Source organism: Protopterus annectens, chromosome 5.part1 (genome assembly GCF_019279795.1).
Source record: "Protopterus annectens isolate FY-2018-M chromosome 5.part1, PAN1.0, whole genome shotgun sequence".
Classification (NCBI taxonomy): domain Eukaryota; kingdom Metazoa; phylum Chordata; order Ceratodontiformes; family Protopteridae; genus Protopterus; species Protopterus annectens.
The window spans coordinates 613,724,631-613,868,809 of NC_056736.1; the positions used below are offsets into that span (position 1 = coordinate 613,724,631).

The 144,179-nt window shown below is 40.9% G+C and overlaps 1 protein-coding gene across 1 annotated transcript; it reads left to right on the forward strand.

The window, feature by feature from the left end:
• The first annotated feature begins 16,992 nt into the window (after positions 1-16,992).
• ZAR1L (zygote arrest 1 like) lies at positions 16,993-74,091 on the forward strand. The gene is made up of 4 exons (XM_044072877.1): positions 16,993-17,764; positions 30,861-30,953; positions 40,112-40,186; positions 73,799-74,091. Exons 1-4 carry the CDS (start codon positions 17,024-17,026, stop codon positions 73,940-73,942), a joined length of 1,053 nt encoding a protein of 350 aa, XP_043928812.1. The 5' UTR covers positions 16,993-17,023; the 3' UTR covers positions 73,943-74,091.
• The last annotated feature ends 70,088 nt before the right edge of the window (positions 74,092-144,179 follow it).

A 144,179-nucleotide genomic window follows, 5' to 3' on the forward strand; every position in this document is an offset into this window, starting at 1 on the left:
TAATGAGTCCATATATGATATTAGGCCATTCACACACAGCTTTCCAAAGAAAAACATATAGGCATATACTGTGCAACGGATTTAATTATGTGACATTGGTAGAGTTGTATGACTGTGTGAACAGTGCCACTGTGTGGCATGTGATGCATTAACAAAGTTGCATTTGGAAGTGGTGTTACAAATCATTTATTTAAATAAATATGAAATGTGAAGGGGAATACATACAGTAAACAAAGCACAGAGTTGTTTGTGGATGCCACCACCATACTGAACCCATATAAATAGGCAATCTGCTAGCTCAAAATGCACTCCCCATCCCCACTGGCCATCAGCCAAAGTATACATGTAAACATTATTCAGTTTATCTTTTCAGGACAGCAGGCCATCTGTGCACTCTCTATAGCTAAAATACAGACTCAGTGGGCTCTGACAACATCCCAGGTTGCCTATGCAATAACTTAAAACCTGACATAGCAGACATACTTGGATCTCTAATTAAAAACAGCCTCCAGACAGCTAGTGTTCTGGCAGAAGGGTGTATAACAACAGTCATCCATATGAACAAAGGGGGACCATCATCTGATGTAGGGAATTATAGACCATACACTTGTCTCTCCTCATCTGTGAGGCAGACCAAAGACTCTTCATGGACCTTATCTAAAAGGACACAAGTAATTTCTTGACCATGTACCCAGCCCATTTTTAATTCATTAAGGCTACATCATGTCTGTTAAATCTGGCTGACATCTTCAAGAAGGTCACCAAGGGCATGCATGAGGAAGAGACTGCTATCCCATATAACTTGACCTGGCCAAGTGTCTTAAGTGGGCATAAACACCTACATCACCAAGTGGGTAGACAAATGGAACACAGACAAGACACAATAATGTGAAAGTGTGTGAAGTCACCTGTAGCAAGACTCCAGTGACCAGGTCTGCACCTTAGGGTTCTGTACTAGACCCTTTTCTGTTCAGTATTTAAGTCTCAGAAGTCAAGACAAGCTTGGACTTCAAAGATGGCTACACACTGAGTAATAGCTTAACTCTAGTTCTCCCAACAGAAACTCAATGGGGAAGGCCAGTAGATATTTGTGTTTATGGGTAAATTTCAGTAACTGGCTAGTAAGTGTACTGCCTGGATGCCAGGAAAAAAGAAATACAGACCCATGGAAAAAAATCAGCTACAAAAAGTGAGGAAGAAACACTGACTGGGGAAACAACAGTCCATGTTTGTACTGTTTGTTAATTTTTTGCATTTAAGAATTTCAGTGTTAGAATGTTTGACTTTAAACAGGGGAGGGCTGTCAGTTCAGTATTTTACATCTTATTGGCTGATATGAAGCTGCTAGTAATACAAAAAGGTAATGCTTTTCATGTTTTAATTGTTCTGAAGAAGCCTGAGAGTGTTCCAGGTGAAAGCGCTTAACCATTGTATTATTTCCGTCTACTTTGGATACAACTTGGATTTTAGATTGTAATTTCAACATTAAATTGTTTCTGCCATGGCTGTCAAGTTTCTATTGTGTTTTTGGTGTTTACTGACTGGGGAAAGTTCTGCAGCAAAAAGCAATGTGACCTCCAGATATGACTTTCAGTAACCTACAAGATGATATAAGACAAATGCACACAGACCTGGATAAAATAAATGAAACACTGATGGAGTATATCAACATGAACAACAAAAGGCTGGAAAATGGAAGAAGCTTTAAACAGATATTCAGATGAGGTGGTAAAGCTGAGAAAGTGAGAGGCTGAAATGAAGAAAAAGCTGGTTGAATATGAAACTGCTCAGGAAGAGATGTTTCAAAGATTAATAGAATTAGAGGACACAGCATATAGGAAAAAGCTGAGATTTTCAGCTACTCCAGAGAAGTGGAAGGAAAGACTTATTAATTTTATGAAAGCACAAATAAGCAACTGGACTGGCATTCCACAGCAGGAGTTGTTAGTTGATAGGGCACATTGTGTGCATGCTCCAAACCTGGCTATGAGAAAGCAACCTAGAGCTTTAATAGTAAAGATGCAATGCTACCAGCAGAAAGAGTTGAGTCTGACAAAACTGTGGCAGAAGGACAAAGTTCTAAAAGTGGGAAACAGCAATGTTTGTGGAGAATAATTACTCATTGTACACCAGGCAGAAGAGGTAAATTTATTCCACTATTCAGGGAATGTTGAGACGCAGGTGTGAGATTCAGACTATTGCACCCAGCTGTCTTCAAGATATTCTTTCCTGGGGGAAAAATAATTTTTGATGAAGTACATGCTAAGGAGGAAATAGAAAAGTTTGTCCAACACAAAGTGAGCTGTGAAACAGGAGAGTTTGCTTTTTGTTCATCTGGTAATAAAGGCCAAAGAGAGACTGTACCCATGAAACATTTTTTCACTGTTTCAACATAAAATGTAGGAGGGAAGGAAGGGAGCACAAGAGTTGACTAGAACAATTGAGAGTACATTGGAAATGAAGCAGAGACAGGATTAGGGAGATGGCGATGAACAGTAATAAAACCAGTAACTTAATGTGGGATTACAATGCAATAATTATATTAGTGAAATATGCCAGAACAAGAAAATCTGGAAATATTAGGCTTCATGTCATTAATGTTCAGAAAAATGTTTTGGGGAGGGCAATAAAGGGGAGAAAGTTAACTGTAAGTAAAGAAAACAGTTTTTTCTTAATAGTACTATTTTTGTGGTGTATGGTTTTCCTTGCATGCTATAAAGTTTTATCAGTTATTTTTAAGTGTAATGGGGACTGTAAATAGGTGCTGCTGTTCCTTTTTTCCCTTTCTTTATCTCTTCTTTCTTTCTTTTTGCTCAGTTTTAAGAAATGCAGGTACTGCATTGTAAAAAAAGCCTGGTTAAAAGAGCATGACAAAAGAAAACTTAATGTGCTTTTTCTCATTCTTGCATCACTGATTGACTGGATTTAAGGACCTTAGATTGATTTAGTAACACGTTTTAAGAGAAACCAAGTAAATGAAAAAGAATACTGAATATTATGAGGCTTTTTTAGCAAATGAATGTAAGCTTAGTAGCAATTCTGTATCTGGCCCTCATGTCTCCATGGGAACAGTCTGATAAAGAGAAATTGGCTGTCTGGTTCTCATGTCTCCATGGAGACAATCTGATAATATGGTTCTCATATCTCTATGGAGACAATCTGATAAAGAGAAATTGGTTACAGTCTGATGGAGAGAGATTGGCTGGGGGGAAGCAGAAACTAGCAGGAGATAATGTTCTCTTAAAGCATTCAGGGTTTTCCCAGCTGGGAGAGCTATAAAGATAAGACAAAACCAGTTAGCACTTAGTAGATGTTCAGGCTGTACCATGTGTCTTAAAATGGATAACCTTTATTTTAGGTTAACTCAAGTCTGTGAGAGTGGCTGTCAGATTGGGACATTTGTTCCTATTAGGAGGGTAAAACTTCAATATTTGAAGATGTACTTAGTTTTGTGTGTTAGTATTAAATTAATAGGTTTTGGGGGTATTCAGGGTTTTTTTGGTTGGTTTGAGGGCTTTCGATAAAATGTTTTGTAAGATGTGACATAGATTCAAATGGAAATGACAAGAAACAACAATATAAAAGTACAACCTGCCAAACAGTGTATGCATGTAACAGAAAAGCTGGCACTAGACATTTAACAAAATGGTGTTATACATAAAAGGTGGGAATAATAACTTTAATACAATGATACTTTTTGTAATGACTTTAAATGTCAACGGTCTCACAGATAAATACAAAAAATAAAGAATAGTGAACTATATTAAAAATGTAGAAATTTGCAAGTAATTATGTTACAGGAGACACACTTGGAAAAAAATGAACATGTGAATTTGATAAAGAAAAGTTTTGAGGGTGATTATTTTGTGGAATATCTGGGACAAAGGAAAACGGGAGTAATTATATTAAACACAAGAGGAGCTCCCATAGTGATACAAGAGGATAAAAAATAATATTGGCAGATGCGTAGTGCTAACAGGCTCCTGGCAAGGGATGAGGATTACATTTGCATGTATTTATATTCCACCTAAAGCTGCTATAATGAAGCTCAAGAAAATTCTGGAAGAAATTATCAGTTTTCAACAAGGAATATTACTTAAAGGTGGGGACTGAAATTTGATTTGCAGTAGTGAACATGTATCTGGGGGCCCAGAAGGAAAAGTATAAGAAAGGTGGGTAGATTTTTGAAGAAATTTATAAAAAAATATTTGGCAAGGAAGATGTGAATTCAGTATTAGGAGTTCAGACTGAATTAACATATCATTCCCCAAGGTATAAAAACTGGGCTAAGCTAGACAAAATTTACATTTCACAGAAACATGTGTATTTAATTGAAGGTCTTGATAAGCACCCAATAACTATTTCAGATCATGCACCAACAATAACTAAAATAAAAACACAGGGTAATGAAATAAAAATGAGACACTTTCCCACCTATCTGTTGAAAAGAGAGGAATTTAAGGAATGGGAAGCGGAGATTATTCAGAAGCTATTTGAGAGGATAGCAATTACTTCTGAAAATATAGCTAGGAAGTGGGATACAATTAAGGTGAAGTTTAAAACTAAGGTGGAAATAAAAGAAAGAAAGCTATGGTTAAGAAGCAACAAGAATTATTTAGAGGGACTGACAAATGTTACAATATTGCAGAATAGGGGGAAACTCACAGAACAAGAGGGTCAACTGCAGAATGCTAAGCAGAAAATAAGGGATTAACTCTGTAATATACACAAGTTTAGAAAGATTGCTGTTAAGCAACCTTTTTTTATAATAACACTAGAGCATAAAAACTTTTAGCACAATGACTCAGGCAACAGAAAGTAGAAAGGCCTGTCACCAAGCTTAGGGAGCCAATAACAAGGAAGGTAACAAGTGATCTTGCAGAGGTATTAGAAATATTTCAGTAATTCTATGAAAGTCTGTATAAAGTAGAGAAATATGGAAATCAAGAAAAGATGCAAGTGGAAATGTTTATGGAAGAATTAAATGTGCCAAGGTTAGAGGTAGATGAGGCTCAATTACTAATGGTTAGGATAGGAGGAGATGAGATAAAAATGGTGATGTATAACCAATCTACAGGAAAGTCCCCATGAACAGATGGTATTCTTGTGGAAGTTTGGAAGCTAGAAGGGGAAAAAACTGATAAAGATCTGGAAGGTTTTGTTTAACTGTATTTTAACAGTAGGAGAAGTACCAACATCCTGGAAGAAAACAGTGGTAGTTGTAATACCTAAAGAGGGTAAAGACCCATTAGATCCAGCTTCATACAGGCACAATTAAATACTAAACCATGATTATAAAGAGTTCATGTCGATAATAACTAAAGGAATGGCAAAAGTAATGTCAAAACTGATAGATACGGATCAGTGTGGCTTTGTAGAGGGGAGGCAAACATTTGACAACATTAACAGAACATTGATGATCCACAGGGAAGCAGAATGTAAGAAAATACCATTGTTTTTGGTGGGTCTTGATGCAGAGAAGGCATTTGACAAAGCAAGCTAGAACTTTACAAGCAGTGCAATGGAAGCATTTGCATTGCCTGAAAAAAATATAAAGTTGATTAGGAGGATATATGAGGGATTGGAGGTGAAAATTAATGTAGGTGAGGTCCTCTCTGATAATTTCTGCTTGAGTAGAGAAACCAGGCAGGGGTGTACTGTTTCCTCTTTATTTGCATTATATTTAGAACCATTGGCAAAGAAAATAAAGTACTCAGAAATTCAAGGATATAATTGGTATGGTAGTCAAGAAAAGCATGGTCTGTTTGCAGATGATATTATTTTATACCTGACAAAACCAGAAAGAGACATTATGGTGTTGTGGAGCATTTTGAGACAGTTTCATATCTTTTCAGGATACAAAATTAATGAAGCTAAAACAAAGGCAGTAGTGGTAAATTATGTACCCACATAAGAATTGGTTCAGCAACATCCATATTTATGAGGACATGTTAAATTAGGTCTTCTTCTTTTCTTTCAGCTGTTCCCATTAGGGGTTGCCACAGCGGATCATCTGTTTCCATTTCTTCCTGTCCTCTGTGTATTGCCCTGTCACACCAACCCACCTGCATGTCCTCTTTCTCCACGTCCATAAACCTTATCTTAGGTCTTCCACTTTTCCTCTTACCTGGCAGCTCCATCCTTAGCATCCTTTTCCCAATATACCCATCATCCCTCCTCAGCACATGTTCAAACCAATGCAATCTCGCCTCTCTGACTTTGTCTCCAAACCATCCAACCTGAGCTGATCCTCTAATATACTGATTCCTAATCCTGTCCATCCTTGTCACACCCAGTGCAAATCTTAACATCTTTAACTCTGCTACTTCCAGCTCTGACTCCTGCCTTTTTGTCAATGCCACCGTCTCCAACCAATACAACATAGCTGGTCTCACTAACCTCTTGTAGACCTTCCCTTTCATTCTTACTAGTACCAGTTTGTCACAAATTACTCCTGACACTCTTCTCCACCCATTCCACCCTACCTCTACTCTCTTCTTCACCTCTCTACCACACTCACCATTACTCTGAACTGTTGATCCCAAGTGCTTAAACTCATCTACCTTTGCCAACTCTACTCCCTGCATCCTCACCATTCCCCTATCCTCCCTCTCATTCACACACACATATTCTGTCTTAGTCCTGCTGACCTTCATTCCTCTCCTCTCTATCACTGTAACCCAACCACTGGGGATGCACAAGCCAGTGCATTTCTTCATGCCGGTCCCACGCCTGGATAAATGGGGAGGGTTACGCCAGGAAGGGCATCTGGTGTAAAACCTTTGCCAAATAACATATGCGGACAACAGTACAGACATTTTAAATTAGAAATTTAGGAGTATGGATTAAAAATGATGCTGGTGTGGCAGCTAAGGATATGTGGGAAGAGAAAAAATAAAAGATATTATAAAAACTGAGAATTTAGAAGCTTTGTTATATGGATATGGATAATAAGATAAAAGCAGTTAAAATGTTTTTAGTCCCATTAGTCTTATACACAGGTCAGACATATTTTTATCAACCAAAGAAGTTGTGGATAGGAATTAATAAAGACCTGAAGGACTTTATCTGGGAGGGGAAGATGGCAAGCATCAAGTAGGATAAACTGATTCTTCCTCTAGAACAGGGCAGATTGGGATTCCCTGATTTAAAGGGGTATTTCAGAGCTACACAGTTAAGGCTCCAATACATAGCAAAAGCAGAAAACTATAATTCAAAGTGGAAAGGGATGATGATGAAACAAGGGGGGCGCTCAAGAAACAAGGAAAGTTTGGATTTTGGATGCAGGCCTTTAAGAAGAATAACAATAATCATACAGAATATTATATCTATAAAGTAGCAGAAGATATCCTAAGAACTAAGCCAAAGCAGGAATGGAGAAAGGAGATTCTGCCGATACGGATGCCTGCAATTAGGGATATAGAAAATAGGCAAGTGGGGGGCTGGAATTTATTGGAGAACACTGGCAAAGGAACCAAGGTATTGGGAGCAAATAATTAGAGAGGCTAAGATGACAGAATGGGAAGGTGCCAAGAATTTATTTGGACTGCAGGTTAGAGATTGCCTTCCCTATCAAAGACTGATATCAGAGTATAGGCCAAGAGAAAGAAATAAAGGGGTCCTAAATGAAAGACCAGAACTGGTAGTGTTTTATTAGACTCTGGAACAGAAGCTGCCATTAAAAAAGGAATAATTAGTAGAGCATATAAAATATTGCATGGTAACTATAAGAATCAATCAGAAGAGGTTAGAAAGGATTGGGAAGAGAGATTAGATAAGGAATTCACAAAGAAACATTGGGAGGATATATTTATGTCTACTAGATATGCAACAAAATCTAGAATATTTAGAATTTTTGCTTGGAAATGTTTACATAGATATTTGTATTCCCAAGTAGAGTCCAGAAAAATTTTCCTCAGGTAGACAGCAAATGTCGGAGGTGTGACAAGGAAGAAAGAGGCAATTGGCTACATATTTTCTGGGAGTGCGATGAGTTGGTGGATTAATGGATTCCCTTCAGGATGCACTGTTGGAGATGCTGGGTGGGCCGATTGGTGTGACGAGGGAGATGATTTTTCTGAGCTATGATACAGAATCGGAATTGCATAGACATGGTAAAGCCTTGCTGTGTCTAATTATGGTGGCTGCCAAAAAGCATTTACTAGAAAATAGAAATCAAAATCTAAACCAACTTTACTAGAATTAGCGAATATAGTAAGAGAGATAAAACACCTAGAACTCAGATCTTTAGAAAAGGGTAGGAGCAAACTACATAAGAACAAATGGGAATTGTGGGAACAATACATATACGGGAGACATGAGGTTTAAAAGAAAGCAGGACTTAAATGAGCTATCTAATGTTTGACTGAAAATGATTGGGTAGATTATAAGTGAAGTATGTTTGTGACTGGGAGTGTGTCAATGTGGTTTGTTTTCAGTTCTATAAATGTATGATTGCCTAAGTCATAAATGATGGTTTAATACTCAGTCTAACCTTCATGAAGATAGTCGCAAAAGTGCTTACTGTGCTTTTATTTTATCTTACAATAAATTTTTTTTTCCATTTCCTATTGACAGTGAAGTTATATGGTTTAATAAAGATGTTTCTTGTTTAAAAAAAGGGGCAGGAATTGAATAATTTATATAATGATGCTTAGGTTACATGATATATAGCAATATATGTGAAGTATAACGTTTGTAAACATGAATTTGTTAGTAAAGTTTGATTACTTTTATATAAATGTAAATTTACGTATGTCATAAGTGATAATTTAATAAAGGTGTTTATAAAAAGACAAATTAGACTTTCCTTTATCCAGCCATCTTTGTGGATGACTGCAAATTGTAGGCAACTATTGATCCCATAATGCTATTGATGTACTGCAGAAAGTATTACCACATACAAATGATTGTTGCCATAGCCATAGAAACACACTAGATGAACAAAAAGCACAATTTATCCCTTTTTGAAAGCAAATACACAGGCTAATTACAATATAGACAGAAGTAACACTCCTATGAGCAGACCAAGTGGTACATTACCTGGGTTCTGAGTTGGATAGTCAGCAGGATGTGATCACAGTGGTGACAAATTCGTTGTATGTAGCACAACTACTGAGTATGTGCAGGCCATCCACATAAAAGGATATTATAATCCCATTGTTCTCAGCCCTCATCACACCAATGATGGAGTACAATGCACACTTTTGTGTGTACCTCACCACACATCTTCCAAGGATGATTTACTCAAGTGTATCACTTTTGTCACAGTGAGCTTCCACACATCTTTTTTGTCATACATAAGTATTCTTTGTGATGTGTACCCATTAGGAGTTGACAGTGCAGACTTCCCTTCATGGTGTTCTACATAATGCATGTGTGATATGGCTTCCTGTGATGCACCCAGTAAATAAACAGCTCATTGACAACATTGATGGTATCATGGGTTACATTCTTGCAATTGTGAATTGTGGCATACATGTGTTATGCAAACCTCCCAACTATCCAGGATTGCTCGTAATTTAAACTACAGGTGTAACACTGTCCTTCTTAACACCTCCCAAAAGTGGCCATTTTTCAGGAAGGTGTGCTTGAGTCCCCTTACAGAGTACTGCCAAATCATTACAGATGTACATGTGTCTTCATGCAGATCATGTGTTATAACTCACAACCACATATTTTATGTCAGTGTCACAGATTAATGGTGGTATTATTCTGATATTGTCCATGACTGTGCATGCTTCTGTCTACTGTTGTCCATAAGCCTGTTGCTATGTGGTTGAGACCTGTGCTGAGATTAGATTCATATTCAAGCAACTCATTTTGCACATCTTCACAATATGCAGATACCCCTTACTGTATATACTGTCCTTGCTAAATGTCCCCTCCAGTGATAATGTCAGGGTATTTATATTACAATCATTCATCACCATTGCTATGTGACCTTGTGTGACAGTCACATAATATACAATAACTGTGTGATGATATGAATATACCCACACATTGAAGGTGTGAACAACAGTATATACTATATTATGTATGTATGTGATTAATGTTCTTGCTACAACTGTCTTGCCTTTGGGGTGTACGTACATTGATATGCCCATATTTGGTGCACTTTATGATGTTTCATCGGCCTCTTCCCCTTTCTTTATTCCTACCATTTATGACTGTGGCCCTTTTCAGTACACACACTCCCCCAGCCTAGTGTACTTATAATGCAGTCTATGTTCCCTTGACGATCACCACAAAACATTTATTTCAGTGTATAATAACATGTTATACTGTACATTGCACTGAGTACTTCTTCTTCTTCTCCTTTTGGCTTTTCCCATTAGGGGTTACCACAGTGGAATAACTGCCCGCAGAACAAGTGGCAGTGGAGTTTTACCATGTTGAGTTGCCAGCCCAGTGGCCAACCTACCAAAGAAGGCACACACATGCACACCTAGGGCCAATTTAGAGTGTCCAATCCACCTGCAGTATGTCTTTGGGATATAGGTGGAAACTGGTGCACTTGGAGGAAACCCACGCGACCACAGGGAGGACATGCAGATTCCACAAAGAAGGTACCCCAGCTGAGAACTGAACTGACGAACGTCTTGCTGTGAGGTGGCAACACTAACCGCTGCACCATCTTGGCTGCCTGAGTACACTTTTTTATAATGTGTTAGTACTGTAGCCATTGTCTTAATTTTAGCCCTAGTGGTCATTGTGGATGTCCACTCAATCTCAAGAACAGTTGTTTAGCCCATAGGTAAACTTGCCTGCATGTCTAAATGTGTTTGTGCTGCTTTACCTGGTTTCCTGGCTGGCAACACTGTTGCTGGTCATGAAACCTCACTTGTATCAGTATAAGCCTGGTGTGCACCATGCATATACAATTTGCACTGCTGCTCATTGTGCAAAAATGTAAACTCTGTGTACACTTTGATCTAAGCCTACAGAGAGTTTATTGAATCTCTGGGTATGTTAAAAAAATAGATGAAAAGTTATTTTATGTCATATGGGTTATATAGAATGAAAAGATAAAATGAAAGTATGGTAAATGGATTTTAGCAACAATATTAAATAAAATCAGATGGTGGTTATTTTTATTTATTTTTTATTTATTTTACATTTGTTGACTGGGAGAGTCTGACTGGATACATGTCCATTTTCAGCGGAGGCCCGGGGAGAAAAGCACCACAGATTAAGAACAAACAACTATGAGATTTCTGCATAGCAAGCAAGTATTCATAGGAAAACACATGATTTAACAAGATTCGATAGTTTTAAAGTTACAAAGTACAATATTCATTGGCAGTCGCAAGTTTTAACAAAATTCCATAGTTTAAGTTAAAGTGGTACTTAGAATGTACTGGTTTCCAATAATAACATTGATTGAGACAAATGTAAGTAAAAGAAGGTTGGGAGTGGATGTTAGGGTTAGTTTTGTGAGATGTTTAAAGTTGGAATGTGTATAATTGCTGACTGTTGGTGTAGGTATTCGCAGGTGAGGCACTATAAGGAGGAGTCACGATTCTTCTTGTAGGGATCGAAATGAAAAGGAACATGAGAGTGGGTCAGAGGGTGTGTATGTGTTATGGAAAAAGGAGTGGTGGTCTAATAGGTATGAAAGTTTAGTATGATTGTAAGCAAAATTATGAATATGTAAAAATACATTTGTATATCTATATATTTATACATTTGTAAATATTTCTAAATATGTTGCAAATAAGAGTTCTTTTTGTATATAAATAAAGGACCCCTACTCTTTTCAATAGATGCTGTGGGATATTTTACATGCACTTGAGCTACCACCAACTCAAGCAGATGGGGCCTCAGTTTAACATGTCATTCAAAGGACGGCAAACTTAAGAGTGCAACGCCACTCTTATGCTGCACTGCAGAGTCAGTAATCAATCTGCCTGGTATGGGAATAGAACCCACAGCCTTCTGCACCAAAGGTGAGTGTGCTACTTGTTGGGCCACTAAAAATGACAATATAGTGAGAGGCACAGTAGCACAGCAGGGTGTAACAGTGGAACAACAGGCAGTGTTGTTTTCTCACAGCAAGAGGTTCTCAGGTTTGATTCTTGGCTGGAGTACTTTTTGTGTGGAGTTTGCATGTCTTCCCTGTTCTTGCATGGGTTTTTACCTGGCACTCCGACTTCTTCCCACATTCCAAAGACATGCAGTAGATATGCTGGACAGTCTAAAATGGCCATAGGTGTGAGTAAACATACATGTGTGTTATGGAAGAACAGCTGTGGAAAAGCTAGCCATCTAGTGGTGTGGTGTGAACATTGGCTCTAGAGGATGGTCACTATTGATGTGACACTCTGACCTCATATACAAAAATGGGAAAAAAAGAGTTGTGGATGAATGAATAAATGTATATATAAAGATAATGTAAGCTGTGGAAGGTAGTAAGGGAATTAAGATGAAGGTTCGAGGGTTAAATTAGGTAGTACAGCCACATAAACATATAACACAGGCAATACTGTGAAGGGAGCGGGTGACACAATCAGGGATGTGGAAGAAGAAGGCATCGGATGCACAGTAGAAAGATGGTGGTGCTGCTGGGAGTGGAGATGAGTGTGGCAGCTGGGGACATCACTCGCTATGATGTTGCTGATGGTGATGTAGTAGCCACAGGCTATGGTGTGGCAGGCTTGGATGGAGGTAAAGGTGCTATTTTGCATGCTGCTGCATATAAATGTGAAATAACTGAAAAGACAAAAATAAAACAACACACACACATATACAGTGTGAAGAAGTGCAAGAAAAAGGGTAGGGGAAGAAAAGAAGAAATACAGTGACCATATGCAGGTAAATGTTCATGAGAGTCTGATCATTTTACCTGTACTATATTGCAAAGACTGTAAAACAAACAACCACCTCATTGTAACAATGATGTACCTAAATGCAAACGTTGTGGTAGATGAACTTACAACCTTCATCCTCTGCATTGTCCAGAGTGATTAATTTACACACCAAGCTACAGCAACAATCAATAAAAGCCTTCAGAGAAACACATAGAGGTTGTGTGGCTCACACTTGTAAAACTGAAGAATAAAACCCCATAGCCCTTGTCCCCTGTATTGTCCAAGGCACTTTATTTACTTTCTGAGTTACAGCAACACTCAGACAAAAGCCTTTAGGGAAACACACAGTGCATGTGTGTCACACACTTGCAGAATATAAGAATAAAAGATACAACAATGATTCCTCAGTACACCACCTTTGGGATCTAAAGTCATTATCCAAGGCCATATGTGGCAGTGTAATACTACACAAAGAGAAGTGCTTAAAGCTTGGCAGTCATACCTGATTCTGACCATGCCAACTGCCATGCAACAACATTCAGCTCATTTGTGTACATGGTACCAGGAAAGACCAATATAATTAGTGCAGGACAGTAGTTGTACATGATACTTGGAGGTCTGAAATATGGCCGCAACGCTCCTTGCTATGTGATGAGCAGCAGCAGTCCTCATCAGTTCTAAGTGGATATCAATAGTGCTCTTTAAACCCGCTGTGCACAATAGGAGGAGAATTTAGGCAACACAAAATGGTGAAGGAGACATCAGACAAACAGAGAGGAGACAGTGGTGAAGGGGGGACTGAACAAGCAACAAAGGTGGGCATTGACAAAAGAGGCTAGGAAAGGGGATAGGATTAGGTTCCACAGCTACAGTCACTATCAGCTGTAATCGGGGGAAGGTAACTTGTCATCCTAGACCCTGTCTCAGATGGTGGAGGCAGTGCTGGACAGGGATGGGACTCAGTTAGCTGCTGGATGAGGTTCTTCATATACCTAATTCGGGCATCTAATCTCCTGTCAGTTATCTCCTCCACAATGTCTGCTAGCTGCAACAGGTGGGTACAGTAGTGTCAGCATGCAATGCAGGGCCACCTGTAGTGGATGGTGCAGGTAGAGCAGGAGGTGCAGAAATGAATGTGCCAGGCTTGGACCCAGGTGTGCTGGGTTCATCTGGTGGTGGTGGGACTGCTGCTTTTGCTGCCATCTGTGGAGGGGCAATAGGCCTTGATGTAGGGGGTGGGTATATGACTTGATGCTGTTGCATATAATAGTAAAACAAATGTAGGGACACAAAATAATAAAATAAATATATGTAATAGGAAGCTAAGTTACTAAGAGGGTGGGGGATAGAGAAATACAATGAAAATACAAAGCTGATATATAGTTGCTCTGTGATTAAGTTACATCTAATATACTTGAATAAACAACAAGCACGCTTAGAGCAATGTGATAAAATTTTCTGACTCCAGTCCTATGACACATGCCTGAGAGCCCCTGCCCTGGGCATTAAAATTTGCCTCACTGGTCTTCTTAATTATTACTTTTAGCAGGCAATTTCAAAGGAGCACCTACAAATAAATATAAACAACATCAGCTGTCTATACACAAGGCAGGTGTAGTCAGTATTTTCAGATTTCTACATCAAACACGCTGACTGTTAACCCAACCCCATCTGGAACTACTGTCCACTGAAATATGACTTATAGATTTAATGTGTAATTCAAGATACACCATACTTACTAAATTCTAAGTGCATTGATTTTATTTAGTTGTATTTTTTTATGTTTTTCATGCTTCTAAATTTGTAATCATTTCAGTGCAATAACCTTTAAACAACACTGCAATGTAAAAAACTGGATAAGAATTTGCATTATGCTGAAAAGATATGTCCCAGAGCTTCTCATAACATGTGAAGGTAGAATATATATGCCTTTTACATGTGTATGTCCTTTAGATATACTGCTTCTTACAAAGCCATAAGCAAACATTGAAGTGTCCCACCCACAAAGTAATAACAGTATGCTTCTATCTTCAGTTCAAGGAAAACTGAGTCTTTCAAGGACTAGTGTCCCAACTGCTTGCCTATGTTTGCAAATACAGTGTCAGTGATTGCCCAGCCAGCATGAAGGGGGGGGGAGGGGGGGCTTACATTTAAGAGAAATTATGAAAAATCTGTTCTACTAAATCATGACTGTTGATTAAACAGCAAACAGTGCACTTTGATGCACTGTAAATCAATGTTTCTGCACGTCTCCTAACACAACACATCACCTAAATATCTCTCTTCCATCCCTACCATCCTTCTTAACTTTATATCTCTGTATGTACATTCATACATTTTTGCTGAATTTCTTAATCATGAACCATCCTTTCTCCCTTTCCTTATGCATGCCAGTGTTCCATCATAAGCTAATCGATTATATTTTCATATATGAAATCCATCCATCCATCCATCCACATCTTTTTTTTTCCCATTCTTAACTTTATATCTCTGTATGTACATTCATACATTTTTGCTGAATTTCTTAATCATGAACCATCCTTTCTCCCTTTCCTTATGCATGCCACTGTTCCACCATAAGCTAATGAATTATATTTTCATATACGAAATCCATCCATCCACATCCCTTTTTTTCCCATTGTTTGTACATGAGGTTGGGGGATCACTTAAACACTGACAGTCATCTGGAGCCAATGCTCACACCGCAGTGGCCAGCCTTGCTGCATTTTTTCTTTCATACAGCACACACACACACACACACACACACACACACACACACACACACACACACACATACACACACACACAAATGGGCAATTCAGAGTGTCCAGTTTACCTGCTACCTGTCTTTGGAATGTGGGTAGAAACTAGACCACCCAGAGAAAACCCATGTGAACACAGAGAGGACATGTAGAGTCCACAAAGAAGGTATCCCAGATGAGAATCAAACTAGGGAACTTCTTGCTGTAACATAACAACACTACTCGTTGTGCCATTGTGAAACATTTTCTGCATGAATGACACAGTCCTTCTATAACCATTCTAGTCGTAGTGTAATGCAACCTATCACAAAGTTCTCCATCTGCCCCCACTCCAAGATCTGCCCTGCAGTCTACCAGATATGTCTTCTCATTAGTTGCTCCCCCGTCCTGCTGGCAGTGCCTGTCACAATACCTCTGAGAAAACTCCAGTATGTCTAAATTTAGAAAAGATCTTATTACCCACCTTCGACTTCAGGACAAGTACTAACATTCAGGGACACTGATTTTCCATTCCTTGGAGATATAACAAGTAAATCCCACATATGGACTGAATATTCAAAAATTTTTTTTTTCCATGGAAGTTGGCATTTTAGGCTAGGGCGGTTATTCACTACAACCTGTATATTGCTTCTCATATTTTCTATTTTAAATACTATCAATTTGCTTTATTGACTGTTCTGTACCTATAATTATTTTATGTAGATGCATTAGAAAATTAATATAAAAGCATGGTAGACAGGAATGTACATTTACAAATCACAGGTATAATTCCCAGATTTCATATCATAAAAACAGAATTTAATTTTGAGAACTGTAAATCAGTATTCATGTTCATGCCTCTTGACAGGGTCCACCACCTAAATATTTTCTTCCCGCATCACTTTCCTTACTTTACATCTCTGTATGCATTGTCGTACATCTTTGCTCAAGTTCTTCATCTCACACCATCCTCCCCCACTTTTCTTATGCATATAGCTTAGCAGCTTAGTTGCCTTCCTTTACTCACTTTGTCTTCCATCCACTACATGATCTCCAAGATCACTTCTGTTTTGCTGCATGTCTGTATGTAGAACTAGTACATATAGACATTCAGGAAAACGTAAATGTAGAACTAGTACTTTTCTATTTTCTATATTGTATCACTCATATCCTGCATGACTGATTGTTAATATTTTATTACCGATTTTAGATGTTTGTTAAGGGGGAGTGCTTTCACATGGGGGTAAGACTTACAAAATTATTTTCTGTCAATGCACTCCGATAAACGAATGTAACAACATAAATAAAAACTCAATTTTGTAATTAAACCGAGTTATCCTAGTTGTAACCTATGGTATAAAGGTGTGGAGAGTTAATTGTCCTGCCTTTAATTGGAAAATTGGCTGGATTGTTTATACTATAAAGGAGCCTGTAAAAGGGTTCCAACTTAAGTTGTAACTGTAGAAAATTAAGATGGATGGGTTTGGGTATCGGTATGCCGCCCCATATAACAGCTATTCAGGGTACTGTCCTCTGAATCAAATGCCTAACCCAAACTTGAGGCACACCAATTGGAAACAGAAAGGCACTCCTGGTTCCGTTTATTACCCAAATCCAGTAACTGATGGCGTGGATTATATGGACAACTGCAAGAGGGCTCAGTTAAAAGCTATTTTATCGCAAGTAAACCCCACACTCACTCCTCGTTTACGGAAGGCTAATACCAAGGAAGTTGGCGTTCAGGTAAACCCTAAGGTTGATACTGGTGTTCAGTGTTCACTGGGGCCCAGGACTCTCAATCGTGCTCCAAGAAGGACCTATTTTGCTCCCCGCTATGGTACTGTGGGGCGTCTCACAGAATCTAAGCCCCAGGCAGTTTCGTATTCGGCCTCCAACCAAATTCCTGCTGTGTACTCGCCTGTTTATGACCGTCGGGTGTTCACGGTTACCCGTGATTATGTCTCGCCTTTTCCAGAGAACGAGTTATGCCAGGGTGACCAAGAGGGTGCTTCGCTAACTGTCTTTCAAGAGAAAGAGGATGAAAAAGGATCAACTACTGAGAGAGTTGAGAGCCCCAAAGAACAAGTGGGAGAAGGTTCTCCAGCAGGTGTCCCTGAGGAAAGCCTCATCCCAGAGTGCAGCCAGACGCAAATAACACCTAAACTGAATGGCCCGAAACTGAACTCCCGTAGGTCACCCACATATCGATTTCAGGTAAGTGTGTGAGGGGTGTAGTTGCCGAAAGGCACGTGGAAACTTATTAAGATTTTAAGGGACCTTTCGCAAACCTTACCAGTGCTTATTTGGAATAACTCTTTGGGGGGGGGGATGGCAAATATTTAAATTTCAATCTGAATACCAAGAAAATTCTTAGTAATGTAAAGGCTCTTCAACTTTCAAACTTTGTAAGAGCAATATTTAGTGTCCCTATTTTGGGAACTTTGTTCCCCCCCCCCCCCCATTATTCTTGACTTTGTACAGGTTTCTTGCTCTAGGGTCTAAGTAGTCGAGAGGTATGGATTAGTATACCTCTCGTCTAGGGTTACCACCTGTCCTACTTTGTGAGGGACAGTCCCTCTTTGGGCAATTATTTCTGGGTTTGAGCTATGGGTTAAAGATCTCTAAGTAGGGATATGTAAAATAAGCCATTTTCTGTTTGAGTTTTGTACTCCAATTCTCCCTGTCTGCAGCATGTCCTGACTCTTCCTGTTTGTCATAATACTCAAACGTGGTGAATTGCAAGTGAAAATGTGGTATTCATTACTTCAAATGACCAATAAGAATTTGGCTACACTAATATAACATTTTGCAGAAATTTTTGTACCCTTCCTTGCTGTAATACTACTTTGGACAAATGGCCTATTTTGTTCCCCCTTCATTGGGGCTAAGAGCTGACAAAGGACAGACCCTTAGCTGTAAGGGGGTTTGTATTCCACCATTTAATAATCCTATCCAGGATTTGGTATGTAGAGGACATCAATTATGCAAATAATTATCTTCCCTTAGAAGCCAATGCTCCTGGGTGAGTTCTAGCTTCCCCCTGAGGACTTATCTCAGGATCATGCACCCTGCTTATAGGTTTTTAAGTTTATGGGTGAATATTAGGCTAACTGCTGTAAGGGCCAGTTTAAGCCTAGCCAATCCCAGGTCAGAACCAAACCCTGACCATTGTGCCTAAAGTGGTGAGGGGCCTATCCCCTATATGGCTACAAAGCTCTCAGAAGAGGAAAGTTGAAATATTTCAAAATAACCACAGGAAGGAAAATTCATTTTGTTTTCAGATGCCTTTTACCTTAACATCACATCTAGCTAATGTGATTAGTTGAGGGAGAAGACAGAACTGCAGTTTCAAACCCAGTTTAATCTCAAAATGCCAGCCAATTTGTGCAGAGTGCAAAAGGAAAAGAAATGGGTGTAGTATCAAATTCTTAAACATGGGTACACAATTTTGATAATGGTGGTACACAGTTGTGCATGTGGCAGTGTTTTGTACTTTTTGTGATGGGTATTGTAGTCTATGCCAGAAGTAAGGCAGGGTATGTGTAACATGTCAGCATAGCTAGCTGGAGTTTTGTAACAAATTGTCATTTGTATATCAAACTGTTTGTACAGGTGCTTGAAAGTAAAACGGTGGTCTGACACCTGTATGTTGGGACTGTATTGTAATGGAGGATACTGGAAGAGAAGAGGTTAAGCTTAGTCCAGCTAAATCTGAAGTTACATTACCTGGTTTAGGACCTGAGATTCAGTCTTAACAGTTCTGATAGCAGCCAGAGACTGCCTGATCCAGGGCTAGGAATCCTACTAAATAGTCTTGCAGGTGAATTGCTTCCCTGGAATGGTGGAAGATTTTAAAGTGGCTTCATAGCTTCCTGATCCTATAACTTAGGAAACTCTTCTCTTTTTTTTTTTTTAATCTGGCAGGAAAATGTAGTAATATTAGTTGTGTATTCTGCATCAGAATTTTTGTATTCTGACTGCAACAATGGTGTCTATTGTAAATAGCGATTTGGTATTTTTATTGAATCTAAACCTTTCATTGTGGCTGGCCTTAGAACACTTTAACCTTTGAGATTATTTGACACTGGCTACTTCTGAAAGCCTTGCAGCATTGCTCAAACACTACCATTTGTATTGGAGTTCACTTTACTTTGCTTAATTGGGTACCCTTGTAAGCCTTAGTAGCTGGCCTTGGAGTGGTTCTGGTGGCACTATCTAGCTTGGTCAAACAGAGGGGACATAGCTGGTAAATATGCCAGCGTTTGTGTGTGACTATCAAATCTGTCCTGCTACTTGGAGCAGGGACAGAGCACTGCTTCACAGAGGGTGGTGAAGGACTTGGCTTGAGCACCTGGCTGAGGACTCCACTCTAAGGTTGTGGTCAGTGTGGAGTCTTATTTGGGGCCTGATGAGAGAGGGAAACCAGCCCCAGACTATTCCTCTGCCCTTAAGGGAAATTCTGCTTGGTGCAGTTCAATGCAATGGCTTTAGTATTCCCACATCTGAACTTTGAGTGCTTACTGCACTTTAGGGCAGTGATAATTGCAGCCATAAAGTATATTTGTACACTTAGGAAGATGTACATTAAAAAAGGGCTTGTGGTTAAACCTCTGGCACTCCTAAAGTAAACAGTTATGGCTGAAGTGAGCAACACCATTCCTTGTTTGGAACTGGTGTTTCATAACAGTGTAAGAAACTTCTCTGGAAGATTCAGTCCATATATTTCTAGTTAATCACTGTATATTAATCGGACAATAGCAGTAGAAGTAGCTAACATAGACTCAAGTCAAAAAGTAATAGAAAATATATAATTCTACAGCATTACTAAGTATTTGAAAGTAATCCAACAAGGCAGGCAGTTTCCAGTCGAAAATCCTTTAAGTACACAGACAAGTGATGCAAGTAAAACAAAAATAGAGTAATTTCCTCAAGCTTTCTAAATGTGTATATACTTTGTCAGGCATGGGAGTGGTTTGTTGTGCTGTAAGTGTTATTGGTACACATGTTAAATTCACATCCCTTCCATCAGTGTGACATTCGAGCTGGTCCTGCCCTACCTAGTAGCTGTCATAATATATAGCCCTAATGTACTTTAATAGTACATCTTATTTAACCAAATTAAGTAGATTATAATGTGATTTTTATACAAGGCAATATACTACATGGCTGGAAATATATCAACCTTAGTTCATTTTGCGATCAAAAATTGTATATAAATATACATACATTTTGCATGTAAAAATTGGTTTCTATTTTCATAACCTATTAAAGATCGCTTTCGTCCTTCAGGTCTGTGTACAATTTCCCTAAAAACCTATATAATTGTATAATTAGTATTGTTACCCTCATTTTGAATAAAGTGGAAAGAGAACCAGAAAAATATATATGTATGATGATGGAAACAAAATATACACTTAAATTTCAAATGATTTAAAATGGTATTTAAAACCAATTTGTAGAAAAAAATAAAATACAATTAGTCCTGTAAACAATGTGGCAATTTCCAAGTTCCAATGCACTTTTAATTGAACAATAGTATAGTCCAGGCTTTCTAAAAGTTCAGCTTTAATTGCCACGAGTTCATGTTTCTCCAGAATATTCAGGATGTCTCCTTCAAGATCACCCATGTCTATGCGATCCAAGATCTGGAACTTAAAACCTGTCTTTTATGAAGCGAAAGGTGTTTGGCTAGTGCATTATTTTTTACACCCAGAGTGGATTTCTGACAGATGACATGAAATCCTTCGCTTGAGTTTTACAGTCTTGCCCACAGAATGCATCACATTCATTGCACTGTGCCCTGTAAATTACTTTTTTAGTGTTAGTCACCCCCTGCACTGGTTTTAATTTGTTTAAATAAGGGCAATAATCACCTTGCCGTGTAAATATACAAAATGTACAATTAGTTTCACATCTTTTAGTGCTTTTCTCACATGGTCAAGGTTTAAATTCAACATTCCTGGCCTTCCTATAAACAAATGATGGGGCTTCACCCAAGATGTTAATCAGAAAATTGTTTCCTGTGACAATGTCCCAGTTTTCTTCAATATTTTTGATACTGTGGTAATCCAGTGTATGTCAGGATGCAGCTATTTTTGCATTTGTTATTCTCTGTGGGATTACTTAACATTTTTCTACTGGGGAGGTTGAGTGAAGGTGCTTCAGTCCTTCTCAGTTCTATAATGGGTTCCAGGATGTTTTTTTAACATCTGACTTTCATAGCCTCTCACTAGAAAATCATTCGGGTTTCTCAAATGGTTCCATCTCTGTGGTAATTCGAGCTAATCTATAGCCTTGGGATTTCACTGCATCCTACTTTGGTTTTTGTAGGATGTAGACTTTTACTGTGGAGTAATGTTGACCCTCGTTGGTTTTCTGAATAGATCAGTGGTGATTCTGTTGGTATCCTTGGAAATCTGCATATCTAAAACTGGTTGAAGTACAGCTATGGGAAGAGGTAAACTTCAGGAAGGGGGTTGTTTGAGGTAAGTGATAAAATCTCCAAGTTGCAAGGTGTTACCTTCCCCACACAAAAACAGTCAATAAAACATAAATAGCATGTGATATGCTGCATGTAGTCTGTTTTTAACACAAGTCCTCCTCCCATTTGCCCAGGGCTATGTTAGCTATGGTGGGAGCCATGGCAGCCCCCATTGCTATACCAGTTTTTTGTTTGTAGTGTTTGCCATTGAAAGTAAAGAAATTGAAGTCCAGTACAAGATTAATGAGCTTGCTTAACTTTTGCAGTTGTGCCTGTGTACCCTGATTATGTTTCTTATAGCTGCTGTTATACAGTAATAGAGGGAGCGCTGTGTACAAGTATTCCAGTAGTTACCAAAATACTGTCAGCTTCCACTGTAATGTTTTTTATTTTCTTCAAAAAATCCATTTAATCTTTTATATATGACTTGTTGCTTTCTGCTAGAGGTTTCAGCAAGTAATCAAGGTAAATGGCTGTGGCTTCAGTAAGGGAACCTCCACTTGCTACCACCGGTCTATAAGGTGGGTCTTCTCTGTTCTTGTATGGCTTTGGTATTCCAAAAAAGCAAGGTAAACATGGGCATTGGCTCCATAAATAAGTTATGAACTCATGTGGCAATTAAAGCTGAACTCTTTGCCTGGACTAAACTACTACTGTTCAATTAAAAGTGCACTGGAACTTAGAAAATTGCCACATTGTTTACATGACTAATTGTATTTTATTTTTTTCTACAAATTGGTTTTAAATACCATTTTAAATCATTTGAAATTTAAGTGTATTTTGTTTCCATAATCCTACATATATATTTTTTATTCCATCATACATATATATTTTTTTATTCCTTTTTTCTTTTTTTTTTCAACTTTATTCAAAATGATGGTAATAACAATACTAACCAATTATACAATTTATATAGGTTTTTAGGGTTCTTGTACACAGACCTGAAGAAGTCTAGGACAAAAGCGATCTTTGTTAACAATAGGTTATGAAAATAGAAACTGATTTTTACATGCAAAATGTATATATATATTTATATATAATTTTTTATCGCAAAATGAACTAGGGTTGATATATTTCCAGCCATGTAGTATATTGCCTTGTATAAAATCAGACTTAATAATCTACTTAATAATTTGGTTAAATAAGATGTACTATTAAAGTACATTAGGGCTATATATTATGACGGCTACTAGGTAGGGCAGGACCAGCTTGAATGTCACACTGGGGAAGGGATGTGAATTTAACATGTGTACCAAATAACACTTTGTTTTACAGCACAATAAACCACTCCCATGCCTGAAAATGTGTATAATTTAGAAAGCTTGTGAGGAAATGACTCTATTTTTGTTTTACTTGGATCGCTTGTCTGTGTGCTTAATAAAGGATTTTCGACTGGAAACAGACTGCCTGCCTTGCTTGGATTACTTTCGAATACTTAGTAATGCTGTAGAATTATATATTCTATTACTTTTTGACTTCACGATTTTACGATCGCTACTTCTACTATTGTCTAATTTACAGTGATTAACTAGAAATATATGGACAATCTTTCACACAAGTTTCTTACACTGTTTTGTTTAGACCCACTACACTTTAGTGGGTTGTTTTGAGACTTCAGGGATACCACGGAGATTACTTGTTTTTTGAACTGGTGTTTCCTAATGTGGGAGTCACTGTACTGTAACTTTCTGATTACCTGGTATGCTGATTCCATCCTGGACGTGGCTTTTGAGCAGATTAGTTAAGGGAGGAAAAGCATATTGGGACTTGTAATAAATATTAGTTTATACCAAGTTCCCTTTTTGTAGGACTAGTAAAAATCAGGTCCTTGTACATCATACATACTCAACAAAAAGTTTGAGTGGTTTTTGGCCCATATTAAGTTACTTAGCAAAAGACTGCAAAACTATGCAGTAGCTTTGTATAAAAGCTACTGGCTGCCAGGCTCTGTATTACATGCTGAAATAAGCAATCTGATTTAAAATTATGAACTTTTGGCTGGAATTGCAGAGATTTGGTATGAATGTGGTGCTAGTTGGAATGTGGGGAAATGTGAGCACATGTTGGTTACAAAGCGGGCAAGTGTGCAGATTTGGTATGAATGTGGTTGGTGCAAGTTGGAATGTGGGGAAATGTGCGCACATGTTGGTTACAAAGCAGGCACAAGTGTGCAGATTTAAGTGGTAACTTTTTTTAACTTTTAGTGTAGCCACGTCTTCCTGACAATTTACTAAGCAAAGGATTGATCACACTTGATGGGTTGATCTGATGCTAATAACCTGAAGAGGGTGGTGCAACAAAACAATTGGGACAGGAGCAGCTCCATGTAGGGAGCCAGCATTATGAAAGACTAATGGCTAATTTTTGTTCATAACTTGGATAATTTTATCAGCCAGTACAACACAAGTCTGGTCATTTATCCTTAAAGGAATTAAAGTAGCTCCATGTTTAACTATTGATGGTGCACTTTTATCACCTCAAAATGTATGTCAAAGGGCCTGCCATACTAACATGGATTTTTGTGCTTTGCCTGCTAGTCCCCTGAATTGATTAGTCCCCATCAAGTTGCACTAGAAATCTGGAAATGAGCTGATGCTCTTCTAAATTAAAATTGCAGTAGCTATGCAGCTTTTGTAACCAGGCCAACTCTCATTTTACCTGAATTACCCTGAGTGTATTCTCAGGGCTGCTATAACCTGGTCACACTTTTTTTGTAAATACTCTGCAAAAATGCAGTAGTTTTAACTAGTTCTAATGCTTTGATCCTCAAGCATTGACACCCATTGACTTCTGAGGTGTTAAAGCTATTGCTGTAACTGCAGTCTTTCAAGGGACTGCCTACAAAACTGCTATTCCCTAAGTGTAATATAACTCTTCTAAAATGCGGCACAGTGGCTTCAACCCCCCTCAAGTTTGAGTAACTTGGGGATTTACAAATACCTTTGTACATTTTCCACAGGGAAAACATTTACCCATTCATTGCCTATCTATTTTCATTGTAACATACCAGCATGTCAGCAAAACCATAATTCTGGTTTGACATCTTAATCCATTAAGAGCAGTGGATCACTGCATAAAATGTAGCCAGCTTTATGCACCAATATCTTTCTGCAGCAAAGGCACTGGAGAAACTCCAATCCCTGCACATTTTCATAGGTTCACAGGTGTCTTACTAGGCTAATGACAAAGTACCTTTCTCAAGCCTAGCCATAGATCCCAAATATGACTAGTTCTGATACCCTTTAACTATAAGCAGGAGCTTGGGAAATGAACCATTTATAGGTTGCCTGTGGCAATTGGAGACCTGGGTGCCAAATGGGGATGAATTTCTGGTTCCCCATCCAGTTGTCCAAGTTGCATTTGAATTGGGCTGGGGAGGAACTCTGCTTCACATGGATGGGGACTTGGGGAGGCTGCCCATAGATGGGGGTAGTCTCTGGGATACATGCCTGTCTTTCCAGCAGGTCCTATTTATCAGACAGGGCTTAAGTTTTTTAGAATAGGTAATTCTGCTGTTTTGTGGCTATGTAGGAGGTCCATCAGTGGGGTCTGATGCCATCTATGCCAGGCATAGATCTCCCCTCAAAAGCCTGTAGGAGATAGAATACAGGGATAATGCTGTTATACAGGGATAATGCCGTGAGGCAGTCTGCATAAGAACCTTTGTGTACCCTGTGTTTTTTTAGTGAGGAACCTCTGGACGTTCCTATTGTATATGCTTGGCTCTACATACCAAAGGGGTCATTGTAACCTGTGATGGGTCTAAATGCTGAATACAGTAGAACAAATGACTTGTATGTCATACCTTTAAGTTGCACAACATAGGATTTCCTCACTACTGTAAACGCATGGTGGTCAAAGGGCTAGATTACTGTCCCAAAGTCCCTGATAACTGGGTAAACTCTAAGGGCTCATAGGTAGGTACTAGGCTATTGTCCCAAGGGCCTAAGTAAGCCTAGCCAAAATGGTTCCCTGGCTTACACCACCCAAAGTTATTCCTGTGCCACTGTCGCAGAGCCACAGAAGTGATCCCTGGGGTGTATTTCCTATTTCCTATCCACTCAAGATTTTTCTTGAATGCTAATGAACTTTGCTTGAGATGGGGTAGCTTGTTCAGAGTATGGGAAGTCTCTGGGGACAGGACTCTATCCCTCCAGCATGATTCATTTATTCTGGTGACTAGGTTTGTCCCTAGAGTGTAGCTCCTGAGGGATTGGGATTTCATTAGGTGTAGCATGTCCAACAGCTCTGAGTTAGACATGGCTTTATATGTTGGGCAGATATTGAGTAGGCTATATGCTGTGGAGTAAAGCTGGAGTTTTCTGAGATGGTCAGTGTAGGGCATCTGAAGCTGGTAATCCTTCTGTGGCCTTTCCAGCTGCTGCAGATGTCGTGAGGTGCATTCCAAAAGGGGCGTACTCTATGGGTCGGAGTGTTGAGTAGAGGGGAACAATGACCTTTTCCTGGATGAGACCCCTTTTGTGAGGTGTGCCACATAGGACGTCTGACTAATGTGATTATCAAAGGAGACTACTGTCCACCTGGGTCCCAAGGTCTCATCACACATGCAGTGTTAAGTAGACTGCTGCCTATGTGGTAGTTCATGGGTGCAGAGTTTTTACCAAAGGGTATGGCAGTGCACCTGTTGGCATTTTGAGCTTGAGGCCATGGCTCTGACACCAGACATCTCTGCATCCTTCTGTAGGATGTCCACATTTGGGGACTCTACTATGGCTCCTAGTTTGCAGTTATCTGCAAATCTGGTTTGCCAGAGGCCTTCTGTGCCTGTACTTCAGAGAAAAAACAGGAGATGTCCCAGGACTGAACCCTGTGGTACTCCACTTGTCACTGGTTTGAAGGCAGATTTGGAGTCTGCAACTCTTTTATAATGTGGGTTCTGTTGGTGAGCCAGTTGGTAGCCCATTTTGTGACTTGGGGATTTGTACCTAGTTTAGCTGTAATTCCAGAATGGGGGATGGTGTCCAAAGTCTTGGTAAGGTCAAGATAGGCTGTGTGAACCACCTTGCACTCTTCTATCAGGTTCAGGAGGCATGATCTGCCATTCACAAACCTGAACTGGGTGGGGTCCAGAGCTTGGAGGCTACCAGTGTCCGAGTTTGGCCTAGCAGACCAGGCTCATCAGGCTAAGAAGGCAATAGTTCCAAAGATCAGTGGTGGCTCCCCCTTTGTGAAGTGGGATAAATGTAAGGGTGTGTGTAAAATGTGTTACAGGGATGGATGACTTCCCAAAGGATACTATTTTTTTAAGCATTTTAAGTTTTAGTCCATGGCTTTGATACCAGTTTAACAGCCTCTCCTGGAGAACATTTCAGTGTGGGATTCAAAAACTGTTCCTAAATTGCAGTTCTCTGCAAATTTAGTCAGCCAGACCACTGACATTGACCTTTACTTCTGTCCAAAAACTGATCCCTGAGGAACTTCACTTGTGACTGGCCTCTCTGTAGAGGTAGACTCCCCAGATCCAACTTCCTGGGTCCTGTTTGTGAGCCAATTGGTGTCTACTGGGTGACTGACCTACTCAAAAGGTTAGGTACAAACTTGTACAATCCCAAGTGGGCTATTGTCAAATACCTTGGCCAGGTCAAGGTAGGTAGTGAACCATTTTTCCCTCCTCCATTGGTTTGGTTAACTTCAAAGTCCACCAGGTTGAGAAGGCATGATCTGCCATTGACTAAACCAAACTGGTTGAGTTCAGTGTCTGGAGGTTCGCTATCTCATCTCCATGATAAATATTTTCATGGCTTTACATACAAGACTAGTGAGACTTGTGGGCCTGCCTTTGTGCAGAGGGATGACTGTTGCTGTTCTCCATTTCATGAGGCACGTTTGGAGACTAAATTTAAATAAGTAATTGCAGAGGTCCTGATCATGTTTAGAAGGCATCCCAGGATAGTATCTGGGCCACTTGATGCAGTGTTCTTGGTCTTGGAGCATTAATGACCTGTTCTGTAATAGTAAGGGGAGTTGTATTTGGTATGTCCTGAAGGGAGGTTGGGGGGGGGGGGAGAGGAGTGAAGTTGAATTTTTCAACCAGGTTTGCTATAGCTTCTGGCAAAGTATAGGTGGCTCCATTTACAATAAGCTCTGCCCACAACTATGTAATGACTTTGAGGTTGTGGTTGCCCTTGACATGGGAGGCTAAACTTGCCTCAAATTTGGCTTTGGCAGACTTTGTCCCAATATTTGCCTTGAGTTTCTTTTAGTTGTATTGATTTGTAATTCCAGGGTGGCTTGAGTTCTGTACTTCTGGTGGGTACAGATGCCTCTATGCAGCTGTTAACATGCTTGTACAGGGTTCTGTGAACAGTTCTGCATGGGCAGCAGAGTTCTTGGGGTTTATGGGGGCTTGACATTTTGCCAGGTTATCACTTGATAGCAGGTTAGCCTTGGTGTAGTTCCTGACTATTCAGGTTTAGCTAGGGGTCCAAGTTTCCTCTACTTTAAATGAGACCATCTTGTGGTTTGGCCTTACCAGGAAGACATTACAGTAGGGGGTGTGCAGCACTCTCCCAATTAGTGAGGACCAGATTCAGTATGATTACACCCTTGGTTGGTATATGGACTATCTGATCAAAGGAGTTTGTTTACAAAATCCAAGAGTCTCTGCATGTACACAAGATTCCCAGTTAATAGTGGGGTAATTAGTCACAGGCCAAGTAGTGCCTGTAAGATTGTGGTGGCATCTGATTACAGGTCAACATGAGACCACTGTTCTGGGGATAACTAGGTACCCAACTATAAAGACTCCTTGCTTCAGTGGCAGTGAACCACACAATGCTTGTGGGTGTGTACATGTTGGGTTTGCCTGGACTAGCTTTCCTTGCCTGTGTACTTAACAGTACTGCAGTCAGTTTGTACTACATTGGATGCTTGTGCTCAAAACTGCCTTCATAGCAGTTGCATGGTTAATGTGTCTTAACTGTCCAGTTACCCTGTTTTTTAGAAGCAGTCTTAATTGTGGTCTGGATGATGACCTAAGGAGGTAGTGGTCTAGAGTACTGGGTAGGATCTCTTGGTGGTAGTGTACTACCCTGTGAAGACTTCTTTGTGGGGGGAGGCATGTTTAAAAGCTTAATGGTGAGTAGGATAGCAACTTCAACAAATATGGAAGCCAGTTGGATTTTAATTTTGGGTTTGATTTTGAGGACATGAACAAAGGAAAGTCTGACTAATGCTCTGGTTCAGTGTTATAACTCAAGTTTACAGGGTGGTCTTTGATTTAAAATTAACTCCAGCTTGTCATTCAGGATTGCACCAATTAAGTTTATTGGTCCACAACCTGAAATGGATCAGGATTATGTAAAAGCCTAACCAGGCAAGACAGGTTGTCTGCTCCATGGGCGAAGCACTGATCCAAACGGGAACAATGAATTAGCATTTTACCTTCCAGTAACTTTGTATTGAGCACAGAATCCATTTTCTGCAACACCCAGAAGTAATGGGTGGTCTTGTAGCTAAAGAGCAGTAGCCTCTGTATCATTTGAAGTTGCTTGAGCGATTCCTTTGACAACTCTGCAAATGTTGAGCATTTATTATAAGGAGCTTAAAAATTAGGGGAACATCCTCCTGTTTTATAAGATTAGTTATGAAAGATGACATGCTTTGGAAGAGTAGCAGTGGAATGGTAATGTGACACTGCCTTTCTAGCCAAATAAGTTTTTGGCAATATATGTGTGGTATTTTTCCATGCACCCTCCCCTGATATCTTTAATCCCACTTGGTAGGAGCATTTAGGCTCATTTTGTTCCTAAGGGGTGAAGGTTGTAGATCCATATCCATAGTTGTACATGGAGCTTGGGGGATGGGTTGGGATTGCTTTGTACCAATCTCCCTTTGCACTCCCAGCAGCATGTTTAGGGTGGGTGTACCTGAGATTGGGGGTGCGTTGCTTTCAGTACTTGTCCACCACTGCACTCCCAGCAGTGTGTTCAGATTGTGAGTGCAGTGGGTATACTTCCACAAGTGATGCAAATAGACTGCCCTACCCCATGAAGCCACTCATCTGGTCTCCACCAGGGGGTTAACAATGGGCCTACAACCTCCCACTCCAAAAGTTACCATTAAGCCTTGTTCCTCTGTCCTTGTACTTTGGCTATACTGCTAATCAGAGTCTTAACTTGGGTTGTAAGCTGTAACCCTCTGCCCTAAAAGCTGCCCCCTAGTTTTGTAGGGGCATAGAATTCTCAACACTACATAGACATGTTGGTTGTCTGACATGGTGTGAAGTAGCTCAGAGTATACATCATGAGTTGTAACATGGCTTCTCTACATACCTTTGTAGAGACTCGTTTTAGCATTTCAGCTTATTGACGCAACTATAAATGACTTACTAAATTATAGTTAGTCTTCAGCTGGGAGGGGACTTTGAGGGTTATTAAATGTCTTGCGATTGTGCTCTAATATAGACTTGCAGCTTAATGTTTCCAGACCTGGATTAACTACAAGGCAAAGGCATTTGCAGTCCACGTCATCCTAAATCTTGTAGGCTAGGATAGTTCAGTGTATCCCTTGACATCTCCGATTCTTATTGTGTGAATTGCAGGAACTTTGATTTGGTTTTGAATTGGCATCCTTTAATATTTGTGGTCCTGCAGGGTAGAAAGGCTGAGGAGCCAGGAGATGTAAGTTCAAGTGCTTTTTCAAATATGCTAACATGGTTGGCCCTATCTGGATATAGGAGCTGTTCCAGGGCTGCTTGAGTGTTTACATAACTGTTTGCAAAAGTGGGTGACAATGTAGGTTATACTGGAGTTATTACAAATCCAGTTTCCTGGAGCAGAAACTTGATTATCTTTCTTTTCTTTTCAGTTCTTGGAACAGAAGTATGGCTACTTTCATTGCAAGGAATGTAGTACCAGGTGGGAAAGTGCTTACGTGTGGTGTATTTCTGGGACCAATAAGGTAAGTTCTCATTTGTTGCCTATTTCATTAACTTTCATCACTCATTACGACTAATTGGACAGTGTCTAGCGTCCTGTCTAGAATACTGAGATGAAAAAAGTAGGCTGTCATCTGATCCTACTAATTTACTGAATTTGAAGCTGTGACTTTACCATCACTGCTGTGCAATTATTTATTTTGTATTGAATCTATAGTAAAAGCTTTGAAGCCGCTTTATAGCCTGCCTAAACTCTTGCACCTTTTTCTCGAATTCGTTGCAAACTTCATGTATCCTATTCACTGAGGGAATAAATCTGGAGGTCTCCTTCATAGGTGATATTTTTTCAGCACGCGACAGTCCAAGGTGTTAGGCATGCTCCATTTGGAGTTGCAAAGTTTGCCTTTTGTAACTAATTTTCGGAGCCCAGGTTGTATCAAGGAAAGTCGGACTGGTCAAGTTATATTTTAAGGGGACAATCTGTACAGATGCACTTGTCACTTTGGCAGAAGTGCAGTGGTGTATATGTACCATCTTTCAGTCTTGACATGTGTACTTTGTTTTGCAGAAGTAGTAAATCTGCAGTCAGAAGGAGCTGGAAATGTTTGGAGTTAATTGGAACTTTAGTCCATTGCAAGTATACCCTGGGACTGAATGCTACAATTCTGTGACATCTTTGTACCTTGTACAGAATTTTCTGAGCTTGGTAGGCAGTGGAATGTAGAAGATCCAGTCTGGAAGGCTTAGCAGATGCTAGAAACTTCAGCAACCTTGGTGTTGGCCAATACATAACCCACACTTGAGTTAGCAGTGACTAAGGAATTTTGTACACTATTCATAAAAGAAAAGCCTGAAGTGTTCATGACTAACTTTATTCAGAAACTCTCTCCACAGGTATTTCGCAAAAAGACTTTAAAGAATTTGTTTACTTTATTGGCTTCCTTTTAGGACTAAGACTGTGCTGGTACTAATCAGTGGGTCATGCTTGACACTTTTTTTTTCTCAAGTTCACAAAGTTCTTAAAGGCAGTAATGTTAACAAAATTAGCTGAGCAGCTGTTCCATGATGCAGTTTGAGCAAGATGGTCCATTAGCTGAGCAGTTGTTCCATGATGCAGTTTGAGCAAGATGGTCCTGTTTTTAACCAACTGGGTGGGTTCATACTGGGTTCATACTGGGTTCATACTGGGTTCATACTGGGTTCATACTGGGTTCATACTGGGTTCATACTGGGTTCATACTGGGTTCATACTGGGTTCATACTGGGTTCATACTGGGTTCATACTGGGTTCTCTGCCCTAGGGCATTTATAAGCCTAGCCAGAATGTGTTTGGCTTTTGCCACCCATTTTAAATTTATTTTGCTATGCCCTTCAAGGTTGGTATACTGTGCCTCTGTCCAACAGTGACACAGAAGTGATACCCGGGGTAAACCTACGATCTCCCATCCACTCAAGATTCCTCTTGGAGTCAATGAGGGACTCTGCCTAACCTGGACTGGGATTTTATTCCAGAGTGAAGGGAGCCTCTGGGTTATGAATCTGTCCCTCCAGCATGTCCTATTTATTTCAGTGCTGAGGTTCAAGTCTCTCTAGCACGTAGCTCGATGGGATTTGGATTTTCTGAGGTGCAGCATGTTCATTAATTCCGGGTTGGACATGGCGTCAGGCACAGATCGCCTCTGAACAGGCGGTATGCCACGGAGTAGAACTGGAGTTTCTTTAACCGGGCAGCATATGGCATCTGTTTGAGCCCTTTGAGCCTCTTGGTGAGGTACTTTTGGGGTCTTTCCAGTTGCTGCAGGTGTCTGGTAAGGTACATCCCAAAAGGGGCATTGTACTCAATTATGGGCCTGATGAGGGATGAGTAAAGAGGTACGATTACCTCCCCTGATCTAGATGTGAATCCCTTCATGATTAGGTGGGCTATATAAAATGTTTTTCTAACCACTTTGGCCACATGGTTGTCAAATGAGATTGCTATCAACTTGGGTCTCCAGGTCCCTAATTACTTCTGTACTTAATGGATTACCACCTATGTGGTAATTTGTGGGCACTTTGTTTTTGCCAAAGGGGATGACTATACACTTTTTGGCATTTAGCTTGAGGCCATGGCTCTGGCACCAGTTGTCTGAGGCCCTTTTGGAGGATGCTTGTGTTGGCTGGAGAGTCTATTATGGCGCCCAGTTTGCAGTAATCTGCAAACTTGGTCAGCCACAGTCCTTGCGTGTTGGCCTGTACCTCCGAGAAATATATGCCGAACGAGAAGTCCCAGGACTGAGCCTTGTGGGACACCACTTGTAACTGGTTTGGAGTCTGACATGGCTCCAGCAATTCTAACCATGTGGGTTCTGTCCTTGAGCCAGTTTGCAATCCATCTAGTGACATAGGGGTTTATATTTAAGCTGGTGAGCTTATCTATAATGCCAGAGTGGGGTATTGTATCGAAGGCTTTTGCGAGGTCCAGGTAGGCTGTGTGGACCACCTTCCCCTCGTCAATGGCCTTGGTGACTGTTTCAAAGAAATCAACCAGGTTTAAGAGGCAGGATCTGTCCTTAACAAAGCCAAACAGGGTAGGATCCAGTTTCTGTAGGTCCCCAATATCTTTATTTATGAGGTCCATGATGATCCTTTCCATGACTTTGCAGACCAAGCTAGTCAGGCTTATGGGGTGATAGTTTCCAGGATCCGTTGAGGCACCACCTTTATGGAGAGGGACCACTGTTGCTGTACGCCACTCTTTGGGCACACATCCTGTAGTAAGGCTGAGATTGAACAGTAGTTTTATGTTTGGGTTTAGCTCTTGGAGTTCATGTAGGATGCAGCCCGGGACACAAGTCTGGTCCCATTGATGCTGTGTTTTGCTTTGGAGAGGGCGGCTCTTACCTGAGCATCTGAGATGTCAGGGGGGCAGCACTCTGCTGGGATAGCTATTTGCCCTTTTGGTGGGGGGGGGGAGAAGTTTGCTCTGAACCTGTCATCTAGGATGTTGGCAATGTCTGTGGGTTCAGTGTATTTTTTGTCATTTTGGACTAATTCTGAGCATATCTGGGAATTACCACCCAGGTTCCTAACATAACTAAAAGCCTTGTGATTTATCCTTGGTGTCCTCTGCAATTTTTCTCTAAGCTAGTCTTGGACAATTTTATGAGCGCCCGTAGTTTTTTGCTAATACTGATCAGTGATGCCTTCCCTTTTTGGGAGTTTGCTCTATCATTTAGTAGCTTCCTCCTATTGTATAGTTTGTTTATGGCTGGGGTCCACCAGACAGGATGTCTGCCTTTGGAGGATTGGGTCTTGGTTTTATTTGGGATCGCATGATCCATGCATTCCTGAAGGTGTTCATAGAATGCATTTATAAAGGATTCTGCGGTCTGGGACATATTTTCCACAGGCCCGGGGGCTTTGAAGGATTCTACCTCTGTTTTGAGGAGTGTGAAATTTGCTTTAGAGAAGTATCCAGTGAGATTAGTTTATGGTCTGATCTTACCAGTGAGGGATACACTTCTGGTCTGGAGCATAGAGTCCCCATGTTGATCAGGTCCAGTATGTTTTCCCCTCTTGTGGGAGTAGTAACAAGTTGTTCCATAGCATTTGAGTTTATAAATTCTAGGAACCTTTGGGCTAGGGTGTTGGAGCTAGAGTAATGCTCCCAGTCTGTTTGGGTAGTTGAAGTCACCCAATATAATGGTGTTTGGAGAGACCTTCATATTTTCCAGTGTTCTCAAAGGCTGAGTGGGGTTCCTGGGTTTGGGAGGGTGGTCTGTAGCAGGCTATAAACTGGAAGGCAGTTTTACCCACTGTTAGTTGCACATGGATAGTCTCTGATGCTTCGTGCTTTGCCACCAACCTGGAGGTGTGGGTATCTTTGAATATAGAGACTCCCCCCTCTTGTGGTTTGGTCCAAGTTTTGGGGCCAAAAAGCATGGTATGAGGTATAACCTGGTAGTGCTGGGGTGCTCTCGGGAGCCCTGAACCAGGTTTCTGTTACTGCACAGATATCTGTTCTCCATGCTAAGGAGAGTTTTGAGTGCGTGCATCTTGAGGTTTAGACTTCTGGCATTGAGTAGCATATCCCTTGTGATACCTATGGAGGTGGGTTTGTCTTTTGAGCCTTGCCTAAAAAAGGCACTATGGGGTGGCAAGAGCCTTTGCCAATATCCGAAAGCCCAGGAGTGACTGGTGCAAGCCGTCCCTAGTGAAGCATCGTGGCTTGTCTAGCATATCATCCCAAGCTGACAGGCATTTGATCCCCTTTGAATGACACCAGTACTTGAGCCAGTTGTTGAAATTGGTCATCTTGTCTTCATATTGTGGCATCATTCTTGGTGAGGGTAAGATGCTACTCAAGGTCAGGGTCATACCGGCCTGGGCTACATGCTCAGAGCTCCTTTGTCTCATGTAGTCCAGGGAGGTACGTCTCAGGTCATTCACACCAGCATGGACAATGACTGAGTCATATTTGTACTTGCCTTGGAGTGACCTGAGTTCTTGTGTTATGTGGCGGATCCTAGTGCCCGACAGGCTACTCACCGTGACCCTCCTTGTTCAGCCTGGTGAGCAGGACATCAGTGTGCCTGACTATAGTCACCTATTACAAGTGTATCAGGTGTGTTTAGTCTTAAGGGCTGTGATTGGCACACTGGCTGTGAGATGTGTTGCACATGTTTTGTTTTGGGGTAGCAGTTGCTTGGGTGTCTGCTTTGGAGGTCTCTGCTGCTTAGGCAGATCTTTAGAGCCTCAGAGTATGTTTTTGTGTGATTATGTGTTTGGTTTGCTGTCGTGGTAGGTCTATGTGAGACTGGAATTGTAGTGAGTGTTTCCTTCTGACTGGTTATGCCAGTACTGTGAGATAGCTTAGCCTCCAGTTTGGCTATATGGTTGCATCTCACATGTGTTGGAATTTGTTGGGAGGAGGACCCGTCTCTGTACATGAGGCAGTTGTAACATTGCCTCAAGATTCCCAGATTCACCAGCTGGACCGGAGAGGAGATTGACAACTGACCTTTGGACATGCTAGAATAATATTGGGAATTCCTTAACTGAAAACAAGGGCCAATGGGGAGTGAGGGTGTAGTGCTTTTAATTTTTAGTGCTGACTTTTATATAATTGCTTTAGCGCACAAGTGCCAGGTAACTTAAGTGCAATGTGTTACAGGTAACCTAAATGCAAAAATGACACTAACTTTCAAGTGAAACAAGGAAATAAGTACAGTAAGCAATGCAGATATTACTAGTGATCCACAGAAGCGCTGAGAAGCCGCGTATTAGGTGGAATTAGCATTCCAGGGAAATAACAAGCAAACAAACAAGCATATAAACAAATCTAGATTCAGCAGGCCTGGATCTAGTCTGCTACAGCAAACAAGGTGTACCAATTTCAGTAAGATACAGTTCAAATATTCAGGCACTATAAACCTTTAACCAGAAATTCCCAGCTCAGAAGGGCAGAGTCCAGCCTCTTCTCCCACAAGAGTGCAGACCACAAACCTTAATGTAAAATAACTGGCCTGAAGCCCAAGTTCCTAAACCAGAACTCTTACACTTTAAGAATAACAGACACTGGGCTCTCAATCAGCAGTTCCCAACTTAGAAGGATGAAAGCTACCTGTCCTGCCACCACAGTGCATGCCACAAACCTTCCTAATGTAAAACTGGTCTGAAGCCCAAGTGCTTAATCCAAAAGACTTGGAATGATAGCTACACTTTAATCAAGTTACTACCAAGCAGTAATAAATGCAATTGAATACTTTAGAGAATGCCTGGATTAGTGCTCAAGTTACACAAACAAAGCTAGATCCAGCAGGCCCGAATCAAGTCTATGCCACAGCAAACAAGGCGCACTAACTTCAGTAAGCAGTTCAGGTATGCATGCACTATAAGCCTTTAACCAGAAATTCCCAGCTCAGAAGGGCAGAGTCCAATCTGAGTGCAGACCACGAACCCTCTTAATGTAAAATTATTGGCCTGAAAGCCCAAGTGCTTAAACCAGAATTAATACACTTTTAGAATAACAGACACTGAGCCCTCAATCAGCAGTTCCCAACCTAGAAGGATGTAAGCTACCTGTTCTGCCACTACAGTGCAGACCACAAACCCTCTCGGTGCAAAACTGGTCTGAAGCCCAAGTGCTTAAACCAAAAGGCTTAGAATGAAAAAGAAATAAAGTGGGTAGAAACAAGTACAGTAAAAGCAGATGAATTTTTTATTTTTTTTCTGAACAAGTGCTGAGATCAAAGAAACAGATTTGAGTGCTGAAACTAGAAAACTGGCTAGTTACAAGAAAAAAAAACTAAGCTAGAAGGCTTCCCTCCAACACAGAAGGGCCTGGGGGCTCAGAAGCCCACAAATAGTCTATACCTGGGAGCTCAGAAGCCCACAAATAGTCTATACCACTTAACAGGAAAGGCAGGAAACTAGCTTAATTTTTTTTTTTGTTTCCCAGATGCTCTTTGTACACAGGAGTGCTTGAAATCAGAATATGATCTCACTGCACTCATTTGAGTGAGCAAATGAGATGGGCCCAGGAGTATCCAAATACAAATTTACAAGAGGGGCGGGCAGTTTCAAGTTCACTAAGATTAACTGAAGAGCAGAGTCAAAACTTCCAGTTCAGTTAATATTCCTGCAACACAGTTAAAATCAATTTAAATACTGTATTTTTTTTTAAAGTGCAGATAAAGGTACTTAAATTCTCTTATACGTCCAGTTGAATACACCACTTATTTCATTTATATGCATTTGTAGACTTCACTGCATTCACTGAGTTGGTTTGCAGAGCCCATTTTGGGTCTCCACCTTCCAGAAGACCTTTTTGCCAAACATTTCAGACTAAAGGCTACAAAGCCTTCACTTTCCACTTCAGGCCACATTGGAGGCCATTTTTCACTGCAGTAGAGGGTACTCCTTGCCACTTTGGTTAGGGCATCCCATGTAGCTTCACTTCCATTGGTGTGGGTAGCTTGATTGTATTTCAAGGTACACAGTGCTGCTAGTCAAGCAGTCGTCCCAAAATGGTTTATGGTCTAAACTAATTACAAAGGGACTGACTGGTAGGCTTGTATCAGCAGTGTTTAAAGCTGCTTCTGTAGCACTGAAGCACATCTGTTGGAAGAATGCTGGAAGACAAGGTTGTGGGTTGTATTCCCTCCAGGTGACTATTGTTGGCACTGCAGAATCCGGGGTGCTGGATTCGTGTCCTCTGGATGATGTGTTAAGACTAGTTTAGTGGGATTAACCTGGTCAAAGTATGGTTACATTTAAAATGTCCATGGTGACTTTCACCTCTGCAGTTACAGGATTTTGAGCAGGTGAATCTCTGCTACTGTCCCGTGATGTGTAACGATCATAATTGGACTAGGTTTATTTACCTCTTGAGGCAAGAGCAGAAAAATGTATTGCATGTGTACTTCATCTTGCCCCATACATGAAAAGGGTACATGAGTTTAAGACTGAGCAGCAGTTTGCTTTCATGTGGAGAGGAGCAGGCACCTGCCAAGGTGAATGCTTTAGGCAGTTACTTTTGTGACCTGGTATTGCAAGTTGTGCCAGAAGTAGGGCAGTGGATGTGCTAGATATGACAGAACAACTAGCTGGAATTTGATTATTTGTATATCAAAATTTGTACAGATTTTACAAAATGTATTTGTAAAATTGCTTTAAAGTGCCAATAGTGGGTCCTGATTGTATTGTAACTAATCTATGCATTGTAATAGAGGATACTGGAGGTTAATATCAATTCACCTGACATAGAAAAATCTTCCAAAATAAATTACTGGGCCTAGGCAAAGATAGTCTCACAGGTTTTGAATGCAGACCATTTGTACTAGGAAGTTTCCTGTATTGTTGGGTAAACATTGCTACTCGAAGTGTGTGGGTTCGATTGTTTTGACTTCAGGAGCTGCAGCAGATCTTAAGGCTCTGTACTGACACCTAGGTGCTAAATCCTGACACCTTATACCTGGGGGGGTGTATGGAAACAAGTCAGATGGCTAGATGGATTACAGTAACATGTCATACATAACTGTTTTAAATACTAGGTGACTGTTTAATACTAGGTGACAAGTGTTGGGGCACTATTTTTTGCAACCTGACAAGGATCTCACCTTGCTCTTAGTAAGTAACCAGAGAAGAAATTATTTAGATCAGTCAGGAAAATTGGTGAGATTAGTTGAGTTTTTCTGTAAATGTATGAACCTGCACACTTTAATTCCTGGGATTGAAGCTTTATTGTAAATAGTATTCATGTTTTATTAAATATATTTATATTTAAACTCTTCATTATGGCTGGTCTTTTAGATAATATTCCCCATGCTTTTCATGACAGACCTCTCCCTCTCACTTGGAAGATATGAGCAGACATGCATGTTGACTCTTCCCTGACCAGCTGGTATGAAAGTCCTGATTCACCAGGCTGTAGGTGTGGCTATATTCAAACAGACTACTGGGGAGGGGGTGGCAAATGGCTGACTTAAACTTGTCTGTTCTGACAACTTTTGTTTATCTGGTAAAGTGCTTTCAGGATTCCACACGGGTATACTTTCACATATGAAATGTCCCTAGATGGTGCTGTTCATGACATGTCTGTAGGAAGATCTTGTTGCCTTGCACAATACCTTTCTACACTGACCATCAGGAGTCACTGCTGTGGTGAACATCTGCAGGATTCTAGTTGGAAGTATCACTACAACCCCTCCTAAATGCTTGTTTGTGCATGGCTGCCTATCAATGCATGGAATATCTCGACTCTCCAAATTTTTGCCTCTTGGCACTCTTCATTGTTTACCCCAAGTTTTATTAGGATTAACATCCCTACTGATATTCGGGCATTACCATGCCTTTTCTGAAAGGTACAATAGTAAATCTGTTATAACAGCTTAAGTTTATAAGAGCAATATGTAGTGCCCTTGGACTGCCCCCCACACTTTGTGCATATTTCTTGGGGCTAAGAGGTTGATGGGTAATGATACATGTTGTACTTCACAACTCCATAGCAGTATTTTTGGTGGGCCTCTGGCATGGTTTCATTTTCAGATGACCAGATTTGTTTGCCTTGTGTAACTGCATTATCCTAGTTCTGTATTACTGACCAGTCCTGTAGTGAACTAGGTTTAAGGGACTGCTTATTTACAGGTTTTTGACTGGCTTAATGTGTAGGTAACCATATATATTTTTTTCTTTTCAGGTTTACTTTAAGCAGTTGTGCCGCAAATGTATGAAAGGTTACAACCCTTACAGAGTTGAAGCTATCCAGTGTCAGGTAAATGACTTGTCAATGTACTGCAAGAACACTTCATGCTCTGGGGGAGGGGGCAACTTTGCCAAGCTTGTAAACTAGAAACTGCATGCTCTGCATAGCATTGACTTCATAACCAGTTTGAAAAACTCCAGAACTGTTGTGTTGCAAGCTATTAAAGTGGCTTAACATGAGCTCTTCTGTTTTCCCACAGTATGGCAGGCCTGGTCCCATGACCACCAAACATGTTTTGCTGTTTACCCAATTGTACCTCAGCTGTCCAGATTTTGGGCCTGTCCTGCATATTTTTTTTCTGGCAAATCAATCCAGTCATTCCATTGGAGTCACTACACAATACCACATATATTTCCAGAGTCCATTGAACAGGGAGAAACTGACAAATGAAGGTTTTGTAAAACAGAAATGGAAACGGTTAACCCTGTTGCTGGTTGATAGTAATGGCAGAAGGACTGTATACTGGAAGGCATAATGTGGCAATATTGCACTGGGGATTGTGCCAAGTAGCTGAAACAGTGGAAACATGAGCCACAAAGCATTATAGAAAGCATAAGTTCACATCACTGGGATCCCTATTATCAACAGTTCAAAAGATGGATGCAAGAACCAGATATGTGGTCCATGAAGAGCAGCATTGATCAATGAAATTGCTACACCCAGTGACTAGTGTCTTGCATACAGAGGGTCTTAAAAATATCAGGATTTGCAGGCAGAAACGAGCAATGGGGAAGATGTCCAGAGTTCTAATAGTAGAAGGCGCAATGGGTCTTAAAGAATCTACATGCAACTCTGTACAAACTGCAGGAGTTATTACTGGGCACATTGCAGGTGCAAAGCAAAACTAATTTCATTAACTTTAATCCTACTTTGACTTGAATGTCATTCCTGTCATTAGAAACTCAAAAGGTTTGGAGAAAGTTAAAGGGAGATGCCATAGGGTTTGCATTTTAGAATTCATAGCCTTCAGAAAATGCATGTAAACAAATCTCTACTAAGCCAAGTTTATAGGATCATAGATTACTAGGCTAATGGCCTTGGGGCCCTTACAAGCCTAGCCAAGCATTTAGCCTCCAAAAAAGTTGGCACCTGTTGCCCCAGTCAATGAGGGACAAATGTAAACCCTCTGGGACAAATCTTAAGGCTTCCCATAACTCATCAAGGTTGCATTTGAAGAGGGTCCATAAGGTACTCTGGTATGTATGGGAAGCCTATTCCAGACTGTGCAGTCTCTGGGGAAACTAACCTTTATAAGACCAATATTTACAATCTGTCCCTATTTTGGGGCTTTTATCCCTGTGATGCCCCTGCAGTAGCCCAGTAATAAAGGAGCCTCTATCCTCACCACTAACAGCTGGGGGCTTGCACACTGGAAGGATGACAAGTACAGGAAAGTGCAATTTCCCTTTAGCGCACAGATCCATCTGGGGCAAGTTTCTCCCTCTTATAGGGTTGAGATCTCAGCAGAGTGGCAAACTTAAGACCTCCAGCACCCTCTGTCCAACCAGTGCTTAGTTTCCCTGCCCAAGTAGCTGTCACTTTCACTTACACACAACTGGGAAGCTGGCACAGGCTTACTAGCTATGCTGGCACAGGTTTACTAGCTACGCCCCCTTCCCAAACTAAGGTAGCTCCAGCTGCCACTAGCCACCCTTTGCTATCATAAGGTCCTTAAAGGGTGTCCAGTCCTGTGTAATGTTACTATTAATCCATATGGTAATCTAACAAAGACTTGCAAGGCTATTTAGGAATGGCTTGTATAGTGTCACCAAATATGAAGGTATTCTAAGAGCTTAAATGTCTCGAATATCCATCACAAAGATAAATATAAGACAATACTCTCAACACTAACTTCAGTTCAAAATCACACTTAAACTCTGCAGGACCATCTCAAATACAGAAAACATCTGAAGTAATCTTTATTATAGCTATATCTAAGATACTATACCTTAAATCAACTAAGTGCATATGAGTGGATGTTCATGCTAGATCCAAAACATATCCAATATTACTGCTGGGTTAGGTTGGATGGTACTTTCCAAGCTAAACCCCCTTGTCAGAACTAACAATTTAATATCTGAAATGCATCTCAGATGTTTGAAGATCTTAAGTCATAACAATAAAACAGATTTTTAAACCTAGTAATACTACTTTTTCAAGACTCGTGTCTAGGTCTAGACATTGACTGATGTCTCTGCTTTAAAGTAACCTGCAAAACTTGATAGTTGAGGTTAAATCTGTTCCAGGAGGGTACTTTGGAAACATTTTAGCTCTGTACAAATTTTGTATAAAATCATCTGTCACAAAATGACATTAATTTACAAAATTCCAGATAGCTGGGCTGACTTTCCCTACATTGCATTTCTTTCCACCCCTGAGCTCAAGCTAGTTTTTCAAGTGACCCTTGAGAGAGGGTTGAGCATATTTGGGAATACCTTGCCCCACTCTGTCTTGAGCCCATCTGCATTGCTAACCCTGCTGCTGTGCTGCTTCTTGTATGCCTGCACCACTAAGCTCCACCTTGGTAACTTGGTATTTTGCTGGCTCGATTTTTAGCTATGTTGGGATTGTCGTTTAACTGAATTTTCTTCCATACAGAAAAGGCTGAAGTTTTTGCAGTGCCCACACTATGGCTATGCATTCCTTTTCCACAGCTGCATAGCATTCCTCCCCAGGTTGGAGCCTATGGCTGAGATACCACTGGTGCTCTTCTCCCGCTGAACAAACCTGGTTAAGTACACCCCAGGGTTTGAAGCATCCACCTGCACAACAAATTCTTTGCTGCAATCTGAACTGGTTAACACAGGGGGTCCTCAAAGCTCCAAGCTTCTGGAATTCCTGCTTAATGCTGTGGTCCACTAAATTATCTGGCTTGTTTTTCATCAGGACTGTGGGAAGCTGCTATGGTACATTAGACAAACTTTCTGTAGTACCCTGCTGGCATTAAGAATGCCCTCCACCTACTTTTTGGTAACAGGGTCAGGCCATGCCTAAATGGCTTCCACTTTGGCAGGTTCTGGCCTGATCCTACCACTCCCCACTCTGTCACAGGTAGGCGACCTCTGCCATACCCACCTGATATTTGCTGGGCTTAATGGTAAACTCTACCCTCTGTAGTCTGCCTCAACCCCTGACATGCTGAAGGTGCTCTTGTCAGGAATGGCTGTAGATGGCAATATCTAGGCAAGCAAGAACAAAAATCTTCTGTTTGGGTACAATCTACCAGTCTCTGGAAAGTCACTGTGGCATTTTTCATCCCAAAGGGCATCTTTGAACTTGTACAAGCCAAAAAGAGTCAAAGGCTGATCTCTCTAGGAGTAAAGGACACCTGCTAGTAACCACTGGTGATATCAATAGCTGTAAGATGCCCCACCCAGATGCCCTAAGGCTTCATCTGTCCTAATTTTCTTTGGCAGCACCAGGTTGTGTGGACTATTGGTTGGTACCAGCACCTCTGTGGAGGCCCAGAGACTGCTGGACTCCTGAATTTTATGTGCACTTTTTAATGGTCATGGAAATGTGAATCATGTCCTGTCAGGACATCAGTCGAACACACCTACTTGCTGACTTCCTTTTCCACCCTCCCATTCAATGTTGAACCCTGGCCAAAGGTATTTGGAATGGGGTCCCTCCTAAGTCTCTGGAGTAGACTGTCCAAGCAAGTAGTGCTGCTCTAACCATTGGCTTGACAATAGTTAGGTCAGAGGCTCTTGGCAATGGCCCTTTTCCTTTACTAAGGATACTACCTTTTGTGGCTTTAGAACCCTTGTCTCAACCACTTGCTGCTGGCATTTTTATTCCAAATTACTGGCTCTGCCAACTTTAGTTCCCTGCCTTGCCTCTGGACATCTATGCTGCATGTACTAGTTGCATTTACAACATTTAACCCTTGGTTCTGGACATCCACCTGGACTAGTGGCTTCCCCTGCTGCTGGCAGACTCTGCTGGGGTGGTCTGGGCTGCCCAATGGGTTTCCTTAGACCTGTGAGCAGCACTGGGTGTCCTTTCCTGTGCAATGATGCCCTGCTTGCTGGTATAGGTGGTCTCCAACTCATTTGCAGTATAGTATCAGCTAACCAGATTCTTGTGTCCTCGGGCTAAGGGCTTGTTCCCTCACCAAAAGGTCTGCCAGACCTTCAAAAGTGGTGACCTGACATCCACTCGCCCACCTTTGAAAGTGCTTAGCAGCAATATTCATCAGCTTTGTGTCTGCTCAACTTTTTTCTATAAGCTTCAGGTGTAAACTGAAAGCATTCAGACTTATTTGCTGCAATCTAACTATTTAGAAATAGTTTTACCATGGAGTAAGATGGTCAGGAACCATACCCAGAGCCCTTGATCAACGTTCTACTGATCTTTGCTTCTGGGTTCAGTTGCTCCCTTCTCCACTGCCTCTGAAGTCAGCATCTCCTTTTCATGTTGCCTGCCTGTCCTTGGCCTCTAGACATAAATTTCTCACTTTCCTCGGCCTCAAGACACCCCAGTCTCTTTCAGCCTCTAGATATTTGTCTTCTATTTCCAAATGCTTGGCCTCCAGCTAAACTCCAGATGTTTGTGTAGAAAGGTTGAGCTGTCTATTTTCTGAGTTGCATCACTCAAGACCAGAGTAGTTGTCCTGATTGCTGGTCTGCAATGTAGCTGTGCCCAAAACTACAATCACTTCTGCCTTAGTCAGGTGGGCTTCCACCAGTCCTTTAGCTTGGCACATCCAACTGATTTTGTCAGCATGTCATACTCTGCTGACATGCTTGCTCTCCTGACTAAGCTAGCAAAAAAATTGATGTGAAACTCCATGTTCACTGTTGCTGAGTACACAGTGACCACTGTACACAAGCTACAGGAATCCCAATATCCACACCACTACAAGCCAATTAATGTGATGTGGCTATCCCATCACTGTCTGACATCCCTGCACTGGCCCAGTAAATGAGGACCCTCAATCTTCAACTGGCAACAGCTAGGGGATTTACACCCTGGGAGGATAAATGGTGTTTCCCTTAACACCAGTTGGGGGCTGGTTTTGCCCACTGGCACAGCTAAAGTTGAGATCTGTGCTAAATGGCCAAGCTAAGACCTCCTGCACCCTCTGTCCAACCAGTGCTTCATGTCCCTGCCCAAGTAGCTAACTGATTTGTATACAAACACCTGGGAAAGGCTGGCACAGGTTTATTAGCTATGCCCTGTCTTGTCCAGACCATAAGGTGGTTCCAGCTGCCACTGGCCACCCTTATCCATTGCCATAAGGCCCTTAAAGGGTGTCCAATCTTGCTATTACTATTAATCCAAATGGTAGTCTAGCCAAGACTTGAAAGGTTATACAGGAGTGGCCTGTACAGTCAGTAAATACATGAGAGCTTAAATGTCTCAAATATTGTCCACAAAGGATATATTTAATAAATAAAACAAGATAATACTCTACACTACACTAAATTCAGAGTTCAAAATCACAGGGAATATCTAAAACACAGCAGGTCTGTCTCAAATACAGAACATCCTACACTAATCTTTATATTCCTATCTATCCAAGAGATAATATGCCCTAAATCTTACTCGCAGCAAGGAAAGTGCAGCTGAGTGACCTAGCAAGAATATCCAAATACAAAAGCCCAGTCTGAGGGAATTCTTAGTGATATCCAATATTACTGTCGGGTTAGCTTGGATGACATCACTGTCATCTGACTTTGGTTCACAAGCTAAAACCCTTGTCAACAGAATAAACTGAGTTATATTTCACACAGATGTTACAAAGCTCTTGGAAGTTGTAAAACTAACACTTGCATTTATTCTTTCAAGACGATACCAAAATAAACTAGCTAGTCTAGACTGACATGGTTTGCTACTGAATATCTTTTATGGCCCAGCTATAACTCAATTTGACCTATTAAGTTGATCTGTGTTCCAGCAGGGTACACTATATATTTTAGCTTGGTGCATAACTGATTTCTGTATAAATCACCAATGTTTATATAAATGACAGAATTATTTACAAAATTCCAGATAGCTGGGTTGGCATGATTTCCATCATGGTCCCCAATTAGATTTTTGTCTCTGAGAAGTATGTGCTTAAGTCCACTTTGAGTAGTGCTAAACTTGTTTGAAATGTAGTGCATACCTCCGCTATCCAGCTTTAAGTTTTACTTTTTTCTTCAGTTTGTGGCTTTCTGGCAAATCATTGGCAACTGAGGTCTCTTAATGGATCAAAGTTTCTGGCTTTCCTTCAGAAGATGCATGCCAATAATTCTGGCAACCTTCCAAATTTGCAAGAATCTGCCCATATTTTGGGGCCTTTGTCCCCTCCCCCATTTATTTTTGGCTTGGATTTCTTGTGCTAGGAGGTTGAGGTATCCACTGGGTATTACATTCCAGTTTTTGCTGGAATTGACCACTTTTTTGTTTAGGCCTCACTAGCATAGTTACAGTATTATCTAAATGGAGTAGATTTGAGTCTCAGGCTGGTTTGTTTCTCTTCAGGAATGCAGTGGGAAAGTCTAGTATCACAGTAAACCAAATTGTCAGATTGCTGCTACAATGTTAGCACCTTTCTACATAAATCTTGTGCAGATCAGGATTCTGAGCAGGCAAATGAGTTGTATTTTAAACTGTGAACCTTATCAAAGGAGGATGTTGGTGCATGGCAGAATGCAGATGGCCTTCCATGTTTGGTTACTTGGCTAGAATGTTTTTGCTAGTTTGGACTAAGCATGTATTGCTTTTAAGGTCCGTTTAGTTGGTGGTAGAAGCTTTAGGGGGAGCTTGAGTTATTGGATTTTCTGTTTGCAATATTGCCAGCCTAGATCTATTGTTTGCTAGATGAGCTTGCTAGATTTACAAAATGTCGAGCATGCTTTCTTCCATTTTGCCTCACTTAAGCATATTGGTGCTTCAAGATCACACCTTTAATCACATATCAAAATTGTGTAAACTGGTATGTAGTGAGTTTCACCCAGCACTTGAATGGTTAAAGGTTCTTCAGGCTTTCCTAGGCTACCAAAGAATAGTGGGTGTGTCTGGGAGTAAAACATACAGAATGCTAAACATTGGTGTCTGGGTGTAAAACATGCAGAATGCTCAACATTGTGTGGGTGTAAAACGTACAGAATGCTCATAACATTGGCTGCAAAGTGGAGTATGAATAAAATGGCTAACTGAAAAGTGTATTTTGCTGCAACAGTATTGGGTGCAGTTAAATGATATATAGTTAGTCATACAGCAGTATGAACTTTAAGCATAAACAAGGGGATCACTGACCTCTCTGCATAAGAGGTAGTTTAGAAATAATTCACTTAAGTTTACTAGGATTCTTCTTTTGTATAGATCAACTCTGGGCATCTTTCAGGGAAAACTGTTTGCCTGCTTGAAGGAGGCATCTGGTGCAACTCTTGCAAGGACTGTCCCTGCTAAGTGGGTTTTGTGCCATTTAAACTGGTGCTGCAGATATTGATCCACATGCAGTGTCCAGTGGACCTGATCTTTGGTCTTGCAGCTCAGTCTGCAAGTTGTGATGAACAAAGTCCCTCAACTTGCCCTCTGTGACTGTATGGAAGCATGTATGCAACTGTCACTGGCTTGCATAGTTACTACCAGACCCTCCACTGCATTACTAGCTTCTGCACTCCAGTGTAGCCCTGTCCTTGGAGCTATACCACAATGTCTGTTCTCTACATCCCCATCCAGCATGGGCGCACAGTTTTCCAAGCACCTGCTAGCTTAACTCCATTGTCTGTAGTCAGGACTCTAGCCTACTTTTGGCACAGGCTAGTAGACTTTATTGTAGTTGAAAGGACAAGAACAGTGTGTCTTGTGTGCATGCCTATGTCAAGTTTATTGGCAGCTTTTGGGTCGCATGGAGAAAGCTGATAAAATGAATGGCTCATTAAGAACTTTTCCTCTGTGATGTGTGCATTTTGACTTTCTACAACCTCCTTGACTGAGGTCTGCCCTGCCCTATTCTCATACTGGATGTTACAGTATCTAGTTTTTGATGGTAGGGTCGGGTCAGATTCCAATCTTCACCTAATTGGAAGAGACTAGTACAAAATGAGGTCCGAGTAAGGTAAGCCTAATCTGACAGATCTCTGAACACTACAGGAAGCTGAATCATCGGGGCATATGCTGATCAGGTCAAGTAAATTGTCTTCTGGCTCTAATGTTCGGAGTAAATCCGGTCTGTTTTGCAAACTAGGATCTGTGGAAAATCCAGGCAACTGTCTAAATGTATTCTCAGATACTTAACTAGTGGGTCAGCTTGGGGATGTGTTGCACTCGCTTTAGATTTCCCAAAAGGTACTGGTCACTTTTTCAGACTCTTGTAATAGTCTTTGGGGGGGATTCAAACTGCTCCCAGTTTGCAGTCTGCAGACATGGTCAGCCATTGGCCTTTGATATTGGCATTTACTTCTGAGAAATGGATGCCAGAGAAGTGGGGACTACTGGTGACTGGCTTCTTTGGAACTTCCTTGATTCAATCTGTGAACCAGCTTGGCTATGCAACAAAGTTGTAGGGGGTTTATGCCAAATTCACTACGATTAATACCAAGGTTGGTGTATCAAACATCTTGGCCAGTGTACACTTTACCATCTCTTATTGCCTTGGTGACCTCCGAGCTGTCATGGTTCACTAAGCATGACTTTTTCTGAAGCCAAATGGGATGGATCCATTGTCGGTCTGTCCATTTCCACTATTCATGGCTTCATATGTTTTTGCATATGACTAGTCAGACTAATTGGTCTGTAGTTTATGGGTGCCCTCCCATCCTTGTGAAGAGGTATGACCATTGCAGTCTTCCATTCTCATGGATCAAAGCCAGTTTTGATAACCTAGTTACTCCAGTGGACCTGGTGGGTCATAATTAGATATCTGGGCCCATTGAGACTGCTGTTGGCCTTGGAGCATAGCCAAGGACATGTTATATTTGGAGGGGTTATGCTTGATGGTATTACTTGGTGAGTGTGGTGGGGGTAAAGTTGAGAGCTAAATTTGTCAGCCACTTGATTTTGCTGCATTTGGCTTCCTTGAATCAGTTTTTATGTACCCGAAGAGGAGCTTGTGGCTTTCTTTCCTTTTGAAGCCATCTTTACCTCAAATTGTCTACTTGGCTAACCCTCCACCAGGGTGGCTTGTTCCTGCAGTTTTGGGCTTCTCGTAGGTATAGCAGCCTGTAAGCCATTGACATGGTTGTACAAAGTTTCTGTGAACTGGGTTTGGAGGGGCACTGTATTTTGGCAAATCATGGTTTTAAAGTGTAGTTTGGCTTGGAAAATTCTGTTGTGGAGTTTTGAAGGAAGTTTATGGTTGGACCTTGCCATGTGCCTGGGGGTGCAGTTGTAGTGTTCCAAGAGTATAAAGTCTGTTGGAATCTAGTGAATGTATGCGCCAACTGGTCAATTAACCAAAAGCTCTATGGGAAGGGTAGTCTTTGCCAGTCCTCAAACCTAGAGAAGTACATGCCATCCTTGCCAACCATGGCCGCTTAATCTTCCTGTGCTGACCAATTGGATCTCCTTAGAATAACGTCAAACTCTGCCAATTAAAATCTCATTTGTATTGTGGCATCCTTGGTAAAATATGCTGCTCTGTGTCATCAGTCCTGAGATTCTGTGTCCAAACAAGCATGCCTGAATTTTTGCACTTTAAGCTTACTGCAAAAGACACGTTGTGGCCTCTCCATAGCCAGTATTTGCTGCCCAAACTCTTTGGGGAATCCAGAATACCAGTTCCAGTTGTATTGCTAGGAGCATAAATGTATAGATACTTAAGTCTGCAACTTGCAGGTGTTGATTGCAATAGGAGAATTGCACAACTTGCAAGGGTTGTACTAGTGTTAATATTGAACTAACTAATGGGGTAACTTTAATCCTGCATATTTTGCCTTTACTAGTGTAAAAAGGAATAGGTTGGGGCACAAGTATTGCATTGTGGTAGTGTACAGTACTGCAGTGCTATAAGACTTCTGGTTTTCCCAGTGAAACATGCTCATGTTGCAGAAATGTGTTCTCACTTATTCTTTTAGTATGTAGGGCCATACAGCTTTAAAAGCAAGTCTTGTTCTTGAATGAAAGACGTGGTGTGTTTTTTTTTTTTTTTTTTTCACTGATAATGAAATTTTGCATTTTCTCGCTATTGGTACCCTTTGTTACAGTGCAACACTGGACAGACATGTGCATGGCAATGTCTGTTGGACTAAAACCCTGATCCAGCACAGGTGGCTTGCAGTGTCCTGACTCCTGCCCAGGTAACTAGTGATTCTGGTATATGGTGCTGGTAGAGAAATGGGCCCACCTGAAATTGGGGTGGAGCTGCCCAGGCAAATTGGACCACAAAGAAACCCATTTTGATATTCCCAAACTGGAGGAATGAAAGCTACCTCAGTGCCATTGTAGAAAAGTGGCCAATTGTGGCATGGATACCTTTTATTAGTAGCAAGGTTCTCCACATGGCACATTTAACTTATGACCTAAGCAAGACTAAATCTGTCAATGTAAGATTGTGGGTACTATCCAAAAGGAAGATTCTGTGGTAGCTTTTGCAGGCAGAAGCTAATGCCTGCCGAAGCACATTAGGAGCAGAAGTGCTTTTGGCAGCACTGGCACAGCAGATGGCATCAGTTCACAGCTTTAATCTTAAGGTGCCTTTTTGTGGAGTTGGCATGTTCTGCCTGTTCACATTTCCTCCCACACACCAATTTACAGTGCCCGACCTACCTACTGCACATCTTTGTAAAGTGGAAGAACCATGGCAGGGCTAGCAATCTGGCTGTGTGTATACCTTAGCACTAGACTTTAAAGTGACACACCACCCCATGTACAACAATGTTAATGGTTTGGATGTTTTCTTTTCTTCCAAGGCAAAGGAGCTAAGTGTAGCACTTTCTGGTAACCAAATCCGGTACTAGTTAACTGCAGGTGAAGATGGACTTGTCCCAATCTTGGGTTACTTGCTTGGATTCTGGGACAAGGGGTTTCTTGTGGTGGAAACAGTATTTGTACACCAGTTAAATACTTGGCACAAACTGTTATTGTGCTAGTATTCTTTAGGTTCTAGATCTTAAACCAAATTTTGTAAGTCACAGTAAACACCAACTATTACATTTGTAATTTTTAAACTAAATATTTTGGCAACCACTCAAGTTGTCAGCATTTTATTCATCTATCTGAGCTTTCATGGAGTTTTTTGTTACCTGGTTGAGATTTTTAGAAATGTAAATTATATCTACAATACAGTTACTGTTTTATTATTTTCATGCACTAGACAGAGGTCTAATTGTAGTTGTGTAAGCTTTAAGATTAAATGTTTTAAGACTTTGTACATAGCATGTTTCTGGAATTGATGCAAATATGAACAAGCAATATTTGACACCTGTCAGGAATGGAGACCTCACTCAGATGTAATGAGTTAAAGGAGAAGCCCAAATTTGTGCTGAACTGGTAGTGAATGGTACCACATACTGAACCAGTGGAAACTCCAAGCCTACTAATAGGCTCAGTAAAAATCTCTCTGCCCTCTGTCCCTACCACATACCCCAAAGTAATCGCATAGTATCTCTGAAAGCGGGTCTTAATTGCTCTCCAAGGCCAGAAACAGTCTCTATGGGACCTGATAACATCCCAGGCTGCATTCACAGTGGTTTAAATAAGTTGGTAACACTAATGGCTACTTTTTGCAACCACGGCCTAGGCACTGGTCTTGTCTGCTGAATGGAAAACTGCTAGTCCTCCCCTTGAACAAGGTGTGCATTCACTAAACCTGGGAACTACAAACTCGTTGCCCTAACCCTTGTCTGCAAGGCTGTGGAGAAGTCATCCTTGGACTTGGATATAGGAACCCTTCAAACACTTGACATGATCCAGTTTGGTTTTGTTAAAGGGAGATCCTGCCTGTTGAACCTGGTGAATTGAGTTACCAAAGCCCTGGATGAAATCAATCTGTCCATACAGCCTACCTAGATTTCAAGGCCTTTGACACAACCCCCCACTTGAGCATCATTGGAAAAACTCTCACCCTGGTGGGTTGCAAACTGGCTCATTGAATGCATGATCAAAATAGGGGATGCCACCTCTGCCAACAGACCTGTTACCAATGGTGTCCCACAGGGATTGGTACTGGGGCCCCTATTTGGAAATCTACAAGTACAGGCAAGTTTGTGGCTGACAGTTTGCTGATGACTGCAAACTAGGAGCACTCTGTCCTCATGTCAACATTGTACAAGGACTTGCACAAAGCAATGATTGGTGCCAAAGTTATGGTCTAACTCCATGCTAAAAATGCATTGTCCCCTTTGGCAAAGGCAGTGTCCCTGTAGCTTACCATTTTCACACTAAGCTCTAAATTGGTGGCTAGAGATTTGGGCATACAGGTTAATAACCTTGCTTTTTATCACCATGTCTCCAGTGATGAGGAAGGCTTTGTACATGCCCTTCCTAAGCAAGGGCATAGGTTCTAGGTTAACCCCCCCCCCATACTCATCCCTAATCAGGCTAGTAAGAGTACAGTGCTCCCTTTGGTATGTACCCAAGGCACCTGCAGCAACTGGAGAACTTTCAAAGAAACTTCAGGGTCTTCAGCACCTCTTAAGTGGACAGAGTGACATCACTGTCACTACTTGGCATCATGTAGACTACTTGGAGGTGACCTGTCTTGCATACAGAGCAACCTGATCCTGCCTTAGTGGAAGCGCTGCATGTTTAAAAGTTGAATGCTACACTTCACTTGCTCTAGGGCCCTTGACATAGCTTGTACCATCAACCAAACTTGCTGAGATGGGCCTCCCTGGAGTTTACTTTCAATACAATAAACTGAGCCCCTCATTAACCTTCTAAGTACAACTTGCCCGATTGGCTGGGGAAACTGTAAATTTACCCCAGGGGTTTCACTTGTGTCCATTTTGGCTAGGGGCAGTTGGTGCTGATTGAGATCTGCTTATAACCTAGGCCATGCTTCTCTAAAGGAGCAAGGGTTGAACTTGTCTAGGCTTGTAAGGGCCCTAGGCTCATTGGCCTAATAACCACCTAATGAACCTATAATCACTTCAATCACCTGGTGTTTTAGCACAGTTCAATGCTGTTTTACAGCTTTGTGCTTTTTATACCTATAACACTTAGCTTCTAGACACTTGACTCTTTGGCCACCTGAATCTGGTTTAGGACCAATGTTTTTGCAGTTTTGAAGGCTGTAGCACTTGGCTTCTATCCAAAGTAGATGGAAGCAAAGTAAAAACTGTAGTTTATCCCACTACCACAGTGTGGCCGTACACTTGGTTAAAGCTGGGCTTGGGTGCTTTTTACCAAGAATAGTTCTGTAGCACTATAAAAGGTGCTTAGTTTTCAATAGTTTTTAGGCATGTGTCTTAACTTCTTAAATTCAAGCCATAATCATGGTACTGCAAACACTTAAATTTCCTACCTGTAAACTGCATGAATGTGACAACTTGTACCTCTCAGTTTTGTCTCTGGTCTGTCCCTCATAAAAATGTGTGGGGTGTGGAGGGTGAGCTTCAGACTTCATACTGTGTAGAAAATGCATGTTGACACAAATCCTGTTCTAGCAACTTCCAAGTTTAGACAAATATTTCATATCTTTAGGCCTTTGTCCCCACCCCATTATTTTACACTTAAGATTTCTTTCACGGAGGCTGAGGTATGGACAGAACTACAACCTGTTGTAGGGTTGACTGCTGTCCAGTAACTCTGCCTTGTGGCCCTGACTGGGGTGTCCTGGGACCAGTGTAGTCACCTGCTTAATATCCAAAATTGGCACTAAACATTGTGACATGGTTGTAAGTTCTGTCAAAGTATGCAGATGTTGGCAATATTTAATTTAGAATCCATGTACTTTGCATAAGGGTACAGGGGAGATTAATGGTACCTGAATATGGAGGTAGATCTAAATGAGAATAGTTTGTGTATAAGAGGAATAAGATGACATGGGCAATGCTTGGTTTTGGTAAATTATGGCAGCTAACATTTCTGCCTTTAGTGACCTGGGGAAGCAGAGGTGGTGCTGGGATCCTCTCTGCCAAGGAAGAGTATGAACAGGAAATGAAATGTGTGCCAAGTGCATCAATGAGATTGGCAGGCGAGTTGCTGTTCACCATTTGGCACATTGTTTTTTTGTGTGCAGAATCCAAAGACTAAGACTTGCAGTGTAGATCACCTTTTTTTAAAAGTGAAACTGCATATGTCAAGCTAATTGCATGGCAGAGCAGGTGTAATCCTTTACCACAAACTACTGGGGTAGCCCTTGGCCATTCCACACTTGCTGTTTAGAAGTGAGCCTTTGTATTGGATATCATGGTTTGTCTAGCTTTGGCTGGGTCTAGTAATGAACAATTTTTGGCACTTTCAGAAGATACTGACACCAGATGAGTGACTTCAGGAAAAGTTCTGAGTTGAGCTGTACTATTTCCTAAGTCTGTCACCAGCAGTAATTTCATAAGAAATATCCACACAAATTCTAAGGAGTCTTGGCATTGTAGTAGAGTTGCAATAAACTTCTAGAGCTGTCCATGGGTTGGTGGCAGTCTGACAACTAAACCCAGGTGTGCTGAAATGGCAAGTTTCTGGAATGACCAGTTGCACTAGACTTTCACTCTTGGAGCTGTGCTTGACTCATTTGGTACCTCAGATTATTACGTGGTGGTGCCAGCCAGATTTGTTGGTCAAATCTTGCCTGTACTTTCATGTAAAGTCTGTTCAAATTTCACATTCTGGTAAAAAGTATTTTTCAGTTTGAAAAGGGTTGTGCATTAAACTGAAATCCCCCATTGCTTGTATTTTAATGGCAAAGTCTGTTTGAAATGGGTATTTACTTGTGTGAATGTGAGGGCAAGCACAGTCTAAGGTAGTCCTAGCTGGAAGTTCCTCAGCTGAGCTAATCTAGGCTAGATGTAGGCCACTAAGGCAGGTTATCTACTCATTGAGGGTCAAGCCCTGTCCCAATACTAAAACTTTATCATATGGTTGGAGAGACTTTGAACAGCAGTGTTCAGCATCACTTCCTAATGAACAAGTGATATCTGACAATCATGTTGAAGCATAGCTAGATAAGTGTGGCTTTTTTCTTGCAGCATTAACCTTGAATGACCATAAACCCATCTTTCTGGGCAGGAAGATGCAGTGAAGTGTAAAGGTCTGACTTGGCTAACCTAGTAGAGGCAGTCATACATATTTGCATGTGTTGTGCACTTAGTCTGGGTGTAGCTGTTGTATTGGGTGTGGCCCTTGTAGGGGTGTTGTATCAGGTGTTGATGTACCTATACTCTACAGCAGTTCTGGGTTTGATTCTGGTTTGCTTACCATGTGACTGCACAATTTTAACCAGCCTAAATTTTAATGGAGTCCAAAAACCTGTCTTGGTTATACTATTAAGTTTTGCACTATGCCTTGGTGAGCTTTACAAGCACTTTTTTTTTTACAACTTCAGACTTTGCAGAGGGGTGTTAGTTTGGAGTAGGGCTGCTTATGTTTGCATACAAGGGGGGTAGGATTAACTATGCCCATAGTATCCTTTGTATATACCTGCACTGCTGTGTCACTCTGCAGGTGTGAACATGGGGGGCAGCATAGAACCTGTCTCCACTATCCAGTTTCCCTTAAGATGGAAGAAGAGACATGTACCCAAAGAATTTGAATCTCACTGGGCAAAGTACTGACAAAGCTAGATTGCACTCTGCTCATTGCCTACCTGTGGAAATACCACTTGGGCTGTCGAGACACCTCTTTAGGGAAGAGGAAAGTACCCTGCACAATGGGCCCTAACGTGCACTATACACTAATGTGGACAAAGGCAACCTTACTGATGGTGCTTGCTGTCTTTACCAGGGCTTTTGTGGCTGACCACACTGACACCTTCAGATAATGTTTCAGATAAAGAATTTCTTCCTTTGTTACAGCCTTTTGCTCCCCCAAGTATCTGAGTTCTCTGTAGAGAATTCCAAGAGTGTAATGAGCTAACATTTAATGTTGTTCTTGTATCTTTCCCATTACACCTCCATTTTCAGTACAAAAATTTTATGAAGCTTACTTGGGGTATAAAATACCTCTGCAGATACTTTAAGCAGAAATGCTAAACCTCTTGGCTGGGAGCTAAATGTGTATGGCCCCCATATGAGCAGTATGTGAAGGTTTAATGGTGAAAATTAATGTCTTTACTCGATACAAGATGAGAAACTGGTCTGTACATGAAACATTTTCTGGATTAGGTCTTAAGAGGAGCTAAAAATAGAACGGCGATACCAGGAAGGGTGTGAAGACAACTGAAATTGAGGTACACACTAAAAGTTGCATATAAACATGTCAAGTTTGTAAAATTAAATGTGCAGCAGTAAGTGTCAAGAGTAATAAATGGAGAAAAGATAAAAAAAGGAATAGATATAAAGGTCATTTTCTTTTGGCTGTTCTCATTGGGGGTCACCACAGTGGATCATCAGTTTCCATATCTTCCCCATCTTCCCCATCCTCCATCTTGCACTCACACCAACCACCTGCATGTCCTCTCACTACATCCATAAACCTTATCTTAGGCCTTCCTCTTTTCCTGTTACCTGGTAGCTTCATCCTTGGCATCTTTTTTCCCTAATATACTCAGCATCCCTCCTCGGCACATGTCCAAGCCAATGTAATCTTGCCTCTCTGGCTTTCTCCAAACCTTCCAACCTGGGCTGACTCTCTAATATAATATACTTATACTTATTCCTAATCCTGTCCACCCTCGTCACACCCAGTGCAAATCTTAACTCTGCCACATCCAGCTCAAACTCCAGCCTTTGTCAATGCCACGGTCTCCAACCCATATAACATAGCTGGTCTGGTCTCACTACCCTCTTGTAGGCCTTCCCTTTCACTCTTACTGGTACTCGTCTGTCACAAATCACTCCTGACACTCTTCTCCACCCACTCCATCCTGCCTGTACTCTCTTCTTCACCTCTCTTCCACACTCACCATTACTCTTAACTATTGATCCCAAGTATTTAAACTCATCCACCTTCGCCACCTCTACTCCTTACATCCTCACCATTCCTCTATCCTCCTTCTCATTCACACACATATATTCTGTCTTAGTCTTGCTGACCTTTCCTCTTCTCTCAAGCTCATCTCCATCTCTCCAAGGTCTCCTCCACCTGTTCCCTACTCTCTACAGATCACAATGTCATCTGCAAACATCAGTCCATGGGGACTCCTGTCTGACCTTGTCTGTCAACCTGTCCACCATTGCAAATAAGGGCTCATAGCTGATCTTTGATGTAATTCCAACTTAAACGCATCTGTCACTCACTGCAGACCTCGCCACTGTCACTACCCTTGTACATATCCTGTACCACTCTTGCATACTTCTGACACTCCTGACTTTCTCATACAACAGCACAACTCTTCTCTAGGCACCCTGTCATATGCTTTCTCCAAGTTTACAAAAACACAATGCAACTCCTGACCTCTGTACTTCAACACTCGGAGCAAACATCACATCTGTAGTGCCCTTTCCTGGCATGAAACTGTACTGCTGATCAGTAATCACATCCCTTCTTTACCTAGCTTCCACTACTTTCCCATAACTTCATGCTGTGACTGATTTTTAATTTAATCCCTCTAGTTACTACAGCTCTGCACATCACCCTTCTTAAAAATTGGTACCAAAACACTTTCTCCATTCCTCAGGCATCCTCTCCCTTTCCAAGATTTCATTAAACAATCTGGTTAATAACTCCACTGCCATTTCACCTAAACACCTCCATGCTTCCACAGGTATGTCATCTGGACCAACATCCTCTTCATAGCTATCCTTCCTCCTTAATTCATTGTACTTCATGATTCACTATCCCCACATCATACAGCCTTCTCTCCCTCTCATTCTCCATTCATCAACCCCTCAAAGTATTCTTTCCATCCCCTTTACCTGCTGCACTTATTTCCTAGCTCAGTCCCTCTGTCTAGCCAATCTATACAGGTCCTTTTCTCCCTCCTTGGTGTCTAAGCTTTCATACAACTCTTCATATAAAAACATATAAAAGTAATTGCAATGTGGAAATTTTGAGGGTAGGAAGTTAAAAATGGATATACATTCTTGGTGAGTTACTTTTGGGGTCTTTCCAGTTGCTGCAGGTGTCTGGTAAGGTACATCCCAAAAGGGGCATTGTACTCAATTATGGGCCTGAGGAGGGATGAGTAAAGAGGCACAATGACCTCCCCTGATCTAGATGTGAATCCCTTTATGATTAGGTGGGCTATATAAAATGTTTTTCTAACTACTTTGGCCACGTGGTTGTCAAATGAGAGATTGCTATCAACTTGGGTCCCCAAGTCCCTAATTACTTAACTGATGGGCATGCCTTCTCCAATGAAGTTAAGAATACCATCCTGGAAATTCTAGTATGCAACTTTCCTTTTATTTCAGCCTTTATTTTCAGCCTTTACTTTCATAGGCATGGATGTAAAATGTTGGTTACATCTGTGCTTCTATTGAATTGTTGGCTTGCTGCATTGATTGAAATCAAGACAGTCATGTGATCAGTGTTCTACCAAAGTATAAGTGAGGGGAATGCATCAGTGAACTGGGTATCTTAATATTCTGCTGCAGCTCTCGCGCAGGAGAGCAATGGGTACCCCACTGGTCTTGAGCCAGCAGGACAGCAGTCCTGGCTTACTCCAGATAAAGGCAGACTAATCTTGTGAACATATGTGCACTATTTACCCTTGTGCAAAGGACCAAAACTGCACAGCATTTACCCTTGTGCAAAGGGGACCAAAACTGCAGAGCACATTTGTCTAGCAATCAGATTTGTAAATGCTAGAACCATGTGTTAATAGCAGCCACACCAGAAGTCCTATATGCTAACTGAAATGGATGCAGGATGAAGTGTTGGCAAAATGACTGCATTTTTATATGGAATTGCATAGCAGGGTTAGCAAAACTTGCTTTCAACGCCAGTTACTGTTGCTCTTGGGTTTTGTCCAGATGAGCCAAGGTCTTAAAAGGAAATTAAGACAATTTGAATGGAGTACCTTAAGTGTTTGTAGTGTCTCATCAGTATGCCCAACTGCTCAAATACTTATAGCAACTTTTCAGTCTGGTTCTTGTGCTCAAAAATCCTGCAGCATTGCATTTCTTGTAGGAAGAATGCATTGTAGTGGGTTGGGTCTATTTTTAAATATTTGCCACTACTTCACTGGTACTTTTTTAGGCAGATTCTAGACATCAAGAAGCCTAACCTTGCATTTCCTTGGTAGTTTTTGGCTTGCATTTTGCATACACATTGGAGGAAAGCAGAACAAGGGCATGTTGGGATTTTTCCTCAAAATGAATAGAGGGCTAGGTCTTTCCTTTTTTATGGAGTAGACTTTCATAGGTATGCATCACCGGTAAGTCTCATTTCTCTAAGCTTGTGATCCCTTAAAGGAATCTATGCCACCACTAAGTTTGTGAACCATGGGCTTTCTGCCTCAGGTAGAGGTCGCCCCTCTTTTTGGTATACAGGCTAAGAGGTGAGGTTTTAAGGGGTCTGTATTGAATCGGCAAATGCTTAAAGCAAACTGATTCATCTACCTTATTTGAGCAAAAGCTTACAATCCTGAACGCCCAGAACAGCTCCCCCCCCCCAGGGAAAAATGCTGGACTGGCTTTTGGAGTTTGCCATTTCTTCCACTGGTGTGATCTGTTTGGGTGGTTTGCCCCCCACATTAATTTTTTTTTTTTTTGTGGAACAGCTTCCCCCTGTGAAAAATCACCGTTCAGAGTGTTTGGGATTGTAACCTTTTGCTTAATTAGGATCAATGAATCAGTGTTTGCTGATTCAATATAGACCCACTTTAAGATGGTTAGCATGGTGCTTTTGATTCAGGCTGTTACTGAACACTGGTTCAGTTGTGGTGGGTTTGCTTTCATCAGGCCAATGCCCCATTCTGTATCCAGTATTAGAAATAGTGGAAGGCTTGCATCATTGGACCTGGAAGCTCTGTAAAGACTGAATATGGAATCCATGTACAGTTGGACATGTTCCCAGGTCCCTCCCTAAGGAGTCCTTGGGTGTTGCCATTGTGATGGCTACAAGGCAAGCTGGTACTTGCCCAGGGATAAAATTATAAATTGGCAGCTTTAATTTGGTTTTGATCCCTGTTTGGGAAGGGATCTTGAAGGATTTTGACTCAATTTGGCACATTAATTTGTAAATGTCTGCTATACACCCTTAAATACTGAAACCCGAGATACACCACTCGTGATGGGTGTTTTGTAGGTAGAGCTGTCTAAATTAAATGGGCTCAGAGTGTGTTGCATAGACTTTCCTTGCCATGTAAATCTACCACAGCAGTGTGTGGTAATGGTGTCTGCTTTGAGGCTTTAGGTCTAGTGTACTGACTTGCCCTCATTCCTTCATTGGCCTTTTCAAAGTCCACCAGGTTAAGTAGGCAGGATTGGTCATTGACCAATCTGAATTGGCTTTGGTCCAGATTTTGCAGGTAACTGTCCTAATTTTCTAAACTTCATAGCGTTACCGATGAGGCTAAATACCCATATGTCTGACATTACAACATTGTGCAAGGGATGACTGTCAGTTTGATTTGAAGACTGGAGGCTATTTTTCAGACCTGCTACAGAGATTGTTCTGTTTCATGCTGACTAGTAGGCTTCCCAGTATGTATCTCCAGATGTAATGTTAGCCTTGTATAGTGACAAGTGACTTTTGGGGGGCATGTGATCTGAGAATATAGGGTAACACTTGGACCCAGAAGATGGGCAATCTACTAGCAGGCCTTGGTTCAAGTATGTCGTTTATTTGCTCAGTACAGTTCTGGGCATCATTTTAGACTTCTAACATTAAGCTTGGCGGTTCACCTCATTAGCTGTTTACCTGTCTGGTTTTGGCTAATTTGATCAGGGTCTAGTAGGAATGTTTAAAGTTTGCATGCAATTAATTTTTCTTGGACTGTTGGGGCTTCACCAGTTTTAATGCAGTTTCTCTTCTGAGACTGCTAAGTCTCTGCCAAATTCTATAAAGTAAATGACTGCAATGAAGGATCCTACAAGCAGTGGGCCTTTTTGAAGGTAAAAGGGGCTTTCGAATTTGGCCAGATCACTAGTTTTAGTAAGTTTAGCTTTGGCATATCGCTACTTTTTAGTAAGTGTAGCTTTGGCATAGATTTCACCAGGGATGAAGTCTCTTCCAGTTTCAGTATTTGGAAACTAGCACCTTAACACTGATGCCAGAAAACTGGTAGGTGCAAACTATCATTTTGGTAAAGACCATGTCCAGGATTTTATTCTGCACTTCACCCAAGGCAATACTGGTCCAGAGCTTAAGCTAAATTTCTGGGTATACATGTGTTGTGTATTTCTTCCAGTTAGTGGTAGAATAGTTTAACTCTCCTAGGAGAATGGAGCTTTACTTAATGCATGAACTCCATACTAGTTGGTAGGGCTGTAAGCACCGAAGGGGGTTCCATTGACTCTAAGGGGGTATAATTTAGGTAATGCTCCAGACTTGAGTCTGGATGTGACGTGTTTGACTAGAGATGACTCTGCTTTTTAGTGCCTTCATCTGATGTAGTGGGTCTGAACATGATGGGCAGTGAAACACCACTGCACTGATTTAGTGCTTTCATTGGTCTTTAACAAGGTCTGACTTTCCATGGTAGTGTATTGAGCAGCAATACCTTTTGTTACCCAGTAGTGTTGACTGCTTTAAGACTGAGGCATTGTGGGAGGTGGACATGGTTTTGGCAAGTGTATCAAAGTTTTGGTGGGGTGAAATAGGTACAGGCCATCCCTGGCAAAGCAGGACTGTAAAGTCTTCTCCCAGGTTTGAATATAGTACCAGAAGCTAAGCCAACTGAAATTTAAGTATTGTGGCATTGATAGAATGCTGCTTAAGGCTAGGTTTATACATCCCTTAGATGCTCCACATCTTAATCCAGGGTGTTGTGGAATAGGACTAGTGTGGTGCAAGGACTTGGTGCATGTGTGGTGCAATCCTGGCACTTGGCTGTGCAAGGAGAGGGTTCTTGATTGTCTATGCAATTGTTTCATGGTGGGCACTACCTGATGAAGGCTGCTAAGGGTAATTTTTGGTTACATTTAGGAGGCTATATGCCATAATTATGAATGACTAATCTGTTCTGAGCGGTGACTGGTTTAATGTGGTAGCAACCATTCATGTGTGATTTCATGTGATATTTGCCTCGGTAACATGCAGCTTTATTAATTTAGTAGGTGGCCATCTAAATGAGTTTAGGCCCAATTCAACTGAGCTGGCTCCAGAGATGGTTGCAAAGTACATGTCTAGCTTCATATGCTGACAAAGTTGCAATCTGTGGTGGGGGTACAGCTAGTATCAGCTGCATGCAGCTAAGAATCAGATCATTTGCTCCTGTTCCCAGACCCCAACCAGTAGCACTAACCCCAAGTTGTTTCCTGAGTAGTAACCAAAATGTTGGTGGCTCAGACTTGCCATAGCCTTATCTTGATAGATGACTCTGAACCAACCTACACCAGATTTGCAATAGCCAAGATGCACAAAGGCCCTGGAGAGGTTGTCTACAGCAAAGCTAACTCCCACTGAGGCCTTTGAGAGGGTTGTGCCAAAACTGTAGATCAGAGAAGTTCCATACAAATTGATCAAGCACAACAGGTGGTGAGGCATGCCCAGTAGAATGGAAGCTCTTCCATCTTGTCCAGTCTCCTCACCCACTGTAAGGATAGGTAACTCAAGCCACAAAGCACAGCATTAATTGGATAGGTTGGAAAATCCATTGGTGTGCCGCACCAGCAGTTGTCTCCACACTTCAATAAATGTGGCTAAATCCCTTAATATTTTTGCTTCTCTAGCTAGATGCAATTCCTTTTCACTTTGTCAGAAAAATCCCTTTTCTAGTCCAACTTTAAAATGCTGAGATTATTTGAAATGCATAAAAGTAAAATGGAAGTACCTGTGCCTTTAATCCAATGAAGTCACAAGTAGTCAAGTGTTAATGAGAGGTTGGAACTCTTCAGTTAGCAAGTAGTATACTGTGCCCATACAGACAGATTTGTGGAATCTTGCATCCTACTAAGAGAAGCAGGAGCCTGAAGTATAGTGGGATCTGGCTTGTCGCCTGTAGGGCTAAGATTGCCATGTACTTTGGAAGGTTGACCTATAACATTTTCCCAGGCTAGTAAAGCCTCCCTTTATGTCCATAACCCTAGGCACACATCTTTTGCACACAGAGTTGAAGGTGGGTAACTTGTGTTGTCCTGTTTGGAATCTTTATGTAATCTGCACACTTGGAAGGTCTCTAAATCTAAAACATGCTCACAAGCAGTACATCAACAATCAAATGACAGCAGTAATCATAAGGGGGAGAATTATCAAGTTTTTAAACTAAACTTAATCTGTAGTACCCAACTTGCTGTTTTTTTACCCACCCAGTAAAGAGCATTAACATGCTGTTGTATGAAATTCCACCCAGGAAAAGGGCACTAAATCATTGAGTGCAAGGTTTCATTAATTCTGAATAAATGGAATTGAAGCCGTGCTATGCCTCCATTGCTGACTTGAGGATCCAAATGGTGAAAATCCCTCTTCTCCCATGAGCACAGTACCCTCTGGCAAAAGCTAAACCTTCAGAATGTAATGGCAAATTCATAATTGTAGTGATTTTTGAAATCTCATCCAAATGTAGTTTTCTACAGGGGGATCTGTAGCTTACTGGGAAACTGTCTAACAGCATGTGCTTTGCTCAGTTCAGACACTTGCTATCCCAATGTTTTTGGCTTTTCAGATGTAAAATTCCTAATCAAACTGGCTGCATGTAAGTGTTTCTGAGTAGTCTTATCCAAAACGATCACTTCAGTGCCAGACACTTTCAGATGAGAATGTAAACATCTAGCTGCTGATCCTTTTTCCTTCAGTTTTGACAAGCTTATCTGCAGCCTTCATTGAGCCTGCTGACCTTTGCAGACCCTACCTTTCAAGGAAGGTTCCAGAAATGTGCAGAATGGTAACTTTTCACTTTTATTGAAAAAACTAGAGGTGACCTTCAGGTGGCAGGGTGAGAGGGCATGTTTGCATTTGGAGAAATGGCTCAAGTGCAGCATTAAATTGACAGTTTAAACTGCTGGATTGATCACCTTTAGCTTTTCAGTGTTAACTTCATTGCTGATGTTACTTTCTAGTGTCCAGCATTTAATGGCGCTTGTGCCAGATGGTCTGTTATATTATTGGCTTCCTTTTGTTAAACAGATCCATGAATTCATAGCATGTTTACCTCCTTAGTCTGAACTAGTTGGCTTAAGATTTTGGCAGGAGTTTCTGGTTGTAGGTTTTAATCTGACAATGCAGTCTTATGCCAGTCTGACAATACTTTCCAAGGAGAAGTTACCTAGTAAGAACCAAGTCTCGAGTGACCTGAATTGGTGTCTGCACATTCTCACTTCTGGTTACATGTCTGAAGATGGAAGATGTCTTCCTGTGACATCAAAGAATAGCAGTATAAATATGCAAGCTATTTGACAAGCTCAAGTTGGCATTTTAACACTAGCTGAAGTTGGTGTTTGACACTGCTAGAACCGCCCACATTTCTTGGAATATGGAAATTTAGCAGTACATGGACTACAAATTGACAACCTTGCAGTTTATCCTTATTGTTTAAGGATTTTCAACCTCTTTCTAGAGTAGCTGGTGGAGCAATACCAATCAGGGTAATTCAGGCAAAAAGTGGAAAGTATCCAGGCTCAGGAATCTAAAGATGTGCACTGCCATCCTTTGCACGGGAGGAGGAAAGCACTCTCCCTTGTAAAACAGACCCCCCTTAAAAAGGGGCTTAAGGTATCTACTATAGACAAAGCAGTGGAGGTTTATATGGCTGAAAGAGCTGTGTAACCATTCCTACTGGATTTTATGTAGTTCAGCTGTCCACCTACATACCAATAAATCAGTCCACCTTTTAGCACTTGCCTATGAACTTTTAGTCCAAGTGCTGTTGAACCAGCCTATTCTCGTAGCTGCAATGAACACCTCAATCCTTTGCATTGCTGGTCTTGTATGATCAACCTTACAAGACTTCCAAAACACAGGCTTTGTTTTATGCTTCTAGGAAATGTTTTTGCTCCTTGTGTACTGCCTGACTTCAGGCAATCTTTTAAATCATGTAGTGTCATCTGTTTTTGTAAATACTTGTGGATCATTCTGCAAGCTAAATTCATAGCTAGATTTGACTCAATTTTTTACCAGTTTTCTCGAAGCTGTTTGTATACTAACTTTAGCTTTTCAGCCAGTAATGTGACAATAGAGAAGTCTTTTTGCCTTGCACAATTTGCTTTTTTTCCTTGGAATTGGCAATCCTTCACATACCCACGATTGCCATCTTGAAGGGCTGTTCAGTTGGGCATTGGTTTCTCACTGGCGTGGCAACAATTGAATGGGCTGAAGTTGTTAGGCTTTTCTGTTAAAGCACCAAAGATGCCAAACTCTGGTCACGTGGGTGATGGTTGGGATCTCCTTTTCACCAGCAAAGCCTTTACATTTGACTGTAGAACTGCTATGGTTCTGAAGGTAGGGCCTTCTACAGACTCCCATGTCCTTACTGAAGTCCTAACATAACTTTGCATAGAACATCCAAACACTTGCCTAGAACATCCAAACACTTGCCTTTCACAAATCCAAATTGAGACCAGCCAAGTCTTGCTAACTCAACTTGGTGGGTATTTTAAAAATGTCTCCAAAGCAATGGATAAAGGCAGCACCATATACTGCATACCTCAACCTGGCCAGAACTTTTGAGCCAATTCCCCCACTTGGTATATGTAAAAGCCTGGTCAACCACTGGATTGCAGACTTAACTGGCTCACGGGTAGGACACCTTTAAAATAAGACCAGTCCCCAGTAGAATCCCCAGTGTTCTGTGAACACTTTCTTTACTTCAAGAAAGTAAATGCTGAAGTAATGCCAAAGGGCTCAAATTTTATAAATGACCTGCACTGGGATAGTTATTGAAGCCCCAAATGACTTGGCCATTCTGCAGGGAGGCTTGTCCTAACTTGATGCCCAAGTCTGAAACGAAATCCCAAATTGTACAATGCATTTTTGGAAAATTTACCCCAGGGAACTACTACCTTGAAAATGCACCTCCAGTTCAGGATTTGGGGAACTTGGGCGGACAGTGATTTGACTTTTTATTTTACATTTGTTAACCGGGGGTGTGAGCTGAAAAGGCCCTTTCAGCAGAGACCCAGGGAGAAAAGCTCCCACAAAGACTAATTACAGACATTTTAGACATGATCAGGATACACAAATTACAAGAGACATGTTTTTACAGTGGTATGTGGCACATCAATTGCAGTGGAGAGAACAGACAAAATAGTAATTTAAAAATAAAGGTAATAGATTTGTGGTACGGCTGAAATTTGGAACATAGAATACATAGTACACATGTACAGTACATTATAGATTAGCCAGTGTGAGTAAGATTGAAAACTTATCAAGTACTTAGTATGTATGTTATCTGCTTTTGCTAGCCTGGGGAGCAATCATGGCAGTGCCAACTTTGCTTGAGATGTTGCCTGATGAGGTCTTTAAAGGAGGCCTTGGATGATGTGTGAATGCTAGTAGGGACAGTTACAATTTTTTAGCCACTGACCTACTATATAGTGCATCCCCAAAGCTTTTGTAGCTGTTGGTGACTTCTAGTAGTAGTTTGCTTGATCTGAGGCCTTTTGGCGGAGTGTTGTACTAGGTTTTTGAGGGCATGACACTTATTGGGAGGTAATAGAATGACAGAGGCAGAGCTGATTGTAGGTTAGGAGGTTGGGCAGTTCAAGCCAGTGGAGCTGTCTCGAAGCAGTACAGTGAGTTCTATATGAGCAATTTGCAGCAAAGCAGGCAATTCTGTTATAGCAGGCTTCTGTTTTGCTTAGTTGTTTTGTTGAGATTAGAATGGGAGATGCATAGAGTAGTGGATAGAAGTTGGGAGCAAGCAATGGCTGATCTTGTTTTGGTAAACTGTTTGATACGGTAGTGATCCCAGTTTGGCATTTACTTTTAAGTTGAGAGGACTATCAAATTTTAGGTGGGAGTCTATGGTTATTCCTAGTAGCTTAGCCTGTGCCACTGGAGCGATTTGGAGTAGATAGTGAATTGACCGTTAGTGTTTTTGTTAGAACTGGTTATCATAAGTGGTTTTCTTTGGATTGAGGATAAGTTGGGCTTTGGTAAGGTAGTTTTCAACATCTGAGAATGCTAGAGTTTGCAGGAGGGTGGGAATGTTTTGTGCAGCACAGTTTAAGGTAGTAATCTGCATACTGAAGGATGCATGCTTTGTGGAGGTATGGAGGTCATTTAAGACTGAATAGTAGTGGTCCTAAGAGAGAACCCTGTGGGACTCCTATAGTTATGGGCAGCTGAGAGAATTTTCCCATTTCACAGCTTGGTACCGGTCAGTTAAGTAGCTTTGGAACCAGGTAAGAGTGGAATTTGATAGGTGATATTGGTTTAGTTTAGCAGGATTTGGTGTGAGACTGTCAAATGCTTTGGACATACCCAAAAAGAGTACACCTGTAGGACTTCATTTTTGAGACAGTTTACTGTCTGAAGCAGAGGGCTGTAGTGGTACTATGGGCAGGTCTGAAACCATGCTGAGTAGGTGACAGGATGTTGCTGTCTAGGAGATGGTTTAGCATCTGGGTATGGATGCATTTTTCTAAGATTTTGGCCGGGGAGAGAGTAAAGCAATGGGTCTGTAGTTAAGTTCAGTGGAGGTCCCGCCTTTATGCATGGGTGTAACATAGGATATTTTCCAGAGTTTGGGCGCACAGTTTTCAACAATTGATCTGTTTGAGTGGAGACTGGGATAGCAGTAGCATCTGCTGTGAGTTTCAAGAAATATCCGGGGAGTAGGACGGCTGCTGTTGAGATTTTTAGTTTGGAGAGCATGCTTTTGAAGTGGTAAAAACTTGAGGGTAAAGCATGTATTAGTGTTTGTGTTGGGGGGTAGTGAGGAATGAACTGTCCTGTGATACTAAGGATAGAATTGTGTTAGTGGGAGTTGAATTGTGGTTCAATTGGAACTTCAGTGTCAGGGGTGGTTTGTTTGGGGGTAGCCTTTTGGGTGGATTGTAGCTGGTTTACATTTTTCCAAAATTTTTGGGGGTTGTTGGTATTTAGTTTATAATGTTGTGTAGTAGGATTTTTTTGTCCAGCTTAATGCACTTTCAGTTCTTGGTACTTGTTGGGCTTTGTGCTTTGTTTTTTTGATAGTAAACCCAGGCAGTGTCTCTCAACTTAAGGATTTGTTCAGTTTCTTTACTGAGTCAGGGGTGTTTAGAGGTTCTAACCTCTTTTTCACAATAGAGCGACAGTGTAGGTGTAGAAATGTTTTGTTGAAATATGCTGCAGCCTGGTCAAGTGGGAGGGTTTTTAAGGGGGTCCAGTCAGTGTTGAGGACCTCAGGGGAGTTTTTGTTTCTAGTGGATGTATAGTTAGTGGCTTTGCATATGCTTCTACTACATATAAAGTATATTATGTTGTGGTCACTTAAGGTGTCTGGGAGACTGCTTGTGTGAGGGTACAATGTGGGGTTAGGACCCAGTCAAGGATGGATTCCCTTTATCACATCTAGTTGGAATTTGGACTAGCTGCTGGTAGCCATGGAGATTTATTAGATTACTTGGTAGTTCTGATATACAGGTGAACCAATTTAGGTTTATGCCCCCCCCCCCCCCAGAATAAGTTTCTTGTATGTGGAAGAACACCAGGATAAGAAGTCTTCAAGGCTAGCAGGTGTATTACCAGGTGGAATATAGATTACAACTGTGGTGGTTACCTTTTTAGGGTGAAGTTGAGGTGTCCCAATTATTGGAGGGGTAGGAGTTTGGTAACTGACAGTTAAGTTGGACTTTTACAGTAAGGCAGTTTCACCCCCTTTACAAAGTGGTCTGTCTTGTCTAATGACATTGTAGCCGGTAGGGAGAACAGAGTTGGCTCTGTTCAGTGAAAGTGACTTGACCATGTCTAGCAATCCTACATTGCACAGCTTATAAACTGTCAATCTAGATGCCCCCCCTTGAACATTTGAGCCTGTTGAGTAATGCCCCTTTGCATGTGTAGACAGATGCAGGTAAACTGAAATACCCACCTTACTAAGAATAAAAAGCATACATACAGCCTATTTGGACAGACTAAGCCCAGTCACTATACTCTATCCTATAGACTGCTAAGAGGACCTGTTTAGCATACAAGGCATCCTCTGACCAGTACGGATTTTACTGCACAAAGTCAAATGGTCTAGTGTCCAGGGATTTGAACTTTTGGAGGGACTAGTTTTATCACACTACCACTGATCTGGAGCACTCCCCATCCAGGTAAAGCTGCTCCCTGTCCTTATCCAAATGCAACATGGGTCTATTGATGGGGAAACAATATATCCCAGGACTGCTTCCTATACTATGGACAGAGGCAGCTCCTAAATGCTTTATCCCATGCATGGGTCCCCTTGAGTTATTTATTTATCTGTTTAGATTTTTATAATTCTAAACCATGGGATGAGCAAGGACAACACTAAATGGGATGGGCAATTCAAGCACCAAAAGGGAAACTGGCTAGCCTTAAAATAACCAAGGCAGCTCGCCTAGTATTTGTGAACCTTTCTCATGCATCATGCAGCTTGCTGCTGACTTTGTTCTGTAATTATAAGGGGAGGTATGCGGCCTTGGTATGAACTACTCCAGTTCAAAAATAGAAGTGGTCATGTTCACGTAATGGTTCTTGTGGTCCATACTCATCTTTGAGTCTGACTGGGCAAAGCCCACTTGACGGGCCCAGGGAGAAGCTCCACCACAGTAAACTTGTAATAAGTGAACTTCAGCCATGAGATGTATACAGTAGTGTTTACATCAAGTATACAACAAAAACTGGTGTTTTGGATGCATGTTCTCTGAATAACAATACAGAGTACTATATTCATAAAATCCTAGTTTACTAGGCTATTGGCCCTGTGGTCCTTAAACCTAGCCAAGAGCTTAGCCAATGTTTAGACAAATCAGCACCCAGTGCCCCTATCTGGCAGGGACTTTGGATGGGAAACATACCCCTAGGATTTTACCAGTTATCCAGGTTGCACCTAAAAGTGGGTAAAGAGCAGTTCTGATATGGAGAGGTCTATTCCATAGATGGGGGTGAGGGGGGGGTGAGGGATGGGTTATCTCTGGGACACATCTGTCCTGCCAACAAGTCTGTCACCTCAGGTTGAGGCTGCACATGCAGGTTACTAGAGTGGAGCTTGACTTGTGGATATGAAGCAGTCTCACAAAGGTTGGTTTGTGATTGCCTTGTATGCCAGACTGACCTCACTTCTGAGAAATCTGTATGAAACTGAGGCTAAAGCCCTATCCCTGTATACTATCTATGTATGGTAGATGTTAGGCCCTGGATTCTCCTGGTGAGGAACCTCTGGTCTCTCCAGCTGCTGCATGTGCTGTGAGTACAATGCCCCTTTCAGCATGTACCTTGCAATGAGCCTAAGAATACAGGGATGTTATGACCTTGTCCCTGGATGAGATGCCTTTACTTATGAGGTGGGCCATGTAGAAGGCTTTCTGTACAATGGAAGCAACATGATGGTAGTCAACCTGGGTATCCAAATCCCTCTACGGATCACATGCTTAAGATGTGATTTGTGGGGACATCAGTCTTATGTTTCTGGCACCAGCCATTTGAGGCCCTCTTGATGTCCACATCACCACTAGGGGAATTGATGACCGCACCCAGTTTGCAGTAATCTGCAAACTTGGTCAGCCATAGCCCACTGGTTTTGGCTTGCACCTCAAAAGTATATCCCAAATAAGAGGCTGCAAGACCAAACCCTGTGTTAGTAGACTTATGGGTCTACTGCTTGGTGGCATCCCCTATTTTGATTAAGTGGGTTCTGAGTTTAGCTACTCCATCTGGTAACATAGATTGATGCCTAGTTGAGTTGTCTGTTATGCCAGAGTGGGGAATAATATCCAAGGTTTTGGCCAGGTCAAGGTAGGCAGTGTGCAGAGTCTTCCCCTTGTCTATGGCTTTGACTGTCAAAGTATACCAAATTTAGCATACATGATGTCCCCTTGATGAAGCCAAACTGTGGGATCAAGTGTTTGGAGGAATGTCCTTGTTGGAGGTAAATAATGCATTCCATGGCCTTTTCAGACTGATGGGTAACTTCCTGGATCGGTGGACACTCCACCTTTGTGTAAAAGGATGAGTGGCTGTCCCACTCAGCTGGGATGAAGCCAGTACTTGGGCTTTGGTTGGGTTCACATAGGCTGCAGCTTGGGATGTTATCTGGTCCCATGGAGGCTGTATATTTTGCTTTTGAGAGCAGGGATTCCCGGTTTCTATCTATAGATAGGAGGGCAGGTACTGGATGTCCCTATTTTACTGATGGGGGGTGGGGGGCAGAGGTGAAACTTTCACTGAATCTGTCAGACAGCAAGTTGCTATGGCACTTGTATATGTGGTGTCCTTTATCACCAGTTCTGAACAGATCTGGGTGCTTTCTCTGAGGTTGCAGACATGTATAGAAGGCCTTATGATTCTCTAGTACATTTGGCCAATTTGGACTTTAAGATTTCACTATAGCTCTTTGCTTCAGGCTAGGGCGACACTGCTTCCAATCGGGTACCTGCTCCTTTGTCTTGGACAGCAATGTTTTACTTTTTGTTTATTGCAGATGTCCACTAGACAGATTTACTCTTCCTAGAATAATTTAAGAACTAGGCCAACCCAGACGTGGAGAAAGGAGATTCTGCTTGTTGGTATGACTGCAATTAAGGATACAGACAATAGGCAAGAAGGGGCATGGAATTGGAGGAAATTGGCAAAGGAACCAACATGTCTTTTGGCTTTTCCCAGTTGGGGGTCACCACAGCATAACTCCAGTCTGCTAATGATTGGCAGAGTTTTACATGCAAAGTTGCCAGCCCTGACATACAACCTACAATGAAGCTACGCCCATTCATGCAGGTCTCTGCACAGAAGGCACTCTAGCTGAGAATCGGAGGACAATGTCTTACTGTGAGGCAACAACGCTACTGCAGCACCAGGGAGTAAATTGAAGAGGGAAAGGTAAATGTTTGGCCTCTTCTGATTCTGTTGGGACTGCAAGCTAGAGATTGCCTATACTCCTATCCATCCTTAATAGGGAAGGTAAAGAAATAGGGAACTTAAGTGAAAGACTAGCACTTCTAATGATTTTAGAACCTAGAACAGAAGCTGAAAGGGATAATTGGAGCATCTAAAACAACTGTGTGATTAAGAATCAGGAGGTTGGAAAGAATTAAGAAGTTTCTTGGTGAATTATCCATTGGGGATATGCCTCCAAAATATGCAGCAAAGTGTCAAAAGATCCAAGATCTTTGCTTGGAAGCATTTACATAGGTATTCTTGTACCCCCAAGTAGACTCAGACTTTTCCTTGGGTAGATGGCAAATGTTGGGTGTGAAGTAATTGAATGAGTGTAATGAGTTGGCAGACTTTAAAAATTCCCTTAAACTACTCTCAAATACTGGGTGAGAATCTTTGAGCTGTAATTCAGAATTGCTTAGACCTGGTAAGGAGTTGCTCAGTCTAATTGAGTTATTAGTTGCTAAAAAAAAGTTAAGAGAAAGTGGTCTATCTAAACCAACCATACTAGTAGTGAATATAGTAACAGAAAACAGGATATTTAGAAAATGGACTAGTCTTTTTTTACCATAGTAAAGGATTGCAAGAGTTGGATCTTAAAATTAAAAATGTTGCATTTATATAACATTCATACTCTATGCCCATAAAATCTATAAACTAAGTTGTGCTTAACTTTTTTAATTGTTATCCTTATCTCATTGGATAGATCATGTATAATATGGTATAAATGTTCTGGTGTAGTCTTGTCTGTTCTGAATGAAAGCCCTTAATATACACTGGCTTTAGTGGCAGACCTCCCAGCACTTTAAAGATTTTCGTTATAAAATTGAGGGGGAGATTTTAGTATTGTATGGTTTTAGTTTATTTGCACAGCCTAGTTTATAATAACTCCCCTTTTTCTACTGACATGAGGCCTCCTGAGTTCCTGCTTGGATTTGTTTTACATGTGAAGTACAGTTACAGATTAGTACTGTAACTGCTCTTGGACTATTTCAAGCCTAGCCAATTATCCCATGTAAGAATCAAACCTGCACCTTGTGCAAGGTAGACTTTTTTTTTTTTGCCAACCTCCTTTTTTTCCAAGGATCTATTTCGCCATTATTGCATTTTGGTCCTCAATGCTTTCTGAATTTTCCATGTGTTGCACTTCAGGTTTCAAGCATGACTGCATTCTCATAAGTTTATCTTGCTGGACTGCAGGGCAGAGCATTTGCAGATCTGTACAATCTGAAAAGGTACGATGGATAGTAAACACCAAGCTTTTGATTTAATTTCTTGATGGCATTATAGCCACTGCACAGTATTGTAAGATTACCATACCTTGCATGCACTGAGGCATGGGTTGGAGCATGAAGTATCGCTAAAGTGGTAATCTGACGCTGTACATGTTCAGTCACATTGCATTTTCAGTTTCCATTTTGAGTCTTTTCCCAATGATTGTCTGCATTTATTCCTGTACAAAATATATTTTTGAACCTATTCAAAATTTTAATTTTTCTACAGACTTGTTCAAAGACTCAGTGCAGTTGTCCTCGCAAGAAAAGGCATATTGATCTGAAGAAACCACATCGCCAAGAATTGTGTGGCCGTTGCAAGGGGAAGAGCCTATCTTGTGACAATACCTATAGCTTTAAATACATTGTCTAACTTATCCAAAGACTAGCACTTAAAGCACTTTCACTGACGTTTTGCACAACTTTTGTAATAGCTTTGAACACTGGCTTTAACTGGCATTGTGATTTTTGTATTTAGAAACTTGGCACTATTAAATTATTTAAGCTATTGATGCAGATGAACGTGTTGTCCTTTATTGCTGAAGTGATAGCTGCTTGTCCTTCCAGTGGCAGTTGACTTTTTGTTCTAATTCTACACTTTTGGTAGGACAATCTTCCATGTAGACATTTTTACTCTTCCCCAAACGCAAGCTTGTATTGAGGTGTTTAAGCAGGAAAAACTGGCCTGAATTAATGTGGAAGAAACTGTCAAGTTACAGTACTGATGGCGGTGTTCTGTATCGTGTCTGCGTGCAAAGATTAAAAATATGAAGTATAGGCTTATGGAGGTCAGCTTTTCTGATACTTTGGTCAGCAGACTAATTGGAATAGCTTGTGCTAGTTAGATTCCAAACTGTCTCAATGCAGCATTAAGCTTTTATATATTTGCATCAAATGTAACCACTAAGTAGTGGTCCCTAAGTGTGGTTAAGGTGCAGCTAAGAAGTGGAGATGAATATGGTGATGGAAGCAATCTGAGCATGCTGTTAAGGTGTAGATGGAGAACTCCGTTATGCACACTGGTCTGGAATTTGGAGAGTTCTGGCACAAGGTCCATAAATAGCACAAATTGAACTACAAATATTGAATTCTTTTCATGCAAGTATTTGGAACTAATTTTTTCCAGACTGATGCAGCCTGGCAGCTGGCACAAGGATTAAGGCTGAGCTAATATCTTCCTCTAACAAAGGGTATAGGTTTGATTCTGCATACTTCCCCTTGTTTGCTGTTTGAGCAAGTTACTTAACCAGGTAGTGTTCCAGGGTCACCCCTAAGTGTTCATGGAGCTTGGCTATTGAAACTGTCAGTCGAGCCCTTTTAAACTTAATGTCCTGTTTAATGGAAAATGTAGTGGAGTAGATGGACATGGTTAAGCTGGTGGTTGCTCCCAGTGGCTGCAGGAAACCAGAAGTTAGCACAACACAGGAAAGTATCCTTGAGCAAGATTGTATCCTAGCTAAAGGTATTACAAATTGGGGATTAGTTGAAAGAGGTAGTGTCTATGAAAAATGCAAGGTTTACAGTATAAAAAGGTAGTAAAAGGATGTAGTGTGGCAAGAGATGGTGATTCCTTGGAGAGCATCATGGTTAGAATTGTCCAATATCTAGTATGAGACTTCTCTTGGCTGAATTGTATACAACATCCCCATCCTGCCACCTTATATTGCAGTAGTGCACCTTGCCATTTCTAGGTGCTGATGCCTAATATACTGGTGGTTGCTACTTAAGAGCAATTCGGGTTTTACTTGGTTCAGCATGATGTGAAAGTGCTTCAGTATTGCGTGGTCTTGACTTTATCTCCATATTGGGTAATGCCACATAATTTTTAGACCTGCAAGAGCTAGCTGGAATGTGCTCTAGATGCCCACACTGCCTTTGTCAGTAGTCCAGTAAAGAACTGACTGTACCTGTGCAGTTTGTGGCCCATTGAGGAAGATGCTTCTCTGAAGCTTCACTGCTGCCCCCCACACACACTGTCCAAGTTGGTACACATCTGGTTTGCCTTGTGAATGTGTTGGTCTCAAGAGGAGTGCATGGATTGCCCACAGGATGCTTTGAGTGCTTATACTGGCAGAGGAGAGTATAGGCAGCTGTGAACATGCAGAGGGGATATCCAGTTGAACAGGCAGAAATTTTTTCTTCCAGGGCTGTGAAATCCAGGTGTAAACCCTGTCCATGTGCCTTTCCCCCTCTGGCACACATTGAAGTATGGTTTGATCTCCCAGACTTCCCCATTGTTTGCAATTCTGGATTGTAGTGGGGGAACTGATTTCATAGAGTAATGATGCTGCCTCACTTGTGTGCACATGCCTTTAATGTTTCCAAATATAAAATGTACAGTTTAATCTTGTGCATCTTTGCTCAGAATTGAAACGTAGTAATCCTAAGGCTGTAAGATGAAATTTGAAAGTGGAGATGGCTACGTGATTTAAGGGCATTTTTAAGGTAGTACTAATGAGCCAATCTTGGAAGGTGACAATTGTTTCTTTTGTGAAAACTGACTAGTTTCATGGGGAAGATGGTAAAGACTATGCAGTAAATGTTATGGAGCAGCTCAGATTAAAAAATCTATCTGGGGAACAGATGAAATGGGCACATCAGTAGCAGACTGAAGTGGAAGGTGGTGACCTTGAAGATCATGTAGCATGAGCTCTGATTCTAGGAAGTAAAGATGCTGTCTTGGCAGCACAGTAAAGCTTAATTATATACACCCTTAACACTTAATATGGTGTCCATACCTTTTTGGGCCTCACTTTAACCAAGTGACAAATCAGGTAATGGGCAGTATTAGAAATTGCAAAGTTTCACTAGAGAAAGCAGTTGGTCACTTCGTTTCATAATGGAGTCTGACTTGTTGAGGCATGGTGTGAAATGGGAAAACTGTCAATTTACATCACACAACAGTTAGGAAAACCTTTCCATTGACTCTTAACTTGCATTTCATCCCATGGAGCCTCAAATTCTTGAAACATTTGCACTAAGATATACATCTTAATGTTCAGTGTTGTATTTGTTATCAGATTTAGCTTTTCATATTTCTGTATGCATCTTAAACATGCACTCAGAGGAATTGTGTGAACTTGTCTGAACAAATGTTCAGTGTGTGTGTAAATTTAACATACAATGCACAAACTAGTTATATTTATGGGAAAAAACAATGCACCATCACTGCAAACAATACTTTTTGTATGGCTTTAATAGCTTTTATTCACAATGTTTAAGTTCACTTTTCAAAATGCTCTGGAATGCAAAGTGTATAGGCTGACAGAGGTGAGTTAAAATGAGACTGAATATGGCTCCCCACTTAACTTGCCACTGTATGCTGCAATAGAATTCAGCTATAATTTCATGGATGGTATAGGCCCTTAAAGATACAGCATCCAATCCTGTTAAGCAGCCACATCCACTTTCACCTTAAAACCTATGCCAACATTCTAGAACTACTCAACCATGCTCTACTTCAGCTGATCTTCCAAGTGAGTACCTTGAAATATCAGTCAGTAGAATTTTCCTTTTGAGAATCGCATCCCTCTACACAATGGAGGAAATTCAAACTAACTTTAGACCTATAGCAGTCACTACTCCCAGTCGTGTTTGAATAAGTTGAATCTCCTGCAGGAAATTCCTATTCCCAATACTGCTTCCCTTCCATAGTTCTAACATTGTACTTCTATACAGATACCTTCAGTTTGAAATTATCTAAGCCTTTGACAGTGTCACAGCAAACTTGGCCTGCTGTTCTGTGGCTCAAGCTACCTGTCCAGTAATCTGTAAAATGGCACTCCATCCTATTACTCCCATTCACCACCAGTGTACTAGAAGGCTTTATTTTTCAGTACCTTAACTTCCTTGCCAACGCCCTTCACATGCACACAATAGGCCCTCCCAATACAATATGCAGACTCCACTTGTAACCTAGCAAATCTCCAAAAATTACCTGAAGCTTTAGTGGCCATTAAAACATTGCTTTGTAACTCAACTAGTGTTCCACCCAAAAACTGTTTCCCTTAATAGCTCTGACAACATTCTCAATACACTTCTAGCAAATTGGGGATAAAGTTGACAGTGTACAAAATTGTATAAAAACCCAAAAAATTAGGGACGCTTTAACAAAGCTATTTTTTTCAATGAAACACCCTTGCCACTGCTTGCTTTCTCACCACTTGTGCTCCCCTCCTTATTTCCATCAGTCGCACATCAAAACTGGAGCAGTGCTATAAAGTAGCTAAATCTGCAGCAAATACCCCTTTCAGAACCTGCTATTGTAAAGCACTAAATTGGTTAGAACTACCCTATCATTTAACACAGCCCTTGCCACCTATAAACTTATCTAGTATCCATCTGTTCAGCACTAAATGCCATTCTACAATAACTTTCTAATCTCATGATCCAAGGGCCACAGCTGTCTACAAACTTGTAGGTTTATAGGTGTACTAGGCTAATGACCCTGGAGCTTACAAGCCTAGCCCAAAAAATTGCCCAGGCACCATGCCACCTGATTTAGTGCCCCTATCCAATAGGGCAATGGGAATCAAACTTTGTTACTCATCTGCTCTTAAAGATCCCTCTTGAAGAGGGCCAGTGAGGAACTCTGACATGAATGGGAAGCTTATTCCAGAGTATGGGAGATCCCTCCAGCATGTTCTGTCAATTGTGGTAATGAGATCTCTCAAGCATTTGACACAGGGAATTGGGATTTCTTTAGGTGTAGCATTTCAATATCTGCTTGGCATGGTCTGTACTTGTGTTGCTAAGGTCAAACTACTTGCCTGTATATCCATAAGGTCAATGTTCCCCCTATAGTCATTTAAAACAATTCTGAGACTTCCTAGCCAAATCCCTACTCTCTATCAACCCTTGGATGAACTGTATCCCTAAATATGAAGTACCTATTCATACCTTACACCACCTTACTTGGTCCAGTTTCTTTTTCTATGCCATAAACCAGTTTTTCTCAACTTCATATTCTTGCTTATACCAAAATTAAAGGTAAGTTGGAACATTTGTAGCCTGCATTATAAAAATCACAATTTTGAAGATGGCAAATTTATTAATGGCTTTATAATTTAGTTTCTCTATGGACCTGCACTGAAATGGGAATCTACTCTGTTGGACTTCCCAGATCAAATGTCAGATCAAATGTCAATTAATCTTCTGCCTGAATATTCAATGAAGCTTGAACTGGGTGCAGTAATTCCCAAAGAACCCACCTTTAGTAATGCATTAAACACCACTTTTGTCTCTGTACAGAAGGCCTTTGCAGTACAACCACACAATTCCAACAAAAGTAGATAACTTTCTTGAAGATGCAGATTTTCAGAAATTGGAGCATTTCAACAGCATGTGCTGCAATGCTTCAAAAATGGGGGTAAAATGCCCAATGTATGTGGGAGAAAAATCTGAAAAAAATCAGAAGGAAAGACCATACACTTCATCCCTTATTGCCTTTCCAGATATGAATTTGGCATGGGGTTAATTGAAGCAATGTGAAAGCTTAAACTTACTACACAAGGTTGTTTATGGAAACTAGTAGAATTCTAGGTTCTACACCAACCTTTCTCTCCAGAAGGGGAAATGGACCGGATTGGAAGAGTTTTTGCCACTGGGGAATAACTGAAATTGAATTTAGTGTGTAGTCTCAAGATGCTTGCTGGCCTTTTAATGATTCTCTTGGTGTATAATTGTTTTTTCACAAGTGTCATTTTACTGATACTTAACCATTTAATGAAACTGCAGTGCTGGCACTTGCTGCCTGTTGGGCAGCTGCAAGCAACAATGCAAGACAGCCTAACAGGCTGGATTTTGTTTGTACTGCTACATACTAGTTGCAGGAACATTCTAGATAAGCCTGAACTGGGTGCAGTAATTCCCAAAGAACCCACCTTTAGTAATGCATTAACTAAACACCACTTTTGTCTCTGTACAGAAGGTCTTTGCAGTACAACCTCACTAACATTTGAAAGTTCTACATTGGGGAAAACCCTTTAAGGTGTCTTGTGCTAGATGAGAAACATGAGGGGGTGGGCTTTTACTTGACAGGACAACTTTCCATGGTGCGTTGATGTGCACTGTTGGACATAACTGGAAAACCTGTCAGGGTGGCTGCTAAAGTAGATATGCTTAAGTATGTGGAGGTAATTAATAGTTTGCCTAACTGACAGGCTAGTCTAAACACTTAGTTGCCTCAAGCTACCCTGATGTATTAAATTCTGTAATTGTTGGACAATATTGCATGGTTATTACTAAATGGTTAAAGCCCTTGCATTTTAAGTCTGTACAAGGTACTGATTGCAGAGGTTACTTCACTGCTAAAAGTTCTCAGATGCCTGTAGGTTGATAGGCACTTGCTAAGCTATTTGATTTTGAGGATCTTAAGAAGCTAAGCCTTACTTTCACTGTAGTTTTATTCCTCTTGTGTGAATAAACCAGAAATGGGCTGAACAAAGTTTTTTGTTGGGACACTTGTTGCCCCTTTCCATGAGGGACCCTGGAGCTAAGCAGAGTTCATAGGTTGGTACTAGGCTATCGGCCCTAGGGCCTATACAAGCCTAGCCATAAATTCTCTGGCTATTTCTTCCCACAGTGTTTACTTCCCTGAACCCCTGTCTAGTGGGCCGACTGATCTCCAGGGTGAATTTCCTATCTCCCATCCAATCAAAGCTTCCTTTTTGAAGAGAGCGAAATATGTGCTCTGCTTGACATGTATGTGCAGTCTATTTGAGTCTGGGGAGCCTGTCAGGAGCCTAACCCTCCAGCATGTTTTGTTCATAGGTTCATACTAGGCTATCTGCCCAAGGGCATTTATAAGCCTAGCCTATAGTTATGTGGCTTTCGCCACCCCTTTAGTTTGAATAAAAACTATGCCTATCATTTTGCTGTGCCTCTCAAGCAGTGACACTGAAGTAATCCCTGGGGTATATCTGCAATCTCCCATCCATTGGTCAAGATTCCTCTTGAACAAGGCCAGAGAGGTGCTCTGCCTCACATGTACCGGGATTTTGTTCCACAGCATAGGGAGTCTCTGGGTGATGAATCTGTCCCTCCAGCACGTTCTATTTATAACCGTGTCAAGGTTTAAGTCTCCCGCCCTTGTGGTTCTGAGGGATCTAGATTTTTTGAGGAAGCATATTCATCAAATCTGGGTTTGACATGGCCTTATATGTCAGGCACAGGTCACCTCTGAGCAAGCGGTATGAGACTGAATAGAGCTGGAGTTTTCAGTCGGGCAGCATAAGACATATTTTTGAGACCCTTTATCCTTTTGGTGAGGAACTTTTGGGGCCTTTCGAGCTGCAGCAGGTGTCTGGTCAGATACATTCCGAACGGGGCATTGTACTCAATCATAGGTCTAATAAGTGATGAGCACAGGGGGATGATGACCTCCCTTGATCTAGATGTGAATCCCTTCATGATCAGGTGGGTGATATAGAAGGTTTTCCTAACTACTTTAGCAACATGAGTGTCAAATGAAAGGCTACTGTCAACCTGGGTCCCCAGATCTCTGACTTTTTCTGTGCTCAGTGGATTGCCACCTATATGGTAGCTAGGGGTAACCTTGTTTTTCCTGAAGGGTATGACTATGCATTTTTTGGTGTTTAACTTCAGGCCATGGCTCTGGCACCAGTTATCCGTTTCTGTGAGGCCCTTCTGGAGGATATCTGTGTCAGATGTGTTTTCGACTATGGCGCCCAGTTTGCAGTCATCTGCAAACTGTCAGCCATAACCCTCCTGTGTTTGCTTGTACTTCAGAAAAGTAGATGCCGAACAAGAGTGGACCCAGGACTGAGCCCTGTGGGACACCACTTGTGACAGGCTTTGAGTCTGACATGGCTCCAGCAGCTCTGACCCTGTGGGTTCTGTCACTTAGCCAGTTTGCAACCCATCTTGTGATGTATGGGTTTACATTCAAGCTGATGAGTTTTTTTGGGGTATTGTGTCGAAGGCCTTTGCCAGGTCGAGGTAGGCTGTATGGACTGCCTTTCCCTCATCAATGGCCTTGGTGACTGTCTCGAAAAAGTCAACCAAGTTTAAGAGGCAGGATCTGCCTTTGACAAAGCCAAACTGAGTTGGATCCAAAGTCTGCAAGTTCCCTATGTCTTTATGAGTTCCATTATGATCCTCTCCATGGCTTTGCAGATAAGGCTTGTCAAGCTAATGGGGTGGTAATTTCCAGGGTCTGTGGAGGCACCGCCCTTATGAAGTGGGACCACAGTTGCCGTGCGCCACTCCTTGGGTACGAATCCTGAGGTGAGGCTAAGATTAAACAGCTGTCCTAACTGTGGGTTTAATTCCTCGTTGAGTTCATGAAGCACACAGCCGGGGACACCATCCGGTCCCATGGATGCTGTGTTTTTTGCCTTAGATCCCTGAAGCATGCATCTGAGGGACTGGGATTGCTTTAAGTTTAGCATGTCCAACTGTTGAGTTTGACATGGCCTTGTATGTTAAGCAGAGATCACTTCCATGTAGACTATATGCAACAGTATAGGTGGAGTCTGCATAGGGTATCTGCTTTAGACCTGAGATTCTTTTAGTGAGGTATTTCCTTTCCAGTTATTGCAGATGTCTAGGTACATAAACAGGGTGTTCTATAATGGGTCTAATGAGGTACGAGTACAGTGGGACAATTGCCTCCTTTTTTTTCTTTATGAAACACCCTTTCGATGTGTGCCACATGGAAGGATTTCCTGACTGTTTTGGTGATGTGGTTATCGAAGGTGAGACCACTGTCCACCTGTGTCCCCAAGTCTCATCACACTTTCTGTGTTTAGTGTACTGCCACCTATGTGGTAATTCACAGGTACATGTTTTTTCCCTAGGGGAGTAGCTATACACTTGGCATTAAGCTTGCATCTTTCCCTTTTGTAGAATATCCACATTTGAGGATTCAATAATGGCTCCCAGTTTTCAGTCATCTAAACTGTTAGAGTCCCTTAGTGTTGGCCTGTATTGCAGAGAAGTGGATGCCAAACAAGAAGTCCCCTGGGGTACCCAACTTGTCTGGAGCTGGATTTGGAGTCTGCTACTTTTAGTCTGGGTTCTGTCAGTAAGCCAGTTGGCAACCTCTTGAGTGACTTGGGGATTAATGCCCAGCTTAGTAAGTTCATCTGATTCCAGAGTGGGGGATGGTGTCGTTCCTTGAAGTCCAGACAGGCTGTGTGAACCACCTTACACTTGTCCACGACTCTAGACTAATTCAAAGAAGGCAGTCTGGTTCAGGAGACAAGATCAGCCTTTCACAAACCCAAACTGTCGGGTCCAGTGTTTGAAGGTTGCCAGTGTCTTTGTTTAGAAGTTCCATGATGCATTCCATGGCCTTGCAGATCAGGCTAGTCAGACTGGGGTGGTAGTTCCTGGGATCCAAGGTGGATCCCCTTAAAGTAGGATAACTGTAGCTATGTGCCACTCAGTGGGCACAAAGCCTGAGTTGATATAACTTTCTGCCCAGTCTTAAAAATTTCTTTTGAATTGTAAGTAGGGTATTCACGCTTAAACATAGTTAGCGTTGTGCATGTGGAACGCTATAAGCATCTCAACTGCCTAGTGCTACTAATTACACACTTTCTTATGAAGCTAGTCTACCACTATTTTTTTTTTAACTCTAATACTACATGCAATGCCTATTCTACTTGGCCTATACCTCCCCAACCCAGTTTTCAAGCTACTTCAGACTTATTCTTTTACCTTTCCCACCTTTGTCCTAGGGTACCTTTAACCACACTTATACTCTAACATGCGTACTTTCCTCTTTCTAGCCTTAACTCATTTCTACAGTCTCTTACTTTCAGACTTACCTGCAGAATTCTCCCACTCTATAGATTGTCATCCTCTATAGTCCACTCTTGTCTCTACCTGCTCTATTCACCCTTCGGGATCACACTGTTCCCCTGCCCCCAGTTCCCACCCGTCCCCAGTGGTCCTACATTTATTCATCCATAGACACACCCCCTACAAACCTACCCCAATCATACTAACCTTATTTTTACCACACCCAGTCTTTATCTCAAGACGTACCCACTGATACTTTATCTGTCATCCCCTTTGGCAATATATACCACCTACTGCCACACATCCTAACCTACCTACAAATCCTATCTCAACTTTAAATTCCTACCTCTCTAAATATTAAATTCTCAATTATGCCGTACCAATTACAACTATTAATAGTAGTCTCTCCTACCTGTTCCAACTACAACCTACCTCTTAACCTCCTATGAACAACCCCTCTACTCTACCCTCCTCTTCCCTTCCAAACACTTTAACACCTACACTAGCCATATTTCCAAACTTCATTAATGTCACTTGCAAACCCAGCTACTTACTAGCTAAATATCTGATTAGTACACCAAATATAGGAACCTAAAAATAAAAAATTGTTAGACTTCCATTGTAAGCATCTCCGATCTAAGCACCTTACATTCCTCCACTCCTTAATAGATGGGGACATTCATCCTAACCCTGGACCAAACTATACCCATATCACCACAAACTAACCTATACAAAACAAGCCCCCTAACATCGACTAAACCCTCCAATTCACTTTAGCTCATCTAAATATACATGGTTTCCGCAATAAAATAGCTCAAGTTCATGCCAGTCTAGATGTCAATCACTTTGACATTATCAGAAACATGGCTTAAACCTGCAATAAGACAATGAAATTACCCCCCTCCCAGGTTATAGCATCATTCGCCTTGATCGCACAATCAAAGGTGGAGGGGTAGCCATTCTCTACAAAGCAGAATTACAAGTTGGCACTAAATTTTACCCTAGCATTTGATAAGTGCCGAAATAATTATCTCTAAACTCCAGCTTAACAGACAAAGCCTTTTAACTGCTCCTATATTCCTCCAGGAAATAATAGTATACTTGAATACATTCTAAAATGGCTTTCTACTAACCTCCCTCAAGAAACCATAGCCCTTATTAACCTGTATGGTTTCTCAAGCTATAAACTCTACCACCAGAATAAACTCCAAGTACCTTGGATTGGATACTCACTAATAGTCCACATCAAACGTATACAACAGGAACCCTTCCAGATGACCAAAGTGACCATTCACTGATGTATATTATCAGACATGAAACTAGCCTAACCATCCCTAACACTATCAGAACAGTCCACACCAAAAAGTTTTAACCCTGAGCTGTTCCAAACCGAACTTAAACAATGCAATTGGGCACCTCTTAAAGTATTCAACTGCTTTATTTATAGGGAGAGTTTACACTAAACAATCCTAGACCATCACACCCCAACACACACTATTAGAATTAAAACTAAACCAGCCCCTTGCCTCTCAAATACTAGAAAACTAATCCTTTGCAGGAAAAATCCTGGGCTAAATGGTGTACTAAGAATACTACTGATCACCAAACCTTTAGACAGCATAGAAATATTGCAAAAAAGCCACCCTACAAGATAAAGAACCATCTCCAACTAAAACAATCCTCCCTCAAGGAACCACAAATATTTTGGGCTAGTATTAAACTTCTATACCCAAGCAAAACTATCACCCCAACCCTCTAGGCTCCAACCCTGACTATCCAATACAAACAGCCAACACCTTCAACTCTTCACTGATACTATCCAAAATCATGCAAACCATCTGTCCCCTGACACCTCTAATCTGCCTACTCCCACTACCATCCCCCCCATTATTCCATTTAGAACCAGTACCTACATCTGCTCCCTAATCCAAAAGCTAAAACCAACCACCCCCTCAGCTGACCAACTCCCAGCAGAATTCCTGCAAAAAGGAGCTAAAGCTATTGCTTATCCCATCTCCATACTGAAATAGCCATAAAGGAAGGTACTATCCCATCTGTCTGGAAAATTTCTCAAATCATCCCACTACATAAAGGCAGGAACTCCAATGCCTTTTCCAACTTTCGTCCCATAGCTCTACTCTCCCCACTTGCAAAAATGGTGTATTCACAAACTACTTAACCACCTTCTCCATAATCTACTAGCTGTCAACACAGTTTCCGACCATTCCATAGTACCACCACTGCCTTGTTATCCTTCACTAACTGTATCAACAAAAACCACAACAATATTCTTCTGCATTTGTTTTATCTAAAGCCTTCGACATGGTTAATCACCAACTCCTTCTACACATACTGAAGTTCCTTTCACTTGACCCTCTCTGAATTGGTTCACATCTTACCTTAAACAGACAACAGGTTGTAGTCTGGCAAAATAAACTACTGAATCACCTTCCTATCTCACTAGGTGTTCCACAGGGCTCCATATTAAGCCCAGTCTTAATTTCCATTTATATAAATGACCATCTAGCCATTCCACTCTACCTGCATTCAATATGCAGATGACTCTACTATAATCTGTTCAGCCACATCCCAGGCCAAACTTCAGTCTCTTACACAAAGCTTTCAACACTAACAATGGTTCTCTAACCACTGTCTCCTCCTCAACCCCCCAAAAACTAAACTGTTGCTCTTCACACCTACCCAAAAGTCCACCTCTCTACATTATCACTCGCATCCAACAATGGTACTCTTATTTCTCCTGACCCTACCAACAAACTCTTAGGAATTACAATTGACAACCTAAGCTTTACCACAAAATCTTAACAGAAAACTAGGATCCCTCTACAGAATCAAACCTTTTCTTACACCAGTAGCTAGGACTGCTATAGCCAGAACCCACTTAATCTCAACCCTATTCTATGCTTCTCCCATATACACCAACCTCTCTAAAAAAAAAAATAACCTCAGCAAACTAGCTACATCATATAATATTGCTAGATTTGCTGCAAGCTCTCCTTTCAGAACTCACCACTGTATGAATCTAAAACTAGGCTGGTTAGAATTTCTTAACCAGCTTCGATTTCACCAACTTACAATAGCCCATACAACCCTGCATCAACCCAGCAATGCTCCAATACTCTCTCTCCTCATACCATATAACAGATTCTACACTCCTCAAGCAATGATTAATACTACCAAATCAAAAACTCAGCAGGCGACTCCTTGTTTAACTCTATTGGAAAAGTATGGAATCAACTACCACATGATCTTACATCTCAGACCTCTCTCCCACTTTTTAAAAGGAATCTAAAACTATATCTCAACCACTGGTTATGCTCCTGTACCAACCCTGACTAACTTTCATCCTTGACTTTCTTCTGACTACATCCACTATAATCCTCCCTGCAATGCCTCTATATACTATGTTCTGCATATAAATCTGTTTAATATTGTCACGGAGTAGTATAATGCACATCTTTTGAAAAAAAAAAAGTTAATTTATTTTTGAAACCATGGCTACTTTTTTAATTTCTGCATGGTTTCCTGGAGCTTTTCTCCCTGGGCCTCTAATGAAAATGAACATGTATCCAGTTAGACTAGCCCGGTCAACAAATGTAAAATTAAATAAAGTACTTTGCTTTATGCAGAGTGGAAGACTGTTCTGTAGCTGTATTTCCTGATATTACTGATCCCTCCAATATGTCCTGCTTATGTTGGAAGAGATGATTTGATTTGATTTGGTGGTTACACTACCATTGGACTTTGCTAGATATGTCAACATACTGGATATGGCCCTCCCTAATTGGGGGGTTCTCTACACACCCCCTAGATAAGTTCAGACTACAAAACTTTCCTTTAAAATAACACAGAACCCAAGCTAACCCTGGAATGTTCAGGCACTGTTTTAAAGTCAACTTATCACTTAAGTGGTAACCTGGTAAACTTGTTCACAGAACTGTATATAGGGGCAACTCTGCTACCAAGAATAAATACAAAATTAATTCAAACATTCCACTCTGGTGGAATCATTCAGTAGACAGTACTGTATAAAGAAAATCATGACAAAATTTAGGTGCAGCACCCAGCAGGGTATTGGTGCTCTCAAACTCAACCCTGGGGGCCAGTCTACCAAACCCAAACTTGAAGTAAACCTGTCGTTGCAGGCCAAAGGACTGCTGCAAGGCATTTTAGTTGCATCTGCAACCTCAGACTGTCCCTTTTCTCCACCATCTTCTCCTAAAATGCCATAATACAACTCCCCCCAACTCACCAGGGAACAGGTCCTTTGTGCTCGCCATAGGATCATACCCTTACAAGCCTAGCCAAGAGTTTATCCCCAAAAGAGAAGCCAATTGGCACCTGTTGCCCCCATCAGAGGGACACAGGTGGAATCCCTGGGACAAATTTGTGGTTGCCTATCCACTCATCAAGGTTGCACTTGACGAGGGTCAGTGACCGACTTTGATGTGTATGGAGAGTCTATTTCTGAGACTGGGTAGTCTCTGGGGGACAAACCTGTCTAGCAGGTTTTGCTAATGTTGCATATTAGGTTTAAGCCTTTCAGGTACTGTGTGAGGAGTTAGACTTGGATATGGAGCATCTGTAGACTAGCATCTATATTACAAGATTGAAATTTTAGTTAATCAAAGATCGATCTAATATTGAAACCTAACCATGTTGAATGACTGATTTAACCCAGGAAACATTTCCCTTGGCTGCATTAAAAAAAAAAAAAAAAACTAGATCCCAATTCAAGGGGGGGGGGGCTGTGCCTCCCACCCCCTAACTAAGTATACAGACTCCAAGATCACTCCAAATTGGAGAAAAGGGTATAGTCCATGTAATGGCCAAGGGGAAGTGTTTCCCTGGTTTAAATTGTCTGTTTGACACTGGGTTTCAATAAGATCAGTTTTTAGTTATTTGACATTTATATCTTGTAATATATAGACCCTTAGACCAGTGTCTGATTGCCTTGTAGGTGAGAGACGGATCCTCTGAGCAATCTGTACAATAGAGTAGTGATGGTGATTTGAGCCTGTCCAAGTAGGACAAGTGTTTGAGGCCATGGTTTCTCTGAGGTATTTGTGGCCTATCCAGTTGGTGCAGGTGTTTGGAGAGGTACATACCAAATGGGCATTGGCCTCTTATTGGCCTAATGAGGGAGTACAGAGGTAACCTTTTTTCTGGATGAAATGCCTATTCCTTTACTTATGAGATGAACCAAGTAAAAGGTTTTTCTGACCACTGCTGCTACATGATGGTCAAATGTGCGATTGACTTGTGTACCCAGGTTTCTCACCACAGGTGCGCTTAGAGGGTTGCTGCTAATGTGGTAATCTGTAGGGGCTGTGATTTTGCCAAATGGTGTACATTTTTTGGCATTTAGCTTAAGGCCATGACTTTGGCGCCAGTAATTTGTTGCTGAGAGACTTAAGTATGTTAGCATCATTTGGGGAGTCTGACAGCACCCAACCTAGTCATCTGCAAACTTGGACAGCCATAGGCTTGTCTACCTCTGAGTAGTAATGTCAAATGGGGGTCCCAGGACACATCCCTGGAGACCAGTAGTGACCGGTGTGCTGTCAGATGGGACCCACAAGATCAGAACAGGTGCCACCATCAGTGGCCAGTTGGCCACCCACCTGATGAGAGGGATTTACATCAAGTTCTGTTAGCTTTTTGATGATTACTGAGTGGAGGATTGTGTCAAAGGCTTTGTCAAAGTCAAGGTAAGTTGTATGTGTGGACTTTCTCATCCAGTGGCCTGATGACAGTCTTAAAAAAAAAAAAAAAAAAAAAAAAAAGGTTCAACAGCCACGATTTGCCCTTAAATCCAAACTGGGTAGGGCCAAGTGCTTGGAGATTGCCTATTACTTGTTTGAGGTCCATAATATGCTCCATGGCCCTACAGATCAGACTTGTCAAGATAATGGGGTGATGGTTTCCAGGGTCAGAAGTGGCACCACCTTTGTGCAAAGTGACAATGGCAGTTCTCCACTTTGCTGGAATGAAGCCTGTACTTAAGCTATGGTTGAATAGGGTGCTCAATAGTGAGAATAGTTCTTGCTGGAAATGTTGCAGAATACAACCTGGGATACTATCGGGTCCTATGGAAGCTGTTTTTTTGCCTTTGATAGGGCCTTTAACACACTTGATCTATGGAGATGTGAGGTGCGGGGCAAGTATCGGGGATGTTGGATGAGCCTTTGGGGAGGGGGGGGGTGAAGTTTGCACTGAACCGGTCTGCTAGCAGGTTGGTTAAGTCAATAGATTTTAGTGCAAGTGGTACTGTTAAGAACTAATTCAGAATAAACCTGGGCTTTGCCATGCAGGTTTCTGACATAACTGAAAAAGGCTTTGTGATTAGCCTTTGTTTTGGAGGCTAATTTTGATAAGTGGCTTTGGAGATTTTCACTAGTGATCTAATCTGCTTGTTGAGGCTAAGGAGGGAGTTTTTCCAATTGGGAATGTGTGCCTTTTTTTCCCTTGAAACAGTTTCTTCCTTTTGGTGTAAAGGCTGTTGCTAGAGGATGTCCACCACATAGGTTTGTTTTTCCTTGAGGAGCAGGTTTTAGTTCTGTTGGGTATGGCTGAGTCCATGCAGTTGTACAGGTGCCTGTGTACTGCACTGGCATATTTGTCTGCATCCTCTGAGTGGGGGATGGTGGTGTTGAAGCTACTGATACCCTCTCTTAGAAGGTTGTAGTAACATTTTTGAGAACGTTTTTTTGCCTGGTTACAGCTGGGAGGATAGAAACTTTGAATGCGACAGACCAATGGTCTGATCTTTCTAAGGAAGAACTTACTATGGTGGTGGTGCAGCGGTCCTCCATGTTGGTGAGAACCAAGTCTGGAATGCATCTCCCCTTGTGGGGGATGAGACAAATTGGTCTAGTGCATTAGAACTGAAGTCAAGGAATCAGATGAGTGCATTAGAGCAAGAATAGTTCAGTTTGTGGTGGGGTAGTTTGTTCCCAAGGGTCAGGGTGTTAGGGGGTACCTTGATGAACTCAAGTAGGTCCAGGTAGGAGTGGGGATGTTGAGTCATGGAGGGGGTGTCTATAGCTGGCTATAACTTGGATGGGTGTCTTGCCCAACTGTCAGTTGTACCTGGATTAGTTCCAGTGGGTCATGCTGACAAGTCTGGTGTGCTTGTCTTTACTGAAGAAAATAGAAACTCAAGCAGCAAACAAACACAAACCAGCCCAGACGTTGAAAATGTTGAAACACAGGTGCCCAGTAGGAAGGTAACTGGAATAAAGAAGCTGAACCACGACAAAGTAAGATCTTTTTTTAATACAAAATGATGAGCACTTTTGCAATGGTAACCATTGCTTCATCACAGCTCATTCAAACAGCAACAGCACTTTTATTCATTACAAGAATAACCAATCCTACCACTCAGTTAATTCAGCACTCTGCAATCAATTACTATAGTTACATTTTGCCCTTGGTTAATTTCTAAAGTCAAAAACATTCTGTTTAAAAACCACATACACAAAATATAGGCAAGGATGTGGATATGTATAAATAAAATACATAAGTCCATGAATAAATACTCATGTTCCCCATTTAGTAACTACGTATGTGCATAGATATAAACATAAAAATATGTATAAAAGTTAAGCAGTACACACGACAGCTTAATGAATACATATATTCTGCCTAATTGCACATGTCTACCTAGTAAATACATATACTTCAATACATATATTTCAACAAGTGCTTGTCTTTAATGATATCTATGCTAAAAGCAGCTCAAGAAGTACTGTCATATTGACCCTAAGCCCTGCGTGTGTTTGTGGTCTTCTCTTGTTCAAATAGTATTTTTTATTTTAACCTTCTAGATTTTAGTACTGGCTTTAATGGATCACTATCATTCAAACCCAAACCTCTGTGCTCCTAGACGTAAAATCCATTTTACTTCCATATTTTCAGTAGTATTGACCCATGTCCCCTATCCTATTGCTGACATTCTGGATGTGTAAAATCTGAAACAAAAATATATGGTCACCCCCCCCCCCTTATCCAATGTATGCTTAGCCAAAGCACTATACAGTTGCCCTTTTCTAGTGCAGTATAGATGGTCCCTTATCTGTTCCCTAAGGTGACTGTTAGTTTTGCCAATATAGAAGTGGAAACGTTGTGCATTGAGCTACATACACTATTTTCTTAGTATTGCAATCAGCAGAATTCCTTAGCTCCCATAGATGCCCTGTTTCAAGGTGCTTAAAAAAACTTGATTCATCTATATAAATGCACTGTGTACATTTTCCACATCTATAGGTACCATTCACTGTGTTATCCATCAGAGCAGGTGTCCCTGGATAGCAAAGCTGCTGTTTCAGATTTTTCTTATTTCTAAATGCAAAATGTGGTTGTCCACCCACTGTTGGCAGTATCCTCATCTAACAACAACATATGCCAATTTTGTCGTATGATGGTTTCAAACCTTTTCACATCCCTTATATATGATAAAACCATTGGAATGTATGGTAATACACTATTCCTAATACCTACCCTGTCACTACCTAATCTATCAGAGTAGTAGGGATTATCTTTACCTTTTCTTTCTTTGTGTACCTTATGGTACACCTTATCAATTTCATGTTCACTATTCCCCCTATTAATGAAACCTGTTCTTAGCTTAGTTAACTCATTTCTATACACTTCCTGTTGACAACATAGGCGAGTTATTCTCATTGCCTGGCCTCTGATTGTTAGTAAAAATCCTAGGGTTTCTGTGTACTGGGTACTGTTTCTGTGTAGAAAAGATGGTCTGTAACATTTTCCTATGTAGTCTTGTTAGACCATTGGCCATTTTCTCTGTATATGGTAATGTCCAGGAAGTCAAACTCATCTCAGAACAGTTTATCATCAAGTCACTGGTAGTATTTAGGTATGCATACAGGGATTTAAATTGTTTATCACCTTTCCAAAAAATAAAAATATCAATGAAATGCCTATAAAAGGCTATTTGGGGGTTACCTAATAGATGTTCATATTCCTAGTTATCCATAACCAGGTTTGCATATGTGTTGGCACAACTTGTGCCCATGACAACCCCTGACAACTGCTTATAGCATATACCATTGAACATATGTTGCACTCTAGTACCAATTCTAGTAACATACAGAGAAAGTCTGAGTATTGGAGAACTTTCCCTGCCTTGTCAACACTGATTTCACCATGTTTATCCCCTGGTCTTTGGGTATACTTGTAAATAAAGACACATCTAGTGTGGCCAGTATCCCCATATTTGCTGTTCCCATTTGCTTCATTGCCCTGTAAAGGTCCACTAAAAACTGTTACGTCTTTCAAGACATACATGTTAAGTGCTGTCTTCAATTCCTTATCCAGATATATAGAGAAGGGTTTTGTTAGCCATCCTGCCCCTGCTACTATAGGTCTAAATTTTGGGTTATATGGGTCTTTGTGTATCTTGGGGAGGCCATGGATTTGAGGTATGAGTGGATTTTCAACAGTGAAATAAAGATCTTTACTTAATAGTTCCATACACATGCATTCATATAAAGTACTAGCAATCTGTTCACTCATTTCAAACACAATTGTTGGTACTTTAGCATATACATTTGGATCCAATAACATTTCTTGCATAGCTGCTGTATTATAAAAGTCAGCATTCAATATCACCACTGGTCCCCCTTTGTCAGTGGGTCTTATAACTATGCTATCATTAGTCTGCAAGTCACACAATGCTTTATGCTCACTCTGTCAAGTTATACTTTCCTTCTAAAAAACTATTGTTTCCTGTGCTATAAATGGTATTTTCACAAGCTTTTAAGAAGGTTTCTGTATTATGCGGCAGTATTGGTACATACAGACTGTTTTTCTTAAACTGAACATATCTTGCCATTTCCAAATTGTTGTTTCAATGTTGCATTTCTAGTAAACATATGTAGGCATAACAGATTCACTAATGCCCATTTTAGTTGAAGGTATAAAATGTAAACCTCTGTTTAATAGTCTCAGCTGCAAGACGGTTCATATTTGGAAATATTCCATATTAACTCTCCTGCCTATACCCCCACATTTTCTTCAAAGTGTGAGTTTGTAACTGACCTGGTGCCTCTTTCTGTTTCTGGCCCCTATAAGTGTCCCGTTCCATGGATTTTCTCCTCCCTGCTCAAAATGGTAGGGGTAGAACAGGAAAAACCTGTTGTCATCCTTCCATATTAATCTTCCTTCTTACCATTGCTGTAGTTGTAGAGGCAGCTGCTGAAGACTATGGCATTGGTGTAGAGTAAATGGAATGTACCTCATTTGGTGAAAGGACACTCCTTCCTGGCTGTTGATTATTTCCTCTTCCTCCCTGAGTGCATTGGTCATCTCTTCAGACTATACCCGATGCTCCGCCCTTGGTCTCTCGCCACTCAAATGATGGAGCTCGCCCTCTCCTCTGCTGGGAGGCTGTTGGTGGCACCTCTGAGTGTCAATTGGTTTCTCTCATAAATCGCAAATTGCGGTTGGTAATGGACTGCTCTGCAGGTTTCGGCCAAGTAAAGACATGCTGGTTGGTGAAATCTGTTAAATCCCTACACAGTTTATTTTTCTTTTGCTCAAGCAGTCTGGTTTCATAGCGAAGTATCTTATCAATTAGTTCATGCATGAAAACTTCAGTAGCTGCTTCCCCATAAAGCACAGAGAGTTCGTGTTGTTGCTGACCTATCTTTTCATAAAGCTCTTGTTCCACTGGCTTGAAAAAGTCCAGCAACAATTGTATATATGCTTTACTGGTGTTAAGATTAATTTGTTGCCACTTTGCTAACAAAGTGGGGTAGGTGTTTCCATATGCAGGCATACTAAGTACGGAGTCCCCTTGGTATAACATTTAGATTTAAGCAGGCTTCAAAATGTAACCGTTGGCTCTGAACTGGCTTAAACCTATACAAATCATTCTCCACATTTCTTTACAAAATTGCTTATCTCAGCTTCAATGATGATAGCATTAACAGTTTCAGAGTTCATATTGAGCACCTGTTTGTAGCAGTGGGTTATCTTGATTTGTCAGCAAATTCAGAAGTCTCCTTTCCACATTTACACAAACTGTTGCATCCTCTGCAATGTTTACAGTACCTTCTGCCATCATTAGATACACAAGCAGCAAACAAATCCAAACCAGCCCAGACATTGAAAATGTTGAAACACAGGTGTTCACTAGGACGGTAACTGGAATAAAGAAGCTGAACCACAACAAAGTAAAATCTTTTTGAATACAAAATGGTGAGTGCTTTCGCAATGGTAACCATTGCTTCATCAGATAGTTCATTCAAACAGCAACAGCACTTAAATACTTTAATTCATTACAAGAACAACCAGTCCTACCACTCAGTTAATTCAGCACTCCACAATCAATTACTATAATTACATTTTGCCCTTGGTTAATTGCTAAAGTAAAAAAAAAAAAAATCTGTTTAAAAACCACATACACAATATAAAGACAAGGACATGTGGATAAATATAAATAAAATACATAAGTCAATGAATAAATACATATGTTCCCCATTTAGTAACTATGTGCATAGATATAAACATTAAAATATGTATAAAAGTATAAGCAGTACACACTCAACAGCTTAATGAATTCATATATTCTGCCTAATAATTGCACATGTCCACTTAGTAAATACATATACTTTAATACCAAGGCTCAGGGTGTTAGGGGTACCTTGATGGACTCAAGTAGGTCCAGGTAGTAGTGGGTGTCTTGAGTCATGGAGGGGGGGGGTCTATATCATGCTATAACTTGGATGGGTGTCTTGCCAACTGTCAGTTGTACCTCGATTAGTTCCAGTGGGTCATGCTGACAAGTCAGGTGTGCTTGTCTTTAATGAAAATAAACTCTACCACCCTTAGTCTTCCTGACCTCATTTTGGAGTCAGAGTGTGTGGAATGAGGTATAGCCTGGTAAGGCAGGGGTGCTGTCTGCAGCCCTGAGCCAAGTTTCTGTGAGGGCACAGACAGTATCTTCTAGTGCAAGGATAGCCTCCAGTGAGTGCATTTTCAGGTTAAGGCTCCAAGCGTTAAGCATCATGACCTTCAAAGCAAAGAACTCTACACGGATGGGACCTGACAATATCCTAAGCTGCTGTCTAAATAGTATGAAATATGACCTGTCAGGCCTGCCCAAATCCCTGTTTAGCAGTAACTTCCAAATGGCTTTTTTTTGCCTCAAATGGGGAACAACAGCAACAGTCATCAATCTGTACAAAGGAGGGCCATCTACACACCATGGAAACAAGTTTCACTAATTTCCTCTTCCAAAGCCATACAATGAGTTATCATGGAAATGATCAATAAGAAGTCTCCAGACACTGGACCTAACTCTCTTTCCCAAGGGTAGGTTGTCTACTCATCCTGGTGGACTTTAAGAAGGTTACCAAAGAAGTGGATGAGGACAGAATGGTTCACACTGCCTTTCTTGGCCTGGCCAATTTATCTGACACAATCACTCATAAAGGCATTGTTCTCAAACTTGAAGTTGGGTATTAACTCTTGTGTCACCTGATCCAGGGCATTAGAATTTGGGAGTCCACCTTTACAAAGAGCCAGTCACCAGCAGAATCGCTCTGGGATCAGTCCTTGGGTGACTTTTTGGCACTTCTCTGAAAAGAAGGCCAATGTCAAGGGCCTCTGACCAAATTTGCAGATTATTGCAAGTTAGCAGTCATAAAATTCTCCCCAACACTAATGGTCTCTAAGAAGGGCTGACACAGGTAACTGATGTCAGAGCCATAGACTAAAACTAAATGCCAAGAAATGCATAATGGTATCCTTTGGGAAGTCTGCCATCCCTAATAAATATATAAGCACAACCTTCAATTGACCCAGTAGTCAGAGACTTGGGACACTGAGACAGTAATCTAACCTTTGACCATCACGTGTCTGCAGTAATGATGAAATCTTTGTTATGCAAGTTCTAAACAAAGGTATGCATCTAGATCCAAGGATGTCGTTGGTCCATTGTATTCAACACTCAGGCCTATCACTGAGTACAATGCCCCTTTGGTATGTACCCAACCAGGCACATCTAACAATTGGAATGTTCACAGAGGTTTCTCACTTAAAACACAGGGTGTAAATAACATGTCCTATACAGACTGCCTCAAAGACTTATTCTGTCTCCTACAGTCTGAGTGGAGATCTGGTCATGGCATACAAGGCATCTTCAAACTCTAGTCTTGAATGGACTTCCTGCATATCTGCAAAAACAGTGCCAGAAATACCCATTCCCAGATGTAAACCTTGCCTATGCTATAAATAGGACATTCTGGAGAGGTACATATGCATCCTAGAGATTACCCCTTTTCTGGAATAAGGGTCCCCATCCATGTGAAGCATAGTTCCTCTCTAACCAAATTTAAGTGTAACTTTGATATCTGGATGAGAAACTACAAATTCACTTCTTGTTTGGCACCTTTGTAAGAAACACAGGCAACCTGTAAATGGTTCATCTCCCAAGCCCCTGCTTAGATTACTAAGTGTATCAGAACCTGTCAGACTTGGGATGTGGTGCTAGGCTTAATGCCCCACTGATCACTGATCTAGTACACCTATGAACATAAATGTGTGACAGGATAGGATCTGAAGCTCTGTACATGGGACAGAGGTCACTTGGTAGCCTGTACAGTACTGAGAGGGACAAAGCTTTGAGATTGGTCAGTTTCTATGATTTAAGCACTTGCTTTCTTGATGAGAAAATGTTGTGGTTGTTTCAGTTGCATCAAGTGTTTGAACAGGTGCATAAAGAGTAGTGCATTATATTCAATGATTGGCCTAATGATCATAGGAAGTTATTAGACTAATGTCCCTAGAACCTTTTTAAGCCTAGCTATACATGCATCAATTTTCCCAATTATCAATGCCTACTGGCTAGAATGGTATTAGTAATATGCATGTGCCTTAGGGCATCTACAAACTGCTGTCTGTAAGGGCCACGGTCGACAAGCCAGGGTGAATTTGTGATTTCCCATCTGTTGGTCGGAATTGCATTTGAATAGTCTCAAGGAAGAGCTCTGTTTCATGTGAATGAGTCTGTTCCAGAGAGGAGAACCTCTGAGATGCATACCTGTTCCTCCAACGTGTTTTATTTGTCACAGTTGAGGTTTATATCCTTAGAATGGATATTTCTAGTGCTGTTTATTTTGCAAATGTGTAGAAGATGCATCAGGGCTTGATCAGAGAATGCCTTATAGGTTAGGCATAGATTCCATCTCAGTAGCCTATAGGAGACCGAGTACAGGGACATGGCTTTGAGGCAGTCTGTGTAGAACATATTTACACCCTTTTTTTCTTTTTGTAGTGAGGAACCTCTATGGCCACTCCAGCTGTTGCAGGTGCCTGGCCAGGTACATGCCAAAGCGTGCATTGTACCTGATTACTGGTCTTACAAGGGCTGAATATAGTCTGTCTGCAATGTCCTTAGATCTGGATGCCATGCCTTTATAAGTTGCACCACATAGGATTTTTCTCACTGCCACAGACACATGGTGATCAAAGTTCAGGTTACTGTCAACCCAAGTTCCCATGTCTCTTACCACTGGGTCTATGCATAGGGGAGTTAACTAGACCAGACTTAGAAATTATATTTTACAGGAACGTGCATTTAATTGAAAGCTCTGACACATCCAATAGCTATTTCAGATCAGGAACCAATACCAACTTGGATAAAAATGTAGGGTAATGAAGTAAAAATTGGACACTAGGGCATCTCCACCTATCTGTTAAAAAAAGGGAATTTAAGGAATAGGTAGTGTAAATTATTTGCATTATTAGGGAAGTCAGGAATTTTTTCAGGAGTTATAGCTTGTGAGTGGGATAAAATGAAAATGGATTTTAAACACAGGATGGAAGTAAAAAAAGATATGGTTAAGTTGTAACAAGAATTATTTAGAAGGACTGACAAAGGTTAAAGTATTGCACAATAACGGGAATCTCACAGAACAAAAAAGGTGCAACTGTAGAGTGCTAAATAGAAAATAAAGGAGTATCTGGATAACATGCATGAGTTTAGAAAGATTACTGTCTTTTTTTAATAGCTCCAGAGCATAGAAACTTAGGGATCCTATAACAAGAAAAATAACCAGAACTCCTATAGAGATAGTAACAGTATTTTAGAAATTTTATGAAAAATGATATAAAGCAGAGAAATGTGGAAATCAAGAAAGACCACAAATTAAAATATTTACGGAAGACATAAGCATGCTAAGGTTAGAGGTAGATAAAGCTCAGCAATTAAAAGTTAAGATAGGAGGAGATGAGGTAAAAATGAGGATGTATAATCAATCTGTATCAAAGTCTCCAGGAATAGGTAGTATTCCTGTGGAAGTTTGGAAGCTAGGAGGGCGTAAAGTGATAAAGATCTAGAAGGTTTTGTTTAGCAGTATTTAAATGGAAGAAAGCTATGGTAGCTGTAATACCTTAAGATGGCAAAAACCCACCAGACCCAGCTTCATACAGGCCCATTTCAGTTTTAAACCATGATTATAAAGTTGTTGTCCATGATAGCTAAAAGAATGGCAAAGGCGTTCCTAAAATCCATAGATATGGATCAATGTGGTTTTGTGGAGGGGAGGTAAAGATTCGACAACATTAATAAAACAATAATGATCCAGAGAAAAGCAGAATGTAAGAAAATACTGCCGCTGTTGGTGGGCCTTGATGCAGAGAAGGAATTCAGTATAGTAAGCTGGAATAATTAAAACAATGGGAGCTTTTACATTTACTGGTACAATAATAAGGTTAATTAGGATATATGAGGGATTGAAGGTGAACATTAAACTGACAGGGTTCCTCTCTAAGTTGTGTCTGAAAAGACAAATCAGACAGGGGTGACGACTTTCCTCCTTGTTATTTGCATTATATTTAGAGCCATTGGCAAAGAAAATAAGGAACTCAAATTCAAGGATATAATTGGTATAGTAGTTAAAGTAAGTTGGCTTTACATGAGGATGATGTTTTGTACCTGATAAAACCAGAAAAGAGTATCTTAGTGTTGTAGAACATTTTTGAGACAGTATCTTGTCTTTTTTGGGATATAAAATTAATGAAGGTAAAGGCTATAGATGTAAAATATGTACCCACATGTGGATTGGTTGAGTAATATGCATATTTATGGGGTCATAATAAAATGAAAAGGACTATGGATTCAAAAATGATTCTGTTACGGCAGCTAAGGAAAGGTGGGAAGTGACTAAAATAAAGATAATCCAAAAACTGAGAAACTGGAAGCTCTTGCTCTTTGATATGTGTAGCAAGATGAAAGCAGTGAAAATGTTTTTAGTCCCTTTAGTTTTATATACAAGTCAGGCATATATTTATCAACCAGTGGAAAAGTTGTCAATAGTACTTAATAAAGAGTTGAAGGATTTCATCGGGGGGGGGGGGCAAGGGTCACTTGGGATAAGTTATGCCTTCCAATAGATCAAGGTGGTTTAGGATTGACTACCTGACTTGAAGGGATATTTTGGAGCTACAGTTAAGGCTCACATACATAACACAAACAAAAGCTATAATTCAAAGTGGAAAGGGATGATTAGGTAACGGGGAATTTCAAGAAATAAGGAGAGAGTGGGATTTTGAATGCTGATACTTAAGGAGAATAACCATAAAGTAACAAAGTATTTTGAGAACTAAGCCAACATGAGAATGGAGAAAGGAGATTTTGCCGATAGGGTTAACCACAATTAGGGGTAGAGAAAATAGCAAGAAGTGAATGGAATTTACTGGGAAAGGACTGGAAGAGGCCAAGAAGACATTTGGAATGTAGACTAGATACTGCCTTCCCTATCAGGGAATGATAGAGTATAGGCAAAGAAAAAGGGGCAGGAATCCTGAGTGAAAGACTACACTGGTCAAGATTTTTTTAGTTGAACAGAAGCTGTTAAAAAGGGTAATTAGTAGGGCATATAAAACTTTGTACAATTTAGGACTCGAGAAGAGGAGAGAGATCGGATAAGCAATTCGCAAATAAACAATTGGAGAACATATATGTGGCTCCAAAATATCCAGCAAAGTCTGGAAGACAGGATTTTTGCTTTGAATTGTTTGCATAGGTATTTTTATACTCCAGGCAGATTACAAAGAATTTTTCCTCAGATGCCAAATGTTGAAGGTGTGATGGAGGAGAAGGTAACTGAAAGCATATGTTTTGGGAGTATAATGAGTTAGCAGACTTTATAAATTCCCTACAGGGCAAATGGGTGTAACTATAAGGAAATGATTGTTTGAGTTGGGATAACCTAGACATAAAAGTCTTAAGTTTAATTCTGTTACCTGCCAAAAAAGTCATTACTAGAAAATGAAATTTGTAGTCTAAACCAATTGTATTTGAAGTATTGATTATTGTAGCAGAGATAAAAGAAATGGAAGCAGAATCCTTACAAAAAGGTAACACCAAATTACAAAAAAAAAAAAAAAAAAAAAAAAATGGAAGTTGTGGGAACAGTACATGTAGAATGAGGTTTAGGAGGCAGCATAAAGTTTAAGGAAAGGCAGGACTTGATCAATTTATGCAATGCTGGATTGATGATAATTATACAAAATATGCGCGATGTATAATGTTTGCAGCTGAGAATTTAATATGTTATCTTTTATATAAATGTATGTTTGTCTATGTCTTAAGCAACAATTCAATAAAGGTGTTAAAAATGCTGTAATTTGCAGGAGTGGTTGTCTTCCCACAGGTTATAATGATGCATTTAGTTGCACTGAGTTCTAGGCCATAGTTCTGGCACCGGTTATTTGTCTGTGTCAGGCCTTCCTGAAGGATGTCTACATCTTTGGAGGGATTCAGTGAGTGCATTCAGCTTGCAGCTGTCAGCAAATTTGGTCAGCCAAAGGCCCTCTATATTTGCCTTGAATTCAGAGAAACATATTCCAAATAGGAGAGGTCCCAGTACCAATCCATGTGGAAATCCACTAGTAACAGGTCTGTTGATGGAGGTGAATTCCCTCACCTTAATGTAATATGTCTTATCTGTGAGCCATTTGGTTATCTGCCTTTCGAAAAATGTGTCGGTCTGCTTAAGAATGAAGTGGTTGTCAGTAAACATGAGACAACTGCTACATTTGTCTCAGGATGCCCATTTCCACCAGGCTGGCTACAGAGACAGTAGGAAAGTAGGTCTACTATGACAATTGCAAACAGAGATTGTCCACAAATGGAGCACTCGAACGTTGGAATCTCCATCTTGCTGAACATCTCAGGGTCGAAAGTTCATATCAGCGAATGCACAGTGCATTCACTGATATGAACCATGTACAGTGCATTTGCTGATATGAACTTTAAGTACTGTCAGAGGTAGTGATACAGTGTGGTGTGGGAAATTAATCCCTTTCCTCACTGTAGTGCGATCTTGGAGTTGAAATATATAGTTAGCAGTGGGTGTGACGGCGCAGGGGGTCTTGCCCACTGCAAAAACGTGATGTTAGGTGTAGGAGTTTACTGTTTCTATGCCCCTACACAGACATCACATGATGTGTTCGATTTTAATGTTGAATCAGCTAAATTCATTCAACTGATTCGACATTGTGATCTGCGTTTTTTTTCCATGGTTGTGGTTTGGTATTTTAGTCCCAAATAATTTTGTTCATCAATATTATGATTGTAAACCAGGAAAGTGCAAATTCAAGGCTGTGAGTCCTCTTTTTGTGATCTATGAAACGTGATACAATTAGGATTTAGAGTTGTTGAGCTAGGCTAAGAGGTCTAAGGCTGATCTAAAAACAACATTCTTGGGGTAATGCTTCTCAGTGGGCAACCTAGCTGCTTTGCACTCAGCTAGATACTTGAAAAATAATAGAGGAAGTTTTATATGAGAAATTACAACTATAGGTGCCTGCTTCTAAACAGCACACTGCAAACCACTACTGCACAGCTCATCACAAGTTATAGGAGATGAGTTAAAGAGGAATCCAATCAGTAAACAGTGAAAATACAGTATAAGTGCATGTGTGTGTGCATATATATATATTTATTTATCTCAGAGAGCAAGAGCAAGCACAGATCCTGCAGCAATTCACAATTCTCTCACTATTGTGAGTGACACTACAAGACTAAAGTTTCCAGACTAAGTAAAATGCAAACAGAAAAAATGCAATTGAAATTCAATAAATAAAGCTCAGATCCTGCAGCAGTGCACAATTCTCACTATTGTGAGTGATACTACAAGACTAAACTAAGGTTCCCACATTACGTGAAATGCAAGCAGAAGAACAGGCAGAAGAAATGTAATAAATGGGGCTCAGATCCTGCATCAATTCGCAATTATCTCACTACTGTGAGTCATACTACAAAACTAAGGTGTCCAGGCCAAGTAAAAGGCGAGCAAAACAGTGCAGTAGAAATGTAATAAATTGGGCTCAGATCCTGCAACAATTCACAGTTCTCACTATTGTGAGTTGATACTAAAGTCCCCAGCAGAGCCAGATCCAGCAGTAGGTAACCTAGAGCTTACTGGCTGGGGAGATCCCACTGGCTAGAGGAGCTGCTGCAGCATTTAAATTTTAATTAAAAAAATAAGTTACAGGTCATGCCTTCTTTAAGGGCATTCTTCTTTAAGAGTTCCCTCTGCATCTGTTCTTGCAATGCAGATTTACATTTCCTGTGTCAATGCGCACACACACATTTGAGCATTCATTTTCTGTGCATGGAATTTAAACTTGATTGCACTGTATTCCTTCATTTGTCCACAGAATTTAAAGCTGAAAAGATGGACACAAAATTAAGTTTCTTTTGGTAGTGTGTGTGTGTGTGTGTGTGTGTGTGTGTGTGTGTGTGTGTGTGTGTGTGTGTGTGTGTGTGTGTGTGTGTGTGTGTGTGTGTGTGTGTGTGTGTGTGTGTGTGTGTGTGTGTGTGTGTAATGCCCTAGTTAAGGATGACACATTAGTTAACTTGCTCAGGCTCAAATCCTCTACCTTGGTTACAGGAAACAGGAGCCTGAATGCTATACATCAACTGCCAGACTGCTCAATGAATATGAGTTTTGGTGCATTTTTCAAAGAATTCTGAGCTTCAAGGGAAGAGACGTTTACTGCTGCCCATACTAAGTTTGTTTTCAATGTGCAGTTGATTTGTATAGCAAATGGCCATCACTGTTTGTGCTATGAAATTTGAAAGCAGTGTTACTAGCACAACAGCTACCTGTTTTTTTGTGCAGAAGGCTGTGGGTTTTACTCCCACATCATGTAGATAAATTGAAGATACTGTGGTGTACTTTAAGGTGGGGTGGGGATGCTGCAGTCCCAAGTGTGTCCTCTGGATGAGACGACCAGTAACTTTGAACTTGTTCTTGCTTTTTCATTCATTCCTGTTTACCAGCTTATCATTTTTAACGTGCAATAGGCAATTTATTCTTCAGTGGCAGTAGTCACTGAATGTGTTAATGAAACACTGAAATATAAAGTGATTGCCTGCAGCAACCTCTTTAACTGGAATTATTCAAATGACTTGTACTTCTACAGAGATTATGCGTACTGACATACTGGTAGATTCTAATGACAGAAGGTCGAGTGGCCTTTTATGGCCGAAATGTTCTGAGATGGGCAATTTTGTCACTAATGGTTCATATGTTTTGCTTTATTGCTTAGTGGAAAAAAATGTTCAAAACTACAAATTCAAAGCACACTGTAACAAGTGGTGCTATATTATAAAAGGAATATAATTTAATGCAATCAAGAAGGTGCATCAAAGAACACATGCATGTATGGAGGGTCCTAAAAATGTGTGTTAGGGCAGGGCTGTAGCCAGGATTTTCAGATTTGTACTCACAGCTCCCAGACTGCTGTCCAACAAGCCACACCCACATTTACACTGCTAACAAGCTACGCCCCCTTCATGTTACCGATCTCTGAATAGGTCACTGGCAAGTATATACCAGGGTAGTAATTACTTACATGATGAGGCAGCATGAACATTTCCATTCCAAAAGCGCATCTTCCTCGAGTCAAAAAACAAAACAAAATACCTTTTCGTTTACACTTGGGTAGAGCGACCAATTTGCACACCAGGATTATTCTTCCTACTGGAGCTCAAAATTCCTTCAGCTGTCTGGTAGTTGGTATAGAAGATTCAGGCTCTTGTCTCCTGTAACCAGGTTACAGGGTCAAGCCTGATCAAGTTAACTGACTAACCTGCCCCCCCCCCCCTAAACTAGGGAATTACATACCATACCTCAATACTTCTCAATGTCTTAGCATAAGAAATCTGGACAAAACCTAAAATAATGGGGGGGGGGAGACAAAAGCCCCAAATAACGACAGATTTTAAATATTGCTCTTACAGACTTAGAAAGTTGCTAGAATAACAGCATTTGTCTTAGCATGCATTTTATAAAGGAAATGAAGTCTGAAACTCAAATGTATGGCATTATTTAGTTATTTCAATCCTCAGTGATGTGCCAAAAAAACACAGATAGTGAGAAATAGGTCAAAAATATGAGGCAAAAATCAGAACATTCTGCAAAAATCTGGACAGTTGAGAGGTATGCATATCTTTCGATCTTTTAGTGCAAGAAATCTGGACAAAGCCTGAAATAATGGAGATACAATGGCCCAAAATAGGGAAAGATTTTAAATATTTCTCTTTTTAACTTCTAAATTTGCTAGAATAACAGGATTTGTGTTAGCATGTATTTTATATATGTGTTATTATTTCGTGACTTCAGTCCTCCGTGATTTGCCAGAAAAACACAAATTTTATGAGAAACAGACCAAAACTATGAGGTTAAATCTGGACAGTGGAGAGGTATGTTAAACAGACACACACAGACACACCCCTACCCCTCACATTGCAACACACACACCTCCTGTTTCATCCATCAAGTGGCTAGTTTAAATTCCATACACACACCTACTCTCTGACATAGCAACACACACACCTATTCTCTCACATAGCAGTAGATGCACCTTCTCTTTCATACAGCAATGAATGGATAGTTCAAATTCGACACACACACATACACACATACCCCTACTCTAACACACACATATGCATTTTATCTCATACAAACAGAATGGCTAGTTCAAATTACAAACACACACACACACCTTCTCTCTCTCAATGGAAAGGCTATTTTAAGTTCTGCGTGCGAGTGTGAAACAGGTTTACATCCTTTACATCTGAGCTGGCATGTGTGTGAAGCATGCCTGGTCCTCCTTAAAGGAGAAGACACTGCCACCATGGGCAGAAGTATTTTTTTTTGTTTAAATTGTTGACCAAGTTGCAGCTGTAAAAGTGGGGAGGTGCTTGCCCCCTCCTTACCCTATGCATTTGGCACCCTTGCCTTTAGCTTTCTCCCCTGGATCCTAGAGCCTGCCTTGTACTACTCTCTCCACACAAACATTGTACTGAAGTGCATACAGTGAGTATGCCTCCTGACGTCCTTGTGTTAGGGGCCTGTGGTTTGAATAAAGCCCAGAGGTAAACCTAATCCACCATGTATTTTCTTTGAATGTTGCTTTCAATACCATTTCAAAGAATGTGAGTTTCAAGGGTAGATAAGTTCGCTGTTCACGCTTAGTCTTTTTTCATTATAAGGCAAATGGCTGTTTTTTCCCCCTTATAGTTTATATTTGGGCTATACAATAGGGGTTTAAACTCTGCATTGTATTACTTTATTGGGGAAAAGATGCATTTGTGCAGCTATTTACATGTACATCAAATATGATGGGAAAAGATTCTGCATAAGCATTGAGATCATGAGCTTAGAAGGGGATTTTGAGTTTATTAAAGTCATTACTCAGTTTTGGCAGATTAGCCTTTGCATAACTTAGATACTGTAAATCTGCCATTATTCTCAAGGTGAATGTGCCTGACTTGTGGTCATACTTGACCAGAGAGAAACAGATAATTGGGAGAAAAGCTGGCCTATATTGCTAAGGACTAAGTCCAACATTTTATTAAACCTTGTTGGGGTGTGGCCTAGCTGGTCCAAAATTTGCTGAAGCCCAAACATTTTTGAGCATACACATTTAAGGTTGTATCTCTCAGTTAATGGAGGGGTAGTTGAAGTTGCCTACAATGGTGTTTATCTTAATGCATAGGGGCTCCATCTTTAGGTAGGAGTTATGGACTGAGGGGGACATCAAAAAAGTCCTATAGTTGCCTATGATATAAGGGGTTTTGTTACTAGTATGTTGGATGAAGAGGAGTTCCAGGCCATTATCTTGTCTGAGTTTGGAGATGAAGTTTTGATATAGAGATACGGCCACCTTTACTAACTTCATTTAATATGATGGGCCTAAAATGTGTGGTAGGCAGTGAAAACTTGCACTGATAGTGCTCTCACCTGACTTCAAACAGGTCTGTGTGACAATGCAAATTTTTTTTAGTATAAGGAGTAATTGTAGGGAGGAGTTTATTTGGACTTCTAGAGTTGAAAAGCAATATTTGTTACCCATGTTCTGTTTTATGTTGGAGTTTTAGAAGACAGGTGTTACTAAAAGGCAATATGAGGTGGAGAAGGATTTAGCCAATATATGGAAGCCTTGGGGTGGATGGATAGTTGCATTTCATTCCTGGGAAAGCAGTTAGGACTCCACCATCTCCTTCCACCAGATGTATATTGTATTCCCTATGAATGACACCAGAAGCTAAAACAATTGTTGGAGTCTAGTCTTTAGCTTGTATTAATTAATTAATTAATTAATTTTACATTTGTTGACCATGATAGTTCAACTGGATACATGTCCATTTTCAGCAGCGGCCCGGGGAGAAAGGCTCCAAACACAACATACAGAAAAAATAATACAGGAAAAGTCATAATATCAATACATGTTGCAAACAGTTTGCAGACTCTGTTCAGTCAAGCAAGTTATACATTAGATCATTATTAAACTTGTATAAGTATCTAAACTAAATTATGTCACAGTTTGTATGTAGTATAAAGTACTGTTTGGCACACAATTATAGAAAGGAGCTAGTCAGGATTAGAACAAGGACATAACCAGTGTGTCTTAAAATGTTGTCTGAAACTTTTTTTGAATTAAGTTAGTGAGGATACTAGAGTAAAGTCAGCAGGAAGGGAGTTCCAAGTTTTGCTGACAGAGTTGGCAAACAGGGAGTCCCCAGATGAGTTATTGGTTTTGAATGTTTGAACCAGAAGTCTGTTAGATGAGTGAAGTGGCCTGAGGTTACTGTAGGGGCTAATGATATTTTTAAGTGCAGGCGTATTTTCAGATTGGTTGAGTATTTTATATGCCACTATAAGCTGGTTGTATTGAAGTAGGCTTGGTAATTCAAGCCACCCTAGAAGATTTAGATTATGACAGCGGTGTGTCCTAAATGCCATGCTTGTGGTAAATCTAGCAATGTGGTTATAACAGCCAGAGAGCTTGCTAAGGTCGGATTTGTTCAGATTGGTAAATAAAGGGGGGCATAGAGAAGGGTAGAGAGTAGATGGGAACGGGCAATAGCAGTTCTAGCAAAAAGAGTAAGAAAAGGTTTAATCTTATAAAGGGAGCCAAGTTTTTATTAATGGTTTTGATAGTTTGGTTGACACGTATATCAAATTTAAGGTCATCTACTATAACACTTAAGAGTTTAGTTTGGGCTTCTGGGGAGATAATGGTGCCATTATTAGATTTAATGGAAAAGATCGACCAAGGTAGTTCTGGAATCTGATTAAGCTGAAGTGGTTCCTTCTGTTGATGAGTCCTTGTACTATTGCACACTGAACAAGATGAAAGTGCTCTCTCCATGTCTTGTGACATAGAAGAACAAAATACTAGGTCTCTCGCCCTTCTTTTGGTAGATTCGGTTCCTGGGTGACCATAGGTGTGTACTAGGCTTATGGCCCTAGAGCCATTACAAGCCTAGCCCATAAAAATGCCCTGGCATTGTGCTGCCTGACGTGCGATGATGCATGATAGTAATGTACTCTTGTTGCAAGCACTTTGGAACAATTACATTCGGACAAAATCTCATCTCTGTATGGAAAATAAGGTTGCATTTCTTGAGGTAAACTAGATTGCTTTGACCGCCATCCCTGAGTGATAAAGTGGTTGAGCTTCTGTAAAACTGGATCTGTAGCTGTATAATCTTTTAGCTCATCAAGATGTGTGGAAAATAAATTTCTCACTTCCATGACTTCAAAATCAAGGTTCTCATTCTCATGTTGTTCTGTGGTATTTCTGGGTGATCTGGATAACGTATCAGCAAGATAAAGAAGTTTGCCTTTCTTGTAGACAAGATTGAAATTGTACTTTTGCAATCTCAGCATCATACGTTGCAGTCTGGCTGGAGCTGAATGCAGTGGCTTTCTCAAAATAGTGACTAATGGTTGGTGGTCTCTTTCGATTTGGATAGGTCTACCATAAACTTAATCATGGAACTTCAAACATGCGAACACAATTGCCAAAACCTTTTTCTCGATCTGGGTGTACTGCATCTCAGTTTGGGTAAGAGTTCTCAATGCATAGGCAACAGGTCAATCCTCTTGTAGAATGACTGCACCAAGTCTAAATTTTGAAGCATCACAGGAAAGTGTAACTGGTTTGTGAACATAATATTATCTGGGTTTTGGTGGACTTGCAGTTCTGTGTTTTAGGACATCAAATGCTCTTTGGTGTTGCTCTAACCAAGACACATCTTTACGTGTCAACTCTGAGTGGTGCTGAAAGTTGTCTCAAGTCTGGAATGAACTTGCCTAGGTAGTTGACCATGCCAAGAAAACATTGTAGGGCTTGAACATTGTCTGGAGTCGGCATCTCGAGAATGGCTGTTTACTTTGAAGGGTCTGGTTGTAAGCCTGTACTTGTAAATAAATGAGCAACATAAATAACTTCTTATAGCCTGAATTTGCATTTGTGTGAGTTTAACTTAAGATTCACCTGACATGCCCATTCTAGAACTTTTTTTGAGGTTTCTGTCATGTTCTGCTTCATCACGACCTCCTACCAGTATTTCGTTTACTATAATAGCACAAGGATACCCAGAAAAAAATTGCTCCATTGCATGCTGAAAGACTTCACTCGCAGAATTTATTCCAAATGGCATTCTCAAAAATCTTTACTTGCCAAATGGAGTACTGAAAGTAGTGAGCAATGAGGATTTTTTGTCAAGCTGAATTTGCCAAAATGAACTCTTTGCATATAGGACAGAAAAAATAGTGGCATTTGGCATCAAGGCTGCGACTTCTTCAACTGCATTGCATGAGGAGGTCTTTTTAGTGCTTTGTTCAAATCTCATGGTTCAATACAGATTCTGATGTCATCTGAGCTTTTCTCATGAGCTGACACCATGGAAGATACCCATTCAGTTGGAATTTCAACTGGACAAATCACACCTTGTCGCACCATTTTATCTAACTCGGCTTTGACTCTGTCCTGCATGAATACTGGAAATTTAAGTGCTGGCCTGATAACTGAACTGACTTAACTTCATGGAGTACACAACTGGAAGCTTGCCTAGTTTGTCTTGGAAAAATCAGCACAGGTAGAAAAAAATGTGCTGGGCAAAATTAGAGTAGTGGTCTTTTAAGTTAACTTGGTGGACTTCCTTATTAAATGAAAGCAGTCCTATTTTCAAACTCTGAGTCCTAATAATGACGATGTGCCTCTTGACCAAATAAAATAATAAGTCGTAGCTTCTTCTGGCAGAGTAAAGTGAAAGCACTACTGAGCCCCCTGTTTGAATTTCTTCATATCCATAAGCAACAAGTTTCACACACCTTGCTAAATCAAGCCTTTCACCTTTACATACTCTGGCAAATGTTTCTGAAGACATAACATTGGACTTGGAACCTGTATCAACTTTGAGCTCTATGGGTTTGCCATTTATCCGAACAGTACAAAATACTTCATTCTTTGCCCTTAAATCTACTGCATTGACTGTTTTATGAAGCACTGACACACAATCATCATAAAGCGTAGGGTTGCCACTATCTAACTGATTAACTAATTTCTTAAAATGTTCCCTTTTGATTTACCAAACCTTTTGAAATTATTCCATTTGTGGCATTGTTGACCAAAAGGTAAACACTTTTCCCTTTAAATTCATGACTTCCATCTCAATTACGACAGTTGGCAATGAAACTAGGTTGGGGCCCATGCTATGAGTTTGCTGACTCATACATCACCGATACTGTGCGAAGTCTGTAATTTGCTAGAAAGTTCTGGGGTTTACCAGTGAGTGCCACAGGGGTTACAGTTGCTGCCACGTGCTTAGGCCTGTTTCTTTTAATAACATGCTGCATACTATCAACACGAGCTTTATCACTGTGCCTTCTAGAGCTATTCTTATTTGTAAGCATATCTGTGTGCTTTTCTGTGAGCTCGTATATCTGACAAATCTCAGTGGCCTTATTCAAAGTTAAATCACTGTCACGAAGCATAATCTTTCTCACATCATCTTTTATACCACTCACAAGTCTGTTCTTAATCAACTCATCCCTTAAGTCACCAAATCTGCACGTTTTAGCTTTATTTCTCAGGTCAGTTATATATGCTGCAAACGTTTTACCAGACTTTTGATCCTTTGTATAAAATAATTGCCTTTCCATTGTAACATTTGTCTGGGGGTTACACATTTCTCTAAATTTACATTTTAAGCACTCTGGGTCCTCCCTTGACTCAGCCGATACAGCTATATGATGGTTCCCCCTCTCCCGTATACATAGCTGGTGCATACACAAATGAATGCTCCCTTTCTATGGCTTCTGACCCAGCTAAATTAAGCAGAATAAATGCCTTTGTATGGTCATCTTTATCAGAAAATGCAGCCTGTATGAAAATGTAGTACTCTTGCTCAAACACTCTCCAGTTTCAGCAATATTAGTATCAAACACAAGTGCAGTGTGTTTCCGAAATCTGTCATGCCCACAAAGTATACACAAACACACTGAAATATGGCCCTTGTAATTATGTATGAACAAACTGTTCTATGAACTTGTAACAACATTCAAATGCACAATAAACTCTTCGAAATACTGTACTTTGCAAAATATGCCTTGTAATGGCTGCACTATGCAAAATAGCTTTACTGTAACTACACAAATATTCAAACACTTTATACACTTCTGATAACGTGTATATCTTTGCATAATATGAAAAATACGCATTTGCAAAGCATGTATTGATAATGCGGTTGTTTCCCTTTATTGTATTCATTTTATACAATTCGGACTTTATTTCAAACATTTTCTGTAGTAATTCAAATATTTTTATCAGTATCATGCATATCGGTTTATGTGAATATTTTTTAGAGCATTCTGTATGCCTCGTTTCATATTATGTGAAAAGAAATAGTGCTGAGCAAGTTTTAATACCTAAAATTTGTTTCTGACCTGTTTTGTGAAGTATGCACATTTTTTGGGATGATCCACTCGTCTATATTCCACCAGCATCTAAACAAGTGCCTTAAGTCGTTTTAGCCAAGTGTTTCTTACCTCATGCCCCTTTGGCATGCTTCTTCTAACTTCATGTCCTTTTGGATATGCCAGTTCTGGCACCATGTCCTTTAGGCATGCTGCTTCTGACACCATGTCACTTGTTCATCTCTAACACATATAACAAGAAGGTTTGGGGTTTCGTTCAGATGCTTTAATACTTACATCAGGAGGGATAGCAGCATCATTAAATATGAACGAACTAGTTAACAGACAGAGCTTACATACATACATGTCAATAGCTAACTACAAAATGTCAGGCTCGCACATGCTCAGTATTTGTACACTTGTGTAAGCCCTTGGATAGCTTCTTAAAGCTATATACACATATATTGATCTACATTCCCTGTGTGTAACAGGAACTTAGAAATACACAAATCTTACACTGGGAGTTTCAATTCTATCACCTGCAGGAATAAGACCAGTAGTTTCTTGGTCAACTTGGACTGTAAAACTTCCCTAGGCTACCCCCTTTACCCATAATTCCTAGTTCCTAAAGCCTCCTTCACCATATTGATGTTGCCCTTTAAATTCCCTTAGGCTCCTTCATGACATCACTCTCAGTTCATGAATTTTCCCAACTGCATCTTCAGTATACTGTTCAGCTTGTTCTATTTTTTAAAGTTCTGAGGAGAGTCAGGGTACTTGTCTGTGATGGTTTTTCCACTACCACCTTGCCCTCAGCACCATTTTCCAACAAATTGCTTTTTTTTTTTTTGTTTGTTTGTCCTGGATAAAGGGAAGAATTCACGTGGAAACAAAATTCCACCCCATGACAAGCAATTCAGATAACTTTGAGAGACACATCTTTCAAACTGTTGTTCAGTTTGTGCTTTTTCAGGCCCTCAGTACTGAAAAAAGTAGAGGCTGGACCAGCTTCCGAATGTTGAGTTTCCTTATTTATTCTTCCTAAAAAGGCAAGTCTCATCTGAAAAGGATGTTCCTGTTTTGAAGAAGCCCTGGATGAAATCTACTACTGGTGATATTGCCTTTCTGACAATTAAAAGTGTAATGTGACAAGTATAGGATCCCTACGTCTGTTCAATCGAAGTGTAGGTTCTGCACCATCTGCAGTGAAGCTAAGGACCTGCAGGCCCTAATGTTTAGCAGTTGATGATCCCAATAGATCCTATTCATTCATATGGACTACAAAACATTGTGGCCAGATTTTTTGCAGCAGGTGTAGACCTAGTTATTGCCCTTCACTAGCACCAGGGTCTACTAAGCACTTTCTCTGGATTTCTCAGACTTAGCTACAGACTTTTCACTCTGAGTTTAGTTCAGTCTTTAGTGCCTTCTAAGCTATTGGTTGACCTTTGCATCAATAGTTTGAGGTTGATATCCTAACATGCGCCACTGTTTACTCTCTTGTTTTCATTGAGGTCATTGAAATGGGGGGATCTAATCTGGTCTTGGTGATGGTGGTAAAATTTCTGTGTTTTCTAGGGCACAACATTTTGACCCTGAACATGACTTTCTGGTGTTTAGTGGTTCACCATCTGCAGTGAAGCTAAGGACCTGCAGGCCATAATGTTTAGCAGTTGATGATCCCAATAGATCCTATTCATTCATATGGACTACAAAACATTGTGGCCAGATTTTTTGCAGCAGGAGTAGACCTAGTTATTGCCCTTCACTAGCACCAGGGTCTACTAAGCACTTTCTCTGGATTTCTCAGACTTAGCTACAGACTTTTCACTCTGAGTTTAGTTCAGTCTTTAGTGCCTTCTAAGCTATTGGTTGACCTTTGCATCAATAGTTTGAGGTTGATATCCTAACTTGCACCACTGTTTACTCTCTTGTTTACATTGAGGTCATTGAAATGGGGGGATCTAATCTGGTCTTGGTGATGGTGGTAAAATTTCTGTGTTTTCTAGGGCACAACATTTTGACCCTGATCTTGACTTTTTGGTGTTTAGTGGTGGGATCACCAACTGTGACCAAGACAGTGGTGAATCTTTGCCTCAAACTTGGGACTGTATAATTGACATCAGCCTTGGGGGGGTTTCTGGCTTGGTACTGACTATAGTTCTTGGCTCCTCTGTTATGCTGACACCTCCCTTAGAAGCTGGGTTATGGCAGGTCCCAATGCCTGTTTTGCTGGCATCCCTAAATGAGCTCTTGCTTGAGACATTCCAGGTGAAACCTTGCTTTGGTTCACTTCTTGTATCAGTGTTGCCACCCCTAGGACTGGAGGACCCCCACTATATATGCAAGTGGATGCAAGGATGAATATGCTATTCACCACAGAGGCTCCCAATCTGGATGTCAGACAAAGCTGAATCATATGCCCTGCCTTTGGAAAACTTCGAGTTTGGGTAAAATTTTAGAACTTATCAAGACGAAGGCTAAGTGCTCAAAGGTCTCCTCTTTGGATGTGGCACACATTTTGATGGAAGTCTTGTTTACTTAACTTTTCTCATGGACATTTCCATGCCTAGATGAAATAATTAAATTGGTAATGGGTAAGGTGCTTAAGAACAATGTGGAGATTCCCTATCCAAGTGGCCTAAATTTTCTGCCACTTTGAGACTGTCCCATTTGGTCACAAAACCTTGTGGTGGGCTTCATAATAGTGGCTTCTGCACTAGAGAAAGCTACTGAGTCCATCCAACATTATGCAGTTCCCCCACCTCAAATAAGGAGCTGCATCCCTTGAGTTTTGGAGGCTGATACTCTCTTATTCTCTGCCTTTGCCTTGACAGTGTTTAATCACCTTTGTTGCATGTTGAGATTCTGGAAACATTTGACTGAACAGATGCTCAAGACTCTAAGGGAACTGGCAGAGTGAGGTCAATAATAAATTGAACTATCAGCTGTCAACTTTGAGATCTGTTTTAAATCAGTCCATGCATCCTGTTAGCTGTGTAGTGGATGTACTGACAGGGCAGTAGTTGCCAGCTTTCCAGTGTGCCTTCACTCCTGGTTCTGCTTAAGTGGCTTAGCTAAACTCTAACGCTCATTATCAGCACTCCATTTGATGTTGGCTTGCTCTTTGAAGAGTCCCAAAAGCTGAACTGGAGGTGAGAATGAAAGCAGTACTCAAAAGTTACAATTAAACCTTTAAGCTCTTAGTGACTGCCAGAATGGATGGCATCGTCAACAGCTTTGGTTTCAGTAGTGACAATGTGACAGTTTTTGAAATTTGAGACAATGCAAGGACATCAGTTACTAGAACAGGCATGATACCAGGGAATAAGAAAGCTGTCGACAGAAGAGGTGGTGTGTTCTGCCCATGCAGAAGGAGTATGCTTTAATCCCTGAGGACTTTGGGTCCATTCTCAGACTGAGCCGTCTAAATCCTACATATTCTCAAAATGCTGATGTGGATTCCAGTGTTGCATCCCATTCCTTGCCCCTTGAAGGGGACTGGATGTGTTGTCGAGACCTCCAGAATGCATACCTCTACATCAAAATAATGACTGTCCAGAACTTTTCTGTTTAGGAGACAGTCATTTTTAATTCAGGACAGTGCCATTTGGCCTCAGTGCAGTCCCTATGGCATTCCCTAAATGCATGTCTGCAATCGCAACTTTTTAACCAATAGGATCCAAGGTTTTTTGATTTTCGGACAACTGGTTTCTGACAGCCCCATCAGTGTAAATTGATTGCCACTAGGGATTTCCTTAGTATTTTTCAGCCCTTGGCCAATGCAGTTAGCTTCAAATTCTCACCTTGCACCCCCTTGGATCCTAATGTTTATTGGATACAGTCTGCATAGTGTCCATTGCTATTATTTTCGCAAAACCGCCAGCATATTAAACAGTAATTCTGTTCCAGCTTTTTTACATGTACTGAGTTTAATGGCTTCCATTAATACAACATTCTTCATGAGGGTTCTTCAGTGGATCCTCAAGGGTTCACTGGAATCAGTTGATCCATTAGGTACTCTGAGAATTTCTACGAAACACAAAGACCATGTGGACTAATCTTTCCTTCTCTTTTCAGACCTCAGCCATCAAAGTTCCAGTGATGGACACCTGCTCTGTGGTTTAGGATATCATGCAGATCAGATAGTCCAAGGCAATCTCACCTCTAGACCTCACACATAAACTTAAATAATCTGAAGATGGGGGCTTCCTCACATGGCAGGCTTTCAAGGACTGCCTTCCAGTGAGATTGGTATCAACTCTGAATACATGACAGTGGTCTGGTACTTATGCAGCGATGAACTAGTCATTCATCTCCCTTTTGTTGGGAGGCCATGAAAATTTGAAAATGGGTTTTAGCCTCCTGGTCACCACATCATTGCTGCTATCATCCCAAGTAATATTGACTTTTTCACTGATAAGCTGAACTGATGTCTCTACTTAACTAGGATCCTTCTGTCCAATGATACTTTGATCCCTGTTTCAGTGTTAGGAGGAAACCATCCTCTATTCATTCCTGGCCAACTTTAAGTGTAACAGATACACCACCCTCTGGAGGATACCCAAGGGATACACTGATTCAGAAGTGACCCTCTGGGACTATTTCCCCATCATTATGAAATTGTTCTAGAAGGACAAGATGAACAAATCCATCTTTTGGCCCTGACAAATGTCAGTTCCCCTGCTTTGGCCTCACCTCGTGAGCAAGTCTCTCTCTGAGATCTACGAGCCTCTTGTCTAACCCATCTGGTCATCCTTACCAGGATCTCAAGCCCTGAAGTGCATGGTTTCTCCATTTTCAGTGATAGCCAGTGATCCTTCACTAGCCATGGTGATTTATATCTTAATCTGTGTCTAAGGGCCTGGTAACAGAAAGATGTATCATTCTCAGTGGGTACGCTTCTTGGATTGGGCCATGACCAGATACTTAGAGTCTCTGTCCCTTCTGTTAATAGATTATCTTTCTCATATATTTGATGCTGGGCTGAGTTTCACTTCCATTAAAGGCCATTTGGCTGCTATTTTAAATTTGCACCAGTTCCTGTAAAGTCCACTGCTTTGCCCCATGGATTTTCCTTGTTTTGGAAAAGCTTACTGTTTTCTTTTGAAAAGGCTTATTCAGCAGACCTGATATCACATGGAAGACCTAGTGGTTTCAGGCCTTGTGCTAATTCATTATCTTGTTTCCCAGAACTTCCTTGTGTAACAGTCCTTTTGTAATAGACATTGACATGGTCCTGTCCTTTTCATGAACTGGTCAAACAAATGGGAATATTAATGGTTGTGCACAGATGGCCTGAGTTTTATTTGTCTAGTCCCAAATTGGTAAGAAAAGATTCTCAATTTGCTATTTTTATAACAATTCTTCCTCCTAGTTGGTTGGACGCATTGGTTCCTGTTATTAGACTTATGACAAACCTTGCCAAAAAGTACAAATACTCATATTACAAGACCTTTAGCTATTGTCCAAGCCTTTTTTTAGAAATGTTTCTGCAGATAACATTTGTGTAGCTGCTGCTTTGGACATTAAATACCTTTCCAAGGTACTAAGTTAGACATTGCTTCAATGTCCAGTATGACTTTTGGAGCTGCCATTATCAGAGTATTCTGTGTTGATGGGCTACCCAAAGGGTTTAGTTTTGGACTGTAACCAACAGGTGATGGATATGAAACTCCCAACATTAGAAAACAAAAGTTAGGTACCCTAACAATAGATGACCTTTAACTCTTCAGTGTTCCCTCCCTCCTGCTCACTGCCTTTGGACCCTCTGAGTGTTGTTTTCTGCAGCCTCATTTGTCCTTTGTTAGATGTTTACTACTTCCAGACTTCAGAGAACTAGGGAAGATAGCCGTAAGCACCAGCAATTAAGGGTAAAGGAAGATTAGAAGTCCAGGAAAGTTTTATGGGGGGCTAAGTACCTGCCAAGCTTGGTTCTACAAATAACAAGTAGAAGCTACCAAAACAGATCATCATGGTAAGTTCATAGTTTTTTTCTGTTTGTACACAGGGGTTGACACAATTAAAGCCAGTGCAGTAATGACAAATAAAACAGAATTTTGAGTGGTGCTTTAGTAAGAAAACAAATTACGATTCTAAAGTTCAATGTTTTTGAAATACTAGAAGGCATGGGGGTGACATGCTATGATTGAACAGTGAAGCAGAAAATTGTAACTGTTTCACAATACTTTTGGACGGTAACCTTAAACCATGGAACTGTGATGAAGGTAGGGTAGGATCTTTAATAGAAATGTGCAGGAATTTGTTGTTGTAACCCAGTGTCAGAATAGTATATAACCACTGGATAAGTAAAGGTCATCATGACAAAAGTGAGAGGATGGGGTACTTGAGAGTTTAAAGTTTTAGACCTCCTGTGCCAGGATCCTGAGACTCCAAATCTAGAGTCAGAGACTCTGCGTCATACATTTGAAGGCTTGCAAAGTGTAATGAGATGGACTTTACCTTCTAGGTTTCATCATCATCACCTCTTTTTAAAATTTTCTACATGGGATCGGGGTGTTGTGCCAGATGTCGACATCTCCCTCTGTCTGTCTCTCTATTCAATGATACTGTCCTACCTTCTTCAACCACATGCCTGACTGTCACAGGTCTTATTTCACACAATCATCCACCTCTTTGCTGGACACCCTTGTTTCCTTTTACCTTCTTCCTGTTTGTCCCAAATCTTCCTCATCAAATTATCTTCTGATTTATTTTTTTGCACATGTGCCCAAACCATGGTAATTTGTTCTCTTTGACCTTTTCTATAATTGGAGCTACTTTGGCTTCTGCTCTTATGTTCTTATTTCTTTATCTGTTCCACACTGTGCATCCTACCACCCATATCAGGCACTTCATATCTATCACCTCTAGCTTCCTCAACTGCACTGCCTTTACTTCTCAAGTTTCTGTTCCATGTAGTAGTACTAGTTGCATCACTGTTTTGTAAACCTTACTTTTCAAATTCTTTGGCATTCTTCTGTCATACACTACCCCTGACACTCCGTGTCATTTGGATGCACATCCTGTGATTCTAGGTTTGACCTCTACATTCAGACTTTCCTACTCCTCAGCCATCCTTCCTAGATACTTGAAGCTGTTAAACCGTTCTAGTATTTTCTCTTGTATTTCATTTCTCATCTTCTAATTTCCCCATTTGTTGCCATTACAACTGTCTTATCTGTATTCAGTTCCATTCTTTGCACTTTCCTACCCTGTTCTGTTTTTTCTATCATCCACTTTTTCCTGCACTCCTTTCTTTCTTTTTATGACTTCCTGGACTTCTGCTTTCTGCCAGCAGCTTTCCTTATGTGTCTTATGTCCATACATGGTCTTTCTGCATATCTGTTCAGTAGTCCTCACATTTTAATATCTGTTCAGTAGTCCTCACACGTTTTTTTAAGGGGCTGCCATTTTTCAACGTCACATTTCTTCTTCTTGAGGTGTTAGAGCACTGAGTAATTCCTTGAATTGTTGTGCTTTTTCCTCCAGCCAACTTCCAGGTCTTCAGCCTAGTCTCTGTTTCCCTTAGAGCCCTCTCTGATCACTGCTTGCTGCTGGTGGTCAGCCCACAGCATAAACCACTGGTTGCCACAGTTTCACGGGTGATGACTTTGCATTTGTCGATTCTTCCCCCACTGCCCTTTCCCACTAGGAGGAAGGCTAATTGAGTTGCATTTTGGCCACTCTTGTATGTGATTTTGTGGGGTCTCATTCATGTTGTCAAACATTTACAAGTTCAAACATCATATGGTCGAAACCATATGTTTGAATTTGTAAAACTTCGAATGTATCAACAGAGATCCCCGTAAGGGAAGCTTTCCCTTTCCTGTAATGTAGTGTGATCTCGGAGTTGGTATATTTAAGTAGGGGGGTGTAGGGGTGCAGGGGGGCTTGCCCCCCTGCTTACAACCTTCAGGTAAGTTTCTTGTGTATTTTTTTTAATTACGTTGTCAAACTTTAAAGTTCAAATGTATGGTGTCGAGCATATGTTGTTTGAACTTTTAAAAGTTCGACAACATGATATAGACCTGCTTTTTGTGGCTGTCTCTGTTGCTGAACCATGTGTTGTTCACCATCAAGTCATTTGTCAGACAGAAGTCAAGAATGGCCACTCCTTTATTCCTGTTGCCCAACACCCTGTACACTAAGGCAGTCCTCGTATCTTGTTCTGTCTGTCTCGCTATGTGCATTCAGGCCACACATTATCAACATCAATTCATGTTGTCCTGCTTTATCTAGTTGGTCCTGCAAATGCTGTCTGCATGCACTCTTTTCCTCAATATCACAATCCTGTTGTGGATCATAGCCTGATATTATGAATACTGCCCTATCATTACACTGGAGTCTGATTGACATGAGTCTGTCACTAATTCTGATGGCATCCTTCTTCTGAAGCTTCTCCCTCTCCACAATCCCCACACCATTTCTAGCCTGTCTTCCTCCTGAGTATTAGACTCTGGATCCCAAGCCAAGTGGCTTTGCTGCACTGCTCTTCCATCTTGTCTCCTGATTATATAGGATGTGAAGACACCTCTTTTCTGTCATGTAATCCACTTCCAAGCTCCATCCTGTCAGTGAACCTATAGTGAGAGCAGCAATTCTTAGGTGAAGTTTGACAGATTGATTGTTTTTTATGCTCAACAGAGCTATCCCAGTTAACCCAAGTTGTGCAACTGGACACCAGACAGTCAGTAGCTTATTGACCCAGGGTTGCTGGGCTTTATATCAGGCACAAACTGGCCAATAATGGTATATACACCCCTCACACCATTAGCATGGTCTCTGGTGTAGGTCAAAATAGGGTAGGTTCTCAACCCACTTATCACCGACAAATACCCATGCTCATTTGGCTGCATTAGTCAACACAACCAAATCACTTACAGACTTATTTTACACCATTGAGTGGCTATCTCTGCTACAGCATACAATCTGTGATCCATGTTCTCCTATCTTGAAGATTCTGCACACCACAGCATGTGCCCAAAACTGTTGTTATATCTAACTCTTCCCCCTATAAGGCACCATCTAGAGTCTGTACTTCTACCCATGACTGCATTGTTGGGTGAGTTTGAGATGGAAGCAGCATGTTTTTGGGAGATGGGAGAAACCCCACAGAGACACAGGGAACACACACAACCTCCATACAGGTCTCTCCAGAGGTCAGACTCAAACCTTGTAACTTGTGCATAGGAGGGAAAGACCTTCAATAAAATGCCATCCAGTTTGACCTAATTAAAGTGGTAAATGGAATATATTTTGGCTATTATCTAGGGAGTTATTTTCCAGAGTAATGATTACCTTCTGACCATAGCCTGGTGTATGTAATGGGGGCCTTTCCAGACAGACAGACAGACACACACACACACACACACAGACCCACACAGACCCACACACACACACACACACACACACACACACACACACACACACACACACACACACACACACACACACACACACACCTTTAGAAGAGCTGCAGTTAGTGAGTAGAAAGGAAATGACTGCCATAGTCAAAGGTTCCAGATACAGCACATGGATTTCATGCCATGAATAAGCACACTTGGTTTTTTCTGGCTCTCCAGGAGCATTTGGAACACTGAGTATTCAGTAGGATTCTCCAGACCAATTTTGGAAACCACCTTAAATGGCTCATCTGAATCCTCAGAAAAAGTGGCTTTATTCCAGTATCTTCTGATATTGACAAGCTCTTAATTCTGTCATGGCTTGTGAGGCTAGCGACCTGTTTCAGAGCATGGGAGTCCTCTGAGACACATATCTGTCTCATCAACAGGTCTTATGTATGTTACAAGCAAAATGTAAATCCTTGGATCTAGTGGTTCTGATGCTGTTTGTTTTGCTGATGTACAAAAGATCCATCAGAGCTGGATTCAAGGATGCCTTGTATGCCAGACATAGATTGCCACTCAGTAACCTGTAGTTGACAGAATATAGAGAGGGCTTTATACGATTCATATAGGACAATGTGTTTATCCCCTGGATTTTCCTTGTAAGGAACCTTTGTGGGCATTCCAGCTGTTGCATGTGTCTGGTCAGGTACATGCTGAAGGGGGCATTATACTCGATGGGTCTGATAAGAGCCAAATAAAGTGGCACTATGACTTCCTTGGACTTGGATGCCATGCCTTTACTTATAGGTTGTGTTACATAGAATGCTTTTCTTACTGTCTTCACCACATGTTCTTGAAAGGCAGATTTACAGACATTTATTGTCTACATATGTTCCCAGATCCCTGATTACTGGGTCAACTCTTAGGGGTATCTTATAGAAGGAGTAATTAACCTGGGTGGTAGTTTTCCCAAAAGGCACTATAATGCATTTCTTGGCATTTAGTTTTAGTCTGTAACTTTGGAACCAGTCAATTGTAAGATATTGGTATCATGGGGAAACTATGATAGCTCCCAATTTGCAGTCATCTGCAAACCTGGTCAGCCAAAGGTCCCTGACATTATCCTTAACCTCTGAAAAGTAGATGCCAAATAGGAATGTTCCCAGTGTGCAGCCCTGAGGTAGTCCGCTAGTGCCAGTCTCTTAGTGGAGGTGGTATCACCATTCCTGACTTCCTGGGTCCTGTCTGAGCCAGCTGGCAATCTAGCACATTATGTAGGGGTTTATGCCTAGTTCAGTAAGTTTGTCAACTATGTTCAAGTGGGCTATTGTATCGAATCCCCTAACCAAAACAAGGTAGGCAGTATGCACTGTTTTCCCAAAGCACACATTTGAGTTTTATGCACTGTTTTCCCCTCATCCATTGCCTTGGTGACTTTTTCAAAGTCTACCAGTTATAGTAATTATGATCTTCCTTGACAAAGCAATAATGGGCTGAGCCCAGCAACTGAAGGATCATTGTTAATCATTTCCATGATCATTCATTCTATGGCTTCTCATGTTAGACCAGTCAGCCTAATATGTGTGTAGTTTCTAGGGTCCATTCATGGTTCACCCTTGTGAAGCGGGATAAGCATTGCAGTCCTCCATTCTTGTGGTACAAAGCCTGTTTGAGGTTATAGTTGAAAAGTGACTTAAGTGGCCCTGATAGGTGATGTTTCTAGCTATTTAGGGGGCATCCTGGGATATTGTTAGTCCCCATTGAGACTGTTTTTGACCTTAGTGAGTGCCACCAGAACTCGCTCCCTGTTAATACTTGGAGGCATTTAAGTTAGTAGGTATTTCATGGAGGGATGCAGGGGGAGTGGGTGGTGAAGTCTAAGATGGATTCATCAGCCAGCAAATTCACTATGTCACTTTGCTTAGTGAAGGTTGTGCCATTGACCACATTGATGTGTACTGCCTTTGAAGTTTTGGACATAGCTGTAGGAGGCCTTATGAGGCTATCTTAACCTTATAATTGGCCTTGCTGGACTTAATTAGTCCTTTTAGCTTTCTGTTTAGTTAGAGAGCTCCTATAATTATGTGAGTTACTCTTCCTGATTTTAGCCATGACTTTTTCCTTTAGTTATAAACCCTATTAAGGTTAGGATTCCACCAGTGTGGTTTGTTTTTCAGATTTTATTTTGGGCTTACTTCTAGTAAGTATAACAGCCTTAATACAGCCATTAATGTGTGTACAGGGTCGCTGTGAATAATTCAGCATAGGTTGTTATGGACTCAGGGTTGGGTGGGGCACTGAATTTTGATGAACTATCACTTAATAGGTTATAGTTTGCTTTGGAATAATTTCTGTTACAAGTTTTGCTGGGATTATTAAATTGATTTTTATTTTGATGGAGACAGGTTTGTGGTCCAATCTCACCATTGAAGACATTACACTTTGGTTGGGTGTTGCAGCACTCTCCCATATTGGTGAGTAAAAGGTCCAGTACAGTATCTGGTCAAGGGTGTTTGTGCTAATAAAGTAAAGGCATCATCATGCCAATGAGTGAGGGTGTGTATATTTCCTAGTCTATCAAGGGTAGTTAAAGCATCCCATAAATAGGGCTTTTGGTTTAAAGGTGAGTATCTTTAGTAGATCTAGGAACATAGATGGTTCATAGATTTGTAGATTCAGAGGTGTGTACTATGCTAATAACCACAAAGGCCTTTTTAAGCCTAGCCACACATCCCAAATCTTTGAAAAGTTCTGGTACTCTTGATAACTGTAAGCAGGGGGCTTGGGAGATGAAACATTTACAAGCAGGGACCTGGGAGATGAACCATTTACAGACTGCCTGTGTCCATTAGAGACACAGGTGCCAAACCAGGGATGTATTTCCTATTCCCATCCAATTGTCCAAGTTACACTTGAACTGGATTAAAGATGAACTCTGCTTCACATGGATGGGAAGCCTGTTCCAGAGACGGGGTAGTTTCTTGGATATAGACCTATCTCTCCAGCAGGTCCTATTTATAGTTTCATAGGTAGGTACTAGGCTATTGGCCCTAGGGCCTACATAAGCCTAGCCAAAAAGGTACCCTGGCTTTCACCACCCAAGTAAATTATTTTCCTGTGCCCCTGTCGAGCAGAATCCCGAGGTGATCCCCAGGGTGAATTTCCTATTTCCCATCCAATCATCAAGATTTTTCTTGAGTGTTAATGAGGAGCTTTGTTTGATATAGATAGGTAGTTTGTTCCAGAGTATGGGAAGTCTCTGGGACAGGAATCTATTCCTCCAGCATGTTCTGTTTATTGTGGTGACAAGGTTTAAGTCCCTAGAGCTTGTAGCTCGGAGGGATTGGGATTTCTTTAAGTGGAGCATGTCCAACAGCTCTGGGTTTGACATAGCTTTGTATATTAGGCAGAGATCACCTCTGAGTATCTCCAAACACCATCATATTGGAGTAGGCGATATGTGATGGAGTAAAGCTGGAGTTTTTTGAGATGGTCTGCGTAGGGCATCTGTTTGATGCCAGTAATCCTCTTTGTGAGGTATTTCTGTGGCCTTTCCAGTTGTTATAGTGGCCTTATGAGGTACATATCAAAAGGGGCATTGTACTCTATATTGGGTATAATGAATGATGAGTAGAGGGTAACAATGACCTCTTTTTTCCTGGATGGGAAACCTTTTGTGATGAGGTGTGCCACGTAGAAGGATTTTCTGACTACTGTGGCAATGTGATTTTCAAAGGAGAGAATACTATCCACCTGTATCCCAAGGTCTCTTATCACACTTTTGGTGTTAAGTAGGCTACCACCTATGTGCTAGCTCATGGGTACAGAGTTTTTGCGAAAGGGGATGACAATGCACTTTTTGGCATTGAGCTTGAGGCCATGGCTTTGACACCAGGCATCTGTCTCAGTGAGGCCCTTTTGTAGGATGTCCACATTGTTAGGAGTTTAAATTATGGCTCCTAGTTTGCAGACATCTGCGAACTTCATTAACCAAAGACCTTCTTTGTTAGTCTGTACTTCAGAAAAGTAGATACCAAACAGGAGAGGACCCAGGACTGAACCATGTGGTACTGCTCTTGTCAATGGTCTGAAGTCGGATTTGGAATCTGCTACTTTCGCAGTGTAGGTTCTGTCAGTGAGCCATTTGACAACCCATCTGGTGACATAGAAATTTATACCTAGTTTAGTGAGTTTATCTAAAATTCCAGAGTGGGGGATGGTGTCAAAAGCCTTGGTGAGATCTAGATAGGCTGTGTGAACCATTGTCTACGGCTTTGGTGACCACTTCAAAGAAGTCTATCGGGTTCAGGAGACATGATCTGCCTTTTACAAACCTGAACTGGGTGGGGTCCAGAGTTTGGAGATTACCAATGTCTTTATTTATAAGTTCCATGATGATTTATAAGTTCCATGGCCTTTCAGACCAGTCTCATTAGGCTAATGGGGTGGTAGTTTGTGGGGTCCATGGTGGCTCCCCCTTTATGGAGTGGGATAACCATCGCTGTGCGCCATTCAGTGGGCACAAAGCCTGAGGTGAGGCTTTGATTGAACATGGTGCTTAGGTGGGGTGCCAGTTCATTCTGTAGTTCATATAGAATGCAGCCTGGGATGTTGTCAGGTCCCATGGATGCTGTGTTCTTGGCTTTGGAGAGTGTGGTTTTTACCTGTGCAGCTGTGATTACAGGAACTTTGCATTCTTCCGGTATAGAGATGGGCCCTTTAGGGGGTGAGAGTGGGGTAAAGTTAGCACTGAACCTGTCTGCCAGGATATTGGCAATATCAGTTGGTTCTGTATATTTAGTGCCATTGTGCTGTAACTCAGAGCAGATCTGAGTGTTGCCATTGAGATTCTTGACATAGCTATAGAATGCTTTGTGGTTATCTTTAGAACCAGTGGTGATTTTGTTTTCATAACTAGCTTTGGAGGATCTTATAAGGGATCTCAGCTTCTTACTGAGGCTGACCAGGGAGTTCCTCCGATCATGGGATTTTACTCTTTTTTGCAACAGTTTCTTTCTTCTGTTATAGAGTTTGTTTATGGCAGGGGACTACCAGATTGGCTTCCTTTTTTTGGAGGATAGCATCTTGGTTTTGTTGGGGATAGCATGATCCATGCACTCGTGTAAGTGCTTATAAAGTACATTTGTGTAGGATTCAGCAGTCGTACCTCTATTGTCCGTCTGCATGGTTGTCATGAAGTTTGCCCCTTCTGTCTTAAGAAGCATGAAGTTGGCTTTGTAGAAAATTTTTACGGTAGTTTCCCTAATAGGGGGTGGGGGCAGGATGTGGATGTCTAGGGTGATTAGCTTGTGGTCGGATCTGACCAACGAGGAATTGACGTCTGGTGTGGAACACCGGTTACCCATGTTGGTAATGACCAGGTCTAGGATATTGCTGGCCCTGGTGGGGGTGTGGATAAGTTGATCCAAGGCATTGGAATTTATGAATTCCAGAAAACGTTGAGCAAAAGAGTTGGTACATGAGTAGTTTTCCCAGTTAATAGTGGGGTAGTTGAAATCGCCCATTATGAGGTTGTTGGGTTGTACCCTAATATTTTCCAGTGTATCAAGAAATGAGGAGTGGGAATCCTGGGGCATGGTGGGGGATCTGTAGCTAGTTACAATTTGGATTGCGGTCTTTCCCAGAGTTAGTTGCACTTGGATAATCTCGGATGCATTATACTGAGCAACTAACCTGGAGGTGTGGATATCCTTAATGAATATGGACACGCCTCCGCCTTTAGTGTTTCGGTCCAGGTTAGGTGGCCAAAAGGTGTAGTATGAATTATAGCCTGGTAATGCAGGGGTGCTCCCTAGAGCCTTGAACCAGGTCTCTGTCACTGCACAGATGTCGATGTTCTCCATTTTAAAGAATGCCTTGAGTGAATGCATTTTGAAGTTTAGACTTCTAGCATTGAGTAGCATTACCCTCAGATTTTGCTTGCTTGTACCTGTTATGGTGGTGAATTTGTCATTTGAACCTTGCCTAAAAAAGGCACTATAGAGGTGGCAAGTGCCTTAGCCAGTATCCGGAATCCAATGGGCGACAGGTGCAGGCCATCTCTGGCAAAGCATTATGGTCTGTTGATCATGTCATCTAAGGCAGACCGATACTGGATCCTCTTAGAATGACACCAGAAGCTTAGCCAATTGTTGAAGTCAATCATTTTGTCCTTGTACTGTGGTATCATTCTGGGTGATAGCAGGATGCTACTCAGGGCTAGGGTCATACCTGCCTGGGTACAAGATCAGAGAGCTCCTCCATGTCTTTTTTCATGTAGTCCAGGGAGGTATGTCTCAGGTCATTCACACCAACTGGGCAATGACAGAGTCATATTTGTACCTGTTGTGGAGTGACCTGAGTGCGTGCATTATGTGGTGGATCCTGGCACCTGACAGGCAGCTGACAGTAACTTTCTCCTTGTTTAGCTTGGTGAGTGGAACATCAATGTGCCTGACTATAGAGTCACCCATGACTAGAGTGTTGGGTACATTGTTATGCTTTATGGGCTGTGGTTGAGTGGCACACTGAGTTTGTGGGCTATGTGTCATTTGGGTTGTGTTGAGGGGTGGAGGTTGCTTGCATTTCTGCTTTGGAGGTCTGTTGCTTGAGCAGATTTTTATTGCAAGCCTCCGTGAATGTAGGTGTGTGTTTTGTGTTTCTTTGTGTCTGTTTTGGTGGTGTAGGGTTTGAGGGACTATGTGATGAGTGTGGTGTGGTGCAAGTGTTTACCTTCTCCTCTTGACTGTCTAGTCCAGTCTTGGGTGAAGAGAGCTTTGCTTCCAGTTTGGCTATATAAGTGCATCTCTCACAGGTTGTAGTGTTGAGTGGTAGGAGGAGAGGGTTGTCTGTGTATGAGGCAATTGCTGCATTGCCCCAAGATGCCCAGATTAATCAGGTAGACAGGAGAAAACACCGGGAGCTGACCCTTAGACATGCCTGGATAGGTGCTTATTTATTAAGTACTAAAAACTGTTTTCCTCTAGACAAGTGAGGAAAGTTGAGTGCTGTAGTAATTTGTAGCTTATTTAGTGCTTACAATGAGTTCTGAACAAGTGCTGAGCTCAAAGAAACAGATTTGAGTGCTAAAACAAAAAAAAACTGGTAGTTTTAAGGGAACATTTAAAGAGCAGACTTTATGGCGCTGGGAATAGTTTAACCCTAGCTAAGTGGCGATGCATAAAGTGTATTTTTTTTTTTTTAAAACAGTAGTAAATGAGCAAACTGATTTAAACAAATTAACCAATTGACCAAATAAAAAGCTAAAAACTGAGCCCCGTTCCAGCAGTCTTCAATCAGACAAGTTCTAACTGCACACTCCTGCCACTAGGGTGCAGGGGAACCTTCTCCAAAAAAAATGGTCTGGATTAGTGCTCAAAATTATACAACAAAAGCTAGATTCAGCAGGTCTGAATTTAGTCTATGCTACAGCAAACAAGACGTACCAGTTTTAGAAATAAACAGTTCAAATAAGCAGGCACAATAAGCCTTTAATCAGTAACTCCCAGCTCATATCACAGGCAAGGTTTAAGTCTTTAGAATGGGTAATTCTGGTGCGGTTTGTTTTGTGGATAAGTAGTAGGTCCATCAGGATTGGGTCTGACAATGTCTTTTATGCCAGGCATAGATCTCCCTTCAACAGCCTGTAGGAGATAGAATACAGGGATAGGGCCTTGAGGCAGTCTGCAAAGGACATGTTACTTATGACCTGCATTCTTTTAGTGAGGAACCACTGTTGATGTTCTGATTGTTGGATGTGCTTGGTTAGGTACATACCAAGGTGGGTATTGTACTTAATGATGGGTTTTATGCATACTAAATACAGTGGAAGGATGGCCTACTTGGACCCAAATGTCATACCTTTGTTTACAAGTTGCACAACATATAATGATTTTCTCACTACTATAGACACATGATGGTCATGGATACATGGTTACTGTCTATGTGTGTCCCCAAGTCCCTGACTACTGTGTCAGTTCTTAGGGGTATGTTGTCAATATGATAATTACCAGGGGTGATGAATTGCTGAAGGAGACTGTCATTCATTTCTTGGCATTTAGTCTTGGTCCATGGTGTCTCTGACACCAGTTATTTGTCTGTGTAAGCCCTCCCTTGTGAACGTTTGTGTCAGTGGGGGATTCTATGACTGCTCCTAATTTGGAATCACCTGCAAATTTAGTCAGCCAGAGAGCACTGATATTGGCCTTGGTCTCAGAGAAGTAAACGTTTGCTTGTGACTGGCCTCTTTGTAGAGGTGGACTTCCCAGTTCTAACTTCCTGAGTCCTGTCTGTGAGTCAGCTGGCTATCCACTGAGTGACATATGGGTTTATACATAACTTCTTGAGTTTGTCAACAATGCCGAAGTGGGGTATTGTGTCAAATGTCTTGGTCAGGTCAAGGTAGGCAGTGTGAACTGTTTTTGCACTCATCCATTGTTTTGGTGACCTTCTCAAAGTTCACCAGGTTGAGTAGGCATGACCTGCCCTTGGCAAAACCAAACTGGGTTGGGTCCAGTGTTTGAAGGTTTCCTATGTCATTATTGATCATTTCCATGATAATTATTTCCATGGCTTTGCATATGAGGCTAGTGAGACTTATAGGTCTGTACTTTGCAGAGTCTGTAGATGGTCCACCTTTGTGCAGAGGGATGGCTGTTGCTGTTTTCCATTCGCAAAGCATTTATTTATTTACATTTGTTAACTGGGAGTGTCCGACTGGATGTAGGTACATTTTCAGCGGAGGCCCGGGGAGAAAAGCTCCACAGTTAAAATAGACAGTAGTTACATTGTGATTAACAATTTAACATAGCAATTGCTTACAACATATTTACAGATGAAGAACATAGTACATCAGTAGACAACTAGAATCTTTATCTGTGAAGTACATAACAGACATTAACAGATGTTACAATAAGAAGTTCCTGCTGTATAATAAGTACTAGGCTTATGAGCATCTGAGCTTGCTATAATCAAGGTAGTTAGTGGAGTGGAGAGAAAGGTAGTGGTTGGATGGGGTGGGTGATATTAGAGTGGGAGTTGCAAGGGCATAGCCAGCATGTTTTTAGGTGCACTTTTAATAAAGTTTTGAAGTGGGTGCATGATGGTATGGAGGTAATTGTGGGTGGGAGGGAGTTTCATAATTTGGCTATGGTGCAAGAGAATATTGCTTCAACAGCAGAGTTATTGGCTTTAGTGATCTGCAAGTGATTTTTGTTGCTGGATCTTAGTGGTCTGGTGGTGCAATAGGGTTGGAGTAGATTCTGGAGGGATGGGACATTTAGTGGATGATTTACTAGTTTGTGGGCGAGTGAGAGTTGATACCATTGAAGGAGGTTTGGGAGTTCAAGCCAGCCCAGTTCAGCAAATGAGAGACAGTGGTGACTACTGTAGGATGCCCTTGTGGCGAATTTGGCGATTTTGTTGTAGCAGATCTCTAGCTTGTTTAGATCGCATTGCCTTAGGTTGGTATATATTGGAGAGGCATAAAGTAGGGTGGAGATAAGGTGGGAATTTGCTATTGAAATCTTTGCTGCTTTGGTGAGAAGTTGCTTATTTATGTATAATGCTCCTAGTTTTTTGTGGGCCTTTTTTATGGTCATGGATATGTGAATGTCAAATTTTAGTTTATTGTCTATTTCCACTCCTAGCAATTTGGTGTGTTCAGTTGGGTATATAGTGGTGTTGTCTTTTGCTGTGATGTTAAAATGAGAGTTGTTTTGAGTATGTTTGGTGGGTTGAAAGATGAGTAGTTTAGTTTTGTTTGGGTTGAGTATTAATTGGGCATCGGATAACCAAGTTTCAACAGAAGAAAAGGCTTCCTGTGTGACTTTTTGCAGTTTGGGTAGGGTCTGGGCTGAGCAGATGACGGTTGAGTCATCTGCGTATTGTATGAGTGTGCCATGTTTGGTGTCAGAGGCTAGATTATTGGTGAAAACAGAGAAGAGTAGGGGTCCAAGGATGGATCCTTGGGGAACCCCTATGGAGATAGGTAGTTGGGGAGATATGTCATTCTGCCATACAACAGATTGTTGGCGGTCAGACAGGTAACTTTGAAACCAGTTGGTGACTGACTGAGAGAAGGATAGGTTATTGAGGACAGAGATAAGCTGTGTGTGTGGGACCATGTCAAATGCTTTAGATAGGTCTAGGAAAGTAGCAGAGGAGAGATAGCCATTGTTTTTATGCTAAAGGATAGTGTTAGTAAAGGAGAGTAAGGCAGTGGTGGTGCTATGGTTTGGTCAGAAAACATGCTGAGTATTGGAAAGGAGGTTGTTAGTAAGGAGGTAGTCTGAGACCTGAGAGCGTATGCATCTCTCTAGTATTTTGGAGAGTGGAGAGAGAATAGCTATGGGGTGGTAATTGTTTAGTTCTGTGGAGGGTCCGCCTTTGTGGAGGGGAATTATATGTGATACTTTCCACAGTGTGGGAACGTAACTTTCTGACAGAGATCGGTTAATCAAGATGGATACTGGGTAGGCCAGAGCATCAGCTGCGATTTGTAGGTATTCACTTGGGAGGTTGTCTGCTGCTAATTTGGTGGGCTTAAGTTTAGTTAAGAGTTTTTTTATGTTGGAGGTAGATACAGGAGAAAAAGAGAAGGCAGTGGGGAGATTACTAATTGAAGGTGTGGGTTGGAGGGGAGGGGGTTGTGTTGTTTAGCTAGTGATAGTATGGTTTGTGTGAAGTATGTGTTGAATGAGGTAGCAATATTTTCTGAGGACTGAGGGATGTTAGGAGGAGGGGTACTGACTTTACCTGGGTGGAGGATGGAGTTTATGGAAGACCAGAATTGTTGGGGATATGTGTTGGGAGTAGTCTAGGGCAGACTGGTAGTATTGGAATTTGTCCTGTTTTATTAGCTTTTTAACTCTATTGCGTAGTTCTAGGAATTTCTGTCTAGTTGAGGGGGGTTTGGTTTTGCGCCAGTGCTCCCAGGCTTTATCCCTGTTTTTCATTTCTGTCTTAGTGGTTTTCTGTAGCCATGGGGAGGGTTGTGCTTTGGTTCTTGAAAGTCATATGGGGGCATGGTAATTAAGGATGCTCAGGAAGGTAGTATTAAAAAATTCAACTGCGTCATCAAAACTGAGGTACTTTAGAGGATGCCAGTTACATTCTTTGAGGGATGAGATGAATGTGAGTGGGTTAAAGTTTAGTTTTTTACGCATTTGACAGTAGATGACAGGTTTAGCTTGGTATAGGTATTTTTTCAGTAGGAATGTTGGGGCGTGATCACTGAGGTTATCTGATAAGCAGCCTGGTATATATGATTGGGGGCTCTTACTGACTAGTATCCAATCCAGGGTAGTGTGCTTGCTGGAGTTTTTATTTATCCTGGTTGGCGACTGGACTAGTTGGGTGAAGCCATGAAGGTTTACATGATGGGTTGGATGGTTGCCAGAACAGGACTGCCAGTCAATATTGAAATCACCTAAAATGATAGTTTCTTGGGGGAGATGGTGGGTAGCCCAGCTGAGGAGGTTTTCTAGTGGAGGGATGTTTTGGTCAGGTGGGAAATAGCATCCAATTATGTTGATGGTTTTGTTTTGGTTTATTTTGAGGTTGGTATATATTATTTCTTCATTGCCTATTTGTGGAGCTGATGATTTTAAGATCTGGATGTTTAGATGCTGTTTAAATATTATAGCTACACCGCCTCCTTTCTTGTTTAGCCAGTCTACTCTTAGTATGCCGTAACCTGTAGGGTGTATTTGCTCACTAGTAATGTGAGGTTTTAACCAGGTTTCTGTCAGGATGACTATATCTGGGGAGTACAAGTCTATGGTGGCATGGAGTTCATGGACTTTGTTGGATATACTTCTAATATTTAGGCTTAGTAGAAGGAAGTCACTTGGCTTTCTATTGGCTGTAATATGGGAGAAGTTGTGGTTTCTAGTCTGATTATGAGGATTGGGGTTGGAGATGGTAGGGCCAGGGTTGGGGTGGATGTCTCCAGTTAGGGCTAGTTTTGATATTCATGAGGTTATTAGTTTTCTCAGTTTTTGAATGTGTTTGTTTATAAGGGAAACTTTATGATTGTGCTCTGTGGGTAATAGGTATGGTGGGAGGGTTACTATGTTAAGTTGTAGGGATGCTTTATGTTTGAGTAATATAGTTGGTAGAAAGCATGAAGCCTGTTTGGAGGCTATAGTGAAATAGCAATTCCAGATGGTCTATGTCATGTTTCATGCTATTTATAAGGCTTCCTGGATATTGTTCCCTAGTGATAGTAGGAAGAATTATATTTGATGGTATTTCCTGAGAGGAAGAGAGGGGTAAAGTTGGAGCTGAATTTGTTGTCCAGTAGGTTTGCTATATCTTCTGGCTCATTATAAGTAGCTCTATTAAAAATGAACTCCTCACACAATTGTGTATTGCCTTTGAGGTTGTAGGCATAGTTAAAGAATGTCTTGTGGCTTTCCTTGGCCTGGGAGGCCCACTTTACCTCATATTTGGCTTTGGTGGACTTTGTCCTCTGAGTCATTTTATTGATTTATTTATTTATTTATTTATTTATCGACATTTGTTAGCCAGGTTAGTCCAACTGGGCTTAGGACCCATTTTCAGCGGAGACCCGAGGAGAAAAGCTCCAAGAAATGCAGCAGTTTACAATAGAGGTTATACAATCACTAAGTAGGTCTTTTACAAGCACAGTTTACACAAATAGATGATAATACTTAAAAAGAGACAAAAGTTATACAGTGTTGAATATGAACAAATTGGTTTCACAATATATATGTTAGACAAATCAAAGAAGAAAATTAAAGGCAGTATACCTGTATTATATTACAGGGTAGCAGTGTAGTTTCATATTTACATTAATGGTTTGTTTTGTCAGTGCAGGTATCAGAGATTTGGGGAGAAAAAAGGCTTGATTTGGTCAAAAACAGGTTAAGAAAAAAAGGGTGGAATGACATAGGTTATGGGGAAAGTTATCAAGTTGGGGCTTGGCAAGGACAGATTTTAGATTTTAGTAGATGAGCCTTGAGTTTTTCTTTAAAGTGGGATGGGTGAATGATGGGAGAAATATCCCTGGGAAGTTTGTTCCAGGTTTGGGCAATGGAGGATTTGTAGAGGTATTTGCCGATAGTTTTTTTGGGTTGGTGGGTTTGTAGCAGTAGTTGGTTAGAGGTACAAAGAGTACGGGGAGGAGAATAGATTGAGATGAGAGAAGAGAGGGTAGGGCAGAATGAAGGTTTGTAGAGAAGAGAGTGTAGCATTTGAAGTTGAGATAGCTGCAATAAGTGGGGAAATTCGAGCCAGTGTAGGGAGTTAAGGGACAGGCAGTGGTGTGCATTATATGGTGAGTTTGTAACAAATCTAGCTATCTTATCAAATGTTTGTTGAAGTTTGTTTAAGGTAGTAGTTTGGATATGGGTAAATATAGGGGCACCATAAAGAAGGGAGGGAAGGAGAAAAGCTTGGGCAAGGGATAGTCTAGCACTGGATGTTAGGTATCTTTTGTTACAATATAGAAGACCTAGTTTCTGGTGAGTCTTTTTTATATTGTGAAGTAAGTGTGTATTAAACTTCAGTTCATCATTGATAATGACTCCTAGAAGTTTAGTTTGGGTTTCAGGTTTGATAGTAGTGTTATTTGAAGAAGTGATAGTAAAGGTGGTTTTGTGGTAAGAGAGAGAGTGGGGAAGAAAAAGTAATAGTTTGGTCTTTTTGGGGTTGAGGATCAGTAGGTTATTGGTTAGCCACTGTTCAGTAGAGAAGAATGTCTGTTGGGTAAGAGTATGAAGTTCGGATATGCTGTCAGAGATACATATGAGGGTAGAATCGTCAGCATATTGGATGAGGGATGATTGTTTCAAGATGTGTGGAGGTCATTAGTGAAGATGTTAAAGAGGAGGGGTCCCAAGATGGAGCCCTGGGGAACTCCTGTTGGAACAGGTATAAAAGGAGAAGTGGAAGAGATTAAAGCTGCACAAATCATTTGATTAGTTTGATGATAGTGCTTTTATTCTGCCAGATGGTACACCTCCTAATTTTTGCCATGATTTTCTTCCATCTGTTATACAGCCTGTTGATGTTGTGATTCCACCAGGGTGGCTTGTTTTTTTGAGTTAGTTCTCTGTTTCCTAGTAGGTACAGCTGCCTCTATGCAGCTATTAACATGCCTGTATAGGGTTTCTGTGAACAGTTCCGAGTAGGCAACAGTGTTCACAGCATTTATGGGGGCTTGAAATTTGCCAGGGTATCAATCAATAATAGTTAGTTAGCCTTAGAATAGTTTCTGAGCATTCTAGGTTTAGCTCGGGTTCCAGGTTTTATTTTTACTTCAAAGACCATTTTGTGGTCTGACCTTACCAGAGAAGACATTGCACTAGGGGGTGTGCAGCACTTCCATAATAGTGAGGACCAGATTCAGTATGTTTGAACCCTTGGTCTGTCTGTTGAAAATCTGGTCCAGGGAGTTTGTGTTTACAAAATCCAGGAATTTCTGTGCCTGCATATTTGATGTCATATATGATTCCCAGTTAATAGTAGAGTAATTCAAGTCACCCATTAATGGGGTATTGGGTTGGATGGTGAGTGTTTTCAATCAGTCTAAATACATGTTATGGGTTCCTGGGTCATAGAAGGGGACTTATAGCTTGCAAGGAAGTGGTATGGGATTTTGCCTGTGGTGATTTGAATGTGGAGAAGCTCAAGTGCATTGACCTGGTTGATCAGTCTTGAAGTATATTTATTTTTTAATGTAAACCAAGACACCTCCACCTTTAGTCCCTGTCTGTGTAGTAGCTGGTCTAAATGTGTGGAAGGCATTATAACCTTGTACTGCCAGTGTGCTCTCCATGGCTTTAACCCACGTCTCAGTGATCACATGACCGCACAGACGTCATTATTCTCTAGGGTGGGGACAGTTTTTAGAGAATGGAGATTTTTGTTTAGACTCCCAGCTTTGAGCAGTAACACCTTTAGATTTTCTTGGTTTTGATTTGATATGTTGGAAGTACATTCAGTTTGGCATTGCCTAAAAGGGAACTATGAGGGTGGAAATTGTTTTAGTTAATGTTCAAAAGCCTAGAAGGGAAGGGTACAGACCATGCCTGGCAAAGCAGTGGGGTCTGTTGGCCATCTCCTTTCATGCTGACAAATGTTGCACCCCCTTAGAATGACACCAGAAACCTAACCAATTATTAAGTCAGTCATCTTCTGTTTGTATTGTGGCATCATCCTTGGAGAAGGTAAAACTCTGCTCACTGCTAGGCTAATACCAGCCTGGGACAAACATTCTGAGAGCTCCGTGATGCCTCTCTTCATATAGTCTCACAAGGTACGTCTCAGGTTATTTACACCCAAATAGATTATGACTGAGTCATACTGGTACTTGTGGTCCAATGACCTGAGTGCATGTGTAATGTGGTGAAGCCTAGCTCCTGATAAACAACTCACTATGACTTTCTCCTTATTCAGCTTGGTGAGAGAGACATCAATGTGTCTTACAATGGAGTCTCCAGTGACCAGAATGTTGGAGTGTGTGGTGGCTTGCTTTATGGGTTTAGAAGTGCAGGCTGTATGAAATGTGGCTGTATGCGTTGATGTGGGTGTTGTTTTCAAAGAGTATGTTCGGAGCTGCTGAGGGTATGTGCACTTCATCTAGAAGGTCTTTGGGATTTAGGAATGGTAAATTTATGTGCCTCAGCATAATGTGGCTCAATGTGACTTCTTTGAACTGCGTGTTATGGGTGCAACATGTGTAGTACTGACAACCTTACTAATGTCTGCCTTTTTTATTTTCTCCAAGTCTTTTGGGTTTCTAATTCCATGACGGGAATGGACCCCATTCCTAAGTCAAAGTACGATTAAAGTTCATGAAATTAGTATTGCCTCACTCTTTGATGTTAGCCAAAAGTGCTTTTTGCAGCACCCGCAGTGTGCTCAGTAATGACTCCTTCTGTAATTCGTATGGTGTTACATGAACTGGTAACATATTTAAATATGATTGTAAATTCTTTTTTATAAGACCAGTTGCTCCTACTACTATTGGAACTGTCTGGGTATCTTTCTTCCACATGGCTCTCGTTTCTGCTTGCAGATCGAGGTATTTTATGACTTTGTCTCTCTCTGTACGCAAGACACTGTAGTCATTAGGTGTGGTGATTTCAATGATCAATGCTAATTTTGTCTTCTTTTCTTGGACCACTATTACCGCTTTTCTAGCATCTATCTTTTGGACTGTTGGTATTGGGTGATCCCATGTGATGCAGACTTCATCATTTTCTATGATTTTCTGTGGCTCATGTTTCCAGTCTTTTTCTGCCACTTTGATACTATAATGTTTACACAATCTCGCCACATTATTATGCCTTTCAGTATACAGTCCCTCTGCCATTAGAGAGTCACAACCAGCAATGAGGTGTGTGACTGTTTCCATTTCGGTTCCACAAAACCTACATATGTCTGTTTCTCCCACATGTTCAAAGGACTTAGTAAACCAGCGTGTACGCAGCCCACTTTCTTGGGCTGCCAATATTAACCTTTCATTTCTTGATGTAAATTCACCTCTCCTTAACCAGTCCTTCATTCGGTCTTGATCAACATGAGGCTCTTCCAGAAGTTTTTTATACTTGCAACTATATTTATGTTTTTTCCACATTTCTTGCCTTCTCTCCTGGTCCTTCACCTTATAGTTTTCTTTTGTTTTTTAGCACATTTAGTTGCTGCCTGGTTTTTATTCACTTCTGGTTTGATTTCCATTCCTGCCTGACGTTGATACGCTTCTGCTAAATTAAGCAGAGATGTCATCTTAGATTTATTCTCCTCATGTTTCAACTTTCACCACATTTGGATCTTGTGAGGTCAGTAGATATGTGTGGAGTTCCACAATTGCAGAGCTATACATGTAATCAATTTCTAGGAGGCCCATCCATCTCTCCTTCAGAACGGGGAATATATAATCTTGGTATACACTGATTTTTATAAACGATTTGGTGATCATGAAGCATCCTTCTTGTTTTAATATCCAATCTATCCAATACTTTTTGGGGCCAGTCAGTCACTCCAAAACTATGTTAGGACAGGAAGAGCAAATTGATTTATAGCTTGGATCTTGTTCCTAGGTGTCAATGCTGTTTTCAGGATTAATGTAAGTCTTCTAAAGTACTCCTTACTAAGCTTTATTCACATTTGTTCATGTTTTATTGCTGATCCTTAATCAATTCCCAAGTATTTGTACACCCCTCTTGCTCAAGTTCTTTTATATCACATTCTTGTCCCAAACTGATGTTTTCCTGGTGCTGCAATTTTCCTTTTTTAAAGGTTGCTTTTGCACATTTATCAAGACCAAATGACATTCCAATATCATCTGAAAAAGTTTTGACAACCTGCAGCTGTGCTTTCAGTTCCTCATCTGATGAGCTATACAATTTCAAATCATTGACAAAGAGAAGATGAGAAGTCATTAAACTTTGTTGTTTTCTAGAAGTCAAATTATAGCCATGACCTAAGCTGTTAAGTAAACAGATTAATGTCAAGGCACAATAGCAACGGTGACAGGGAGTCACCCTGGAATATCCCCCTTTGGAATTTTATCCCTGGGATAATAATCTGTCCTTTATCATGGCTTAATTGCAAAGTGGTGTGCCACTGTTTCATGGTTACTGTAATTTAATCAATCAGTGAAGGATGTATCTTATACATTTTTAAGCACTCTTTTATCCATGAATGTGGGATACTATCAAATGCTTTTTTATAGTCAATCCATGCCATAGTTAGATTCTTCCCTTTCTTACAGTTCATTAGGAGTATTTTTATGTGAGAGCTTTGCCTCCAGTGACAGTAAACATGAGACAATTTCTACAGTTCCTCAGGATGGCCATATCCACCAAGCCAGTAATGGAGATAGTTGGAAAGTTCATATCCATGGCAACAAGCCTTTTTTATTGATTAGAAGATTAAAGTGAGAAAATAAAGCAATATTAAGAGTATCTGGTTTGCAACTCTGGGCCAGTGCTTGTCACTGCAAACTAGTTGATTTATGTGCAACTAGGCATTCATGAAATTTCAAGGGTGGTTTTACTGGAAAAATGTCAACTCAAGGTATTTGAGTCTATACAGGGCACTGCCAAACACCTGAGAGGAAACTACTAAACTAGACCCTGATTATTCATAGATTAAGTACTTAGGGAGATACTCTGAAGTTAGGTTAGACAGCAGCTAATCAAGCATGGCTACTACTAGTGCTGGTCTCATCACAGATTCGTGCTGCTGGAATGCAATGCTCCTTTGCTTCTTCTCTCACTAGAAGCAAAACAGTACCACTAATCCAAAGATGAGAAACAGGCCACAGGCTCTTTGGTGATCAATAGTGTTGGCCCAGATGATACAAGGGTCTGTAGGCTTGTTGTAGCCTTTTTCCTGATAGGTGCCTTGGAGAGCAACCAGACCAATCAGGAAGGTCCAACACAGACACTCACTGCCTAATCAGCAACAATCAGGAATCTATGCACTCTAGTCCTTCCCTCATTAGGACCAAAATATAAGCACAAATTCCAAGCTGACACCTATGAAGCAGTTATCAGGCTTTCTGGTGATTAGCAGTCTCCAGGAAATTATGTTCTTGTGCTTCTTTTATCACCAGAAGCAAAACAGAAGCACTAATTCTAAATTGACTACTGAGAAGCAGAATGTGGGCTCTCTAATAATTGGTGGTCTTGGACTAGATGTTGCAGATTTTAAAAGCAAGCTAGGAATTATGAGTTATTATCTTAAAAGTTGCAGTGTGCGCTAAACAGTTATCTATGAAAGGGGGTAACTTAAGCTTTAACTATCTAATTGGAGAGCCACTAATTTTAATAGAGCAAGCTAAATTAGAAGGGGGTGGGCACGTTGTATTCTGGCTCTATGGAATACAGTGGGAGGGGCAATACATTTAAATATCTGAAGGGGATTATTTTCACAAAATGATAATTTTGCACTTACAAAAGCCAATGAAAGAGAAGAGTGAAAGACATAGGTCATCAAATTAACATAAGGGGCAGGCAAATAGAAAGACAGTTGAGTTTAAAAACACAACAGTGCCAGGGTGAGAAGATGGAGGAAAATTTAATTTCTGTGACTCACAAGAGACAAAGCTGTGTTCTCTTTTCTAGTTTAAAAATGTAATTAAAATCAGATTACAAGTAAAACACAGTGTAAAGAAAATAAACCACAATATAGAAAATAGAAGAAGGCAATGAAGCAATACAAAATACAAGTAAGCAAAAACAAACTAAACTTCCCTCACATCAATCTATGGCAGACTTACCTATAGCTTGCTAGGATATGGTATGGGACTTTGTCTATGGTGATATGCACATGGGTAAATTCCAGGGTATCATCCTGTTTAACCAGTGCAGAGTTATGCTTGTTGCCAGTATAGATTAAGACTCCTCCATCTTTTATTCCTGTCTGTGGGGCTGATGGTCTAAATGTGTGGAAGGCATTAAAGCCTTATGCTGCCAGAGTACTTTCTGCAGATTTAAACCATGTTCCATTAATGGCACAGATGTCTATATTCTCCAGAGTGAGGAGAGCTTATAGCACATGGAGTTTCTTGTTTAGGTTCCTAGCATTCAGCAGTATCACCTTTAGGTTTCTTTGGGTTTTATTTGCTATGTTGATAGGTTTGTCGATTTGGCATTGCTTTAAAAAGGCTGTAAAGGGGTGAATAAAGTTTTAGCCAATATTACGAAGCTTGGGGAGACAGGTGCCGACCATCCTTTGCAAAGCAACGTGGTCTGTTAACCATGTCTTACCATGGTGACAGATATTGATTCCCCTGGAAAGGCACCAGAAACCAAGCCGGTTATTGAAGTCAATCATCTTTTGTTCATACTGTGGCATCATGCTTATTGAAGGTAGAATGCTGCTCAGTACAAGGCACATACCTGCTTGAGTCAAATATTCAGAAAGATCAACAACGTTTCTTCTTATATAGTCCAGGAAAATATGTCTCAGGTTGTTAACTCTCACATGGACTGTGATTGAATAATTCTGGTACCTGTTGTTGAAAATTCCATTTTATTCAATAAAGGAACAGAATATATCAGTGTTTAACTGTTGAACCAATGTGTCTTGCTTCTGTGATTCTGTTCTTATTCTTTGTGGCACCTGTTGTGTAGTGACTTGAGTGCGTGCATAACTTGGTACATCCTGGCTCTAGATAAGCAACTAACTGTTATCTGCTACTTGTTCAGTTCTAGACAGTGGGGCAACTATGGGTCATACACTGGAGTCCCCATAAGAAGAGTCCTGGGTAATGTGTTGGCTTGCTTATGGGCTTTTCTCTTGAAGGTCCACTGGGTGTAGGAGTATATGTGGTGTTTGGTGTTGATTTTGGCAAGTGCTTTAGAGATTGCTGAGGATAGGCATTACCATTTATAGCCTTAGGAGGTTTTTGAGATTTGGAAAGGTTGCTTTTTAGTTCCTCACCACAGGTTGGTCTGTGTGTCATAGACACTATGTGTGGTGGATAATAGTGTGTGTGTTCTTGACAACCTTCTTTGTACACAAGATTTTGGCCTCCAGTCAAATTGTTTGTGTACATCTCTCACATACTATGGAACCAAGTTTGCTGATGATTGCAAACTGGGGGCAGTTATCAGACCCCATTCTGAAACTCAGATTCCCCAGCAAGAGCAAGATGAAACAAACTCTTAGTGTGTTAATCATGGGCTTACCCTCAATCTCAATAAATATAGCACAGTGCATTTAAATCTAACATTAACTTTGTTTTCCATATAGATAATATTCCAATTAAATCTGACACAGTCATCAGGAATTTGGGTACCTATGATCACTGGTAGGTTAAGAAGCCTAGCCCTGCACTCCCATGAATATTTTAAGTATGAATAACCCAGAGATGAGCAGAATATTTACATATTGCTCCTATCTGTGAGGGACAATGTTGCTAAACCGGGGGTGAATTTGCGATTACTCATCCATTCATCCAGCTTACATTTGAATAGTATGAGGCGCACTTTGCTTTATGTGAAAATGGAGATGATTCCTGAGAAGTAGTATTTGCTGCGACACATTCCTATCCCTCCATCATGTTTTATTTATGTTGCAAAAGAGATTTAGAGCTCTTGAGCAGGTGTTTATGCCCCCACTGGACTTACACATGTGCAGCAGGTCTGAAAAGATAAGGTCTGTTGAGGCTATATACATGAGGCAGAGATTGCCCTCAGTAACGTTTATGACACTGAAAAGATAGAAAACACAGTGACACAGTATGCACAGTTTTTATGATTTAAGCATTTGATTTTCTTAGTTACAAAGCATTGTGGACATTTGAGTTGTGTCAGATGTTTGAACAGGTACATACTAAAGGGAGCATTATACCCAATGATTGGCCTTATGAGTGTAGAATACAGTGGAATGATCACATTACTGGTCCTCAATGCCATACCCTTAGTAATAAGTTGTGCAATGAAAAGCATTTTCTTACAATAGTAGATATATGGAGATCAAAGGACAGTTCATTGCCTGCATAGGTTCCCAGGTCCCCGACTACTGCAGCAATTTTCACAGATGTCTTGTCAATATGATAGTTACAAGGAACTTCTTGACTGCTGAAGGATACTTTTATAAATGTCTTGGCATTGAATTTTAGTCCATCATTTTTACACCAGCTATTAATTTGGGAAAGGCCATCTTGGAGGATCTTGACATCCTCTAGGGAGTTTATGATGGCACCAAGTTTACAATAATCTGCAAACTTTGTCAGACGTAAACTCTTTACAGTAGTTTGACCTCTGAGAAGTGCCTAAGATGAGTAGTCCAAGAACTGGACCCTGGGGTACACCACTAGTGACAGACATTTTGAAGGCAGTAGAGCAGCCCATAATAATTTCCTAGAGTATATTTCTGAGCCAGTTTACTATCCAAGGAGTTGCATAGAGATTGACATTTAGCTGGGATAGTTTATCTATGATACCTGAGTGTAGGATGGTGCATTTGTGAGGTCTACATATGCAGTGTGTTCTAATTTGCCCTTATCCATTGGTTTATTAAAATTCTCAAAGTCAATCAGGTTAAGTAAGCAGGATCTGTTCTTAAATCTGAACTACCTTGAGCTGAGAGACCGTAGGTTACCTATGTCTTGATTTCTTAATTCCATCATGATACTTTGCATAGCCTTACAGATGAAGCTAAACTTATGGGTCTGTAATTTCCCGGGTTCTGTTGCTAACCCACCTTTGTATAAGTGGATGTCACTTGCTTTCTTTTATTCATCTAGCACAAAGCCTGTTTGGAGGCTGACATTGAATAGCATCTCAGTATTTTATCTAGCCCCATAGCTGCGTGTACTTGACTTTGGATAGTGCCTTGAGGACTTGTTCATTGGAGATTTGGGAGGTATAGATACAGATATGAGATGAGAGAATGTAGGAAGGGAGGGGGGAGTGAAGTTAGAGCTAAATTTATTCACTGGCAGCTTGACTATGTCCTCTGGGTCTGAGAATGCAGTATCATTTACTGTTAGCTCTGCACAATGCTGGGCATTGTTTATAAGGTTCCCAATAAGTTAAAGAAGGATTTGTGGTTGCCCTTTGCCTTGGTGGCAGTTTTTACCTAAAATCTATCTTTGGTTGATTTGATCAGGGTTTGGAGCTCACTGTTAAGTTTAACAAGAAGTTTTTTTTATGCATCTTAAGTGTTATATTTATTTTTATGTGCAATGATTTCTTTCTTTTATTATAGATCCTGTTTATATTCAGGTTCCACTGTAGGGGGTTATTTTTGAAATTGGGTTGTATTTACTTTGTAGGGGGGGGCATCTACATAGCTATTCAGATGTGCACAAAATTTGGCAATAATGGATTCCACATAGCCAACTGGGTCATCAAATTGGAAGTGGATGTTGATCACCACTCAGTTTCAGCAGATTAGCTGTGGCATAATCTCTGAATACCAAGACCCTGGGTATGCTTATGTCTTCAGTCATAAGGTGAATGTGACTGAAGTGTGGTCCAGTTTGACCAGGGATGGTGCTACAGTTGACAGGGAGCAGAGTTATCCCATATTGGTGAGGACCAAGTCCAGGATTTTATTACTCCTGATTGGGGAGCAGACTATCTAGTCCAGATTGTTAGTATTGATAAAGTCCAGAAATCTCTGAACATACATGTTAAAGGATGTACATACCACAGTTAAAGGGTGTGTAGTTGAAGTCCCATAGGAGAATGGTGTTTGGCTTAGTGCAGGGGGAGTTATGGGTTGAAAA

Coding starts and splice junctions, on each gene's coding strand:
- ZAR1L (XM_044072877.1), top strand. CDS start 17,024: ATGGATGGGTTTGGGTATCGGTATGCCGCCCCATATAACAGCTATTCA. Junction 30,954..40,111: donor GTATTTCTGGGACCAATAAG/GTAAGTTCTCAT, acceptor TTTTCTTTTCAG/GTTTACTTTAAGCAGTTGTG. Junction 40,187..73,798: donor TTGAAGCTATCCAGTGTCAG/GTAAATGACTTG, acceptor ATTTTTCTACAG/ACTTGTTCAAAGACTCAGTG.